Genomic DNA, 141,494 nt, shown 5'->3' with positions numbered 1-141,494 from the left:
GGTCCCACCTGGTTTGTGCTTTGGCCTGGGGCTTCTCAGCCCTGATGGGTGGGGCCAGATTTTCCCAGAATGGCCACCTCCGGAGAAAGGCACGCTGATGAATATCCCCCCCCCCCAAGAGCTTTGTTTCCAGTGTCCTTTCCCGACAACAAGCCACTTTCACTCTGTTTCCCCAGGAGGCCCTCCAAGAACCGTGGTCAGGTTTGACCCAGATTCCCATGGAGCCTTTGCTTTGCCCTGGGACCCAGTGCACGTGAAAGTCTGAAAGGCCCCCTTTTAAGAATGGGGTCTCCGTTTCCCCCAGTCCCGTGGAGCTCCTGCGCACAAGCCCCACTGGCCTTCAATGCCAGACGTTCCAGGGGCTCTTTCTCCCCGTGCCAGATCCCCACACGTGGGAGTTGGATGTGGGGCTCAGAACTCTCACTCCTGTGGGTGAGTCTGTGTGAACCAGTTAGTTTCCAGTCTGTGCGGCTTCCCACCCGAGACGTATGGGGTTGCTTACATCACGTAATTGCCCCTCCTACCTCTTGATGTGGACTCCTCTCTGTCTTCTGGAGTAGGGTATCTTTTTTAAGGTTTCTGGTCCATTTGGTTGGTTGAAGATTGCTCAGCCTTTAGTTGTGAATTTTGTTGTTTTTAGGAGAGAAGTTGAGCTCCAGTCCTTCTATTCCGCCATCTTAATCCACCCTCCACCCTGAATGTTTCATTCTTTTACATGTAGCCGTCCAGTTTTCCCAGCACCACTTTTTTTTCTTTCTTTTCTTTTTTTTTTCCTTTTGTCATTTTTAGGGCCACCCCCGTGGCACATGGAGGTCCCAGGCGAGGGGTCCAATCAGAGCTGAGGCTGCCGACCTAGCCACAGCCACAGCATCACAGGATCCAAGCTGCATCTGCAACCCACACCGCAGCTCACAGCAACGCCGGATCCTTCACACACTGAGCAAGGCCAGGGATCAAACCCGCAACCTCATGGTTCCTGGTCAGATGCATTAGCCCCTGAGCCACAACAGGAACTCCCCAGCACCACTTATTGCGGAGACTGTCTTTTCTCCATTGTATGTTTTTGCCTCCTTTGTTGTAGATTAGTGTACCACAGGTGTGTAGATTTGCTTCTGGGCTTTCTATCCGGTTCCGTTGATCTCAGTGTCTGTTTTTGTGCCAGTACCATCTGTTTAGATTGCTGTAGCTTTTAGTACAGTCTGAAGTCTGGGATCCTGATTCCTCCAGCTCCATTTTTTTTTAACGTTTTGGCTATTTGGGGGTCTTTTGCATTTCCATACAAATTCTAAAATTTTTTGTTCTAGTTCTGTGAAAAATACCATCGGTAATTTGACAGGGAGCGCACTGAGTCTGGAGATCCCTTGGGTGGTCTTGTCCTTTTGCAAATACTGACTCTTCCTTCCAGTCCAAGAACTCGAGGTGTATCATTCCATTGGTTCATGTCATCTTCAGTTTCTTTCATGAGTGTCTTGTAGTTTGGGCATACAGGTCTTTTGCCTTCTAGATAGTATCGTTCCTAGGTATTTTGTTTTTTTGATGAGATGATAAGTGGGATTGTTTCCTTATCTTTCTTATAGACATCATATATATGGGGGTGGATCTTGTGTTTGTATTCACTCAGCTAGTCTGTCTTTTGGTGGGAGCATTTAATTCATCTACATTTAAACTAATTACTGATATGTATGTTCTTATAGCCATTATGTTAATTGCTTTGGATTTGTTTTTGTGGGTCTTCCCCTGCCCCCTTTCTTCTTTTGTTCTCTTGTGATTTAATGAATATCTTTAGTGCTGCGTTTGGAGTTTTTCTTGTTCGTATGTATGTCTATTATAGATTTTTGGTTTGCGGTTACCATGAGATTTTGGTATAGCAGTTTATATATAACATGATTGTCTTAAGTTGCTCATCTTTTCATTTCAAGTGCGTTTAAATATCCTGCATTTGTACTCTCCTCCTCTCATGGTTACTGGTTTTTATGGAGTATTTTGTGTGTGGATGATTTCCTACCTTTACTGTAAGTTTGCCTTTACCTGTGAGCCTTTCCATTTCATAATGATCTTGTTTCTAGTTGTGGCCTTTTCTTTTCTGCTTAGAGAAATTCCTTTAGCGTTTGTCATAAAGCTGGCTTGGTGGTAATGACTTCTTTTAGCTTCTTCTTGTCTGTGAAGTTTTTGTTTTCTCTGTCAAATATGAACAAGAGCCTTTCTGGGTAGACTGTTCTTGGTTGTAGGTTTTCCTTCTGTCATCTCTTTAAATATGTTGTGCCACTCCCTTCTGGCCTGCATAGTTTCTACTAAAAAAGCAGCTGATAGACTTATGAGGATTCCCTTGGAGGTTCTTTGTTGCTTTCAATATTTTCTTTGTCTTTAATGTTGATCAGTTTGATTGCTATGTGTCTCAGCCTGTTCCTCCTTGGGTCAATCCTGTATGGGACTCTCTGAGCTTCCTGAAATTGGGCAAATGTTTCCTTTCCCATGTTGAAGAAGTTTTCAGGAGTTCCCATGATGGAAAGGTGGAAATGAATCCGACTAGGAACCATGAGGCTGTGGGCTCAATTTGTGGCCTTGTTCAGTGGGTTAAGGATCCGGTCTTGACATGAGCTGTGGTGTAGGTTGCAGACGCAGCTTGGATCTGATGCTTCTGTGGCTGTGGTATCGGCTGGAAGCTATAGCTCCAATTGGACCCCTAGCCTGGGAACCTCCATATGCCATGAGCGTGGCCCTAAAACCATAAAAAAGCAAAAAAAAAAAAAGAGTTTTCAGCTCGTATCTCTTCAAATATTTTACCAGGCCTTTTCTCTCTCTTTTCCTTCTGGGACCCACATAATGTGTTTGATGGAGTCCCAGAGGTCTCTTAAACTACGCTGATTTTTTTCATTCTTTTTTTTTATTTTTTTATTTTCCCACTGTACAGCAAGGGGGTCAGGTTATCCTTACATGTATACATTACAATTACATTTCTCCCCCAGCCTTTCTTCTGTTGCAACATGAGTATCTAGACAAAGTTCTCAATGCTATTCAGCAGGATCTCCTTGTAAATCTATTCGAAGTTGTGTCTGATGAGCCCAAACTCCCGATCCCTCCCACTCCCTCCCCCTCCCATCAGGCAGCCACAAGTCTCTTCTCCAAGTCCATGATTTTCTTTTCTAAGGAGATGTTCATTTGTGCTGGGTATTAGATTCCAGTTATAAGTGATATCATATGGTATTTGTCTTTGTCTTTCTGGCTCATTTCACTCAGTATGAGATTCTCTCGCTCCATCCATGTTGCTGCAAATGGCATGATGTCATTCTTTTTTATGGCGGAGTAGTATTCCATTGTGTATATATACCACCTCTCCCGAATCCAATCCTCTGTCGATGGACATTTGGGTTGTTTCCATGTCTTGGCTATTGTGAATAGTGCTGCAATGACCATGTGGGTGCACGTTTCTCTTTGAGGTAGAGTTTTGTCCGGATAGATGCCCAAGAGTGGGATTGTGGGGTCATATGGAAGTTCTATGTATAGATTTCGAAGGTATCTCCAAACTGTTCTCCATAGTGGCTGTACCAGTTGACATTCCCACCAACAGTGTAGGAGGGTTCCCTTTTCTCCACAGCCCCTCCAGCCCTTGTTATTTGTGGATTTATTAATGATGGCCATTCTGACTGGTGTGAGGTGATATCTCATGGTAGTTTCGATTTGCATTTCTCTTATAACCAGCGATGTTGAGCATTTTTTCATGTGTTTGTTGGCCATCTTTTCATTCTTTATTCTGTTCCATGGCAGTGATTTCTACCACCCTGTCTTCCAGCTCACTGATTCATTCTTTTGCTTCACTTATTCTTTTTTTCAATCAATGAATTTTATTATGTTCAGAGTTGTACAACAATCACCACAACCAAATTTTATAGCATTTCCACCCCAAACATTCAGTGCATTCCCCCCACCCCCCAACCTGTCTCCTTTGGGAACCGTAAGTTTTTCAAAGTCTGTGAGTCTGTATCTGTTCTGCAAAGATACAAGTTCAGTCTGTCCATTCTTCAGGTTCCACATGTCAGTGGAAGCATTTGATGTTGGTGTCTCACCATCTGACTGACTTCACTTAGCATGATAATCTCTAGGTCCACCTATGTCGCTAAAAATGCCATTATTTCGTGCCTCTTAAGGGCTGAGTCATGCTCCATTGTGTATATGTACCACATCTTCTTCTTTTTTTTTTTTTTGTCTTTTTGCCACTTCTTGGGCCACTCCCACGGCATATGGAGGTTCCCAGGCTAGGGGTCGAATCGGAGCTGTAGCTGCCAGACTACGCCAGAGGCACAGCAACGCAGGATCCGAGCCGAGTCTGCAACCTACACCACAGCTCATGGCAACACCGGATCGTTAACCCACTGAGCAAGGCCAGGGACCGAACCCGCAACCTCATGGTTCCTACTCGGATTCGTTAACCACTGCGCCACGATGGGAACTCCCTGTACCACATCTTCGTTGTCCACTGCACTGTCGATGGACATTTAGGTTGTTTCCATGTCTTGGCTACTGAAAATAGTGCTGCCATGAACATCGGAAGAGTACACGTGTCTTTGCGAGTCATGGTTTTCTCTGGATAGATGCCCAGGAGTGGGCTTGCTGGATCAAATGGGAGTTCTATTTTTCGTTTTCTGGGGCATCTCCATCCTGTTTTCCACAGTGGTTGCACCAATTTCCAATCCCACCAACAGTGTAATGGGGTTCCCTTCTCTCCACACCCTCTCCAGCACTTAGTGTTTGTAGACTTTTTGATGGTGGCCATTCTGGCTGGTGTGCAGTGGTGGTACCTCACAGTGGTTTTGATTTGCCTTTCTCTAAAAGTGAGTGACGTTGAACATCTTTTCATGTGTTTTTCGGCCATCCGTATGACTTCTTTGGAGACCTGTCTGTTTAGATCTTCCGCCCATTTCTTTGATGGAGTTGTTCGGTTTTTTTTTTTTTTTTTTTTTTGGTATGGAGCTGCAGAAGCTGTTTATAAATTTTGGAGATGAATCCCTTGTCAGTCGCTTCATTTGCAAAGATTTCCTCCCATTTGTGGGTTGTCTCTTCGTTTTGCCTAGGGTTTCCTTTGCTGTGCAGAAACGTTTGAGTTTGCTTAGGTCCCATTTGTTTATTTCTGTTTTTGCTGTCATGACTCGAAGAGGTGGATCTGAGAAGATGTTGCTGTGGTTTATGTCGGAGAGTGTTTGGCCTATGTTTTCCTCGAAGAGTTTTATAGCGTCTGTCTTATATCTAGGCCTTTAATCCATTTGGAGTTTCTTTTTGTGTATGGTGTCGGGGAGTGTTCTCATTTCCTTTTTTCCGTGTGGCTGTCCAGTTTTCCCAGCACCACTCTTGAAGGGGCTGTCTTTTCTCCATTGTATGTTCTTGCCTCCTTCGTCATAGACTAGTTGGCTGTAGGTGTGTGGGTTTAATTCTGGGCTCTCTATCCTGTTCCACTGATCGGTATTTCTGTCTTTGTGCTGGTACCACACAGCTTTGATGATTGTTGCTTTGTAGTATGGTCCGGAGTCTGGGAGCCTGATTCCTCCAGCTCCATTTTTCTTTTTCCGGATGTCTTTGGCTATTCTGGGTCTTTTGTGCTTCCAAACACACTTTAAAATATCTTGGTTGAGATCTGTGAGAAACGTCCTTGGTGCTTTGGTAGGGATTGCATTGAATCTGTAGATTGCCTTGGGTAGTATCGTCATTTTGATAATATGGAGTCTTCCAATCCAAGAGCATGGTATGTCTTTCCATCTGTTTGTGTCCTCTTTGATTTCCTTATCGGTGTCTTACAGTTTTCAGAGCACAGGTCTTTTGTCTCTTCAGGTAGGTTTCCTCCTGGGTGTTTTCTTCTTTTGGATGCGATGGTAAACGGGATTGCTTCCCTAATTTCTCTTTCTGATCTTTCATTGTTAGTGTATAGAAATGCCGTCGATTTCTGTGTATTGATCTTGTATCCTGCGACTTTGCCGAATTCATGGATGAGCTCTGACAGTGTTCGGGTAGAGTCTTTAGGATTCGCTAGGTATAGTATCATGTCATCTGCAAACAGTGATAGTTTTACTTCTTCCTTTCCAATTTGGATTGCTTTTAGCTCTTTTACTTCTCTGGTTGCTGTGGCTAGGACTTCCAAAACTAGGCTGAAGAGTAGTGGCAAGAGCGGGCATCCTTGTCTTGTTCCTGATCTCAGTGGGAATTCTTTCAGCTTTTCGCCATCGAGAATGATGTTCGCTGTGGGTTTGTCATAGGTGGCCTTTATTACGCGTTGAGGTAGGTTCCCTCTATGCCCACGTTCCGAAGGGTTTCTATCAGAAATGGGTGTTGGATTTTGTCAAAGGCTTTCTCCGCGTCTATCGAGAGGATCAGAGGGCTTTTGTTCTTCAGTTTTTTAATGTGGTGTATCCCACTGATGGATTTGTGGCTACCCTTGCGTCCCTGGGACAAGTCCCACTTGATCATGATGTGCAGTCCTTTGAATGTATTGTTGGATGTGGTTTGCTAGTGTTTTGTTGAGGATTTTTGCATTGATGTTGATCAGTGAAATGGGCCTGTACTTTTCTTTCTTCGTGGTATCTCTGTCTGGTTTTGGCATCAGGGTGATGGTGGCCTCATAGAATGAGTTTGGGAGTGTCCCTTCCCCTGCGGTTGTTGGGAATAGTTTGAGAAGGAGAGGCATTAGCTCTCCTCTAAATGTTTGATAGAATTCGCCCGTGAGGCCACCTGGTCCTGGACTCTTGTTTGGTGGAAGTTTTTTGATCACAGCTTCAATTTCAGTTCTTGTGATTGGTCCATTCATCTTTTCTACTTCATCTTGGTTTAGTCTTGGCAGATTGTACTTTTCTAAGAATTTGTCCATTTCTTCTAGGTTTTCTGTTGTATTGGTGTATAGCTGCATATAGTAGTCTCCCGTGATCCTTTGTATTTCGGTGATGTCCGTTGTGACTTGTGCTTTTCCATTTCTAATTTTATTGAATTGAGTCCTCTCTCTTTTTTTCTTGATAAGTCCGGCTAAGGGTTTATCTATTTTTTTCTTGTTTTCGTTTTTTTTTTTTTTGCCTTTTCTAGGGCTGCATCCCACGGCAAGTGGAAGTTCCCAGGCTAGGGGTCGAATCGGAACTGTAGTCTCCAGCCTACACCAGAGCCACAGCAATGAGGGATCCGAGCCGCGTCTGCAACATATACCACCGCCCACGGCAACGCCGGATCCTTAACCCCATGAGCAAGGCCAGGGATCGAACCTGCAGCCTCATGGTTCCTAGTCGGATTCGTTAAACACTGCACCACGATGGGAACTCCTCAATTTTGTTGATCTTTTCAAAGAACCAGCTTTTTGTTTCATTGATCATTTCTTTGCTTTCTTCCTTTCTATTTCATTGATTTCTGCTCTGATCTTTATGATTTCCTTCCTTCTACTCGCTTTAGGTCTCGCCTGTTCTTCTCTCTCGAGCTGCTTTAGATGTAAAGTCAGCTTGTTTGTTTGAGCTTTTCCGGGTTTCCTGAGGTGGGCTTGTATTGCTGTAACCTTTCCTCTGACAACGGCTTTTGCTGCATCCCATAGGTTTTGGAGTGTCGTATCTTTGTTGTCATTTGCTTCTAGGTATGTTTACATTTCCTCTTTGATTTCTTCAGTGATCCACTGGTTGTTTTGTACCATGTTGTTTAGCCTCCACGTGTTTGTGTTTTCTGCAGTTTTTTCCTTGTTGTTGATTTCCAGTCATATAACATTATGTTTGGAGAAGTTGCTTGGTATGATTTCAATGTTCTTAAAGTTTCCGAGGTTGGATTTGTAGCCCAGGGTGTGATCAATCTTGGAGAACGATCACATCCTGCACTTGAGAAGAGTGTGTATTCTGCTGCTTTTGGATGGAATGTCCTATAAATCTCTATTAAGTCCATCTGGCCTAATGCTTCATTCAGGGCCTGTGTCTCCTTATTGATTTTCTGTCTGGACGATCTGTCCATTGCTGTAAGTGGGGTGTTAAAGTCCCGCACTATGATTGTGTCATTGTTGATTTGTCCTTTTAAGGTTGTTAGCAGTTGCCTTATATATTGTGGTGAACCTGTGTTGGGTGCGTAGATATTTAAAATTGTTCTATCTTCTTCTTGGATTGAGCCTCTGATCATTATGTAGTGACGTCCTTTGTCCCTTCAAATATTCTTCATTTTCAAGTCTATTTTGTCTGATATGAGTGTTCCTACTCCAGCTTTCTTTTGACTCCCGTTTGCATGGAATATTTTCTTGCATCCTCTCACTTTCAATGTGTATGTGTCCCTAGAAGTGAAGTGGGTCTCTTGAAGACAGCATGTGTGTGGGTCTTGTTTTTGTATCCATTCAGCCGGCCTGTGTCTTTTGGCTGGGGCGTTTAGTCCATTCACATTTCAGGTAAGTATTGATATGTATGTTCTTATTGCCATTTTATTAACTGCTTTGGATTTGTTTGTGTTGCTCTTTTTGCTTGCCTTTGTCTCTTGTTCTCTGCTCTTGTGGTTGGATAACTATCTTTAGTGTTGTATTTGAGTTGATTTTCCTTATTTGTTTGTGTATCAATTGTAGGTTTTTGGTTTGCGGCTGCCCTGAAGTTTTGATAGAAAAGTCGATATATATATATATATATAGATGAGATTGTTTTACGGTGTTGGTCTCTGAATTGCAAGTTCATCTCCAGTGTCCTGCATTTGTACCCACCTCTTCTCATGATTTCTGATTTGGGTAGCACAACTGTGCATGGAAGATTTCCTATCTTTACTGTGTATATGCCTTTACTGGTGAGCCTTGTCATTTGTGGTATTTTTGCTTCCTGTTGCTGTCCTTTTTTTTTTTTTTTTTTTTCCTGCCTAGAGACGTTCCTTTAGTATTTGTTGTAAGGCTGGTTTAGTGTTGCTGAGTTCTCTTTGCTTTTGCTTATCTGGGAAGCTTTTGAGTTCTCCTTCAAATCTGAATGAGAGCCTTGCTGGGTAAAGTAATCTTGGTTGGCGGTTTTATCCTTTCATCCCGTTCAGTCTATCATGCCACTCCCTTCCGGCCTGCAGAGTTTCTGCTGAAAAATCTGCCGATAACCTTCTCGGGGTTCCCGTGTATGTTACTGGTTTCTCTTCCCTAGCTGCTTTCAGTGTTTTCTCTTTAATCTTGGTCAGTTCGATTAGTATATATCTCGGTGTAGTCCTCCTTGGGTTTATTTTATATGGTCCTTGTGCTTCCTGGATTGGAGTGAGTGGTTCCTTTCCCACGTTAGGGAGGTTTTCGGCAGTTCTCTCTTGGAACAGTTTTTCTGTCCCCTCCTCTCTCTCTTCTCCTTCTGGCACCCCTATAATACGGATGTTGGTGCGTTTAATGTTGTCCCAGAGTTCTCTGAGACTCTCTTCATTTCTTTGCAGTCTTTTTTCTCTTTTCTGTTTCGCATCTGTGATTTCTACTACTCTGTCCTCCACCTCGCTTATTCATTCTTCTGCCTCCTGTATTCTGCTGTCGGTTTCTTCTAGTGAATTTTTTATTTGTTATTGTATTTTGCACTCTTCTTGTTTAAGGTTGATATCTTGTATCTCTGTGCTCAGTGTTTCCTGTCAGTTATCCATCTTTGCCTCCAGTTTATTTCCTATGTCTTGCATCATCTTTAGCATCAACAGTCTAATGTCTTCTTCCTGGAGGCTGAGAATCTCCTCCTCACTTAGCTGTTTTTCTGGGGTTTTTCCTTTCTCCCTCATCTGAGTTATAGCTCTCTGTCTTTTCATTTTTACAGGTTTTTGGTGTGGTGATCTTTTTACAGACAATAGAGTTGTAGCCTCTCTTACTTCTGGCATCTGCCCCCTTGTGGCTGAAGTTGGTACCAGGGGGCTTGCTGTAGGCTTCCTGATGGGAGGGACTGATGCCTGCCCACTGGTAGGTGGAGCTGATTCTTATCCCTCTGGTGGGTGGGGCTTTGTCTCTGGATGGGATCAGAGGCGGCTGCATGCCTGGGGGAGGGGGGTCTTTAGGCAGCCTGTTTACTGAGGGGCAGGGCTGGGGTCCCACCTGGTTTGTGCTTTGGCCTGGGGCTTCTCAGCCCTGATGGGTGGGGCCAGATTTTCCCAGAATGGCCACCTCCGGAGAAAGGCACGCTGATGAATATCCCCCCCCCCAAGAGCTTTGTTTCCAGTGTCCTTTCCCGACAACAAGCCACTTTCACTCTGTTTCCCCAGGAGGCCCTCCAAGAACCATGGTCAGGTTTGACCCAGATTCCCATGGAGCCTTTGCTTTGCCCTGGGACCCAGTGCACGTGAAAGTCTGAAAGGCCCCCTTTTAAGAATGGGGTCTCCGTTTCCCCCAGTCCCGTGGAGCTCCTGCGCACAAGCCCCACTGGCCTTCAATGCCAGACGTTCCAGGGGCTCTTTCTCCCCGTGCCAGATCCCCACACGTGGGAGTTGGATGTGGGGCTCAGAACTCTCACTCCTGTGGGTGAGTCTGTGTGAACCAGTTAGTTTCCAGTCTGTGGGGCTTCCCACCCGAGACGTATGGGGTTGCTTACATCACGTAATTGCCCCTCCTACCTCTTGATGTGGACTCCTCTCTGTCTTCTGGAGTAGGGTATCTTTTTTAAGGTTTCTGGTCCATTTGGTTGGTTGAAGATTGCTCAGCCTTTAGTTGTGAATTTTGTTGTTTTTAGGAGAGAAGTTGAGCTCCAGTCCTTCTATTCCGCCATCTTAATCCGCCCTCCCCCCTGAATGTTTCATTCTTTTACATGTAGCCGTCCAGTTTTCCCAGCACCACTTTTTTTTCTTTCTTTTCTTTTTTCCTTTTGTCATTTTTAGGGCCACCCCCGTGGCACATGGAGGTCCCAGGCGAGGGGTCCAATCAGAGCTGAGGCTGCCGACCTAGCCACAGCCACAGCATCACAGGATCCAAGCTGCATCTGCAACCCACACCGCAGCTCACAGCAACGCCGGATCCTTCACACACTGAGCAAGGCCAGGGATCAAACCCGCAACCTCATGGTTCCTGGTCAGATGCATTAGCCACTGAGCCACAACAGGAACTCCCCAGCACCACTTATTGCGGAGACTGTCTTTTCTCCATTGTATGTTTTTGCCTCCTTTGTTGTAGATTAGTGTACCACAGGTGTGTAGATTTGCTTCTGGGCTTTCTATCCGGTTCCGTTGATCTCAGTGTCTGTTTTTGTGCCAGTACCATCTGTTTAGATTGCTGTAGCTTTTAGTACAGTCTGAAGTCTGGGATCCTGATTCCTCCAGCTCCACTTTTTTTTTTTTAACGTTTTGGCTATTTGGGGGTCTTTTGCATTTCCATACAAATTCTAAAATTTTTTGTTCTAGTTCTGTGAAAAATACCATCGGTAATTTGACAGGGAGCGCACTGAGTCTGGAGATCCCTTGGGTGGTCTTGTCCTTTTGCAAATACTGACTCTTCCTTCCAGTCCAAGAACTCGAGGTGTATCATTCCATTGGTTCATGTCATCTTCAGTTTCTTTCATGAGTGTCTTGTAGTTTGGGCATACAGGTCTTTTGCCTTCTAGATAGTATCGTTCCTAGGTATTTTGTTTTTTTGATGAGATGATAAGTGGGATTGTTTCCTTATCTTTCCTATAGACATCATATATATGGGGGTGGATCTTGTGTTTGTATTCACTCAGCTAGTCTGTCTTTTGGTGGGAGCATTTAATTCATCTACATTTAAACTAATTACTGATATGTATGTTCTTATAGCCATTATGTTAATTGCTTTGGATTTGTTTTTGTGGGTCTTCCCCTGCCCCCTTTCTTCTTTTGTTCTCTTGTGATTTAATGAATATCTTTAGTGCTGCGTTTGGAGTTTTTCTTGTTCGTATGTATGTCTATTATAGATTTTTGGTTTGCGGTTACCATGAGATTTTGGTATAGCAGTTTATATATAACATGATTGTCTTAAGTTGCTCATCTTTTCATTTCAAGTGCGTTTAAATATCCTGCATTTGTACTCTCCTCCTCTCATGGTTACTGGTTTTTATGGAGTATTTTGTGTGTGGATGATTTCCTACCTTTACTGTAAGTTTGCCTTTACCTGTGAGCCTTTCCATTTCATAATGATCTTGTTTCTAGTTGTGGCCTTTTCTTTTCTGCTTAGAGAAATTCCTTTAGCGTTTGTCATAAAGCTGGCTTGGTGGTAATGACTTCTTTTAGCTTCTTCTTGTCTGTGAAGTTTTTGTTTTCTCTGTCAAATATGAACAAGAGCCTTTCTGGGTAGACTGTTCTTGGTTGTAGGTTTTCCTTCTGTCATCTCTTTAAATATGTTGTGCCACTCCCTTCTGGCCTGCATAGTTTCTACTAAAAAAGCAGCTGATAGACTTATGAGGATTCCCTTGGAGGTTCTTTGTTGCTTTCAATATTTTCTTTGTCTTTAATGTTGATCAGTTTGATTGCTATGTGTCTCAGCCTGTTCCTCCTTGGGTTAATCCTGTATGGAACACTCTGAGCTTCCTGAAATTGGGCAAATGTTTCCTTTCCCATGTTGAAGAAGTTTTCAGGAGTTCCCATGATGGAAAGGTGGAAATGAATCCGACTAGGAACCATGAGGCTGTGGGCTCAATTTGTGGCCTTGTTCAGTGGGTTAAGGATCCGGTCTTGACATGAGCTGTGGTGTAGGTTGCAGACGCAGCTTGGGTCTGATGCTTCTGTGGCTGTGGTATCGGCTGGAAGCTATAGCTCCAATTGGACCCCTAGCCTGGGAACCTCCGTATGCCATGAGCGTGGCCCTAAAACCATAAAAAAGCAAAAAAAAAAAAAAATAAAAAGAGTTTTCAGCTCGTATCTCTTCAAATATTTTACCAGGCCTTTTTTCTCTCTTTTCCTTCTGGGACTCACATAATGTGTTTGATGGAGTCCCAGAGGTCTCTTAAACTACGCTGATTTTTTTCATTCTTTTTTTTTTATTTTTTTATTTTCCCACTGTACAGCAAGGGGGTCAGGTTATCCTTACATGTATACATTACAATTACATTTCTCCCCCAGCCTTTCTTCTGTTGCAACATGAGTATCTAGACAAAGTTCTCAATGCTATTCAGCAGGATCTCCTTGTAAATCTATTCGAAGTTGTGTCTGATGAGCCCAAGCTCCCGATCCCTCCCACTCCCTCCCCTTCCCATCAGGCAGCCACAAGTCTCTTCTCCAAGTCCATGATTTTCTTTTCTAAGGAGATGTTCATTTGTGCTGGATATTAGATTCCAGTTATAAGTGATATCATATGGTATTTGTCTTTGTCTTTCTGGCTCATTTCACTCAGTATGAGATTCTCTCGCTCCATCCATGTTGCTGCAAATGGCATGATGTCATTCTTTTTTATGGCGGAGTAGTATTCCATTGTGTATATATACCACCTCTCCCGAATCCAATCATCTATCGATGGACATTTGGGTTGTTTCCATGTCTTGGCTATTGTGAATAGTGCTGCAATGACCATGCGGGTGCACGTTTCTCTTTGAGGTAGAGTTTTGTCCGGATAGATGCCCAAGAGTGGGATTGTGGGGTCATATGGAAGTTCTATGTATAGATTTCGAAGGTATCTCCAAACTGTTCTCCATAGTGGCTGTACCAGTTGACATTCCCACCAACAGTGTAGGAGGGTTCCCTTTTCTCCACAGCCCCTCCAGCCCTTGTTATTTGTGGATTTATTAATGATGGCCATTCTGACTGGTGTGAGGTGATATCTCATGGTAGTTTCGATTTGCATTTCTCTTATAACCAGCGATGTTGAGCATTTTTTCATGTGTTTGTTGGCCATCTTTTCATTCTTTATTCTGTTCCATGGCAGTGATTTCTACCTGTCTTCCACCTCACTGATTCATTTTTTTGCTTCACTTATTCTTTTTTTCAATCAATGAATTTTATTATGTTCAGAGTTGTACAACAATCATCACAACCAAATTTTATAGCATTTCCACCCCAAACATTCAGTGCATTCCCCCCACCCCCCAACCTGTCTCCTTTGGAAACCATAAGTTTTTCAAAGTCTGTGAGTCTGTATCTGTTCTGCAAACAAGTTCAGTCTGTCCATTCTTCAGGTTCCACACGTCAGTGGAAGCATTTGATGTTGGTGTCTCACCATCTGACTGACTTCACTTAGCATGATAATCTCTAGGTCCATCTATGTCGCTAAAAATGCCATTATTTCGTGCCTCTTAATGGCTGAGTCATGCTCCATTGTGTATATGTACCACATCTTCTTTGTCCACTCCACTGTCGATGGACATTTAGGTTGTTTCCATGTCTTGGCTATTGAAAATAGTGCTGCCATGAACATCGGAGGAGTCCATGTGTCTTTGCGAGTCATGGTTTTCTCTGGATAGATGCCCAGGAGTGGGCTTGCTGGATCAAATGGGAGTTCTATTATATTTTTCATTTTCTGGGGCATCTCCATCCTGTTTTCCACAGTGGTTGCACCAATTTCCAATCCCACCAACAGTGTAATGGGGTTCCCTTCTCTCCACACCCTCTCCAGCACTTAGTGTTTGTAGAGGTTTTGATGGTGGCCATTCTGGCTGGTGTGCAGTGGTGGTACCTCACAGTGGTTTTGATTTGCCTTTCTCTAAAAGTGAGTGACGTTGAACATCTTTTCATGTGTTTTTCGGCCATCCGTATGACTTCTTTGGAGACCTGTCTGTTTAGATCTTCCGCCCATTTTTTTGATGGAGTCGTTCGGTGTTTTTTTTTTTTTTTTTTTTGGTATGGAGCTGCAGAAGCTGTTTATATATTTTGGAGATGAATCCCTTGTCAGTCGCTTCATTTGCAAAGATTTCCTCCCATTTGTGGGTTGTCTCTTCGTTTTGCTTAGGGTTTCCTTTGCTGTGCAGAAACGTTTGAGTTTGCTTAGGTCCCATTTGTTTATTTCTGTTTTTGCTGTCATGACTCGAAGAGGTGGATCTGAGAAGATGTTGCTGTGGTTTATGTCGGAGAGTGTTTGGCCTATGTTTTCCTCGAAGAGTTTTATAGCGTCTGTCTTATATCTAGGCCTTTAATCCATTTGGAGTTTCTTTTTGTGTATGGTGTCGGGGAGTGTTCTCATTTCGTTTTTTCCATGTGGCTGTCCAGTTTTCCCAGCACCACTCTTGAAGGGGCTGTCTTTTCTCCATTGTATGTTCTTGCCTCCTTCGTCATAGACTAGTTGGCTGTAGGTGTGTGGGTTTAATTCTGGGCTCTCTATCCTGTTCCACTGATCGGTATTTCTGTCTTTGTGCCGGTACCGCACGGCTTTGATGATTGTTGCTTTGTAGCATGGTCCGGAGTCTGGGAGCCTGATTCCTCCAGCTCCGTTTTTCTTTTTCCGGATGTCTTTGGCTATTCTGGGTCTTTTGTGCTTCCAAACACACTTTAAAATATCTTGGTTGAGATCTGTGAGAAACGTCCTTGGTGCTTTGGTAGGGATTGCATTGAATCTGTAGATTGCCTTGGGTAGTATCGTCATTTTGATAATATGGAGTCTTCCAATCCAAGAGCATGGTATGTCTTTCCATCTGTTTGTGTCCTCTTTGATTTCCTTATCGGTGTCTTACAGTTTTCAGAGCACAGGTCTTTTGTCTCTTCAGGTAGGTTTCCTCCTGGGTGTCTTCTTCTTTTGGATGCGATGGTAAACGGGATTGCTTCCCTAATTTCTCTTTCCGATCTTTCATTGTTAGTGTATAGAAATGCCGTCGATTTCTGTGTATTGATCTTGTATCCTGCGACTTTGCCGAATTCATGGATGAGCTCTGACAGTGTTCGGGTAGAGTCTTTAGGATTCGCTAGGTATAGTATCATGTCATCTGCAAACAGTGATAGTTTTCCTTCTTCCTTTCCAATTTGGATTCCTTTTAGCTCTTTTACTTCTCTGGTTGCTGTGGCTAGGACTTCCAAAACTAGGCTGAAGAGTAGTGGCGAGAGCGGGCATCCTTGTCTTGTTCCTGATCTCAGTGGGAATTCTTTCAGCTTTTCGCCATGGAGAATGATGTTCGCTGTGGGTTTGTCATAGGTGGCCTTTATTACGCGTTGAGGTAGGTTCCCTCTATGCCCACGTTCCGAAGGGTTTCTATCAGAAATGGGTGTTGGATTTTGTCAAAGGCTTTCTCCGCGTCTATCGAGAGGATCAGAGGGCTTTTGTTCTTCAGTTTTTTAATGTGGTGTATCCCACTGATGGATTTGTGGCTATAGAAGAACCCTTGCGTCCCTGGGACAAGTCCCACTTGATCATGATGTGCAGTCCTTTGAATGTATTGTTGGATGTGGTTTGCTAGTGTTTTGTTGAGGATTTTTGCATCGATGTTGATCGGTGAAATGGGCCTGTAGTTTTCTTTCTTGGTGGTATCTCTGTCTGGTTTTGGCATCAGGGTGATGGTGGCCTCATAGAATGAGTTTGGGAGTGTCCCTTCCCCTGCGGTTGTTGGGAATAGTTTGAGAAGGAGAGGCATTAGCTCTCCTCTAAATGTTTGATAGAATTCGCCCGTGAGGCCACCTGGTCCTGGACTCTTGTTTGGTGGAAATTTTTTGATCACAGCTTCAATTTCAGTTCTTGTGATTGGTCCATTTGACTTTTCTATTTCATCTTGGTTTAGTCTTGGCAGATTGTACTTTTCTAAGTATTTGTCCATTTCTTCTAGGTTTTCTGTTGTATTGGTGTATAGCTGCATATAGTAGTCTCCCGTGATCCTTTGTATTTCGGTGATGTCTGTTGTGACTTGTGCTTTTCCATTTCTAATTTTATTGAATTGAGTCCTCTCTCTTCTTTTCTTGATAAGCCTGGCTAAGGGTTTATCTATTTTTTTCTTGTTTTCTTTTTTTTTTTTTTTTGCCTTTTCTAGGGCTGCATCCCACGGCATGTGGAAGTTCCCAGGCTAGGGGTCGAATCGGAACTGTAGTCTCCAGCCTACACCAGAGCCACAGCAATGAGGGATCCGAGCCGCGTCTGCAACATATACCACCGCCCACGGCAACGCCGGATCCTTAACCCCATGAGCAAGGCCAGGGATCGAACCTGCAGCCTCATGGTTCCTAGTCGGATTCGTTAAACACTGCACCACGATGGGAACTCCTCAATTTTGTTGATCTTTTCAAAGAACCAGCTTTTTGTTTCATTGATCATTTCTTTGCTTTCTCCCTTTCTATTTCATTGATTTCTGCTCTGATCTTTATGATTTCCTTCCTTCTACTCGCTTTAGGTCTCGCCTGTTCTTCTCTCTCGAGCTGCTTTAGATGTAAAGTCAGCTTGTTTGTTTGAGCTTTTCCGGGTTTCCTGAGGCGGGCTTGTATTGCTGTAACCTTTCCTCTGACAACGGCTTTTGCTGCATCCCATAGGTTTTGGAGTGTCGTATCTTTGTTGTCATTTGCTTCTAGGTATGTTTACATTTCCTCTTTGATTTCTTCAGTGATCCACTGGTTGTTTCGTACCATGTTGTTTAGCCTCCACGTGTTTGTGTTTTGTGCAGTTTTTTCCTTGTTGTTGATTTCCAGTCATATAACATTATGTTTGGAGAAGTTGCTTGGTATGATTTCAATGTTCTTAAAGTTTCCGAGGTTGGATTTGTAGCCCAGGGTGTGATCAATCTTGGAGAACGATCACATCCTGCACTTGAGAAGAGTGTGTATTCTGCTGCTTTTGCATGGAATGTCCTATAAATCTCTATTAAGTCCATCTGGCCTAATGCTTCATTCAGGGCCTGTGTCTCCTTATTGATTTTCTGTCTGGACGATCTGTCCATTGCTGTAAGTGGGGTGTTAAAGTCCCGCACTATGATTGTGTCATTGTTGATTTGTCCTTTTAAGGTTGTTAGCAGTTGCCTTATATATTGTGGTGAACCTGTGTTGGGTGCGTAGATATTTAAAATTGTTCTATCTTCTTCTTGGATTGAGCCTCTGATCATTATGTAGTGACGTCCTTTGTCCCTTCAAATATTCTTCATTTTCAAGTCTATTTTGTCTGATATGAGTGTTCCTACTCCAGCTTTCTTTTGACTCCCGTTTGCATGGAATATTTTCTTGCATCCTCTCACTTTCAATGTGTATGTGTCCCTAGAAGTGAAGTGGGTCTCTTGAAGACAGCATGTGTGTGGGTCTTGTTTTTGTATCCATTCAGCCGGCCTGTGTCTTTTGGCTGGGGCGTTTAGTCCATTCACATTTCAGGTAAGTATTGATATGTATGTTCTTATTGCCATTTTATTAACTGCTTTGGATTTGTTTGTGTTGCTCTTTTTGCTTGCCTTTGTCTCTTGTTCTCTGCTCTTGTGGTTGGATGACTATCTTTAGTGTTGTATTTGGGTTGATTTTCCTTATTTGTTTGTGTATCAACTGTAGGTTTTTGGTTCGCGGCTGCCCTAAAGTTTTTATATAGGCGTCTATATGTGTGTGAGATTGTTTTACGGTGTTGGCCTCTGAATTGCAAGTTCATCTCCAGTGTCCTGCATTTGTACCCACCTCTTCTCATGATTTCTGATTTGGGTAGCATAACTGTGCATGGAAGATTTCCTATCTTTACTGTGTATATGCCTTTACTGGTGAGCCTTGTCATTTGTGGTATTTTTGCTTCCTGTTGCTGTCCTTTTTTTTTTTTTTTTTTTTCCTGCCTAGAGACGTTCCTTTAGTATTTGTTGTAAGGCTGGTTTAGTGTTGCTGAGTTCTCTTTGCTTTTGCTTATCTGGGAAGCTTTTGAGTTCTCCTTCAAATCTGAATGAGAGCCTTGCTGGGTAAAGTAATCTTGGTTGGCGGTTTTATCCTTTCATCCCGTTCAGTCTATCATGCCACTCCCTTCTGGCCTGCAGAGTTTCTGCTGAAAAATCTGCCGATGACCTTCTCGGGGTTCCCTTGTATGTTACTGGTTTCTCTTCCCTAGCTGCTTTCAGTGTTTTCTCTTTAATCTTGGTCAGTTCGATTAGTATATATCTCGGTGTAGTCCTCCTTGGGTTTATTTTATATGGTCCTTGTGCTTCCTGGATTGGAGTGAGTGGTTCCTTTCCCACGTTAGGGAGGTTTTCGGCTGTTCTCTCTTGGAATAGTTTTTCTGTCCCCTCCTCTCTCTCTTCTCCTTCTGGCACCCCTATAATACGGATGTTGGTGCGTTTAATGTTGTCCCAGAGTTCTCTGAGACTCTCTTCATTTCTTTGCAGTCTTTTTTCTCTCTTCTGTTTCGCATCTGTGATTTCTACTACTCTGTCCTCCACCTCGCTTATTCATTCTTCTGCCTCCTGTATTCTGCTGTCGGTTTCTTCTAGTGAATTTTTTATTTGTTATTGTATTTTGCACTCTTCTTGTTTAAGGTTGATATCTTGTATCTCTGTGCTCAGTGTTTCCTGTCAGTTATCCATCTTTGCCTCCAGTTTATTTCCTATGTCTTGCATCATCTTTAGCATCAACAGTCTAATGTCTTCTTCCTGGAGGCTGAGAATCTCCTCCTCACTTAGCTGTTTTTCTGGGGTTTTTCCTTTCTCCCTCATCTGAGTTATAGCTCTCTGTCTTTTCATTTTTACAGGTTTTTGGTGTGGTGATCTTTTTACAGACAATAGAGTTGTAGCCTCTCTTACTTCTGGCATCTGCCCCCTTGTGGCTGAAGTTGGTACCAGGGGGCTTGCTGTAGGCTTCCTGATGGGAGGGACTGATGCCTGCCCACTGGTAGGTGGAGCTGATTCTTATCCCTCTGGTGAGTGGGGCTTTGTCTCTGGATGGGATTAGAGGCGGCTGCATGCCTGGGGGAGGGGGGTCTTTAGGCAGCCTGTTTACTGAGGGGCAGGGCTGGGGTCCCACCTGGTTTGTGCTTTGGCCTGGGGCTTCTCAGCCCTGATGGGTGGGGCCAGATTTTCCCAGAATGGCCACCTCCGGAGAAAGGCACGCTGATGAATATCCCCCCCCCCCAAGAGCTTTGTTTCCAGTGTCCTTTCCCGACAACAAGCCACTTTCACTCTGTTTCCCCAGGAGGTCCTCCAAGAACCGCGGTCAGGTTTGACCCAGATTCCCATGGAGCCTTTGCTTTGCCCTGGGACCCAGTGCACGTGAAAGTCTGAAAGGCCCCCTTTTAAGAATGGGGTCTCCGTTTCCCCCAGTCCCGTGGAGCTCCTGCACACAAGCCCCACTGGCCTTCAATGCCAGATGTTCCAGGGGCTCTTTCTCCCCGTGCCAGATCCCCACACGTGGGAGTTGGATGTGGGGCTCAGAACTCTCACTCCTGTGGGTGAGTCTGTGTGAACCAGTTAGTTTCCAGTCTGTGGGGCTTCCCACCCGAGACGTATGGGGTTGCTTACATCACGTAATTGCCCCTCCTACCTCTTGATGTGGACTCCTCTCTGTCTTCTGGAGTAGGGTATCTTTTTTAAGGTTTCTGGTCCATTTGGTTGGTTGAAGATTGCTCAGCCTTTAGTTGTGAATTTTGTTGTTTTTAGGAGAGAAGTTGAGCTCCAGTCCTTCTATTCCGCCATCTTAATCCACCCTCCACCCTGAATGTTTCATTCTTTTACATGTAGCCGTCCAGTTTTCCCAGCACCACTTTTTTTTCTTTCTTTTCTTTTTTTTTTCCTTTTGTCATTTTTAGGGCCACCCCCGTGGCACATGGAGGTCCCAGGCGAGGGGTCCAATCAGAGCTGAGGCTGCCGACCTAGCCACAGCCACAGCATCACAGGATCCAAGCTGCATCTGCAACCCACACCACAGCTCACAGCAACACCGGATCCTTAACACACTGAGCAAGGCCAGGGATCAAACCCGCAGCCTCATGGTTCCTGGTCAGATGCATTAGCCCCTGAGCCACAACAGGAACTCCCCAGCACCACTTATTGCGGAGACTGTCTTTTCTCCACTGTATGTTTTTGCCTCCTTTGTTGTAGATTAGTGTACCACAGGTGTGTAGATTTGCTTCTGGGCTTTCTATCCGGTTCCGTTGATCTCAGTGTCTGTTTTTGGCCAGTACCATCTGTTTAGATTGCTGTAGCTTTTAGTACAGTCTGAAGTCTGGGATCCTGATTCCTCCAGCTCCATTTTTTTTTAACGTTTTGGCTATTTGGGGGTCTTTTGCATTTCCATACAAATTCTAAAATTTTTTGTTCTAGTTCTGTGAAAAATACCATCGGTAATTTGACAGGGAGCGCACTGAGTCTGGAGATCCCTTGGGTGGTCTTGTCCTTTTGCAAATACTGATTCTTCCTTCCAGTCCAAGAACTCGAGGTGTATCATTCCATTGGTTCATGTCATCTTCAGTTTCTTTCATGAGTGTCTTGTAGTTTGGGCATACAGGTCTTTTGCCTTCTAGATAGTATCGTTCCTAGGTATTTTGTTTTTTTGATGAGATGATAAGTGGGATTGTTTCCTTATCTTTCCTATAGACATCATATATATGGGGGTGGATCTTGTGTTTGTATTCACTCAGCTAGTCTGTCTTTTGGTGGGAGCATTTAATTCATCTACATTTAAACTAATTACTGATATGTATGTTCTTATAGCCATTATGTTAATTGCTTTGGATTTGTTTTTGTGGGTCTTCCCCTGCCCCCTTTCTTCTTTTGTTCTCTTGTGATTTAATGAATATCTTTAGTGCTGCGTTTGGAGTTTTTCTTGTTCGTATGTATGTCTATTATAGATTTTTGGTTTGCGGTTACCATGAGATTTTGGTATAGCAGTTTATATATAACATGATTGTCTTAAGTTGCTCATCTTTTCATTTCAAGTGCGTTTAAATATCCTGCATTTGTACTCTCCTCCTCTCATGGTTACTGGTTTTTATGGAGTATTTTGTGTGTGGATGATTTCCTACCTTTACTGTAAGTTTGCCTTTACCTGTGAGCCTTTCCATTTCATAATGATCTTGTTTCTAGTTGTGGCCTTTTCTTTTCTGCTTAGAGAAATTCCTTTAGCGTTTGTCATAAAGCTGGCTTGGTGGTAATGACTTCTTTTAGCTTCTTCTTGTCTGTGAAGTTTTTGTTTTCTCTGTCAAATATGAACAAGAGCCTTTCTGGGTAGACTGTTCTTGGTTGTAGGTTTTCCTTCTGTCATCTCTTTAAATATGTTGTGCCACTCCCTTCTGGCCTGCATAGTTTCTACTAAAAAAGCAGCTGATAGACTTATGAGGATTCCCTTGGAGGTTCTTTGTTGCTTTCAATATTTTCTTTGTCTTTAATGTTGATCAGTTTGATTGCTATGTGTCTCAGCCTGTTCCTCCTTGGGTTAATCCTGTATGGAACTCTCTGAGCTTCCTGAAATTGGGCAAATGTTTCCTTTCCCATGTTGAAGAAGTTTTCAGGAGTTCCCATGATGGAAAGGTGGAAATGAATCCGACTAGGAACCATGAGGCTGTGGGCTCAATTTGTGGCCTTGTTCAGTGGGTTAAGGATCCGGTCTTGACATGAGCTGTGGTGTAGGTTGCAGACGCAGCTTGGGTCTGATGCTTCTGTGGCTGTGGTATCGGCTGGAAGCTATAGCTCCAATTGGACCCCTAGCCTGGGAACCTCCGTATGCCATGAGCGTGGCCCTAAAACCATAAAAAAGCAAAAAAAAAAAAAAAGAGTTTTCAGCTCGTATCTCTTCAAATATTTTACCAGGCCTTTTCTCTCTCTTTTCCTTCTGGGACTCACATAATGTGTTTGATGGAGTCCCAGAGGTCTCTTAAACTACGCTGATTTTTTTCATTCTTTTTTTTTTATTTTTTTATTTTCCCACTGTACAGCAAGGGGGTCAGGTTATCCTTACATGTATACATTACAATTACATTTCTCCCCCAGCCTTTCTTCTGTTGCAACATGAGTATCTAGACAAAGTTCTCAATGCTATTCAGCAGGATCTCCTTGTAAATCTATTCGAAGTTGTGTCTGATGAGCCCAAGCTCCCGATCCCTCCCACTCCCTCCCCCTCCCATCAGGCAGCCACAAGTCTCTTCTCCAAGTCCATGATTTTCTTTTCTAAGGAGATGTTCATTTGTGCTGGGTATTAGATTCCAGTTATAAGTGATATCATATGGTATTTGTCTTTGTCTTTCTGGCTCATTTCACTCAGTATGAGATTCTCTCGCTCCATCCATGTTGCTGCAAATGGCATGATGTCATTCTTTTTTATGGCGGAGTAGTATTCCATTGTGTATATATACCACCTCTCCCGAATCCAATCCTCTGTCGATGGACATTTGGGTTGTTTCCATGTCTTGGCTATTGTGAATAGTGCTGCAATGACCATGCGGGTGCACGTTTCTCTTTGAGGTAGAGTTTTGTCCGGATAGATGCCCAAGAGTGGGATTGTGGGGTCATATGGAAGTTCTATGTATAGATTTCGAAGGTATCTCCAAACTGTTCTCCATAGTGGCTGTACCAGTTGACATTCCCACCAACAGTGTAGGAGGGTTCCCTTTTCTCCACAGCCCCTCCAGCCCTTGTTATTTGTGGATTTATTAATGATGGCCATTCTGACTGGTGTGAGGTGATATCTCATGGTAGTTTCGATTTGCATTTCTCTTATAACCAGCGATGTTGAGCATTTTTTCATGTGTTTGTTGGCCATCTTTTCATTCTTTATTCTGTTTCTGCTGAAAAATCTGCCGATGACCTTCTCGGGGTTCCCTTGTGTGTTACTGGTTTCTCTTCCCTAGCTGCTTTCAGTGTTTTCTCTTTAATCTTGGTCAGTTCGATTAATATATATCTCGGTGTAGTCCTCCTTGGGTTTATTTTATATGGTCCTTGTGCTTCCTGGATTGGAGTGAGTGGTTCCTTTCCCACGTTAGGGAGGTTTTCGGCAGTTCTCTCTTGGAATAGTTTTTCTGTCCCCTCCTCTCTCTCTTCTCCTTCTGGCACCCCTATAATACGGATGTTGGTGTGTTTAATGTTGTCCCAGATTTCTCTGAGACTCTCTTCATTTCCTTTTTTTTTTTGTGTGTGTGTGTTTGTTGTTGTTGTTGTTGTTGTTGCTATTTCTTGGTCCGCTCCCGTGGCACACGGAGGCTCCCAGGCTAGGGGTTGAATCGGAGCTGCAGCCACCGGCCTATGCCAGAGCCACAGCAACGTGGGATCCGAGCCATGTCTGCAACCTACACCACAGCTCATGGCAACGCTGGATCGTTAACCCACTGAGCAAGGGCAGGGACCGAACCCGCAACCTCATGGTTCGTAGTCGGATTCGTTAACCACTGCACCACAATGGGAACTCCCTCTCTTCATTTCTTTTCAGCTCTGATATGACCCCTAGCCTGGGAACCTCCATATGCTGCAGGAAGCAGCCCTAGAAAAGGCAAAAAAAAGAAATCAAGAAAAAAATAGATAAACCCTTAGCCAGGCTTATCAAGAAAAAAAGAGAGAGGACTCAATTCAATAAAATTAGAAATGGAAAAGGACAAGTCACAACGGACATCACCGAAATACAAAGGATCACGGGAGACTACTATATGCAGCTATACACCAATACAACAGAAAACCTAGAAGAAATGGACAAATTCTTAGAAAAGTACAATCTGCCAAGACTAAACCAAGATGAAATAGAAAAGTCAAATGGACCAATCAGAAGAACTGAAATTGAAGCTGTGATCAAAAAACTTCCACCAAGCCAAAGTCTAGTACCAGGTGGCCTCACGGGTGAATTCTATCAAATATTTAGAGAAGAGCTAACACCTCACCTTCTGGGACACTCCCAAACCATGACTCGCAAAGACACATGCACTCATCCAATGTTCATGGCAACACTATTTTCAATAGCCAAGACATGGAACCAACCTAAATGTCCATCAACATTGGAGTGGACAAAGATGTGGTACATATACACAATGGAGCATGACTCAGCCATTAAGAGGCACGAAATAATGGCATTTTTAGCGACATAGATGGACCTAGGGATTATCATGCTAAGTGAAGTCAGTCAGATGGTGAGACGCCAACATCAAATGCTTTCACTAACATGTGGAACCTGAAGAATGGACAGACTGAACTTGTTTGCAGAACAGATACAGACTCACAGACTTTGAAAAACTTTTCGTTTCCAAAGGAGACAGTTTGGGCTTTAGGAAGATGCACTGGGGTTGGGGGATGGAAATCCTATAATATTGGATTGTGATGATCATTGTACAACTATAAATCTAATAAATTCATTGAGTAATAATAAATCAAAAGTCTTTTTCTTGTACCTGATAATCTCCTGATCACTTAGCTGATTTTCTGGGTTTTTTTTTTCTTTTTTCCTTATCTGAGCTATAGTTCTCTGCCTTTTCATTTTTATAGGTTTTTGGTGTGATGTCCTTTTTGCAACAATAGTGTTGTAGCCTCTCTTACTTCTGATGTCTGCCCTCTTCTGGCTGAAGTTGTGGCTTGCTGTAGGCTTCCTGCTGGGAGGGACTGGTGCCTGCCCACTGGTGAGTGAGGCTTTGTCGCAGGGTGAGATTAGAGGTGGCTGTGTGCCTGGGGGGTCTTTGGGCAGTGTGTTTACTGATGGGTGGGGCTGTGATCCCACCTGGATTATTGTTTGGCCTGGGGCTTCTCAGTGCTGATGGGTGGGGCCAGATTTTCCCACAGTGGCCACCTCCAGAGAAACACATGCTCATGCATATTGCTGAGAGCTTTGCCTCCAATGTCCTTCCCCTACAATGAGCCACCTTTACCCCCTGTCTTCCCAGGAGATCCTCCAAGAACTGCAGTCAGATCCAACCCAGATTCCTATGGAGACTTTGCTTTGCCCTGGGACCCAGTGCATTTGAATGTCTGTGCGGTCCTTTCAAGAATGGGATCTCCGTTTCCCTAAGTCCCATGGAGCTCCTGCACACAAGCCCCACTTCAAATGCCAGGTGCTCTGGGGGCTCTTTCTCCCAGTGCCAGATCTCCAGGTGTGGGGACTTGATGTGGCGCTCAGAACTGTCACTCCTGTAGGTGAGTCTCTGTGATACAGTTAATTTCCAGTCTATGGGCTTCCCACCTGGGAGGTATGAGGTTGCTTATATTGTATAATTGCCCATCCTACCTCTTGATGTGGCCTCCTCTTTGTCTTCTGGAGTAGGATATCTTTTTGAAAGTTTCCAGTCCATTTGGATGAAGGCTGTTGAGCATCTGATTGAAATGTTGTTGTTTTTATGAGAGAAGGTGAGCCCTTCTCCCGCTTCATTCATTCTGCTGTAGATTCCTTCTGTTATTTTATTCTTTAACTCTCTTTGGTTGTTTTTTATCTTTCCTAATTCTTTGCTAAATGCTTCTTGTAACTTCTTGCTCCGTGTATCCACTCTCCTCCCAAATTCTCAGATCATCTTTGTGATTATATTACTTTGAACTCTATCTCAGGTAGATTGCCTGTCTGCACCTCACTTAGTTGTTCTTCTGGGTTTTTTTTCTTGTTCCTTAATCCGGAACATATTCCTTTGCTGTCTTATTTTATTTAAATTTCTATTTGTCTTTTTATGCATGTGGTGGGTTAATCTTGACCTTGGAGAAATGACCCCCTGTAGGAGATATCCTATGTATACCAGCCGTACATGCTCATCTCATCACCCAAGGGCCAGGGACTAGCTGGTTCCAAAGGTAGGTTCTGACCTGTTTGTGGTCTCCTTTCTGCAAGCTGCAGGACTGTAGTTTTCTTGCTTCTGGTATCTGCCCCCCTGGTGGGTAACATTGACCAAAAGTCTTGTGCAGGTTTCCTGTTGGGAGGGGCACTGGTGTATGGAGCAGGGTCTTGGCACTCTGGTGGGTAAGGCTGTGTCAAGGGGCATATGCAGACATGTTTATGGGCTCAGGAATTCTTTAGGCTGCCTGTCTGCTGATTGATGGGCCATGTTCCCACCCTGTTGGTTGTTTGACCTGAGGCTTCCCAACACTGGAGCCTATATAGGCTGTTGGGTGGGGCCAGGTCTCAGTGCCAAGGATCCAAGATGTTTGCATCCAGCCGGAGTTCATGTGGCTGAACACTTTCTGCCAGCTTTTATGACCCCAGAGAGAGCCAGAGCTACCCTCCACCTCTGCAAGAGACCCTCCAAGACCAGCAGGTAGGTAGGTCTGGCCCAGGCGCCTATGGAATCACTGCTTTTACCCTGGGTCCCAGTGCATGCAAGACCTTGTGTATACCCTCCAAGATAGGTGCCTCTGTTTCCCTCAGACTTGAGGAGCTCCTGCAGTCAAGCCCCACTGGCCTTCAAAGCCAAATAGTCTGGGGGCTCCTCCTTCCAATGCCAGACCCCTACACTGGGGAGGCTGGCATGGGACTCAGAGCTCATTCCTGTGGGAGAACTTCCGCAATATGGTTATTCTCCAGTTTGTGGGTCACCTATCCAGGAGTATGAGATTTGATTACATCATGAGTGTACCCCTCTTACTGTATCCCATTGGATATAGAATTTTGGGGGGGCTTAGGTTCTAATCTTTTATTGATGGTTGTTTAACAGTTAGTTGTAAGGTTGGTATGCTCATGAGAGGTGAGCTGCTTTTTTTTTTTTTTTTTTTTGTCTTTTTGCCATTTCTTGGGCCGCTCCAGCGGCATACGGAGGTTCCCAGGCTAGGGGTGTAATCGGAACTGTAGCTGCCAGACTACGCCAGAGCCACAGCAACCTGGAATCCGAGTCGTGTCTGCAACCTACACCACAGCTCACGTGCAACGCCGGATTGTTAACCCACTGAGCAAGGGCAGGGGTCGAACCCGCAACCCCATGGTTCCTAGTCAGATTTGCTAACCACTGCGCCACGACGGGAACTCCATGAGCTTCTGCTTCACCAAGACAAGATGGCAAAGACCTCCCTTCTACTCCACCATCTTGTCTGACTTCCATTGGTTCATTGATTTTAATTATTTATATGCCTGTCCTTACATTTTCCTTAGTAATCAAAATTTAACTGATTAAGTTTAAAAAACTGAGTTCTGGAAGTCACCAGTGTAACGGGCAAAGCCCACTGGAATCCCAGGAAAAATCAGATGGACTCTAGATGGTCTACCCTCTTCTTTTGTGATTAGTCTAGTTTGATTTGCCTAAAGTGAACCCTGTGCAGAGGCCTTGCACCTAACACATTGGATGCGTGTTCCCAGCACAGAACTGCTGTGCCAGACACTCGCTGGCCATGTGCAGAAGCCAGCTTTTGTGTTCATAACCATAGTCTGGTGGGTGCAAGGTTTGCAATCATTTGAAAAAATAAGCAATTGGGTAGAATTAGGGATAAGGAGCTATCTATTGCCACCAAAGACCAGTGGGTAAGGTGACAGCTCAGTGGATGCAAGTGAGGAAGTAACTGCACGCTGGAACCAGATGGGCCACCTCAGGAGCAAGCAGAGAAGGAGGGATGATTGGCAGTCATGAGAGGAAAGCTCAAGGAGGAGGGGTGCTTGCAGGCTTTGAGCTCCATAGCACGTGGACGGCCAGAGAGGGCACAAGGACCCCTCCCTTCCGCAAGGGACTTGGGAATCAGTAGCCCCCGCGGCTTTCAAGCTCATGTCGGGTGGACGGTCAGGCAGCCCTGGGGACTGTTTCCCTCTGTAGGCAGAGGAGGACACTTGGTCCTGCACCACTTCCCCTGCACAAGGTGAAGAGTCAAGCCACTGGAACTTCAGAAAGGTGATTATCTGTGGGTCGTGAGTGGATTTAATGGTGGCCCTCCCAAAAGGCATGCCCAGGACCTGGCCTCTGCAGCCTATAAATGGGAGCTTATATAGAAATGGGCAATTGTGCCAGCCAAACAGTGCCCTGGGGGCCCTGCCTGCAGTTCTGCTGCCTGAGCCCACACCTTGAATCAAGCGGGAGCCAAACTCCTCCCCTAAGGAAAGCCTTTTCCTCCCTTCCCTCCCACCTGCAACTGCAGGGACATGTCTTCACTGCCCTGCGTTCCCACCGCCTAGCAAGGGGCCTGGCTTATGCCCAGCCTTTGTTAAAAGAGGAAGGGAGGGAGGGAGGGAGGAAAGCTCGGAGAGTCCTCTCAAGAGCCCCTGCTCCCACACCCACAGGATGGGCACCAACTCTCATTCCTGCTTATAGGGCACCTGAGACGACCCTCTGTAGGGCAGGCTTTGCCTCATCTGATGATAAGGAAGCTCATGGAAGTTAGCACCTGGGCCTGGCCTCTCTACCTCAGGACCAGCTCAGGGTCCAGCACATAGTAGGCGCTCAGGAACTGAAAGGAACCGAAACTAATGAGATGTTTTTAGCATCCTTGAATCTGGCCAGTCTGCCTTTCTGCATGGCTGCCAGCCTCTACTGCAGCCTGTGCTCCAGCCGAGCTGCACCCCTGGAAGCTTCCAGACGATGTACAAAGTAGGTACCTGATGCAGAAGCAAAGCACATCCCTTCCAGGTGGCCCAGGTGCTGTCCCCTTTAGGCCACCCGCCGTGGCAGACAGACACCCCCAGACACGCGGCTCATAGCACAAGATCCTCTTTATTGTGACGCTCAGTGGAAAGCATCTGTAAACCAGCTCACGGTAGTGGTGACAGCTGCAACCATGCTAAGGCACTTTCATTATATAAAAAAGGGCGGGGGTGGGAGTTCTGGTCGCTCCTTTGTGACAGCAACTGGGACCTGAATTCAGAGCTTTTTAGGCAAATGTAGCTTTTATATATCATCATGATTTCTTGAGTTTGTTTCCTTTAAAAAAAAAAAAAATGCCTTTGCCATAAGTAAGTCTAAATGCAGCATATACAAAACAGTTAGGGGTACAGGGAAATTCAGCCACCAGTGTAGACCAGTGTAGGACAAGCTACTCTCTTCTAGACGTGGTTCCAGGAAAGGCAGTGATAAAGCCCTGGAATTTTACCATTTATTACAGGAAGAGGGAGGAAACTTTTTTTTTTTTTCCTTTTAAAGATCTCTGTGCAGACAGCGGAGTTCTGAACTAGACTGAGTTAACGGTGCAGATCAACCACCCTCGGGCCCCAGTCCTGGAGTAGGTTGGAGATCATGGGGCAGGGCCTCTTGGCCCTTCCTACTGCTCTGGCTGTCAGACTTGGGACAAGTCCCTTAACCATTAAATACATTTGGTCCCCAAGAGTGTTGGGAGAGGCCACGGCTGGCCTTTCCAGCTTGGCCCCTAGGCCCTGTCTGCTCGGCCCAATAGCCCTGCTGCAGCAGGGGCGGGCCAGCCTCGGCAAAGGAGGGGAGGGGTCATCATTGCACTTGAGACATTTTAGAATCAGGAAGGGGACAGTGGCGCTGCCCAGCGGGGATGGGGAGGAAGGGCCCTCCCTCCCCACCCCTAGCATCCTGTGCCCTGCACAGAGGTGGACCCCCCCCCCGGGGGCCTGCTTGTGCCAGACCACCCAGAGCCCACGGGAGGGGGGGGCTGGGGGGGGGGCAGAGGGTGTGAGGTCACCGCGTGTGATTGCCAACAGCAAAGAAGGGAGAGGGGAGAGCTGGTGGCGGGGAAGGTGACAATTCTTCTGGGGCGTCAGGCTATCAAAACTCCTTAGTCTGAAGAAAAATAGATGTGTAGAAAACTCTCCTGCCCACCCCCGGTGGCCTGCCCTCCTCGCCTCGCCGTCTTGTGCTTTTTGGCAAGAGAGGGTGGGAGGTCCTGCTGGTCGCCCTGTTCCCAGGCCGGGGGCCCCGGACCCTGACTCTTTGGTATCAGACTGGGTGGGAGGGGAGCGGGAGGGGCTGCAGCAGAGGAAGCCAAACGCCCTCAGGAGGCCTGGAGGGCATGGGCAGGGAGGTGCGGCCTGAGGTCCCCAGGGCCCGGGGAGAGGGTGGGGTCACGGTCACAGCAGTCCCAAGAGGGAGGAGGGGGTGCTGCGGGAACTGGGGCGGGGAGGCAGCGGTGGCGTCCCTCTCGGCCAGCAGGAGAAGAGCAGGCTGTTACTCGGCAGCTTTGGCCTCAGCCCCGTCGGCTTTGCCGTCCACCTCCTCGTCTGAGCAGTCGCCGGCACCTTTCCGGCCCATTCGGCGCGGCACGACAAACGGCAGGTCCCCACGCCTGGAAGCAGAGGCAGCGAGGGGTCAGCAAGGCCGGCCAGCGGCCGTGGTACAGCTCACACATTTCAAAGCGACCTTTAGAGAGAAACCAGCTCCCACGGGAGAAGCCCCAGGGGCCTCCTGGGCCACGACCTCCAGGGAGGACAGGAAGGCCCTCAGAGCAGGTGACCCACGTGTCCTGCTTTCATTCAAAACACTAGCAGAAAACCATCAGGAAATGGGGACTGATTCAAAGTGGGGAGGCACACACGCCACGTCTGCAAAATGCCACCCTCTGGTCACTCTTTGTGCCCAACAGGTGACACCAAGAGACACAATGACTGTGCATAGCATAGGAGGACAGGCATCACCTTCCGGTCCAGGGGAAAAAAATTATTATCACATCCTGCCTAGAATGTCTGCTCCTGCTGCTTTTCTGCTTTAAAGGAAGAATCACTGGGAAAAGGAGGTAAGCAGTGAGGGGAGTTCCCTGGTGGCACAGTGGGTTAAGGACCTGGTGTTGTCACTGCTCTGGCTCGGGTCATTGCTGTAGTATGAGTTTGATCCGTGGCCCGGGAATTTCCACATGCTGCAGGTGCAGCCAAAAAAATGCCCAAAAATCAAAAAGAAAAAAAGGTAAGCAGTAATAATTTCAGCCAGAAAGGCCCTCTGCTTCAGCCACTGGCTTCTGTCGGAACATGACTCTGCTTTGAGAAAGCAAAGCAGCCCTTTCCATTTCTTCGCTGTTGGAAGAGGCCAGTATTAACTCAGCTTCTAAGCTGCGCCAGGGACCAGTTTAACGCTGCAACAGGAACAGGCTTTTCAGACAGGATGGAAATAAATTACTCAGAGAGTTTACTGTGGCCACACCCTGAAGGCAAGAAGAACCAGAAAGGAGTCTCTGATTGGTACCCTCCGCACCACTGAGCGCCTTGCTCACCGACATCTGAACGAGAAAGGGGACTGACTTCATAGGAGCCTCATTCTCTAACTTCGGATTCTGGGGACAAACGAACCTCTTGAAGGAGAAAGAGGCGTGCAAAGGGGGCTGCGGGGCTCACCTGAGCTTGTTCTTGAGGGAGCTGACCTCACGGTTCATGGCATCGGCGGTCTCCGTGGCATCTTCGAGCTCGCGCTGCAGCTTCCGGCGGGAGGCGTTGGCCCGCTGGGCCTCCTCCTCGGCCTCCTCCAGCTGCCGCTTGAGCTGCTTCAGGCGGGTGGACGCCTTGTCCGCCTGCGGAGATGCGTGGCGGGAGACGAGGGTCAGGACTCCGCAGGCCGGTGGCCCTCCGAGCCCTCCCCCGCTGTGGGGCAGGAGCCCTGCCGCCCCACCCACTCACCTGGTCCTTGTACTGCTCCGCGTTCCTCCGCTCATCATCCACCTGCAGCAACACGTCCTTCAGCTTCTTCTCGGCCCGACGCACCTGCTTGCAGGCTGCCTGGCGCTCCCTGCGAGGCACAGACACAGCAGCTCAGGGGCGTGCCCTCTTTTGGATGGGCTGGTTGACAAACCACAAGCCGGACAAGCCATTCCCAGGGCCTCACTGGTTCGTCCCCCACTAGGGAGGCCCTGATGCTGAGGAAGGACCGTCCTTACTGAACACCCGTCATGCACTCTCTCTCTTACGGGAGGTACTGGGCTTGGCCCCATTTCACAGATGAGGAAACTGAGGTCTGCGAAGGGAAGTGACATATCTCGGGAAACACACGTGTAGCTAGGAGAGGGGGAAATCAGCCCCCATTACCCCCAAAGAAGTCTAGTCTTGCTGGGCCCACAGATGGGCTGCCCGTGTGAGTGGGAATCCCACTTCCCTCCAATTCAGCCAGCAGAGACAGTCACCAGGCCCCCTAACTTTAGAGGCAGGCCATGGGCTCCTGTTCAAACTCACAAGCCCTAGCAAAGGGCCGCAGGGGAAGGGATGAGACCCATCAGGTTGGAGGGAAACAGCCTCGGGAACTCAGGGACAGGAACAGAGAGGGGCCCGTGATCATGCCAGGCCATGGCAAGGGGCACTCACTTGGTCTCGTTGTCCAGCTGCTCCTCCAGCTGCGCGATCTTGGCCTCGAGGGCGGCGATGGAGGCCTTGTACTTGGACTTGACGGTGCCTTCCATCTCCTGCAGCTTGACCTTGAGCTCCTTGTTCTGGCGCTCCAGCTGTTGCCGCGCGTTCTCGTTCTTCTGGGCATGGCTGCGCTCCAGGTTCAGGTCGGTATTGATCTGGTCGATCTGCGAAAAGAAGGGCTGGTGACCTCGAGGACGGGCCCCAGGCTGGGGCAGTGGGACCCCGCAGGGCCCCCCGATCACCAGGAAGGGCCCAGAAACTCCGAGAGAGAGCGCCAAGGACATGCAGGTGCCAGGACGTTCTCCCCGAGCATCAGGAGGCATCCGCCACGGGCAAGGCCCTGGCCACCCACCTGCAGGTTTGCCTTCTTCAGCCTGTCGTTCACCAGCTCCGTGTTGCCCTGCTCCTCCTCCAGCTCCTCCTCCAGCTGCGCAATGCGGGCCTCCAGGCGCCGTTTCTCCTCCAACGCCAGCGCCCTTAGGCGGGCATGGGAGAAGTGAGAAGGGCCGAACCACAGGGGGTACCCCCCGCGCCCGCCTCCTCACCCCGCAGAACAGGCTGTGCCAGCCCTGCTCACCCTTTGCCACTGCTGTTGGCAATCTCGTCCGCCAGCTCGTCCCGCTCCTGCTGGGCCTGGCGCTTCGCACGCTCGGCGGCGGCCAGCTCCTGCCGCGGGAACCCAGACCGTGACCTGCTGCGGCCTCGTGCAGCCCCGCCCGACAGCCCACCTGCTCCGTCCCCTGTCCTCTGAGCCCCCGGCCCCTCCCTTCGAAGCCCTTCCCAGGCTTGCCTCCTCCACGAAGCCCATTCTCATGAGCCCCTCTGAGGTCAAAGCTTAGGCACCAGATGTTTACATAACCCCTATATCTCGGGGCTAAAAACTAAGCCAGGTGCTGGGGTGTTGCAAAAAATAAGGAATCATCCCGGCCGAACGGGATGCTGGCCCGTCCACGTTCCGGGCAGACAGGAAGCCAGGGGGACAGGACAGAGACGTGAGCTAAGGCCAGAGAGCCAGGGCTCTGAAAGCCGGCTGGGGAGAGAGGGTTCAACCTGACCTTGAGGAGGCCTTGCCAGAGACCCACACGTGCAGAGGACACAGCCTGTCACGTCAGCCCAGATGCCTGGCCCAGCTGGGGGCCGAACCCAGCAGCCAGTAACCTCACCGCCCAGAGCCCGGGCAAGGCTTTCGCAATCGGCCTCGTGTGGGGGACGAGGTCGCCAGGGGGACACTCGGTGGGGTAAGCCTCTGGGAGGGAGCTTTCCTCACCAGGCGCCAGCCAAGTCACGGCAAGAGGTGGTGATTACCACAGAGCCTCATTTCATGCAAGGGAGCCTGTCCCAAGTGGTGACAGTTTAATTCACACGCAGGTTTTAATCACACCAGGGAGCCCTGCTACTTAATGAAGCCCCGCAGGGCACTGGTTCACAAAGAAGAACCACCCCATTCCTGGAGCCTGGCCCGGCGGCCCAGGCAGGAAGGGGGAGCCTGAGCTGCCACCTGCTGGCCAGAGGGCGGTGGCCCTGACGGTCCTGCTCCCGCAGGGCCCAGCTCACCTCCTGCAGCTGGATCATCTCGGCCTCCATGCTCTTTAGCTTCTTCTCGTTCTCCTTGGCCTGTGCCAGGATCTCCTCGCGGGAGGCACGCGTGTCCTCCAGCTCCCGCATGTAGTCCTTCATCTGGGCCTGGGGGGCAGGACAAGAGGCTTAGCACTCCCACCCCCCACAGGGACACCCCGCCAACGGGGACCGGTGGCTGGTTCTCAGCCTGCCACCATATTCGACCAACTTAATTATAAAAAGGCAAAATAGTAAAGACACAGTGTCTCCTTAGCGTTTTTATGCTCTTCTGACCATTGGGATTTACAAAGCACTCTTAGGGGCAGCGTTGGTCCAGCTGCATTTTTGCTTTTTGTTTTCTCTTTAGGGCTGCACCTGCGGCAGTTGGAAGTTCCCAGCCTAGGGGTTGAATTGCAGCTCCAGCTGCCGGCCTACACCACAGCCACAGCCACATGGGATCTGAGCCACATCTGTGACCTACATCACAGCTCATGGCAACACTGGATCCTTAACCCATTGAGTGAGGCCAGGGATCAGAACGTGCAACCTCATGGATACCAGTTGGGTTTGTAACTCGCTAAGCCACAACGGGAACGCCCCAGCTGCGTTGTTGTTTGCTTTCTACCACTTCCTGTGGACGTGGATCCTGTGCTTTGGCGCCATCCACTGCACACTCACTGGTCCAGGTCAATGGCCACCTGCCAGGTTAGTCCCACCCCATGGTACGGTCACATGTCCAACAAAGGTTGGGTTCTTTTTAACTTTAAAGATCTTGGGTTCTCTTTAACTTTAAAGATCTTGAGAAAAAGCTTCTTTTTCCCTTTGGCAGACAGAATCCCAAGTTGGGATCCCCAGGGGAAAGGGTGTGACCCTTGCTGGGCACAGCCAGGTGGTACCAGGTAGAACTGCCACCAGAACTGAGAGCATCTATGCCCTGCGACCTCACCATTGCCAGATGCGTAAGTCTGCTCTTGTTGTTGCTGGTTTGCTGGGTACGAGGTGGCATCTCAGAGCTGCTTTTTGAAACGTATCACTGGTTAATTATTGATGAGGCCAAGTATATGTTCTGTGTTCCAGGCTGCTTCTCTGAACCATCAGCTCAGAACTTTCTATCATCGTCCATTAAGGCTGGACCAGGTCACTATCTGGGTCATGTGTGGTTTATTCTGGAAATCTGCCACTAGGTGACTCAGTGACTATAACGTCACTTCATTTCTGGGTTTATACTTGTTTGTTTCTTTGTTTAATGTGCTCAAAGTCAACCTTTGTGCAAGTGTGCTTCTATTTCGTCTCCACTTGGGGAGGGGACGGTGGCACTTCCCAGCATGCCCAGCGAGTGGGACACTGGCTGCCCCACTAGTGTCCCAGGGCCGCTGAAGTCTGGTCTAGCCTGAGCTCACCTGCAGCTTCCGCAGCTGCTTGATGGCTTCGTCCCGGTTCTTGTTGGCTGAGTCGATGTGGGCCTCCAGGTCCTTCAGGTCCATCTCCAGCTTCTTCCGAGCGGCCACAGCCATCGAGCGCTGCTTCCGCTCGTCCTCCAGCTCGGCCTCCATTTCCCGCACCTGGGGAGACACGGGTGGCTCAGGGGGCCGGTCGTAGCCAGACCCTGCCTCAGCTCGGGGCCTGGATGGGCTGGTGCACAGGGCCTCCAGGGGCAGTGAGAGTTACTGACTAAAACCCGGTAGAGGTGCAGCGGGTGGGGAGTACTGAGCCCCGGGACAGAGGGCTGGAGGGCACGGTCCCAGTGCAGGAAGGAGAAAGGAGCCCCCAGGACCCAGCGTGGTCAGTCCCTGCCCGCCCCTGCCCGCCCGGCCTGGGGGGGACAGGAGGGTCAGCCGCACCTGTCTGACCAGCTGCTTCTTCTTCTCCTCGCTCTGCTCGTCGCGGCCCTGCAGGTCCCGCTCGAACTGGGCCTTCATGGCCTGCAGGTTCACCTCCAGCCGCAGCTTGGCGTCCTCGGTGGCCTGCAGCTCGTCCTCCAGCTCCTCCAGCTGGGTCTTCATCTCCTCCACCTGCTGCTCCAGGGCCCGCTTGGACTTCTCCAGCTCGTGCACCTGCCGCCGGAGACCCGGTCAAGAGCAGAGGGACGTGAGGCCCCGGGCTCCGCGGCCACAGGGTCCCCCCTCAGCCCCTAGGCCCCCGCCCCGTGGCGGGCTCGGGACTCACGCTCTTGCCGACGTCGTCCTTGGAGCTCATGAGGTCCTCCATCTCCGTGCGGAACTGCTTGTTGAGTCTCTCCAGCTCCGCCTTCTGCTCCATGGCCTCCTCCAGCGCCCGCGCCACGGACAGCGCCTTGGTCTCCTTCTCCCGGGCCTCGGCCTCCGCCCGGTCGCGCTCCTCCGCGTACTTGGCGGAGATGGTCTTCTCCTCGGCCAGGAGCTGCGAGAGAGGTGGGCACCATGAGCTCCAGCCACGGGCAATTGGAAAGAGCTCAGAGCCTGCTGGCCTCAGGCAGGCAAAGCATCCGGCCCCCAGCTCTCTGGGGAAAAGAGGGCCCAGGGGCTGGGGGAGGGGGACCAGGGAGAGCAGGTGGCTTCTGAGGATCACATGTGCTATGCAGTGTGTCCTCATAACTGCACGAGGGTAGAGATGGCCTCTGCCACCATGCTTCAGAGCGTGTGTAGCTCTTATCACTGAGTAACCACGCGCTTTGCGACCCTTGGAGCCCCTCCCATGAGAAGCCACAGGAAGTGTTTCACCTGGAAAGGCCGTGGTTCTCCTGCACGACTGGCTGGGGTTTACCCCTCAGATTCACAGCCAGAACGCGCCATCTGGCTGCTCGGAGGCCCCAACCCCATGCGTGGCGCTCCTCCGAGGCTGGAACACTCCCTGGCACCGTCCCCCTCTGGCCATATCATCTTGTTTCCCTCCCTTTGCCCCAGAACCTCATTCCATGGACCCATTTCTCAAACGGGCCAGATGGGGGACACTGCAGACTTTGCACACGTGACTTCAGACGCTGAGTAGCCGCAACATGAGTGAAAAACTGCCAGAATGACAGCCTTCGACCGCCCTCGGCCCGTTCTCCCACCTGCTTTATTCCGTTTTTCTTTCCCGCCCCCACTGTCTGCACCTCTGGAAGCTGCCTCAGATCTGCTGGAGCAAGCCAGAGGTGGGAACAAAGATTTTAAATGAGACGAAAAGTGGCTCGTTGTAGGAAATCTGAAAAAAGGTGCTCCCGAACCTAGTGTGTGAAGCGGCCCTGGGTTGGGGGCATTTTCTTTCCGGGCCCCTCAGTGAACCCGAATGGGGGACCGCCTTCCCCAGAAGGGCCCGTCCCCAGCCGGGCCACGGTGCCCCTGGGCCGGGCGGACTGCAGAAGGGAGGATGTGAGAAGGCGGCGCCGCCGGCACCCACCTGGTCGAACTTCTTCTGCTTCTTCTCCAGGTTGGAGACGCTCTGCCGCTGGTGGTCCAGGTCCACGAGCAGGTCGTCCAGCTCCTGCTGCAGCCGCGTCTTGGTCTTCTCCAGCTTGTCGTAGGCGGCCACCTTCTCCTCGAAGCGCTGGCCCAGCCCCTCCAGGTCCTTCTGGAGCTTCCTCTTGGCCTCCTCGGCCATCTCCAGGCACCCCACGCCATCCTCCATCTTTTTCCTCATGTCGGTCACCTGAGCGGGGCCAGCGGGTAGGTAAGGAGGCGCCCAGCACACGCCACCCCAGAGAGAGAGTGCCCCCAAACCACTCCGCCCCCGGGGCCAGGGGCATGGAGATTCTGCAGAGGGCAGGTGTCGGTGTACAGAGCCCAGGGGAGGCAGACGCTGCAGGTCGGCTCTGGAAGGCCTCTCCTTGTGAGCTGTGCCAAGACCAAGGCCTGGAGCAGGGAGCCTCCTCCACTCCCACCCCACCCCACCCCCGCTTCCAGGCAGCAACCTGGCGCCCCACGGAAGCTCATCTGCTAGGAGCCTGCCAGCGCCCCTCCCGCAGCCAGCTCCTTGCACCTGGACACACAGCTGCCACCGCGTGAACTTGCTCCCTACCTCTGCCCAGGTGCGGAGGGGACTCTGAGCCGCGCCTGAGTTGGCGCAGATCTTCCAGCCCATTTAAGTCTCAAGACAAGATCCAGAATCTACTGGTCTGTTTTTGGCCACAGACCCTTTGAGAGTCTAGACACTACTATGGCCTCCTTCTCATAGTGATGTGGGGTTTTTTTGCCTTTTTTTTCTTTTTTTTTTTTAGGGCCACACCCATTACACGTGGAGGTTCCCTGGCTAGGGGTCGAATCAGAGCTGTAGCCGCAGGCCCATACCATGGCCACAGCAACACTGAATCCAAGCCATGTATGCAACTTACACCACAGCTCATGGCAACACCGGATCCTCGACCCACTGAGTAAGGCCAGGAATCGAACCCGCAACCCCATGGTTTCTAGTCGGGTTTGTTGACTGCTGAGCCACAACGGGCACTCCTCATAATGATGTTTTGACAGGCATAAAGTAAAATACATAGGATTACCAAGTAAACCAATATAGAACAGTGCAATTGACGGGTATTTCTTAAGACTGTGGATCAGTAACCCTCGTGCTTCTTTACCAGCACCGCAAACAGCAGGCTCCTGAACAGTGAGGTGCACGACGACCTTCGCAAAGCCCGGCCACAGCTCGGCCACAAGGACCAGCAGTTTCTACCGACCAGGCCAGAGTTAGTGCCTGGTCACAGCCCGCTGCCTGTGTTCATGAGCCAAACACCACCCAGAGACTGGAGAAGTGGAGACATTTGTCTCCTCCAGTCAAGTTCACGGGTTCCCTGCATTCTCCCTGGGAGCCCCCAAGCACGTGCCCTGGTCTGGGGAGGGCTTCCAGCTCGGGGAGGCCTGGGAGGACCTGGCAGCAGGGTTGTGCCCTTGGGGTCCAGTGGGAACCACGCCAGAAGCTCCCCAGCCTGTAGGGCAGCCTGGGGCTTCTCATGGGGGAGCTGGCTCCGAACCTGGGCATGGAGGGTGGCGATCTGCTTCTCGAGGTTCCGCTTGGCCTCCTCCTCCTCCTCCAGCTGCTCCTTGAAGGAGTTCTTCTCATCCTCCACCTGCTTCAGCTTCGTGCTCAGGCTCAGCTTCTGCCGGTTCTCCTCTTGCAGCAGCTCCTACTCCGAGGACACGCAGTGTCAGGGCCCCGAGGTCCCCACACCCTCAAAAGGGAGGGACGAGCTGGTCCCCAGATTCGGGGGACAGCTGGCAATGACCTGGCGGGGAGGCGGGAGGACCCAGAGAGCCTGCAGACGCAGGGGAGGACCCTCTGTGCCAGGAGAGCAGAGGCCTGTCCGCTACGGCCACGGGCACGGGTCCTCCAGCATGAGTGGGGCTGCCGGGCCCACAGCCACCCTCACCTGCGTGTCCTGCAGCTGGGACTCCAGAGCGGAGAAGTCCTTGGAGAGCTTGCTGGACTTGCTGTCCGACTGGGTTAGGAGACCTGTCACGTTGTCCAGCTCCACCTGCGTGCAGACAGGGGACAAAGGCCCGTGAGCTCGGTGGGCAACAGCTGCTCGGGCCCCACCTTGGCTCTCAGTCCAGGATGGACCTGAGCCAGCTTGTGGGGGAGGGGAGAGTGCCCTGGGGACACGGGCCAGGACCCAGGCGGTCCGGGGGAGGCCTCACCTGCAGCTTGGAGACCTTGTCGGCCAGCTCCGTGCGCACGCGCTCTCCCTCGGTGACCTTCACCTGCATCTCCTGCAGCTGCGCCTCCACCTTCTTCCGCTTGTGCTCGGAGTCCCCCTTGCCCTGCAGCAGCACCTTCACCTCGTTGGCCAGCTCCCCTCGCTCATTCTCCAGGGTCTGCTTGGCCTTTTCCAGGTTGGCTTTCACCTGGGGTTGGGGGGGAAGCAAAGGTGTGAAAGGGAGCCCCTGTGCCCTGACGGGAGGCCCGTCTGTCTAACAGCATCAGAAGAGCTGGCGGGTCCAGACCCAGAATTTGCAGCCTCTGCAAAATTGACACTGGACTCGGAAGGCTGGGCCTGATCTGTTTTCATCCCTCTGCTGGCTGGCTGGGGACACCCAGCACGTGGCCTGGCCTGGCCTCTGAGGGCCTCAGCTTCCCCAACACCCAAACAATCCCCGCCCAGCGTCCCCCTGCAAGATGCTGTCCTTGCTGATGTCAGGTCTTAGCGCTATTATTACAGGATGAGGGAAATCACGGCTCGCAGTTAAGACTCTTCCAGGAAAGACGCCTAACGATGTGATGTTTGAAGTAATAACGCAATGTTCTTCTCAAAAACACAAAAGTGGAGTTTACAGAGTAAATGGGACAATCCCACTCTCGTTTCCACCGAGCCAGCCCTGACAGCGTCATGGGCGAGTTCAGGATAAACCGGATCCAGAGTGAATGCAAAAGGACGTTGGGTAAAAACAGCTCAAGAATAAGGCAAGGCTTCGAGCTGCCCAGACCAGGTGGAGGCTGAAGGGAGCCAGGGGACAGGGCATATTTCTGAAAATAGTGGGTAGGGTGCCACATGGAAGAGCCTTTGCCTTCTCCGGCTGCCACCAAGAGTGGCTATGAGCTGGAGGCCACAGGACTGCCTTGTTCAGCTTGGCTGAGAAACCTGCTGGGGTCAATAGCCCCCACATTGTCCTAAGAAGACTCCAGCTGACCACCTATTAGGGGTGGTCTAGAGAGGGGCTGGGCTTCAGAAAACTCCAATTCCATGAAACTTTCTGGTCTGGCAGGTTGGTGAACAGAATGAGAATGATAATAATAAATGATACTTGAACAGCTTACTAAGCCCTGATAATCTAAGTGCCTTACATGTTACCAACTCCGACCACATGATGGTCTGAGATGGACCCATCAGCAGCCTCCCTTACAGATGGGGAAACCGAGGCACAGGACTGCTCAAGGCTGGAGCCTGGGCTCCACGAGCCACCCCCTCCCTCCCACGGTGGTAGAGACTCCCGGAGCCAGTCTCCGGGCCCCATACCCGCTTCGTCTGCTCCAGCTGCTCTGCCAGCTCCTCCACGGCCTGCGAGTGCTTCTGTCTCATCTCCTGGATCTGGGCCTCGTGGGTCTTGGCCTCTTCCTCAAGGGTCTTCTTCAGGATGTTCACTTCCTGTTCCCGTTTGGACCTGGACAGAGCGACGCACTCAGGAGGGGGCCAGGGACTCTGGAGGCTGCTGCCCTGGAGCTTTTCCCTGGTAGCACTGACCCTGGCATGGGGCACTGGCCGCCCCGGGGCAGCTTTCTGGCCTGCTGGCCTCCCTCCTCGGCCATCCATCCTACAGACACACTTTGTGGGGCTTTCTGAAGCCTTTCAGCCTAAAGCCCACCCTTGCCTCACCCCAACCCCAAGCCAGGCTCTTCAACAGGTCTACTCTGCTCCACTCAGGGAGAAGGTGCTGAGGACCCATCAGCTCTCATGCTCTCCGCTCCAGGAGAGTAAGGCCACTGGGCACAGAGGCCTGGGTCCGCCCCTTCTAGGTCACAGCCTCCCTGTCCCACCATCACTTCCCTCCTCCTCAGTGACTGGGCCAGTCAGCCCCAAGGCACACCTGAGCTCCTGCTGGGCAGCCGTGGAATCCAGAGTGTCCTCCAACTCTGTTTTCAGGGCCTCCAGCTCTTCCCCGAGGTCCCGTTTCTGCTTCTCAGCTTTATTCCTAGCAGCACGCTCAGACTCCAGGTCTTCCTGGAGCTCAGAAATCTGAGATTCCAGCTCCCGGATCTTCTTTAGGGCCATGTTCTTCTGGGCGGCTTCTTCTTCCACTCTGCCAAAGAAACCAACAACTTCAGAGTGAGGTCACTGTCACCTTTAGAGAGCAGAGTTCACAGAAAAGGCTTTAGAGAGGTGCAGCCAAAGCCACTTCTGGCAGGCACAATCATGGCCTTTGGGAGCTTAGAAAAAATGTCTGAGGCATCCAGAAGACTTAAGGGCAATTCCACTTTGAGAATTCAAAAACCTCACAGAGGAATCCCTTCATTTTCCAAGTTACGATCCAGTGCTTGAAACATTAAAAAAAAAAAAAAAAAGTAAAGAAAGAAAGTTAAATGGAAAAAACAAGGAAATAAAATGCTACAGTCCATGATTATAGCAACTAAATAAAAATACAAATGTGCTCTGGACTTTGGGTGATAATGACCTCTCAATGCAGGTTTGTGAATTGCAACAAATGTATCATTCTTAGCCTGGGGATGGTTGCTAGTAGGGAAGCTCTATTTATGTGGGGACCTGAGGATTCTCTCTACCTTCTCAATTTTTTGTGACTCTAAAAATGCTCTAAAAAATAAAGTCTATTTTTAAAAAGCATGCCTGTAGCCAAGAAATTTTTTAAAAGGAAAAAAAAAGAGAGAGAAAGGATTGTTTTGATTAGGTGACAAGGGTTATGGATGACTTTTTTGGGATTACAATCAAAATGACAAAGAAGCATTAAACTGCTTTTAGCACACAGGAAATGTTTTGCCATAAATTGGCTTCCGAGACAACAAGGGAATATGTGCCCGCAGCTTGCCGAGAGCACCAGTGCCGGCCACCTGGCCTCAGGCTGATGCTGTCCCTCACCTGGCCAGGGCAGCCTGGAGCTCCTCCTCCTTCTTGGCCAGCTGCATCTTGAGCTCGGCGATCTGAGCCTGCAGCTCGGCGATCTGGTCGCTGAGGTCTGTGGAGTCTCCCTCCAGCTTCCGGCGGGTCTTCTCTAGCTCCTGACGCTGCTTCTCCTCTCTCCGCAGGCGCTCTGAGAAGGGAGAACGGGGAGCCCTTGGTGACTGCAGGTTTTTATGCCTTTGTCTTACTTTTTTTTTGGCTGTGCCCCGGCATATGAAAGTTCCGGCGATCAAACCCACGGCACAGCAGTGACCTGAGCCATTGCAGTTTCAATGCCAGATCTTTAGCCCACTACACCACAAGGGAACTCAATTCTAATATAAAATACTAAACATTTGTTATAAAACATACGTGAGGTTTAAATGGTCATGATACACAGAAACCTATACCAGCTCCTAGATGAAGGAAAAGAATGTTACCATACGCTGTCAAGTCCTTGTCTCTCCAACACCACCTGTGACCTTTCTCACCTGGGAACTACTCCCCAAAGCTGTGTTTTACAACTCCCTCGTTTCCCTCTGAGGCTGTACCACATCTGTCTCCCTAAAAATTGTCATGTTTTAGTTTGGCATGAATCTGAACTTACATAAGGGATCTGTCATGTATAAATTCTATGGACCTGAGTCCAATGGGCTTTACTTGGCTGCTATGACGTCACCCAGGTGATCTCCTTACGTTTCTGTGCTTCATCTGAATAGTAAGGGTGTAAGACAGGCTCCTGCCCTAGGCTGCTGTGAGCCCTGCATGGGCTGGTGTCTGAAAGCACTTGGAACCGCACCTGCCCAGAGTGTGCTCAGCAGGGCTGGCGGCCCATTCCTTGTCCTTCCTTTGCCACTCAGCATGATGATCTGGAGAGTTAGCCACCTGAGTGTCACTGTAAGCTGCATCCTTCTGTCTAATACCCACAGGCGATGACACCACAACTTATCTGTCCACCCTCCAGCCTGATAGGCAGTTGTACTGTGTATGTCTTGCGCCCTCCTGAGCAACGATGCTGTGAGCGTGCTGGCCTGTGACCCCACAGCTCACGTGGATGAGAGTGATGGGTTGCAGGCAAAGCTTCCGCCTTACTGTTCTCCAAAGCTGCCTCCCAGTGTATGCTTCCACCAGCAGCATGTGTGTGTTCTGACTGTTCTGTATCTTTGGCAACACTCGTGAGTGTCAATCTCACTTTCATGTCTGCCAATCTGGTGGGCGTGCTGCTCTAAGACCTCTTGGCTGATGGGGTCTTTCAGGCTGTTCCTGGGTGAAGAGGTCCCTGTGTCAGGAGCTCTCTTCCCCTGGACGGCCTGACCCACTCCATCCCAGGAGAGGCTGGGAAAATTCTCCCAGTGACCAGCCAGGATGGTTTGGGCCCTACATCCAGGGGACACTGACAACTGTCCTGGGCACCGGGATGCCCTGAGTCTCCACAGAGGGAGCAGTGATCTCTGGCTCCTCTCTCCCTGTGTTGTCCATGGGCAAGGAGTCTCCAGATAGCACAGCCTGAACTTGACCCGTCCCCCTGGACACCATGAACCCCAGGACACAGGGAGGTGAAGGTATGATTTGTCTTCCTGTCCCATGTCAAGCAATGGCCTCTCGTGACAGCTGGCCGGCATCCTACACGAGGCACAGCATGTCCGTGATTTAGTTTAGTCCTCACGCTCACCCTGTCTCTGTGCCCCTTAGAGATAAGAGAGACTAAACTCATGAAGCTTAAATAACAGGTGAAAGATGACACAGCTAGTAGGGGTCAAACCTAGAACTCCCTAGGAAATCTGAGAAGCTTGTGAAACATGCGGTGCTGACAACAGAGAAACACCAGAGCTCAATTCTTCACCTGGGAACCGTCCTCCACAGGGAGTGGGCACTGTCCCCCAGGTCAGCGCCCAGACGCTGCAGACTCCGGCCTCGCTGCACAGAGTGAGCAGAAGACCCGCCTGGCGCCCCAGCTCCTGGCTGCCTAGAGCCAACCCTGGGCACCCCTTACCCTCCAAGTCGGTGATCATCGCCTCGTGCTTGTTCTTGAGCTTGGCGAGGCTCTTGGATTTCTCCTCCTCTTCCATGAGGTTGGTGGTGAACTCAGCTATCCGGTCTTCCAGCAGCTTCTTCTCCTGCAGGGGGAGGGTAGGTCAGAGTTAGCTGAGCGAAGAACACGACAGCTCTCCTCACAGCACCCAGACATTTAGGACTGAAGGGCACAGCAGGGCCTTAACACCTGACCAAGTTCACTAGCTCTCCTGAAATAGCTGGAGAAGCTTCCTTGACCCCACAGATGGAATGGCCAAGCCCTTCTTCCTGCCTGTGTTATCCCTTTCTGCTCAGGTAAGAAGACTTGCAGGTGGTGGCAAGTGTTGGGAGGGAGTTCAGGGCAGGCAGGATGGCACCACCTTCTCCCTGCCTGGTCCCTGCCCCAGGACCCCAGCTGCTCTTCTCACAGTTGGCTTCATGTGGGCACTGCTGAGTCTTGATCTCAGGAAGGCCCCCAAGCATCAACCACACAGCCAGTGTAACAGCCAGATACCATCACTCAGCATGCTCACCCCCGACGTTGCAGGTCAACCTGCCCACGCCAGCCCCTGGAGATGGAGGGTGACATTCTGACCCCATCCCTCCTCCCACCCCAGCGCGACTCCCTGCTGCCGACCGCTCCCCGGGACCCAGCCCACAGCCTCACCTTGGCCAGCTTGCAGTTCTGGTCCTCCATGATGATCTGGTCCTCCTCCAGCTTCTTCAGCTTGGCTTCGGTGGTCACCTTCTCCAGCTGCAGCTTCTGCCGGGCGCTTTCCTCCTCCTCCAGCTGCTCCTCCAGTTCCTACCGCAAAGCCAGGATGACTGTGAGCAGCTCAGACCCCCAAGAGCCTGCAGCGCCACTGGGATGGGGCCCAGTCCCCAATATGGGTTCACGTATTTATAACTGGGGTCCAATCTAGGGGTCACATGTTGGGAGGGGCTCCCTCCAATGACTGCCACCTTCTGCTCCACAGAGCAGCCGGAGAGAGGATGGAGAAGGGGAATTAAATGGGCTCCGATGCTCAGCAGGAGAGTGTTCATTGGCACAGAGGTAACTGCCCCAAAGAGCATCCCACCCCAGGGCTGCCCCGGGAAAAGGGTGCGGCGCCATCCTCCCCAGGCGCCTGTGAACCGCCCCCTCCCCCGGCAACTCCCAGGGTCGGCCCTGCCCTTCCTCTGGTACCTGAATATTTTGCTGCATTTTCTTCTTCTCGGCCTGCAGGTGCTGGCAGCGCTCCTCCTCCTCCTCCACCCTGGCCTCCAGGTCATGGCAGATCTCCTCCAGCTCCTGCTTCTTGGCCGTCAGGCGGGCCCGGAGCTCCTCGGCCTCGGCACACAGCTCTGTCTCTGCCTGGAGCTGCTCCTGCAGCTGCAACTTCTCAGCCATAAGCTGCAAGAACACGTGGGACATGTAAGCTCCTACCACCTCCTCGGCCGCTTACCCCTCCAGGAGAGCTGGTCCCCAGTGCAGGCTCCTGGGAGGAGAGCCCCTGCTGAGCAGAGTGGCTTCTGTCTCAGGATGCGTAAGCTCCCAGGCACACCTAACCATCACGTCCCTCACCCCGCACCACCACTCCAAGAGCTGCACACCGAGATCCCTAGGAAAGAGGCTCAGAGAGGTTAAGCACTGGAGCTGTGCCTTAAACCCAACAATCATGAATGTTCCATCCTGTGGGGCAGCCCCCGACATCTTATAACCCCAAATGGGGTATGCTGAGGGATTAACCCCAGTTTTTCTACCATTACACATCTCCTTAAACACCAAGCTTGCTTCGTCTGCTGCTGGCCAGCAGGTGGCAGCACGACCTGGGCAGAGCCTATAGACACCCACCTGTGACTGGAGGGTCTCCATCTCTGTGAGCCTGTTCTCCGCAGCCAGCTGCTTCTCCCGCACCTTCACCAGCTCCTCCTCCTTGGCCATCATCTCTTCCTCCTGCCGGCTCACCTGCAGCAGTGGCTTAACCTAGGAGAGGAGACAGAGGAGGAGGCATGCTCAGGGGGAGATGCCTGTCCTGGCTGAGAGCCAGGGGAGCTTCCCCTTACCCGTGGAAGCACAAGCTCAAGAGAGGGAGGGGCAGGAGGGTGCTGGGCAGAGGGGGTGCAAACGGGAAATCAATGCGGTGCCCTGTGCCATGGGCCTGACCTGCTAATTACATTCTGGGGAAAGGACTCCCATGTGTGCATGCAGGCGGTCAGGGCAGCAGGCTTACATTAGCAGAAGTTAGGAAAGAGATAAAGTCCGCTGCTGGAAAAGTAGCCAGAGCAATTATGAAACATCTCTAGCAAACCGTTCTTAAAAATGACGCTAAGAAGGAATTTTAAATGGAAAGAGCAACCCAAGACTTTAGGCAAGCCAAGCTCTTACTCAGCTACGTAAGAATGTATGGTTTATGTAATGGAGGTGGACAGGGAGTTAAAAAAAGGCGGGAAAACATATCGAAACATCTGTTCAGTAATGATGTTGGCTCAAGGTTGAAGGGATTATTGATGAGTTTTTATTTACCCTTTTAGTCTTTTTGCCAGTACCACAAATCACTTATTAAGAACAAAGCCGTCTGACCATCTCTAGCAAGAAAGGGATTCTTGTAAAGGCTGGGAGGACCCGTCCAGCAGTGTCCAGATCATGACCGACCCTCCTATGGGTTCCCAGGTGGGCAGCACCTGCCCCACGTGGGTCTGTGGTGGGCGAAGGGGGCCTTGATGTCCCGCAGGCTGCACTTGAAGCTGTCCTGGCCCCACCCAAGAGCAGCTTTGGTGGCCCACACAGGACAGAAGCCCCGGCTCACACCCTCCAGCCGTCCCAGGCTCAGGTGCCCGGCGTGAAGACACGGGCAAAGGGCCAGTCCCGGGCCTGAGCCCCACAGGAGGCCAACACGAGGCCTGCTCGTCCCCCGTGTCACGGGGAGGCCCCTCCAGACCCACCTTGGTGAAGAGCCGCCACCACTGCCAGTTGCGCAGCTTGAGGTAGGCGGCGCAGTTCCTCTGCAGGACCTTCATGGCCGTCAGCTGCTGCTGCCGCTTGGCAAAGGCCCTGTGCAGGGAGGGTCCCGGTCAGCAACCCAGCAGGGACAGCAGACCCCCCCACCCACAGCCCTGACCTCACTCCCAGAGGCTCTGCTGAGGTGCCGGGGGCCTCTCAAAACAGATGAGTGGGGAAGAAGGCTGGCCTGGGGTCACCTGGGGGTGACTTCACAGAAGGGGACCGGGTTCAAGGTTACCATAGATCCAAGACAAGTGTGACCGAGGGTCATTAAGGCGACCTACCGACTGCAGCCTCTCACCCTGTGCCTCCCACAACCTTGGAGCATGTGTTTGGCGAGAGAGTAACAACAGCTGACCTCCTGTGAAGGTCCACTCAGCCAAACACCACAGCCTCATGCTCTGCTCTCAGGGCTCAGAGCTCGGGCCAGAATGGAAGCCCCTGAGCACAGACACCGAGGGGCTCAGGGGACAGCCTTGCAGATGTCCCGCCCGTTGTCCTGCAGCAGGTGAGCTCCTTCGGGACCCCACAGGAGCTGCCCTGACTCACGGACGGCCTCCCCTGGAGCACGGGGCACTCTGGGAACAGTGGCTCTGGTGTCATCCCTAACGAGTCACACAGCGAGGAACTGCAGGGGGGCAGGAGCACAGTCACCCCCTTCCACTGCTCACTTTTTTTTTTTTCCTGCTTTCTTAGGGCTGCACTTGCAGCACATGGAGGTTCCCAGGCTAGGGGTCGAATCAGAACTACAGCTGCTGGCCTACACCACAGCCACAGCACCATCAGGTCTGAGCTGCATCTGTGACCTACACCACAGGTCATGGCAACGCTGGATCCTTAACCCACTGAGTGAGGCCAGGGATGGAACCCACAACCTCATCATTCCTAGTCAGATTCATTTCCAAAGTCGGATTTGTTTCCGCAACGGGAACTCTGACCTGCTCACTTTAAACCCCAGGAAGCGGGTGGGGGGTGGGGGGGGTGGGCAGGCAAAGCCACGGGGGCCTCCCAGGGTGACACCCGACTGGCATCGGGGCGCCCCGGCCACCATTTCCCAAGCGCCCTTGGCAGCGGGAGAGCTGGCGCGGCCTCGGGTGGGGCGGGCGTCCCGACTCACTTCCTGGCCAGGTAGCCCCTGCAGCAGGCCTGGAAGCCGATGATGACGTCCGTGATCTTCAGGTCCCGCTCCTCCTCCAGGTGGGCCAGCACGCCCGCCCGGAAGAAGACCTTGCTCTGGCCGATGCGGTACAGGTTGCTGTCGAGCTCCAGGGCTTTGATCTGGATGGAGGAGAGCCGGCCACTTACCGCGTGCCACCCCCGCCGCCATGGCGCCCCAGAGCAAGGCCACGGCCAGGGGCGGGCCTGGAGCCACGGGCCATCTCTCTGCTCAGCGGGGCAGCCTTCCCCGGATGCAGAGAAAGCCGGGCTGGGGGAGGCAGGGGTGGGCGGGGACACTGGGAAGGGGGCAAGCCGGGGGTGGGGGGCAGCCCGGGGCAGGGTAACGAGTCAGACGTGCAGGGAAACACAGAACCTGGCACTGCAGGGACCTCACAGGTCACCCCCTTCCTTCTCTGTCCTGCCCCCCGCTGCAGTCACACTCTACAGACGCCCAGTCAGGTCACCCTTCAAGCAAAGGGAGCCAGGCGTCATTGCTTTCTGGAAGGCCAGCTCAGGCCAGGCCCAGGATCAAACGCTCCTTAGGTGACCGCTTAACCTTTGTGAGCCCACATTTCCTCGGCTGTAGAATGGGAATGACGCTTTCTTTAATGAAACGTCAACAAACAAAGCAAATGCTGGCGCCTCCTTCCTAGGAGAGCTCTGAGGATCAGACGAGACACGCCGTCAGTGCTGAGCACAGGGCCAAGCGTGTGACTAGTGCTCAATGGACTTTAGCCTTCATTACTGTCACTGAGCTGTGTGGCGACAGTGACAAGGCTCTCTTATTACTTGCCCACTGGCAAGGAGGGTCTATCTGTCCGTCTGTCTATCTGCCCGGGAGAGAAGAGATTTAGACTGAGCTCCAAGAGGCAGAGTCTTGAGGAGGGTGAGTGGAATCTGGGGGCCCTCGGTGCCCAGAAAAGGCCCCACAAAAAGGGAAGGCAGGGGGAGGGGAAGCCCACATAGGTACCCCCCCCCCGCCCTGCACCCCACCTTCCTCCCTGCTCTAAGAACCCAGTCCTGTCTCCCCTGCAAAGTGGGATGGAGGGGACCTGCTTATGGCTGAAGGAAGGACACCCCTCACTGGCCAGCAGCTGTGTCTCCCAGAGAAAGGGTGGCCCAGCCAGGAGCTGGACGCGCGGCCCCATCCTTCCCGCCCCCTCGCGCCGGCTGACCGCATCGGAGGGCAGGAGCTGGCTCCCGCTCCCTTTTCCAGCCTCCAGCTCCCTGCCCCTCAATGCGCTGCCTGCTCAGAGCAGGTGCTGAAATTTTCCTCCCTCTTCTCTTTCCTCCCCCCACCCCCACCTCCGGCCCATCTTCTGCTGACTCTGGAAAGACCGTGAAGTAAAGAAAACAAGAGGTGCTGGCTGCTGACCTCGGTCACGTCAGACCCAGCAGGACACCTGCTTGCAAAGCGGAAAAATGACCGAGTGGGTGCAGCCCCAGCGTGGCCTTCATTCACGCAAGCAGAACCCAGTCCCCGCTGCCCATCAGGCACTGTTTCGGGGCGGGCAAAAGAGATGAAAAGCCCAGAAACAGCCTCCGGTGGCTTTGGGCAGTTTGCGGTGCCCTGGTGGGGAAGCGCCCCACCAAACACACTGCGCGTGATGATGGGAGGAGACGGGAGCAAGAATGAACCAGAATGTGCCCCGAAGGAAGGGACCGTCCCAGCACCGCCTTGAGATGCCACAGGTCTGACCCCTCCTCCCCACCCAGCTCCCTCGGGGCACCTCGACCACCGGAGACCCGAGGGGGTTGCCACCCAGGGTGCCAGACAGAGTCAGAACTGGCTTGTTAGTGGAACCTGAGAGCACAGCTGTCAACAGACCCAAAGGGCCCCTCTGGTCACATGAGCGCTGATGGAGTGGGTGCCCACCAGCCACAGGCCACCTGACAGGGTGGGGACGTTATGTCTACTCACCATGAGGACACACGCCTGCTTCCCGTCCATGAAGCCCTTGGGGATGGAATTCGGTGTCAGGATCTCGTATCTGAGGAAGAAGAGGGAGCCGGGTCAGAACGCCCCCAGCTCCAATTCCACACGGGCTGGGATGCCCACGAGAGAGGCAAGGTCCTCCCAGAGGGGGGCAGACGCAGACATCTCTCCACAAAGTCTCTGAAGGACAGGGGCCATTCCGTGAATCCCGCCTGGCTCTTCTCTTAGGCTGAATGGCACAAGGAAGGCCTGGTGTTTGCCAGAAAGTGAACGGAAACACCCACTGAACTGTTTGGCTCACTCCACAGTGAGCGTTAGGCTTACTAGCTGCGTACTAGCATCCACGTCTGTAACCCCAGCAGGCCAGTCCCAGCTCTTCCCCGAGATGCTGCAGGAACTGCTCATCAACGGGGTGGTCCAAGCCATTAAATGGGGGTGCATCATGACAGCAACTGGCACTAAACACAGTCATTAGGCAAACAGCCCGGCACCACTAATGCCCCCCTCCCCTCGCACAGCAGGCTTCCTTTTCCATAAAGCCCCTTCCATGCTCCGGTCTCCAGCTGATGCTCCTTTCTTGTCTTTTTGCCATTTCTACGGCCGCGCCCTCAGCATATGGAGGTTCCCAGGCTAGGGGTCGAATCAGAGCTGTAGCCACTGGCCTACACCACAGCCACAGCAACGCAGGATCCGAGCCGTGTCTTTGACCTGCACCACAGCTCACGGCAACACCAGATCCTTAATCCACTAGCAAGGCCAGGGATCAAACCCGCAACCTCATGGTTCCTAGTCAGATTCGTTAACCACTGAGCCACGACAGGAACTCCCTGATGCTCGTTCTTTTCAGAGCTCCTCTAACTGCGGCAAAGCGCGCCAGGCCCCTGCAGTCAGCAGGGGTGAAAGCCAATGAGAGGACTTTCATTTTGGTAGCAAAACAGGGAAATGCCTCTGCACACGGAGGGTGGCGCAGAGGACCAGGCGAGGAGCCAGGCGGCCGGATCCAGCTCGAGGTGAAGGAGGAAACGGCTCCCCGACCAAAGACCCTGGGCTGCGGGCCCCGCTCACCTTTGCCGGAACTCCTGGAAGACCACGCGGTTGGGGAAGCCCTGGCGGCAGATCCGGATGCCCTCCAGGACGCCGTTACAGCGCAGCTGGTCCAGCACCAGGTGGGGGTCCAGCTTGCCAGCCTAGGGAAGAAAATACACGCATGTGCTCCCGCTTCTGTGCCCAGGAACTAACGGAGAAAGGGCAGGTCCCTCCGGAGGCAACAGAACAAAAGCCTCCCCGGGAGCTGGGAGTCACCACCCCCCACGGTTTTAACAGCTCGGGTGCTAGAGCCAGGTCCGGGCAAGGCAGAAACACAGGCTACAAGTGCAGGCCATCTCCTAAGAGTCCCCGAGCCACCCCCAGAGGGCTCCGAGGCCGAGGGCTCCGTGTGCCACAGTGGAGACAGACGGGGCTGAGCACCCCGCGCCACGCTGCTGAGCAGCCGCACCTTCTTCTCGTGGTTGGGGATGATGCAGCGGACGAAGTTGGGGTTGGTGTTTCTCAGCGTGGCCATCAGCTTGGCCAGCTGCTCCTTGTACAGCTGCCCCACGGTTCGGAACATGCCCTTGCGCGTCTTGAAGGCACCGGGCAGCGCCGTCTCCGACATGCCGGCCACCTGGTCCAGGCCAATGATGCGGTCCACTGTGGAGACCACGAAAAGCGCGCGTGAGCACCCAGCGGGTCCGGGCGGGGGGCGGACGGCTGGGAAGGAGACAGACATTTGGACAGAAAAAGAGGAGACAACGGAACAGCAGACCTTTTCTACTTGGAGTCTACACAGCAGGCCAAGGTCATCTCCAAACGCTGAGCAAACTTGACCTTGTGAGCAGGGAGCAGAAAGCAGGAAAGGGTTTGGAAAGACTGCGGAGCCACTAGGGGGAGCAGCGCGCTGGTGAAGGCTAACTCCACGCCCCCCTCACTCATCTCAGCCACGCTGGGAGGCTCGTAACCCACAGGCACAACAGCGAAACATGCATTTTGGAGTGAGGAGCCGAGCTGGTCTGCTCGCCTGGCTCTGAGGAGGTGTTCAGACTTGACCTACAGGGACTCTGCAATCCTTGGATCCCAGTGGAAATTCAAAAATCAGCATCCTGAAGGCCCGTTGACTTTTCCCTGACAGTCCTGGGCTAGGAGTCAGAAGGCAGGAGCACAAAAGCCACCCTGCCACCGCCCACAGGGCTCTGGAGGACCCCCTCTGTCTGCACTCCCCCCACGCAGAGCTCCCCCCACGCAGGGTCTCAAGCAGCCTGGGTGCAGTCAAAGCACAGAATTCCAGAGACCCAGGGCCACCTAGGGCTTCCCCAGAGGCCCAGGCGCCTCCTTCCTCTCGGGTCTCGCTTGGTCTCCAAGCTCCCGGGTCTTTATCATCTAAACCAACCCTCCGAGGAAGTAGCCCTTGTCACCGAGGCTCCTGCCCAGAGCAATGACGTGAACCACCTCCTCCAAGGCGGAAACACAACAACGAGCAAACCCAGCCTAAGTGGCCAGAGACAGAAGGTCTGTTTTAAGCAAGAGCCGGTATTAAATTTAACGGCTTCCATTGCTGGATGCAAAAGTTCAGAATTCTGTGACAAAATCGGCTCCCTCTTCCTTTGTGGCCAGGTCGCTGTCCTTTATTTGAAGACAAGAAAAAGGACAGATGCTCGAGAGGGAAGCCGGGAGTGAGGGTAGACCTGATGAGCCCCTCAAATACAACGGGAGGCATTGGGACCTCATGCAGCCACCACCGAGCCCCTCTGACTGGCCACCAAAAGTGTCCCAAGAGTGGGTGGCTTGGGAAAGCCACTCAGGTCGCCCTGGGGGGGGGGGGGGGTCGAATACACCCCATAATGACTGAGTGTCTCATGTGAGCATGTCTTTCTCCCAGGAGGCCTGGCCTAGGAGGAGCAGGTGCCTGCAAAGTGCTGCTGGATGGATACACGGATGCCCTCCCACCTCGTATGTGCACGCGCGCGCACACACACACACACACACACACACACAGCAGCCCTCATGCTCACACACGGCAGCGATCCAAGCGATGAGACATCGCCTTCACGAGGGGCAGCTCTGAAGGGGATAGGAATTTTTTTTTCCTTTTAAGATCTAAAACACAAAATCGCCAATATCTAAACACGGCCCCAATGGGCCTGGTTTTCTAGCCGAGGCCTGTGCCAGGGAGCGGGGAGGAGCCTGCTCACAAGCCCGGGGCGGAGACCGGGGAAGGGCAGTCAGGCAGGTGCAGCCGCGGCAGAGAAAGCTCAGCAGAAGCGTGTGCCACACGGGCCTGGATGCACCACACACGGACGCCACGCCGGGCGGCCAGTCACCTGGTTCTAGGTGGAGGATAGGAAAGCGCTGATAGAAATAGGCTCGCTGGGTGCTCTGCATCTCTGCAACAGAGAGGTTAAAGCAAAACCCAGGCAGAGGCAAGGAGAAACCGGCAGAACCAACGAAAAGAACAGCTTCCGAGGAGAGGAGGGGCTGCGGGGAGGACCCGGAAGGGAACCTGGGTGGCTGGTCTAAGGCCACCGAGCGACGCCCGCACGGGGAAGCGCTGGGCTTGTCTGTGACCGTGGAGCCCTGAGAAGACTCTGCCTGAGAGCAAGTGGCTGCACAGCACGTTCAAGGATGCTCGGGGCTCAGGACAGGCTGACCCTTAGGGCTGGAGGAGTCCACGCTCCTGGGAGCTAAGTGGACACAAGCCCGCCAGCCTGCGTCCGGTGGAGACGCGCACGCCCTTGTCCTGGGCTCTGCCCGCCGCCGGGGAGGGACGAGGCCTGGCGGCGGGCCCGGGGAGGCGGGTGAGGGCCGCGGGCGTACCATCCTTCCACAGCTCCGAGACGAACTTGTCGGAGGACTGGTGCAGCAGCGTGGCGATGTTGTCGTTTAGCGGGTCCATGTTCTTCATCAGCCACTCGTCCGCTTTGTAATCCACCTGCCAGATGGGACCCCGGGTCACAGGCTGCTCGGGGGCACCGGGGCGCACAGCCTCCCGGAGGACGAGCTGACCCCACGTGTGGAGACACGAAAAACCACGAACCCCTCCATCTGGCGGTTCTATCCCCAGGAAACAAGTAAGTGACAAGAGTGGACGCCGCCAGAGTGTGTCTCTGTGGAGTCACGTGACAGGGCAAGACCACACAAATGCCCAGCACACAGTTGCACCTACGCCATAAAACGTTTGTTTTTAAATTTTTTAAGGTAATAGGAACATAAGGAAAAAAAATCCCAGAAAGATATTAATGAAATGTTATGATTATTTCCTTTGAGGAACAGGACAAGTAATTTTTGCTTTTCTTGTATTTTCAGGACATCCAGGTTTTCTCTGAGCATGTACTATCATTATCTTTTTTGAAATATGTTCTTTAGGAAAACGTTTTTGATGAAAGGGAGTTCCCATTATGGCTCACCCGGTTAGGAGCCCAACTAGTATCCATGAGAATGCAGGTTCAATCCCTGGCCTCGCTCAGTGGCTTAAGGATCTGGCATTGCTGAGAGCTGTGGCATAGATTGCAGATGCAGCTCCGATCTGGCGTGGCTGTGGCTGTGGTGTAGGCCAGCATCTGCAGCTCCAATTTGAACCCTAGCCTGGGAACTTCCATATGATGCAGGTGCGGCCCTAAAAAGCCAATGTTCTTAATGACATGCCTAATACGATGTTTTAAATATATAAAATATAAAACATCTGAGCTGGGTGTCTTGGCCATCTGTCCCCCTGGGCATAGCCAGCGTCCCTGTCATTTTAATGACAGGAGCACAGCCCCGGTGAGGAAGCACACAGCCAGTGTCACCATTCAACCCTCCTACAGGCTTGCTCAGTATCGTGCATCACAGACGGCACTGCATCAAATGCCTTCTGGCATTTCTAACAAAGGGGGAAGTGGAATTGGCAGCTCAGGTGGTACCACCTTAAGGAACTGGAGAAGCAGGTGTTTGTTTTTGGGTTTTTTTTGGTTTTTTGGGGTTTTTTTTTTTTTTTTTTTTGCTTTTTAGGGTCACACTCATGGCACGTGGAGGTTCCCAGGCTAGGGATCTAATCGGAGCTGTGGCCGCCAGCCTACACCACAGCCACAGCCACGTGGGATCCAAGCCACATCTGCAACCTACATCACAGCTCATGGCAACACCATATCCTTAACCCACTGAGCAAGGCCAGGGATTTAACCCACCACCTCATGGATCCTAGTCAGATTTGTTCTGCCATGCCACAACAGGACCTCCCAGGTTTTATTATCTCATGTAAAGAGTGGCTTACGAAGCCACAGGAGCCAGCAAAGCTAAGCAGGGGAGACTGAGCAGCTCCAGGCCAGGAGCACAGGCGGCCTAGGAGCAGCTCTGGGAAAGCGCCAGTCTCCTCGCCCTTCATCACGACCAGCACGGGAGACGGGGCCCAGCCGAGCTGGTCACACATCCCAGTGTAACCAGCTGCTAGAGACTCTGCAAGCAACTCAGCGTGCTGAGAAAAACCAGCTCAGTCTGAGCCCAGACGCTGCAGACCAGGACACACCTGTCCAGCGAGGTTTGGCCCCAGGAGGAAGCCAGCTAGAGGGTGCGTGCCAGCTGGGTGACGGCAGTTCTGCCATTTACTGGCCGGTGGCCTTGGCAATAACAAAGCCATCGTCCAAGACTGTGGCTCTCACCCTGGGGACTGTGCCCCCACACCTATCACTTCCAGAGACATTTCTGGGTGTCCCCAGTAGGGAGGGCGCTACTTACCTCTGGTGGGAGAAGCCAGAGATGCGGCTAAGCAGCCTACAAAGCAAGCACTGAGCCGCCCCCGTTGTGGGCAGTGGGGGCTGAGAGGCCCCGCCCCAGAGCACTGCCTGCCCCGCTATGACCCCAGTACAGCGATGGTCACCCCCGTTTTCCTGAGGAGGCAACCAAGCCTCAGAGAGGTGAAGTAACCGGGCCGAAGTCACACAGGGCAGAGCTCTAATTCCAACGCCAGAGCCCATGCCTGAGACGTGTGCACCTGGAAAATGCACCTAATGATAATACACAACATGCTACCAGCCTGAGCACGTACAGGGTACTGCAGCTTCAAACAAAGCCTCACTAACATGGGACAGTGCCTGGGGAGTTGTGAATGTGGACTGTGGCCACCCTGCCACCAGACCCCTTATCAGATGAGTTATGGGACTAGAATACTGTGCCCCTCCCCCACCTCAGGGCTCAGGGCTCAGAATCTCCCACGAAGGTCGGGCCGGGCCGGCACTTCCCTTGTTTGCTCCTCACCTTGCCAGCATAGTGGATGATGCAGAAATCAGCTTTGTCCTTTAGCTGCTTGGGCTTCTGGAACTTGGGGTGGGTGCCCTGCTCCTGCATCACCTTCTCCACGAAGCTCTTGTCTGTGGCTTTTGGGAACCAGCACTCCTCGTCCAGCAGGGCCAGGATGCCAGGGGGGCCTGCCTGGAGGAAGCACAGCGTCCCAGCAGGGGGCTCAACAAGGGAACCGCCCACTTCCGCTGACTCCCAGAAGGTGGGCGGTGCTTCCCCCACAGGGGAAATAAATAAGGAGCATCACTGGAAGCACTCAGTTTTCATGGCATTCCGGTTTAAAAGGAAACCTCTGGGGCTCTAGGCTATGGCCGACACACCTTCACCCAATGATCCATCCCAGGGACCTCCAGTTAGTGCGCTGGGCTACCTGGTGGGCCTGAGGGGCCATGTAGCCCCCTGACCCACGACCCAGAGGCTGCCCTCAGCAGGTGCCAGGTCCTGCAGACCCTCTTGAACCCCGCTCCACACACCCCAGGTCTGCACCACTATGGGGAGAGGGGTGACACTCAGGACCAGCCTCCTGAGGAAGAGAAAGCGCCCCAGAGCCCAGGGCCCTTCCGTGCACTGAGTTTCAGGACCAGAGAGCAGACACAGGCATTGTGGGGACTGGCTGACAAGCCTGGGGGCCATGTGGGTTCTGGTTGGTTGGAAACCACAACTGATTTAAAAAAAAAAGAAGTCCTCATTGCAAAAGGAAATCATTTGGTGTTAGGCTCATGGAGAGTTCCATCCCCAGAGGGGCAGCGAGAGGCAGGCTGAGGCCTGGCGGGTCTGGCCTTACTGGCTTCTCGATGAGGTCGATGCAGGGCTGCAGGTCGAGGCCAAAGTCGATGAAGTTCCACTCGATGCCCTCGCGCTGGTACTCCTCCTGCTCCAGGATGAACATCGTGTGGTTGAAGAGCTGCTGCAGCTTCTCGTTGGTGTAGTTGATGCAGAGCTGCTCGAAGGAGTTCAGCTGCAAGAGGGAAGCCCGGTCAGAGACGCCTGTCCTGCGGCGAGGCCCGCGAGGCCCGGGGGAGGGAGGGGACCTCCCCAGGCCCCTCCACGCTTGGGCCTCCCATTATCACACTTGTGAGCAGGGGCTGCACTTCTGGGCCCACACCTCTCCCTCTCCAGCAGTCTGGGAACACCCTTTGCATCAGAAGGACGTTTTAAAATGCATAGATTCCAAAAGAGAGAAGTTGAGGCGTAATTATCATATTGTGACATGAATACATGGTGCCCCCCCCCCTTTTTTTTTTTTTGGCCATGCCTGAGGGACATGGAAGTTCCCTAGCCAGGGATGGAACCCATGCTACAGCTGTGACAACAGGTCCTTAACCCACTGAGCCACCAAGGAACTCCCACGGTGCTTCTACATTAACAAGCACAAGCCGTGGGTTTAATAACTCGAGAACTTTTAAGTAGAGATGAACATAAATGGGCATGACAACACCTCGGCAACAACTCCTGGGATGTGAAAATGTCTGGTTTCTTCTGGAGGCAGATCACAGGCACTGCTACTGCAGCCGTGGTTCGCATACCCTGCTCAGGCCACAGCCGACAAAACTGCATTTCAGGCAGGTTCCCAGCAAAGAAAGAGGTTCGTTTCCCCCACCCAAGTTCATGGTTCCTCTGAAATTGACCATGGACCCCAAGTTGAGAACCTCTCCCCTCCCGTGATCATCAGTTTTCCCACCTGACCTCGAAGTCTTTGGGGGCAGGGACAATGTCTTGTCCCAACACCTGATAAATATTTGAGACTAAAAAGAGAGTAAATCAACAGAGAGCCGCTGCCCTGAGGCCTCCTGGAGCGCCGTCCAGAAGGTGCCCGTCTCGCCAGCGTTTCTGGCTGGGAACGGGCGTCTTGTTTCAGCTGAAAATACGCCCAACCGAGGTCTCCTGTGTCCACACGGGAAGGAGGGGCCAGCCTGGGGGGCTGTGGGGCCGCAGAAGAGGACCCCAGCCCAGGGAGAAGCGGCCCAGAGGCCGAGGGGGCGCGAGGGGCCCGAGGGAGGCGCTCACATCGAAGATCTCGAAGCCGGCGATGTCCAGGATGCCGATGAACGAGGCGCCCTGCCTCTTGGTCTTGTCCAGAGCCTTGTTGATGCGCAGGACCAGCCAGCGGAACATGCGCTCGTAGGTGGCCTTGGCCAAGGCCTCGATGGCAAAGTCAGCCTGGGGGGGGGGGGGGGACACCCAGGAGGGCGGGGATCAGATACACGGAGCCTTTAAGCCCTCATGCCCTTGCTCCACAAATGTCACCTATGGGGCCCAGCCCCAGATAAATAGCCCTCAAGATGGAACAAAGCTCCACATACAAATTTGTTCACTGCATTGTCACTGGTAAGGAACGTGTGGCAACCTCAAATGTCCAACCGTACGGGCAGAGTGAACTTAGAGGCCTTTTTAAAATAAAGGGCACGAAGTGAAGTTTCTACAGAAGAAACAACAACCTGTCTGAGAGCTGCTGCAAATCTGCTTGTGCAGGCAGATCGGGTTAACCACGAGCCAAGACTGGCCAAGGTGTGTGGCTCCTGAAGCCACCTGAGTGACAGGTGCATGGGCTCCCTTCACTACTCTGCTTTGTTTTGCAGAATATTACTTGAGAAGTTCCATAATACAGCCACAGTGCCAACTCTAAGTTCAAAAAAGAAGGAAAGGAAGAAAGAAAAGGCCCTTGCAGGAAAGAAAGAGCTGCCCCGTAAAGGCGCCGGGTAGGACCGAAGCAATGTTTTTCCTTCTCTAGACTCGTCTGTATCTTCTGAATCTTAAGTGTGTGAGTGCCGTGTTTTTATAAAGAAAAACTAAAGCCTCTGCATTCATCAGGGAAATGAACAGCAGGCCTTAACCATGCCCGGCGTCCTTTGAAAACAACGCTCTTGGCTTTGGAGGGAGGACTCTGCGTAGCATCAGCCGTCGGCCGCTGGTGCGAGGCACAGTAGACGGCAAAAGGACAGACGGATCGACGGAACTTCATAACTTTGGGAGCTGGGAGCAGCAGTTTAAAAGAGCCCAGTGCCAGGGCCATGAGAGAAACCAGAAACCACCAACGCAGGCCCTGCTGGGAGGGGCTCAGGTCCTGGGCAGTGGGCACGTGTGTGTGGCACAGACCCCTGCTGCTTCTCCCCATGGGTGGCAGGACAGCAGGTGGGGGACAGACTGCTGCTTGGCCTGGGCCCCAAGGATGGCAGGTGCCACCGCCCTGGCCCCAGGAAGGGCCGTGCTTCAGGAACACCGTGTGCTTGCATCGCTTCCCCCCGCATCCTTGCTGACCAATCAGCCTCCACATCACCTGGAGGCAAGAGGCTCAAGGCAGCCTAGAGGCCGCCCCCAGGGATGGCCCTTCCTCGGCGGGGGCCTTGGCCGTGATCCTGGACCCTGGGCTTGTGCCAGCTTCCTCGTGCTCTCAGTGGGGGTAACAGCACTCTGCTCACCGAGGTGCCGTGGGGACTGAATGGGGAGGGGACAGTGACAAGCACAGCGATGGCCCAGCACAGGCCCCAGCCTGGCCGCTGCAGTGGTCCTCACCGAGGAGGCAGCCCGACCCCCGGCCAGAGGGCTTACCTGCTCCTTCGTCTGCGCCTTCTGCACGTAATCCCGTCCCACCTTGATGCGCGGGGTGAGGATGCCTCTGGTGAAATCGGTCACGTTGATACCCAAGAGGTGGGACACTTTTTGGGCCGCTGATATTTTTCAGAGAGTATGGAGAGGAGGAATGAAAGGTTTTAATTAAACCCAAGAGAACGAGTCCCTCAGCTCCACCTGGGAAAGCTGCGGTAACTGAGTGAGCGTTTCCAAGACAACCGAACGGGTCCCTCCTCCGCGGGACACCGAACACGCGGCTCTCCCCTCAGCCAGGCCAGCATCTTAACTGGGGGCCTCGCATCGGTACCTCTGCACACCTTGGCCAGAAAAGGGGTCCTGCCCACAGGCAGCATTGCCAGGGGCAGCCCCGCCCCAGATGTGGGGGACCGAACAGGACAATCCGCGTGCCCATGACATTTTCTGAAAGCCCCTAAGAGACCGAAGGGAAGAGCAGGGGCCGAGGGGCGGTGACAACAGTGTTTCATGTCCTAGCGAGTTCATGAGCAGGGCGAGTGACAGCAGCAACAACTGGCATAACACGCCTGGCCTCAGAACACATGGAGGAAACGCTGGCCCTTGTGGGCATGGGTTTTCTAACTCATGCTGATGACGCTCACTCCGTGAGCTCACGTGTGTTTACAAAACATACAGAGTGACGGGCAGCCACAAACACACATACCAGGGGGAAAAAAGAGAGGAGTATCTGGAATTTCTCTCAGACTCCTCCCGAGCCGGTCCAAACCCAGGCACCTGCCCCCGTCTCTCAGGTGAGGGGCCCGGGCTTACCCGTGTTGTCGGGCATGGACGCCTGGTCGGTGTTACGCTCCTTCTTGAAGACGATGTTGCCCAGCTGGAGGACCCCCGAGATGACCCGCAGCAAGCCTTCGGGGCAAAATCAAAGGCAGTTCAGACCCAGGCGTGGGGTGGAGTAAGCCCTCGAGGGGGGCCCGCAGGCAGGACAAGCACCAGGGCACCAGGTCTTGGCCCGAACCACGTCTCTAGGGCCTCCCGCCAGCCTCAGTGTGGACAGCCCTTCGATACGAGCTCTGCTAACCCAGCATTTCCAAATCTGGACCAAGGGTGTGCCTCTACCCAGGGGCCCACTGTCTGCCTTTATAAATAAAGTTTTATTGGAACACAGCCGTGCCTGTCCATTTGCGTGGTGTCTATGGGGAGCAACAGTGGCTCTGACCATAGTGCTAGAGAATTTTCATAAAACAAAGCCTCAAGACTCTGCCCCCCTCCCTCTAGAGAAAAGACACAGGCAAGCCCCACACTGCTACTGACTCTGGGCTTCACCAGCGCAGAGACCCCAGCCCAGCCCCTTCCACACTTGCCCGGACAAAGCAGGAACATTCCACTTTCAGCGAACGGCAAGGACACGAGTGGTGGCCCCAGACCCTGGGCAGCCAGGAACCTGACCTTGGTTCCCTTGTGTCCCCTGGCAACACGACTGGGAACAAACCACCCTGAACCTTCAATCTGAGGGACTAGCCCCACACGCTCAAGGCCTTTCTCTCACTCTCTAAGGAAGGGCCCGCCAAGCCCTGAGGGGGCGACGTCCAGCCTCCCTGCCTCCCCCACGGCAGGGCGGGCCGTACCCATCTGCTCCTCCTCGGGGATGCCCATGATCCGCATGGCCTCCATGGTCTCCTGGAACATGTCCTTGTCCTGCTGCCCGGGGATGGTGACATGCCCGTTGGACAGGAAGCGGTATTTGTTGTACGGCTCCAGCAGGAGATCAGCTGTCGGGGGCAGAGGGCGAGGGTTCGTGAAGGCCGGGAGGTGATGGAACCAGAGGCTCCAGTCCACACGGTGACCTCAAAGGTGTGGGAGAGCAGAACGGGCCCCGAAGCCCAGAAACAGTCCAGCAAGTGCAGAGCCGCCACACACACGTCCCGGAGTGAGTGTGGAGAGGGGCTCACACGTGGCCCCGGAGAGCACAGGGGCCCACCCTGGCCCCACCCCCGACCCCACCTCCTGCCCGGGGCTGGTCGGAAACAGAGGCCAAGCCCTCGGCCGGCCCAGGAACGGAAGTCACGCCTGCTCCTGCCAGACCCAAGGCCGAGACTTCATTTCCCTACTGCGCGGTGTGTGGCCCCACTGCGGGGGGAGCCCCCAGGTCAGGTCGCGAGCCGGCGACTCACTCTTGAGGTGCTCCCCAGCCCCAGACAGCAGGTAGTAGAAGATATGGAAGGTCCGCTCCTCCTTGGCCTGGCGGATGGCACGGGATTTCTCCAGGAGATCTGGGCGAGCATTAAGGACTCGTGCACGCGGGAGGGGAGGCAGAAGATGGACAAACAAAACCAAGGTGAACTACCTGGGCTCCATCCTTCCCAAGGTGTGGTCTCTGCAAACAGTGGCCCTCACACGTGTGAGTCTTGTCTGTTTAAAGGGCCCCCCTTCTCCGTGAACGGTGCTCCCAACACCTCACCGGCACAGGCTAACAGCGGGGAGAAACAAAGGAGCCTCCAGCCCAACCCCACCCTCTGGGGGCTCCTGGGCGACCTTCACGACTCCCAGCCCATTCGGGGCTGGACTTTCTCCCGCCCGCGAAGAAACACCCGAGCCCCGAGCTGAGTTCTCAAGGACCTTGTCCTGGACCTCTTCTGGGTACCAGAGATGAGGGGTCCTAACAGGCCAGAGAAGGGGAAATTGCTGGAATCAGGAAACAGCCTCTTCTCCCTCAAGGTCACTCCCCCAGACCCCGAACACCTATCACGAGGAACCCCAAGGATACAGGTCTCAATGTTGGCTCCGACGATGTAGCCGTTGACATCAAAGTTGATGCGGATGAACTTGCCCTAAGGAACGAGGGAAGAGAGATCAGCGGCAGAAAACTAAGGGACTGTGCCTGTGTCCTCAGCCAGGGCCCCGCAACGCCCCAATCACATGGGGACTCAGGACCCAGGAGAGCCACACCCGCCAAGCCTGGAGCCCCGACCCGCTCCGGCGCTGCCTGAGTTCCACCACGGATAACAGGGAGGCGGTTCTCTGGAAGTGCCCTGGCCCTGGGTTCTAACCGGCTTCTGGTTATAGCAGGACAGTCAGGGGACCGGAAGGGACTCCCCCCGCCGCCTGGCTGGCTTTGCCACCTGAGCTGACCCAACCCACTGCACAGACTGGCCCGGGAAGCACCACGTCCGATCCTTCCCCGAGTCTGGGACGCGAGCGCCCGCACTCACGAAGCGTGAGGAGTTGTCGTTCTTCACGGTCTTGGCGTTGCCGAAGGCCTCGAGGATGGGGTTGGCCTGCAGCAGCTGCCGCTCCAGCTCGCCCTGGAAAGGAACCCGAGGGGCGGTCAGGGCAGGGCAGCGGCGGGGGCGGCCAGGCTGCTCCGACGGATGGATGGCAGGCGGCAGCGCTGTGTCCACGCGCCCGACGCGCCGGGGATGGAGGGCTTCCAGATGGGCTCCGGCCACGCCAGCCTTGGCCTGGTCCCCGCACGTCTCCAGAGGGACCTTCTTGCCAGGTGTCTGGAAACCTGACTGGTTTGGACCTGCTTCCCTGGACTGACTGCCCAGCGGCCCTAGAAGGGAACGTGGCAGCTCACCCAGCCCTGGGGACCTGCAGCACCATGGCCCAGGTGCAGCCCGGAGGATGTGTTGGGAAGCAGCACATGAACCAAGAAGAGACACAGAGGCACCGATCCTTCTCTTAAGAGTCTCTGTCCCCACAGTCACCAGCCTCCCTCTGCCCCCTTTGCCTCTAACCCCCTCCTGAGAGCCTGCAAAAATCTTTTTTCCTTTTCACAGTACAAGGAGAGAGGGAACCGGATCCACCAAAGATACCGGCTCCTCTCATCTGTGTCCTCATGAACCCTGCATTTTCCCTGCTGGTTCCCTGTCCTGCCACCAAAGCGCCCCCATCCCCCGCCAACCCTGCTCCCAGCAGGTGGAACGTCTGAGCACAGGACCAACAAGGCCCACTCCGGCTGCTGGCCTGCTCGTGGATATCAGCCACAAACCCCACCTGCGGTCTCGTGATACTTGGGGGATGACGAAACGCACACCTGTTTGTGCCTTCTCATCCCTGGACCCTCGTGATCCTCAGGGCAGGGAACGAAGTAGCCTCATTTCACAGAACAGAACACTGAGGTTGGGGGGACAGGGGTGGGGGTGGCACGGTGATTTGCCTGAGGCCGTCCAGCCACCGACTAGCAAAGTAGGTAATGGAATTCTAGCCTCCAACCTCACACCCTCCTGTCTGTCTCTGCGCCCCTCCCCCCGGGACTCTACAGTGAGTGTCAGGTGAGCAGCCTTCAGAAGCAGCCACCGCCCCCCCATCACCACCCCCCCCAGCCCAGGTAATAACTAACACTGGCTGAGGAAAGCACGGCTCCTCTTCTTCTTAACACCTGGACGCCCTCCAGGGGACAGAGAACATCGCAAGGGCCAGGCGGGGTTTTATATTTATCAGCAAGGCTGGAGTCAAGCCAGGACTTTGTGGGAATAAATGCTGCCTGTTTGTGATGAAAGGGGAAACGAGGAGGAGCAGGGGCTCCCAAGAGGGCCGTGAACTACAGCCTCCCAGACTGTACAGCCTCCCAGACACACCTGCCGCAGGCGAGACGTGGCTGCAGATGCAGAGGCGGCTTCGGGGTCCAGCCAAGCCAACCAGAGACGGAAAGGAGCCCCCACCACTGGCTCTCCTCCTCCGCAGCCACCCCCAGCCAGAGCTCCTTCCAGAGCTGGGGAGTCATGTTTTCAGACCACACAGACTAAGTGGAAGAGGGTCAGGGGCCAGGGGTCAAATTCACACAGCACGCTCTACACGAATGCTTGGCACCAGCAGCTGCAGGGCACTGGGCCCCCACCGCCTCGAGGCAGCCCACGGAGCCAGATTTGGATGAGTGCTGCTCCCCCACCCACTAGAACGCCCTCTCAAAGCACAGGCCAGGCTGCCAGGCTGGCCGAGCCACTCCCGTCCCCGCAGACAGATGCCGGAGCCTGCCGCCTGCTCCAGCTTGGAGGCAAAGCGTAGGTCTCTGTTGGGGACACAGGCTGTTGCCACGGAACATGGGGCCACTGGGCCAACCCAGGAGTGACCACCTCGAATTCCTGAGCTAAGCTCCCTGCGTGTAGACAATGGTGATGGCTAACCTAGGGGTGTCTCGTCATTGATTCCTAAATGGGCTCAGAAGAGACCTTTATTTTTCAGTGAAACCCGCATCCTAGGAAATGATGCGATACTGTGGGCAGTGTACGCTCGTGAGGTTTGGAATCACCCAAGTGGTTTCTGAAGGGCTTCTCTGGGTGGTATTTCTGGCAGGGGGCTCCGACTAGTACATAAAAAACAGGGAGGAAGAGGAAGAGCCGTCAAACGTCACTGTTCAGACACCGGAAGTCCACCTGCAAAGTCCCTTCCCCAAGCTCTGCTCTGCCAGCCTGCAGTCTGGCCAAAGCCTGGCCCTGCCCACAAAGTGAGGTTTGAGATGTCCTGGTGGACGGTTTTGGGATGAGCCTCTGGGTCACTGCGGGGTGGGAGGTCCCCCAGAGTAGGTGGAGACAGGCCCAGAACACAAGGCCCACAACCAAGTTCAAGAGTGCCTCGGGACCCAGCTGTGTGTGGGAAACAACTGTACAGCTTCAGGCTGGGAAATCAAGCATACCAGTCAATGGCCTTTACAACTGGGGGCCTCAGCGGTCATGGGAAGCCAGAGGCAACCTATTCAATCAATCTAGTTGAACTTGGAGCTGGGAACAGGGTGCCCATCACACACAGCGCCCCGAGAAAGAGGCCGTGACAAATTTGCCTCCACTGTCACAGCCCCCACTTGCCATCCCGCCCAAATGCAGGGGCCTGCCTTGCCCTCTGCAGCTGGATCAGCCCCAGATGTGAGGCACGTGGGTCTACGCTCTGCTCTGTAACTGTGGGCCCATCTCCTGTCCCGCAGGGCAGGGACTCCGAGGTCACCCTCCAGAGATCCAGGCACACCCCAAACACGCAGTACATCGTTGGGAAATGGATCGTACTGCAAGTTCAGATATGGAAAAACCACAGTTAGAGAACTCCTCGCCTCAGAGCCCTGTTTTAAAAATAGGTCCCCTAAAAAGAATGGAAAACAGGGGAGGGGGTGAGCAAAAGAAAACTATTCATTTCTAAATATAACTCCTGACGCCCCTTGGAAAAAGATTCGGAATGTCTTGAGAAGTCTGGCACATGAAAAGTTACTTTTGGTCCGATTCCAGAAGCCCGCGCTCATTAGGACATTCTGCAGGACACACCCCAGATCCGCATGCAAAGAGACACACACCACTACTTACTTACACAAGCTGCGCAGGGTGCCCCGGCAAGGGGGGGCCACCCAGATGGTACAGCTCCCCCTGCCGGCGGGAGGGGACACCACTGGCACTTAGATGTCACAGGGAAGTTTAAGAGTGTGTGCTTGAGAGACAGACAAGAGAGCACCACACGGGCATGCGTAAAAGATGGACCCACCCCCACTCTGGGCACTGCTCCTGGGCACGGCGGCGGCGGCCAGCTCCGTTCCGTCCGGAACACTGAGCGTGGGGAGGTGGGGGGAGTCCGGGAGGGCATAGACGCCCCCTCCACTGCTCCTCGGTCAGGGTTCCGCATGGGGCCTCACTGCCATCGTGCTCAGGGGCACCCTGGGCCTGGCCGGAGCCTTGGAGAAGAGCGAGGTGGCGAGGCCTGTCCCCCATTCTGCAGGAGCTGTCATCTCAAGAGTGCACGCAAGGTCACCACGTGTCACACCCCAGCCCCTCCTCCCAGGACAGTCAGTGAGCCGAGCCTACGAGAAGAGGTCTAGCCGCAGAGAGTGACAACGGTGTGGAGTGAAAAGCTGCTCAGGGAAAAAAAAAACTCGTAATTCCAGGGCACACGATGGGCAGAACAGGCATTCCTGGTGCAGAACGTGCAGTAAACGTGCAGCTCACCTAGCGAGGGCACTTCTGGGTTCGACCACAATCCACCAAAGAGGGAGAGGGGAGAAAAAGGGAAGTGAGACGACTTTCCAGCTGCCCTTTCGCTCTTCGCTGGGGGCCGTCCACCCAGAGGCATTTCGACAGCGGGGAACACAGGCAGGGGTTCCCTGCAGGCCTGCCCGGGGTCCTTCAAGTCTCCAGCAACTGGAGAACCAGGTGTGGGAACCTCTCCTCCGACCTCAGAGCTGGAGGCCACACAGCATGAGCTGCAGGCCTCGGGCGGTCTCTGGTTTCCAGAGCAGCTCAGACAGTTAGGAGGTCAAGGACGGCCAAGGGAAGGGGGCCCGGCCTCTGCTTCGCTCCCCAAGACACTCTCCTTTAAGCCAAACCATGAACCATCACGTGCTCTTCCTGGGGAAGCGCAGGTGCTTCCGGGGGAGGAAGGCCTGCACTCACCTGGTCCTTCTTGCTCTTGTGTGAAGAGGCCACGTGAGCCAGGTACTGAATGACTTTCTTGGTGTTCTCGGTCTTGCCGGCTCCAGACTCACCCCTGCCGAGAGAGCCCAGGACGCGCTCAGGGGAGTGGAGGCCCATCCCGGGAGCCTGCCCCCCACCCCGCCCCAGCGCAAGCTCTGCGGTCTACCACCCTGTTGGGTGCCAACGAGGGACCTGACATCCAGTGGCAGGAAAGGGGACGGGAGAACCAACGCTAAGCTCTGGAATCCTCGCTCAGGCCATTTCCCATGGCCCTGGGGAGGCCCGATGAAAGTTCACTTCTGTCCACTGGCTGCCCTGGTCACTCGGCAGCTTTGCTTCCACATGTCTCAGGAATCAGTTCTAGGCAGCTGTTGATTCAGGGGTCAAAGGCGCTTATACGTGTTCCTTTGAAACTTCACTTGAAGGAATGGTCTGTGCTATTCCTTGTTAGGTTCAGAGGACGGAGATGAAGCCCAGGTAAAGAAAGCTGGGGTTCAGAGCCAGAAGGGATGCGTTCTGGGGCCAATCAGCTCCCAAGCGTGCCCTTGGGGGGGCTGGGACCCTTGCTGTTCCTCTGCTATAAACCCCACCGCCCTCTTTGAGGAAAGGACATTAAACCCACGCCCCTGAAATAAAGCTCATCGGCGCTGTGGGACACTGGATAGCAAGCACAGGCCTGTCCCTTGGGGAAGGGGCAGGGGCTTGAATTGAGAAGGGACCTCATCGATTGAGGGTTTGGGGGGAGGTCTTAAGATTAACAACAGGTCAGGGCGACACAGGCCCCACCATCCGGACAGAGACACTTACGTGCACAAAATGGACTGGTCCTCTCGGTCTGAAAAGCAAAGGAAGACATCGATCGGGTTAACCTCCAGCAGACCTGAACGCCTCCCTGCCCCCGGCTTCTGGAGCGCTGCCCATGGCCCTGCCCACTGCCCAGGAGCGGAAAAGCCTCAGATACTGGCCTTGCGGGGGCGGGGGACCCTCCGTGTCACCGACACATGCTGACCCTATGCCTCACTGGGAGGAGGGGCATTCCTGGGTGGCAGTGACACTGGGCAGCCGCTCCCTCCTCCAGGAGCTCAGCAGCGCCCGCCCTGCTGCCCACCCCACCCCATGACACAGAAATAGTGCTGTCTCCACCTCCGAGAAAACTAATCTCTGGAAAGCTCCCCTGAAAGTCTACTGAGTGCTAAGGTGGGGCCTGCCCTCTGGGTGTGTTTTTTTGTTTGTTTGTTTGTTTGTTTTTGGCTGTGCCCACAGCATACAAAAATCCTTGGGCCGGGAACTGAACCCGAGCCATGGCTGTGACAAGCCCACATCCTTAACCAGTAGGCCACCAGGGAACTCTGCCCTCTGTGTTTCTAAGTGGGGGTCGAGGCTGTCAGAAACAAGGCCTATGGTTGGTGTTTTATATATTTTTGCTTTTTTTCTTTTTATAGCCCACACCTGCAGCATATGAAGTTCCCAGGCCAGGAGTCGAATCAGAGCTGCAGCCACCAGCTTATGCCACAGCCGAGGCAATGCTGGATCTGAGCCGCATCTGTGACCTATGCTGCAACTTGCAGCAATGCTGGATCCTTTAACCTACTGAGCGAGGCCAGGGATCGAACCTGCATCCTCACAAAGACAACATCGGGTCCTTAACCTGTTGAGCCACAACGAGAACTCCCTGTGGCTGGTGTTTTACACACTCTTCCGATCCAGGTATGACACTGGCTGAGCGGTGGGTCGGGGCTGGCTGTGCAGTGGGACAGCCCTGGGGGAAGGCATGGCCTTCCCGGAGCCCCAGCCTCCTCCTGTGATGCAGGATGACAATCTAAGTGAACAGCACATGCGTGACAGCACCAGGGCGGTGCCCAGCATGGGGAAAACACTCAGTGAAGTCAGTCTGGAGGCAGCTTGGGAAGAACCAAAGTACAGCAGAACCAGCTCTGACCAATTTCTAGGGCAACCGGGGTCTCCAGGCCTTGGGGTCCGGAACGTTCGGCAACACTCCCAGCTCTGTAAACCCCGCAGCCAATAAGGATGGGAACAGTGCCCTCCCCTTGGGGTGCAGGAGGAAGAGGGATGCCCAGCTCTGAGAGCTACGTTCGACCAAAATGCTTTAAGATATTCGGGCTGACCTGGCTCAAGACTGAGTGTGTGATTTCAAGCAACCGCTGACAATACAAACTCATCCTTTCCCTTCTCATCCCATCACATGGAACAACCCCTGCCTCCCTGAGGTCAAATCAACCTGAATCCGGGACCAGACGACTTCCTAGTATCTGGCTGCAGTGAGCTAGTAGATTTCCAAGTCTCGGTTTCCTTATTCATAAAGTAAACATGCTACTAACTGGCCAGCGGGATTAGTTTGAAAGACAGAACAGGAGACGGACTCAGCCTGGTACCCTGTAAAGACCGTGAATGCCGCAGGGGGCTGCTAGTCACTATTCCCCATCGTGGGGTGGCTGTGATGGGTGGCGGTGGCCGGGGCAGCAGGAGAACTGGTTGAGAAGTCACAGGGTTCTAGCAGTTGTTAGGAGCCTCGGTGCTTGGTAGAAACTGCGGTCGGCTACCTGGAAGGACCCCTCACCGGCTTGACTGCCCAGCCAGGCCCTGCAGGACGCGGCCTCGGGAGGGTGACTCGGGGCTTCCTGTGTGTTACAGCCACGGGAGATGGATTTCGCTGTTTGGTACCAGCAGGCGCCTCGCAGCAAGGCCACCTGCCTCAGCGAGGGGAGCCTCCGGCGCCTGATCCTGGCAGCCCACAGGGCTGGCCATCCACGACCACTCTTCTCCCGTCTGAGGGTCACTCGGGAGGGAAGGAGGGAGCCCAGCCAGGAAGAAGCCAAAGGAACCTTGTGTCCAATACAAGCCGAAGCCGCCCCCTCCCTCCTCTGCAGCCCTCCCTCCAGGCCCCTAGAAATATCAACACGGTGGAGGTGCAGAGGGAACCCGGCCACTCACACAGCACCCCGCCCCTGACGGCTCCCCACTGGGCAACAGCTCAGAGCAGGCCTGGGAGGGGTGACCTTGCTCCCCCCAACTCGACTTTCCCACAGGACAGAGCCCTTCAAAGCTGCACTGCAAGGGCTGAGACAGACCCAGTCTCGATAAGGCAGCAGGGAAGGCTGGGGCAGGGGGAGCCTAAAGGCCAGGGAAGCCACAGCTGCCTCCAGCACCCGCCCCGGTAAGGGTCTGGAGCAAACACAGCTGTGATCCGGGCCCAGCCTCCCCAGCTGCAGCCCGGGCGGGGGCCCAGCTGCAGGCATGTTCGGTCACCGCCCCGCGAGTGGGCAAGAATGTACCTGCGCGTGGCGGCAAGTTGGGAGGTGGCGGTGGCTGACACTACCATAAAAGGAAACATTCCCATCCCTTCCAGAAGGAACTGTTTTCCCAGGGCTGTCCAGGCCTGGTCCCTGGGATGGCTGGAATTCCTCTAATTGTGTGAGGAGGAGCCAGATGCTGAGCTGCTGAACAACAGGAAACAGAGCCCCCGAACACACACATGTGGGCACACACACAGACCCCCACGCACGCACAGGGACGTGGACAAGCTGCTCATGGACACATGTGTGCAGAGACACAAGGACCCAGGCATTTCTGGGCATGAGTAGACATGTATGCACACACACGCACACGTATACACACCCACACACACACTGGGTGCACAAGTGCATGTATGCAGAGATGCACACGCACAGACACTCAGTCACAGGCCTGCACATGTTTCTAATCCCAGCTCCAGATCCAAACTCATTATGTAACCTCCACCTACCCTATCATCTCCATCTCTTCCTCCCCTTTGACCTTTCACCTCCAATTCCTGAAGCCAAGATACCACCATCGACACGGCCTAAAAGGAAACACTCCGATCCTTGTAATTTACACTTAAAACTTTAATTTGCTTTGCCAGAACATTCATTTGGGCAAATGCTTTTATAGAGGAAAACTGATGGAAGGCCTTTCTGATTTCTTTACCTCTTGCCTCAAATCCACCTGCCCGCCATGAATGATATGGAGGCCCCCAGAGTCTGTCTTTGCAGGTCTTACAGCAGGTTTGGGTCTGTTATCTTAGGAGGTGGATGAGGCAGGCACCGCCCCTGTTCCGCACAAGCCGAGAAGCATCTCCTCTGGGTAGAGGGGTGGATGGAATTGACAGCAGCCAGCCTGCTCTCTGCCTGACTCAGTTTACTACGTCATAGCCCTGGTGCATCCCAGCAGGACCCTCCCAAACACTCCCTCCAGAAGCCCTTCCCTCACGGTGGTCTCACAGGACAGGGACCCTCGAGAGTCCAGGCCACTCCACTGTTTGCCTGAGTCCTGATTTGGACCTAGATGGACTGAAGGCTTATTTGCACATACCCTTTCTTCCTCCAAACTGGAGGAGACAGACAGGCCGACAGGAACCCAACAGCCCAGAAGCAGGGGCGTGCATCCACCAGAGACCACCCTGCTCTGGGGAACAGGCGCCCCACCTGACTCCTCCCTCCTGCCCTGGTCCTGACGCGGCTGGGATGGCGAACGAGACAGGGTTACAAGAAAAGACAGGGTTACGAATCTCTGCAGAGGTTTTCAACTCTTTTAAAAGCAGCAGCAGCCCTTCCTCAGATAAAATCTTCCTGAATCCCCAACAGGAAGAGCAGGAGATTAAAAACCAGAGCTGCCAGGGCAGGGGAGCCAAGGTTCCAAGGGGCACACTTTACAGCCAGCAGCCCACGTGTCTAAGCTGCTGCAGAGAGAAGAAAGCCACTGGCTACGTGCTCCAGAGCCCTGGGTACCAGGGTCCCCACTCTGCACGTCCCCTCCGGATGCCTGGCCCCCTGGCCTCTGGGGAAGGGGGCAGGGGGCTCCCCCCCTCCCCCGAGAACTGAAGCCTGAGGCATACAGCGCAGGTGCTCAGAAACTGTCCTCGACGACCCGAGCCCTTGCCAGCTCTCCCGCTGTGGGGCCTCCTCAGATCAACAATGAGAAAGGCTTTAAATTACACATTCGGCACCGAGGCCAATCCCCCCACCACCACCCTGATTTTATTTTAAGCCCCAAATGCTCCAGGCCTTTCAGAACCAATGTCGGCCTGGAAGCCCAGGCAGCGCAGGTGGGCAGAGGGGAGCCCTGACCGCAGGTGTTTCGGCCCAGTTAGAGGCTGGCACTAGGGGCCTTCTTGCTCACTTCCTCTGTGAGAGGAGCTGCCGATTCTTGTCCATAAAAGGCCACGAGGCTCACGCCACCGCTGCAATGTGACATCAGCCCCGACAGGAAGTACAGAAGGAAGGGAACAAGCCTGGTTCACCAACGACCGCCGCCCGGGACTGACTCACCGGGAGCTCGCTGGGAGAAGGCCCGGCGGGCTTCCGGCGGGGCTGCTCTGGGGCCACCTGCAAGAGAGCCCTGCCCATGGGACCCATCTGCAGGTCACCCAGGTTGCCTGAGCACTGACCGAGTCATGGATGTGAGCCAGGAGAAAATGAAAGCAAAGGGCACTTTCAGGCTGGACGACACGCCTGCGTGGGGTGACAGGGACAGCGTGACCCAGGACAAACAGGCTGGAGTCTTTCCACCACCCAGGGGACCGTCTTTCACAGAAACTGCACAGCAGACCCCTGGCTGCACAGCGCCTGCTCCGTGCAAACTGCTGGGACAAACGCCTGGACGGCAGAGTCACCTCTCCTGAAACCCTCTCGGGGACGGCACCACGGTCTCCACGGGCCAAAATGCAAAGCGCTGCAGCAAGTGTAGAACCCACGGGAGAGACTTGTGGGTCTGAGCTCGGAATCTGGGAGCTGGGAAGGCTCTAGAAAACATGTGGCCCAATCACCTGCATCCAGAGCGCAGGACCCCCAGCCCCAAGAAACCCCACGACTTGGTCAAAGTCATGTAAGCTAGGCCACACATTCAGGCCTCTAGATGCCGAGGTCCTCCCCACGGGGTCCACACAGGGTAGGGCACTCAGTGCCATCAGCCGTCTCGCCTCTGCGCTGCACGGAAAGGGCCATCCCCACTCATGAATTGTTGCGTGGGCCTTGCAAGCTGCCTGCTACTTTCTCCAAAGCCAGCCCAACTCACAAGCTAGGGTTCCAAGTGCCAGGGAAGCAAACGGAGAGGTGAGTAAAAGCAGGTGCAAAATAATGCTGCCCACTGGCAGAGGCCACAGGCGGATGCTGGCCTCGTGTTACAGCGGCCGACCTGTCTGCCTGCCTGCCCTGCAGGCAGCCAGCAGGGAGAAAGCACACGGCCTGGTCATCAGCAGTGTTCTCTCCAGGCGCAAAGGTGGGCCCAGACCGAGCAGACGCTCCATCAGCAGCTCTCCACGCCAGAAGCCACTGGCCCCGCCCTGTGCCTCCACCCACACGCTCCCCCAGGTAAAGTCCCTTGTCTGAACCTGGCAGAGGAGGCCCAAGCCCCCCGTTACGGGAGGCAGCATTCCCCCAGCAGCACCCCTGACAATTAGAAAGAAGCCCAAGAGACCGCTCCCTCATTGTGTAACAGGGCAAGCGAGGCCCCTCTCCACCCCCAGCACTCAGGCAAACCTGCCCAAACCAATGCTGGCTGTTCATCCACCTTCCCCGTGGGCGTGGACAGGAGCAAGAGCTTCTCCACGTGGGTTGCTGAGGCAGCTCTCGTGGGTCTGGCAGGATGGAGGGAGATTCAAAACCACATGCGTGTGTAGACAGTGGAGGGTCCTGATGACCCCTGAGGCCAGTTTTGCCCTGCTCTGAAACAAGCCCCTGGGGGAGAAGAAAGCCAGGCAGGAGGAGGCCAGGGCTGAGTCCCGATCTGAGAGCACTAAGCCCCGAGCCACAGCTCTGCAGAGGGCTGGGCTCTCGGGGAAGGACAGGCTCAAGGACGATGGGACACAAACAGGGACTGAGATGGACACCGGCATGCAAAGCTCATAACAAACTCGGCTCCAAATCAGAGTACAAACAGCCCTCCAAGGAGCACAGAGGGCTCTGGGGATGTGCCATGGATGGGCTTAGCCAAACTCCAAGAACCCGGAACACCAGTGCTAGCAGGTGGACGGGCAGATGTTCTCCGCAGAAGCCAGTGGCTCTGGTCGCCTCGAGAAGGGCAATCACATGAAACAAGAGGGGTGCTGGTGACTGCTAAGCCAGGATTTGCTGCTGGACCTTGGCGTCTGTCCTTGGCTTTCAGCTTAGGCTCTGCCCTACTGTGTTTTGAGGTCCAACTCATGTTGGAGAGCCCAGCTCTTCATGAAGAGTCACAAAGTTCTGGGAGGTCCCGTCGTGGCGCAGTGGTTGACGAATCCAACCAGGAACCATGAGGTTGCGGGTTCGATCCCTGGCTTCGCTCAGTGAGTTAAGAATCCGGCGTTGCTGTGAGCTGTGGTGTAGGTTGCAGACACGGCTCAGATCTCGTGTCGCTGTGGCTCTGGTGTAGGCCAGCGGCTACAGCTCCAATTGGACCCCTAGGCTGGGAACCTCCATATACCGTGAGTGTGGCCCTATAGAGCAAAAAAAAAAAAAAAAAAATAGTCACAAAGTCCAGTTGGAAAAGGCACCCCAAGCCCCAACAGCAGAGTCTGTTTGCCAGAAGAACAGCTGGGTCCTCAGAGTTTATTACAAAGGTCAACACTGGACCATTAGCCTCGGTCAGAACTAAAGGAACTCCACAGAAGCCACTTCGGTTTTTCCGACTTTTACGCCTGTAGACTCTCAGCTCTCTTTCTTCAATTTTAGGGAATTTGTTTTGCTCGCTTCTGATAGCTTAATTCTAGCAATCAGGCAGGGGAAGGAAAGCAACCCTTTTCCCCAAAGGCATCAACGTTCAGCCCTGACAGACCAGGACACGCTCTTCGGGAGTCTCAAGGCCAGAACTTGAGAAAACAGGAAAAACAAGCTGGGAGGTAGCGTCCAGGGAGGTTAAAAGCACAAGCAGCTCAGCCATTAGAGACTCTGCAGGAGGGTTTGTGTCGTCTGTTTGGTGGTGTGTGTGCAGTAACAGAGATCTTGGGCCCAGTTTTCGAGCCCCCACCCCACCCCCCCCACCACCAAAGTTTCAGGTTCCAAGAGGGCACATCTTTCTTCTCTCCCACCTCTGCGAGCTCAGAGCAAAGCAGAGCAGGCCGATTGGGTTGGATTAAAAGCAAAACAAAGCAGCCAAAAGCTGAATCCTTGAAAAGGACCCATCAACCACAGATTCCTCTTCTAGAAAGAACATTTTATAGAAGTGAGACTGACAGGCGTGACCACAGTTGTAATTAAGCAGCATCCTGCCAGGGCCCCACTTTCCTCCTGGCGGGGGGGGGGGCTGACCGAGCAGTCTCCTTGCCTGGCCCTCCGTGTTCGGGCAGAGGGGCCAGGGCCGCCTGTCATAGCGCACGCTGGGGACCCACCGGTACGTCGACTGAGGATGACTCCACCTCTGAGGTGCAGACATTCTTGGGAAGCCCCCAAGCCCACAGGGAACCCAAGGCCTCGCGCTGCCAGCTCCGGCCCATGGACCAGATCAGACAAGCTGGAGGTCACCTCTGCCAGCGCACGCCTATGTGTCCCACGGTCACTGCAGGGAAGGCAGCTTCGGCAAGCCACTTCCTATGTGGGCTGGTCCCCTGAGCCTGGACTCTGGGAGGGAGCTCACCAAGGAGATGAAGCAGCCTCGGAGTGGGTATTTGGTTACCACCTTCATCCAGCAAGAGGGAGCACAGGTGGAAGGGAAATGCCACGTGCAGCCGCAGGGAAGGCAGGGACCGTTCACCCAAGACACCGCATCTCCAGGCTCCCCCCGCTACCTTCCAGAGGCACCTGAGGCCAGCACCGTACACACGGCACCTTGTCTGGTCCTTCCAATAACCCCGCCAGGTACGTGTATCAAGTCAAAAGGCAGATGAGAAAATGAAGGCCCCAAGTGGACACGGTCGGTCAGGACGGGAAAGAGCCAGACTCTGGCTGGTCCAAACCCCATGCTGTCTTCCACCCCCTTGTAGCTCACAAGGCAAGCTTCTCCCTCCAGGTAAGGCCGAGAGAGGCCCGGCACGGCCTCCTCCTGTTGACCGGCTCCAGAAGCGCGGCATCGCTTGTCCAGCAGCCCTCAAGCTGGGTGGGCCCCCGTGCCCTGGGCGCTCACTCTCCTGCCCGGGGGGGGGCCTGCCTGCCTCCGAGGCCCCCACCCCCGCAGGGCGACTTCCAGCTGGCAGGGGTGATAAAGCGCAGCCCTCGGGGAGAGCCACCGCCTCGGGGGCACAGGCGCTGGGCGGCTCTGGACCTCCCCGCACACAGCGGGGCCTTTGTGTGCTGCCACTGGCAGGGCCCTCTGGCAGGGCCCGAGCCTCCTGGCTGGCACATTCCTGCCTAAGTGGAGTCATCACATCTGCGGCTTCCTCGGCAGCCTGTCCTGGTGAGTCTGCTCGAAGTCACGGTTTACTGGGCCCTCAAAGCATTTCCAGCGCCTCCTCAACGCGGCGACCTTTCCTCCCAGAGACCTTGGAGGGCCGACGGGTCCACGGGAGCCACAGGTGAGGCGGGGAGAATGCGGAGGGAGGCGAGAGGACCCCAACCCACCGGCCAGGCAGGAACATCCTGCCGAACACCAGCCACAGAGGAGGATGGGCACCAGGACAGGAATCGGGGGTCTGGTTTCCGGGGCTGGCTCTCTGGGGGCCTTCGGACAAGTGAGTACATGTTTCTGGGCCTGTCCCTTTACCTGTGAGGTCGCAGGATCATACTCAGATGTGAGGAAAATGCTCAAATTCTACCTTGTTCACCCAAAAAGGTTAACCAGCCCCTGAGTGGCAGGTGGACACTCACTGGGCACTTGGTGACCCAACACTCCTGGGGCAGCTTCCGCTGAGAAGCTGAGGTGGGAGCAGCACAGAGCAAAGGGTTAAATAGTTCTTGGATGACTTTAGGTCTGGAAGGAAAGCAGGCCCTGCCGCCACTCCCCCAGAAATGCTGGGGGCTCATTAAAATACCATAAAGTCACTGGAAGTGAACTGAGCCTGGCGGTCTAACTAATTAACATGGAAGAGGGGTTTCTGCCCTCTTTCTGAGAAGATAACTGGGCTCGGATTGTTTGTAACCTGCTGATGCTCCTATAAAAGCACACACTCTCACCCACCAAGGGAGACCCTGGGGCTGGGCCCCAGAGGAAGCCAGGAGCGCCCTTACCCCACCCCTGCAGCCTCTGCTGAATCCCCAGGCGGCCCTTGGAACCCTGACCCCTCAGGGCTGACGTCTGCCTCTTGCTGTCTCTCGTCCTTGCCGTCTCAGACGGTTCAAAGGCTCCGGTGTCTGACAGATCCCGAGCAACGGTTCCGCCCCCGGGCAGGAAGACCCAGCAAAGCCAGGGATGAAAATTAACCTAACGGGAAGCCAGAGTTGGGAGGGTGAACCTACCAGGTCACTGCAACTTTAATTAAACCCGAGGCTGAGGATTAAAACAAACACAACTGTGCCGCATGTCTGGGCTGGGCTGTAACCACTTATTGACACGGACCTGCCAGCCTTTCCGCAGCAACCGACCTGGACGGAGCCTCTCTGACCAGCCCGGGCCGCAGCGGCCTCACCTTCCCCTGAACTCCCAAGACACCCAACACCTGCTGTGGTCAGGTTGGCACTAGGTGGAGGTGGCAACTTGTCCTGTTACACAGCTACAGCCACAGGTCTCTGTGTACAAACACGTCTGTCCCTCCACCTGGACTGCCAGCGCCTCCAGCGCCAGGATCATGTACTGCACCTCTTAGTGTTCTGGCACGTTCCATCTGCCATCTCCACGGCCCCATCGAGGGTGCCATAAGCTGCCATGTCCTATCCTGTGCCCATGGCAGACAGCGCTAATCTATTCCAGCATTCCTGGGCATTGAGTCCTGGTTCTCTGCCAACACAGGGCCAGGCAAGCCACTACTGATCAATGGGAGCTGACGCTTAGAATAAAACCAACCGGCAATGCTTAGTCCAGCGGTTCTGAAGCGAGGGCAATTTTGCCCCCCAAGGAACACTTGGCAGCAATGTCTGGGGGCATTTTTGGCAGTCGCAACTGGCGACGGAGGGTCCTAGTGGTGTCTAGTGGGTAGAGACCAGGAAGCTAAGCATCCCATAATGCTCGGGACAGGCCCCCAACAACAGAGAATTATCCACCCCAAATGTCGACGGTGCCAAGTGTGAGAAACCCTGGCTTAGCCTGGCAAATAAGCAGAGTAACCATATAACTTATCTTCCAAACTGGGGTGTTTGTGAAAGTGAGAGAGGGCATGGCCAATAGTAACTGCAGGACAGCAGGCATGAATCAGGACCTACAGGCAAACCAGAACATCTAGGAGCTGAAAGACAGAGGGCAGTCCGAGGAGAAGTCAAAGAGCTCATCTCATATAAGCATAAGGCCACCAACTACCCTATTTGGCAGCATAAACGCTAGTCTGTCATAAGCCACAGCCAGCTCAGGGAGGAAATCTCTTTCTAGTTCTTGTTTAAAGAAAAAGCAGAAAAGGAACTGTCTGGCCGCACCTTTTAGCATGTGAGTGGTAACGGACAGGCCTGAGTTCCCCCAAAGCCAGAGGGGCAGCGTGTGCTGATAAGACACGCTCTCCAAGAGCAGTGTCGATTCTAACAGCCTGCGGACCCCAAGGCTCCACTGTCCATACCTGGCTTAGAGCAGCCCCAAAGGCTCCTCTTGGGAACTTAATCTTTACTGGTGAACCACTGTGTCCTAACAGGGGCCACTTCTGTTCATTAAGGAGGAATCCCTGTCCCCAGATCAAGAAATCTGCTGCTAATGGCTTTGCCAGCGGAATGCGTGCAACACAAGAGAACCTGGAAAGGTCCCCAGTCAACCTGGGGGCTGAAGAACTGCAGTCAGTCCAATCTGAAGCAGAGTAGGTGAAAACTCAGATTGAGGGTTAGAAAGAATGCGGATCCAGCACCTACAGACTGTTAAATGGAAGCCCCAAGACCTCAGATTCCCAGGGCCTGCACATGAGCATCCCATTCCTGGTCTCCAGGTGATGCAAACACCCACCCACTTACCCTCCTAACTTGAGACAGCCCACGTTCCTCTCAAGGCCATTCCATGTACAGCCAAGACCCCCTAATCAATGCCAAAGAAAGCTCCAGCCCTCTGCAAATTCCTTTTTGTCCCCTCAATTGTCTCCAAGCTACAGAGCTGATTCCTACCCCTCCAAATTCCTTAAGGTTTGGGCAAATAAAAATTGGGCGTATCTTTTTGGGAAGGGGTCTTGTAGGTTGGCAGAAAACAGGCTGGCAGCCCAGTTCCAAAGGCTCCATGTCCTGGTGCCATGCTGTACATCACTGTGGCTTGCCTAGAGATGAAAAAGCCCACTTGCTAGAAAACCCTTTGAGTCCAAGATTCAAGCGCAGGAACATACCCTAACTCAGCAGTGCGGTGCTCATACTTCCTACATGAGGCCCATTACAAGGGCAGGGAGAAAACTGACTCATCATCTCTAGAGGCAGACTCAGGCTCTTCCGGAATCCCACAGAAAGTTCTTCCACCAGACGGTTCTGGTTCTAGTTAGCATTCTGCAACAGACATCCTCTTTTAAAACTAAGGGGCTGGCTTCCTCTAGGAATTTTGATAGACGTGAACATGAGCCAAAGGGTAAGCCAAACCTGTGCATCCAACACAATTCACCCAGCTTGGCAAGGAGCACCTTCCACAGCACGACGTGGATGGTACAAGGCAGACCTGCATGTTGCCACTTTAAACCACTAAACCAGGGACAAAGCTGTTAACACAAGACTCACTACCACTGCCTAGATTGACTTTTCACAAAGTTTAAAGAAAAAAATACATATATATGCCCATGTAATAGGACATGAAAAACCACTATCAATACAAGATATGAGAACACAGCCCTATGCCAGGTAGCTGGCTAAGCTCTGAGAATACAAAGGCAACATGCGCCCAGCCTACACCTAAGTCCAAGTGTTACCAAGGGCTTTGATGCCAATCCAGCCCAGACATCCTCCCTGGCTTCAGCTATGTCTTGAACAAGAGTAGAGACTTGCCAGCTATTACAGGGCACATGAGCCAGACATGGCGGTTTGAAGCAGAAAGGCCTACTGGAGAAATGCAAGGCGTTCCAGGCAGTCAGGAAGGTAGAGAGGAAGGCAGCAGGCCAGGTGTGAAGGGTACCATATGCTGCTGGAGGGCTTGAGGATTATCTTTGGGGCCACGAGGGGACTTTCCAAGCCTTTTCCAGAAGGTTTCAAACAGGGAGTTTGAAACGCAACTCTCTGATGGAACCAGGGCTCTATGAAGAGCAAAAGTTAAGAGGTCAGAGGACTAGCACAAGCAAAAAATTATAGAGACCTGAACTAAGGCCAGGGCCATGGAGATAAGAGGGGAAGGGAGGTCGGAAATGCTGGAAGAGATAAAATCTGAAGAGAGTGCTGGTGGCTCTGGACAAAGGGCTGAGGAAGAGAGAAGAGAGCGCAAGACAAGCCAGGTTCCAGGCCAGGGGGACTGGGTGGATGGAGAAATGGTGCTGGGAGCACGTGGCTGGCAGTGATCAAACAGAGCCAGGCCTCCGCTGGAAAGTGACAGTGAAGCCACTGGAGTGGATGGGGCCACTGTCCAGAGACGAGAGCTTAAGGAGCCCCTGGCATAACAGGAGAGAAGCGTGCAGAATGGGGAAAGCAAAGATCAGGGGAACCAGGAAGGGAAGGGCTTTCAAAGGGAAGTGGTGAAGACCGTGCAACCCTGGGAGAGGTTAGTTAAGATAAGCTCGAAGCTCCACAGAAAGGCAGGCGACCTTTGTCAGACAGTCTGGAGAGGCGGCGGGGCCAGAAGTGTAGAGCCAGGGGTGTGGCTGAGATGTGTTGAAAGACGGTAGCAGGGAGAGCAGACACAACCCACAGAGGGGCCCGGAACCCAGGAGGGACTTTGTGGCTGGTTTTTTTGTAAACGATGTGAAGACGGAAGCAAGTTTCCAGACGGTGGAGGAGGAGGAAGAGGTGAAAATCAGGGAGGAAAGGAAGTAACTGGTAGAAGAAGAGGACTGGAAGTGAGAGGATGGAGAGAGGGGCTCTTGACAAGTATGAAAAATTGGGAAAATAACTAGGAAAAGAACTTTCAAAGCTTCGGGAACATTCTATCAACATACAAACATCTCCTTTGAGAGCCACTAGCCTCAGCTCTCACACAGTGCCTTACAGACCTCCCCGGCGCACGGCCCCATCACCACACCATCAAGGCTGATCCAGCCACAAGATCACCATGACGGTGAATGCGAATGAGCACCTGAGAAGGTGTGGACAAGGCTGCAGGGGCGGGGGGGGGGACCTGGCCGCTGGGCAGGCCCTGCAGCACTCACCTTGCATCATGCTCCTGTAGGCGGTGTCCGTGATGGCGTAGATGTGCGGTGGCATCTCATGCCTCTTCTTGCCCTTGTACATTTCCACGATCTCTTCCGAGTAGATGGGCAGGTTCTTATACGGATTGATGACCACACAGAACAGGCCTGAGTAGGTCTGAGGAAAAGAGTGGCAAACAGGAATGGGTTAGGAAGCCTGATTCCCAACCACGGGCAAACCTGGTGGTGAGACATGTCTGCAGCCTCTAAGGACCCCGAGTTGGCCTGATGGGAAGGCGCCCGCTGGATCCCCTCGTCCTCCGGGCCCTTCTCCAGCCGACCTGCCGAGGCGTGGGGGCGCTGGCACCATCTCTGCCCTTTCAGTTGGGGGCGGGGGCCCTCCCTCAATGGTGAGACTGCTGCCAGCACTGCGTGTCGACAAGCTTGTGCATCGGGCGAGATCCGGGGCGAGTTCGGGGACCGTAGGGGTCCAGTTACGAAACTCCATCCAAGGACAATGAGCGATGTGTGTGTCATCGTGAGAGATGCACAAAGGGGAAAGGGTTTGGCAGCAGCAAAAGCAAACTGCGTGGAAACACACATTATTCTACCCTCAAGGACTCTCCAAGATATTCGAGCACAACTTCCCCAGCAATGGGAGAGGCTCATTGTGCTCATCAACCCCTGAGATCCTCTGAGATAGCAGGTCACTGACAGACACCCCTCTCCCTGGAATCTTCTAGAGACGTGCACACAAAGATCTCTAAAAAACGTAAAGACCAGTTTCATGTGCCCTGAGAGCCTTCTCTAAGACTCGGTCTTCCTTGGAGGGGGGCCCAATTCATCTACACTCTCAACATGAGGCTCCTGACAGGTTAAAATCAGGGCCCAGAGTCAAACCCCAGCAAGGGAAAGTTTCTTAACCTCCAATTCTCAGTCTGTAAAATGGATGCAGGCAAACTAGTTGATCTCACTGAGTGGCTTCGAGCCTCACAGCCCCTGCAACAGCCGTGCAGAGGGGCTCAGAGGGGCTCGGTTTCCAGGGGCAACGGGTCTAGGCAGACCTGCCTTTCTTCTATGTCTTCTTTTTCTAATAATTTTTCCTGGGAGTTCCTGGTGGCTCAGGGGGTTAAGGATACAGTGTCATTGCTGCAGCCTGGGTTGCTGCTGTGGCACAGGTTCGATCCCTGGCCCAGGAACTTCCACATGACATGGCACAGCCAAAAAACTAATAATAATTTTCCTGCCTTTTTTTTTTTTTTTTTTTTTTCTTCCCAGACCCTCTCCCCAACACACACACACAAGACAGACTCCTAATAGCTGGGTGAGACCTCTGAGCCCTCCCAAGTGACAGGTGCTTCTCAGGAGACACAGCTCCCTTTCGGCAGCTGGAGCAACCCAAGCACCTTCTCCCTAGGAAAACAAGCCACAGGCCAGGAAGGAGCCAGTGAAGCGAGGCCCAAAAGCCATGACTCACATACACCTGCAGCCCCGACTCTGGAATGAAAGCTGAAGGCATGAAGCAGTTCGTGTCAAAGCTGGAAGCAGACCCAGGTCCCAACACCACCCCTCCTCCCCCAGAGCCGACCTCCTCGGTCGCAGAGAGGCGTTTTCCCAGCTCCTCATAGCCCTTTGCTTCCCTCGCGACGGGTGGCCTCCACCCTCGCTGTCCAGTTTGCCCCTCGATCCAACAGCAGCCAGCATCCGAGGGTCTGTGCTGTGCCAATCCTGTCCCTTCCACCCTGCTGCCCCCTCTGCTCTCGCCAAAACTGGGTGGATCTTGTGGCCGAATTCAAAGGCAGGGTCCACACGGGAACCAGTCGTGAGGTTAAAGGCTCTTTGCAGCCCTGGCCAAAGGTCACAGGTCTTGGACTTTCCAAAAAGAAGTCAGGCTGAAAGCAGGACTCCAGAGGGACTCACTGCAGCCACGCACTGGCCTGCCTGCAAAAGAGCAGCTGAGGTTGCAGATGAACAAGTGTGTCTGGCTGCCTCTTCTGCTTGGAGGAGGGGACGCAGGGCCCTTCATCTCCTTCCTTCCTCATATAATCAGTCGTTTGTTTTCCCTCCAGCTACTCTTTTCATGAGGGACCAGGGAAGCTCTGACGCTAAGGAGTCTGCACATGGTGCTGGCAACCTGCGGCTCGGCTGTTACGGGAAGAAGACGGGAGAGCCACGGGAAACCTCTGGTTTTCCCTCCATGACTGTGGGGTGGGGACGAAATGCAGGCCAGGGAGCAGCGAGGTCATCCCAGGAGCTCAGAAACAAGTGAGCTTTGTTCCTGGGGTTTGAGAAAACCCACACTCTAGGAAACCCAGCCTGAGGAAAGCAAAGGACTCGTGTGGCCACACATTTGGGGTGTGCCACGGGGCCAGATGTTTGGAAACAGCTGGTGGTGGCAGCAGAAAGGGCCTGGGGGTGACCAGCACCAGTCTTTCTGACAGTTGGGTGGGCAGGTGGAGAGGACCTCAAAGTCCTCTGGGCTGATCCCATCAGATCAGTGGGGCATCAAGCTAAGCCGCACAGAATGAACACTGCAGCTCAGGTGGGAGGAAGAGGATGAGCTACGAGCCCCTCTCCCTGGCGGCCCGTGAAGGCGCAGACACTGAGCAAGTGGCTTTGCTCCCACAAGGCCACGCCAGGGAGCTGCTCCATTCATGGGCCACAGAGGCTCTTTGTGCCCAACCGCCCCCTGTCCCCAGGCCTCCCCCCACCGAAGAAACAGAGCAGCTGTGGCGCAGAATTAGCCACGCCGCCCACAACACCAGGCAAACACGCCGCACAAAGGCTCCCAGGGTTGCAATTTGGAACGTGAAGGGGGGGGGGGTGCCTGTGAATGAGGCAGCGCCCCCTGCCTGGGCAGCCCCACTGAGCGGCTTTGATCTCTAGGCAGCTCTGCACCTGCTGGGGTCTCCACGAAGGCAACTGCACAGATAATCGACTTCCTTTGGTGAAGACCCCGAGGAGGAGGCTGGTCTGAGGCAGGAGGATCTGCACACAGAAGGTGCCAGCAAAGAAGCAAAAGTGGGAGTTAACGCCTAATGCTTGCAACCGGAGAGTCTTGGAAAAACGGCTCGGGTCCTACTCACGAGCCTGTAGGTGCAGGTCCGCACCCACCTAAAGAGTAAAACCCACGCTTGGAGAGGAAAGATGAAGCAAGTAATGCCGAATGCGCTTTCATAACTAGTATTTCCGTTTGCAGCCAGCAGTCCACCGACTTGTTCCACACCAACAAATCTCCAAAAGGACCCAAGCTGAACAGTGACAGCCGTAAATGACCAAGCAGAGGGTCAGATTTACTTCACCTAGGACAAATGGCAGCCCAGGGCGGGTGGGTGCTTGACAACATTCTCAAGACTCCTCCTGGAGAAGGAAGTGAGGCTCCGCACAGCCACACATGGTCAGAAAGGGGCAGAGCTGGGACTGGAACCAGGTCCTGGAGGCTCCAACTCCCCCCGTGCCCTGAGTCACTCTGCTTTACGAGCAGACCCATTTCTTAGAGGCCAGCAGAGCGGGTCTAACATAAGCTACTGAGGATGACAGTTCCACCCCCAGACGGCAGGACTTAGCTCCCATCTCCCCCTGACAGACAAGCAAAGCTTCCCTTAAGGCCGTCTGTTTTTCTGCAGATCACCAATTCTGGATTTCAGTGGTTAATACCCCGAGGGACGGGGGCTTTTGGTCCATCTAATAGTCTCACCAAGAAACAGAGAGAGAACTGGGGCAAGAGTCAGGAAGCCCAAGTTCCAGTCTCAACCCTGCCAACACCTGGCTGTGTGACCTTGTCTAAGTCCCTTGCCCTCTCTGGGCTTCCCTCCTTCCCATCTGCCAGATGAGAAGGCTGAGCTAAGCCAGCCTATACAGGAACTTTTCCGCTTAGACTGTTCAGGGAATCTCAACGGTAGGTCCTTCCTCTGGTGCAGAGCCCCGCCCACTTCTGTAGCCAAGCCCTGGGGCCACCCACCCCCACATAGCCCCACCCCATTATGCAGATAAGCCCTGGGGCCTCCCTCCCCTGCATAGCCCCACCCCATTATGCAGATAAGCCCTGGGGCCACCCACCCTGCATAGCCCCACCCCATTATGCAGATAAGCCCTGGGGCCTCCCTCCCCACAGAGCCCTGCCCACTCACATAGATGAGCCCTGAGTAGTAGCGCTCCTTGAGGTTGTGCAGCACTGAAGCTTCGTTGAGGCACGTGAGCTCCGCCATGTCCTCCACCTTGGAGAACTTGGGCGGGTTCATCTTCTGGATGTCATCCTTGTTCACCTTCACCTTCTTCCCATTCTCCACCAGCTCCACGATGGCCTCCTCGCCCACCTCCTCCTTGAGGCTGGCGGGCTCAAAGCCACTCTTGTCGGAAGGCACCCATACCAGCTTCTTGGCAGCCCAGTCGGCCTGGGCCAGCGGGTTATTGATGAAGTTTTTATCCACATAGAGATACTTATCGGCGGCTTGCTGCGCCATGGCGACTTACGGCCAGGACCTGAGGGAGAAAAAAGGACAAAACATGAGCTACCACTGCACCAGCTACAGAGATCACTCACCTCCTATCTCTGCAAACTACAGCCTTATAATAAGGGAAACGCCATATAACCAGGCTGTACAACCTGCCAGAATTTTCTCGTTCTCTACTTTTGGGAGAAAGATGTACACTGCTGCAAAACCAAGTTGATATCCGGGATTCTTTAAGAAATTAATGAGGGGACTTCCCGTCGTGGCGCAGTGGTTAACAAATCCGACTAGGAACCATGAGGTGGCAGGTTCGATCCCTGCCGTTGCTCAGTGGATAAATGATCCGGCGTTGCCGTTAGCTGTGGTGTAGGTCACAGATGTGGCTTGGATCCCACGTTGCTGTGGCTCTGACGTAGCTGGCAGCTACAGCTCCGATTAGACCCCTAGCCTGGGAACCTCCCATATGCCGCGGGAGCAGCCCAAGAAATGGCAAAAAAAAAAAGAAATTAACGATATGTCCTAGGATCAATGCACAAACAGACCTATAATCAAGAATCATGACAAATGATGAGCATAATAAGAATCCCAAACACAGATGTAATTACAGTCACTATGCTCACCAGCCAAGGCAGAACAGGGACCACACAATTTAAGAGGGCTTCCAATCAGAACAGGTTTCCAGTTCGTTCAAAAAAGACACAGGTGGAAGTCTCTAGTTTAAAACACCTTTTCTTATTTGGCATTCCCTGGTGGCGCAGTGGGTTAAGGATCTGGTGGTGTCACTGCAGCAGCTCGAGTTGCTGCTGTGGCATGGGTTCGACGCCTGGCCCCAGAACTGCCACATGCCACATGCCAGGGGCACAGCAAAACAAACAAAAAAACCAACTTTTTCTGCTTTTACGGAGTCAACCAAGAGAAGAAAACACCACACCAATATGTTGCCAACAGATTTTAATTCCATCTTGGTAATACAGCCCCAAGAACTAAGGTGAGAAGAAAAGAAGTCATCCTCCAGGAAACATCACGGAGAGAGGTGAGTGCCTCCCTTTTGGGGCACTAATAAGAAAAGGCAACCCTTGCAATTTATGGGCCACCAGAACTTAAGCCCATGTGTGCTGGCTTTTTTTGGACGCTCATTTACAAAAGAAAGATGATGAAATAATAAACCCTTACATCTGTGTGGTTTTATAGTTTATGAAATACTATAACACACACCTCACTATCTCAGAAGATCCCGACCCTAACATCTCCGTAAGGGGGTAAGATACCTGTTACTCTCCCAGTTTACAGGTGAAACAGAAGCTCCCTGGAGATAAGGGGCTTTGTCCAGAAGTCACCCAGGAAGGGCTCCTGGTCCCGTGGACTTCCCAGAATCAACCACCGTACTTATTCCTGCTCAAAGGCTCAAGCTAAGATCAGCTGCGGGCACAGCTGCTTTGCAGGAACCAAACGCACGACTTTAGAGACACTGGTCTAGGACAGAGCCAGCCCACAGCCACCGGAGGAACAACTCAGAAGCTCACTGCCTCGCTCACGACAGGAGACGAGAGGGACTCCAGATCCAAATCCAGGGTCACACAGGCGTTCATGCTTCCAGATCCCAACAGGAACGTGGATGCCAGGAAGGCTGGAGGCTAGGCAGGAGGGGAACAAAAGGAAAAGCTGGCCCGCCCAGGCCTTCTTATCTAGGCTCATTAAATGGCTTCCAGATCAAGGCTGAGGGGCTCCCCTGGACTCACTCCAGGAGAGGCTGTTTTCCAGGAAATCTGCTAGCTTCCCCATCTCCCCGCCCCCAAAGAGGGAAGGCAAGACCAAGGAGCCGAGCCTGGCAGCCTCCCCAGCCAGCTCAGCTGGTGGCTTTGTTTACATTCCCAGCACAAGCAAACCCTGGCAGCCCCTCTGGAGTGGGGGGGACGAGGGGGCGCCATCCACCTGCAGGACTGCCCCCCCACTCCCCGCCCCGGGCAAAGCAGGCAGGGCCCAGAGTTAGGCAGCAGCAAACAAGGCAGGAATGGGATGCCTGCAAACCACCAGCCTGGCCTCGTCTTCTGTGTGGGGCTGGGGGCTGGCGGCTAAACAGGGCCTCTTCGGGCTGTCCTCGCTTCCATTCTGGCTGGTCCATTTAAGCAAACCAAAAGTCTCTCTCTGCCAGAGTAAATACCAGTTGCCGCTGCTTCTCTGCCGTCCTTCTAACCACAGGCCAGCTGTCCTCTGCAAAGTCTGAGCACCCAGGCTCCCCACACCACTCTCCCCAATCATGTCACCGCCACACTCAAGAGCTTGCAACCACCACTGAGCACAGGGCCTCACTGGCTGCTGGTTCTCAGTTTTTGCAGACCTTAAGTCCGTAAAAGATAAGACCATCTCCCATCAATACACAAAAAGGGATCCACTTCTATCTACCCTATTGCCTAAAACCCAAAGCCCGCTGCTCGTTAAGAGTTCCACCAACCCAGCCCAGTGAAGCCACCTCATCGCTCCAAGAGAAGAGGGAAAGGGGCCCGACATTAGGTATCTACCTACCAACAGCAGGCTTGGCTTGTTCACAACCTCACTTAACCATCAAATCACCCAGGGAAAAAAACTTTTATTATCCCCAGCTTACAAATGAGGAAACAGGACCAGAGAGGGCAGGTGGCTGGCCCAGAGTCACCCAGCCCAGTCATGGGCTGATCCGGACCAGCCTGGCCCCCGGGCTGGGACTCTTTCCAACCTACCTGTGCCCGGGGTCTTGAGAAAGAGGTCAGGTTGGCGTTGAAGCTGGGCTGAAACTGTCAGTAAGTGGAACACGGGGGGGTCCAGGGGAGTGCACCCCACATAACATTCACCAAGTATTTACCGGGCACTATCAGGAAGGCAGGTTGGCTGAGAATGAGACTTGTCAGTATGGACTGTGTGGTCTTTCAGAAATCAAAGCACAGTAAATTCAACATTCTCACTCCCGTGGCCTGTGACTGCCAACAGCCAGCCCATCAGTGATGGCAGGATGATGCTGGGCCCTCATCAAACTCCAGTTCACCCCAGCAACTCCAGCCCTGGGGGAACCAAGAACAAAGAGCATGCAGGCTCCCTCGGGCTGTAGGCCCTGGGCCTTACCCTGGAAATCTGGGTAAACTGCCGGCCCTTTCATCAGTGAGCCTGTGCTGGACTCCATGAACGTTACAGCAGGTGTCAGGGGGAAAACACCCAACCCACCGCCCTCTGCTCCTGATTCAGCCCGACCTTCAGGCCTCAGTGGGAGGACAGAGGGCAGGTACAGGCCAGCACGGCCTCCTACCTCTGACAGCCACCGGAGGCCTGCAGACCAAGCCAAACTCCCTGTAAGAGAGAGGGGTACCCCATGCCCCTCCAAGAACCCACACAGAGGGCTGCGGCCCTCTGCGTCCAGGGGGGCCAAGCCCCCGGTGGACGGTGGGCTTGAGGAGTCCCCACTGGCCTCAGGGCCTCTCTCTCTGAGCAGAACTCTTCATTAAACACGGCTGCGCCTGGCTTGGCCAGGCCAAGGACAGAGCTATTTGGTTTCGGCAATTCTGGAATGATGTGGGTTCACAAACAGTGCCAAGATCAATACATGGGCTAGGTCGGTGGGGAGGGCCGCAGAGGGCACGATAAACAATGGGGTTTCTATTGAAGCCCGCCCGCCCGGCCAGGGACATCCACATTCAAGGATCTGGGAGCCACGGGGCTGCAGCTGAGCACCTGTTTCCACCTGCATCAGGGAGAGGTTCCTGGGCCCAGGGAAGCAGGTAGAACAAGGCGCCATCGTCAAGAGCTGTTAGCAATGAAATAAGAGGCTTTAGGGAAAGAACAGTGGGGAGGCGACTGTGTGATCACAGCAGCCAGCATGCAGCCACTTCTCCCCGCCCTGTCCTGGGACAATCCTAAATGACCACTGAATTTAAAAGGAAAAAAAAAAAAAAAAAAACTGTGTGTTCAAGACATGGAAACAACCCAAAAGTCCATCAACAGGTGATTGGATTAGGAAGATGTGGTATATATACACAATGGAATACTACTCAGCCATAAAAAAGAACAAAATAACGCCATTTGCAGCAACATGGATGGAACTAGACTCTCACACTGAGTGAAGTAATTCAGAGAGACAAAGACAAACACCATATGATATCGCTTCTATCTGGCATCTAACATACGGCACAAATGAACCTTTCCACAGAAAAGAAAATCATGGACTTGGAGAACAGACTTATGGTTGCCGAGGGGGAGGGGGAGGGGGGAGGGAGTGGGGTGGACCGAGTGCTTGGGGTTAATAGATGCAGACTATTGCCTTTGGAAGGGATAAGCAGTAAGATCCTGCTGTGTTGCACTGGGAACTATGTCTAGTCACTTATGATGGAGCAGGATAATGTGAGAAAAAAGAATGTATACATGTATGTGTAACTGGGTCACCATGCTGTACAGTAGAAAAAAAAGATAATAATGTATTGGGGAAATTTTTAAAAATTTAAAAAAGAAAACTGTGCGTCACATAAAGGTTTACAAAATGAAAGAAAAAGACCCCATCCCCACCCCAAATTCCTGACACTCTACCCACAAAAATTAGTTTCCTCTTTTTCTTAGCGGTCCCTTCTGGCTCATAGAAACACCTGATTTTTAATTCTCACAGGCAGGGCACAGAGGTTCACATTTTGTATAACACTGCACAGTGATTTAAAATACAAAGCATCCTGCTGTGTAGCACTGGGAACTCTATCTAGCTACTTCCAATGGAGCATGATACTGTGCAAAAAAGGAATATATGTGTGTGTGTGACCGGGTCACCTTGCTGTACAGTACAAAATGGACAGAACACTGTAAACCAGCTATAATGGAAAAAAGTAAAAATCATTAAATTTAAAAAAAAAAAGATGGGTACATTTTGTTTCTCATGGGTGCAAACTATGTCCCCAATAAAGCTGACTTAAACAGTAAAAAATAAAATAAAATAATAAACAATAAAACTAACACTAGGGTTTTTTTCCTCTTATCTAGTGGACCATCTTGAAATAAATTCTCACGTGGAGCTGTGGAAGCAGAGGAACATGCGGGCATTGCCATGGCCCCAAGATCATTATCACCCTGTCTTCCAGAGGGGTAGACGGACGGGTGTGCACAGCCACTTGGGCAGGGTATCCACGTGGCAGCAACCGCCCCGGCACCAAGAAAACTGCGGGAAAGAACACGTGGCTCAGACTGGGGAGCCTCCGAGGTCCTGGGAAGCTGTGGGACTCGGCAGGCCAGCAAGGAGTTAAGGCGAAAGAAGTCAGCTCTGGCCCATTGAAGATCAGATCAAGCATCGCCATGCCGGCTTCCTGCGGGTGCCAGTCCAACTCCAAGAAACCCAAGTAGTTGCCTTTTTAGGCCATAATCGAGAGGACACAACCAGAGGCTAAATTAGGATTCTCAGGAAATGATGAAACTGAAAGTAAATACGCTGACCAAAAACCTCTGCTTTCAACCCAAAATGTCATTCCTCGACGATGTGCCTTCTTCCCACCCCCCAGAAGGTCCATCTGGACCTTTTGCTCCTTCCTGTTTTCCCAAGGAATCCTCCCCCCTCCCCTCCCCCCCTCCCTCCTGTTGGTTCTCTCTCTACTTACTTGTGTGCTTGTTTGGAAAAGACACTGCCAGCTCCTTTAAGACAGGACTTACTCTGCTAGGACACATCAGTGGTCCAAACACTGCGCCTTTCCATTCCTAGACAGTGGGATTTAAGGAAAGGCTGCCAGGGGCTGAGATCTGGGCTTGGAGCTTTCAGGTCATCCCGGCTCAATCTTAACACACCCGGGACCTGCTAACCAGGTCTGCATTTTCTCACTCAGGCCTCGCCATCTTTTCACAAGGTATATGTCCTCATAGTCATTTGACAGGTAAGGGAAACGAGGCTCAGACAAGTCCCGAAGACCAGGTTCAAAATCAGAGCCACTCAGGCCACAAGGCCCTGCTTGGCTGTCACTCGTACTGCCTTCCCGTAAGTCCTCTAGGGCTGTGGGGAGAACACAAGCTGAGAACCCCCTGGGGAAGCAAACCAGTAAAACACACATTAATTACGCCAACTGCAGGCTGCAAACCCCATTGCCTCCTACTGGTTTGTACAAGGGACTCCCCACACTTCCACTGCAAATCGCAGAGCTTAAAAGAAGGTGAGAACCCTGACCTTGGGCGAGCCACGCATGTTCTCTGGAGCCAAGGTTCCAGTTCAGAGACCCGGGCAACCACAACCCCAGACAGGGGAGCCCTGTTCCAGCTTAGTCACCCATGTACACAAGCAGGCCCCTTTGTTTTTTTTTTAAGCCCCACCCCCACGCCAGCGAGCACAGGTAATCAGGCCCCATCTCTTTCTCTTTAACAGCCATTGCCTTCCAGCTACATGGAATCACCACGGTGCCTGAGTTCCGTTGTTAAGGCAGGTTCTAGGAAGGCAGCTGCTGAATTAAATAGAAATTCCCAAACCCATTAGATTTACTGATTCAATCAACTAATACATACAGAGGCTCTCTGGGTGCAAAAATACTGGGGCAAGGGTACAAAGGACCCAAGGAGCTTATGATGCAGTGGAATGTCAGGAGAGACACACATCCCCCTAGTCAGAGTGCCAATCGGGGACTTCTTGGAGTGGATGGAAAGCAAGCCTTGGTTTTCTGACCCTTTCACTGCTGCACTCAACACCAAACATGGCGGGTGCCCAATAGACAGGTCTGCCACATACATAAAGAGGAAGCACGGCTGCCCCCCATCCGAGAATTCCACCAACCACAGGTCAAGACTCAATGAAGGAAGACAAAGGAAGAGGAAACTTGCTGGGAGAAACAGAGAAGGGGAGTTCCCATCGTGGCACAGTGATTAACGAATCCGACTAGGAACCATGAGGTTACAGGTTTGATCCCTGGCCTTGCTCAGTGGGTTAAGGATCTGGCGTTGCCGTGAGCTGTGGTGTGGGTTACGGACTCGGCTCGGATCTGGTGTGGCTGTGGCTGTGGCGTAGGCTGGCACCTGTAGCTCCGATTAGATCCCTAGCCTGGGAACCTCCATGTGCCACAGGTGTGGCCCTAGAAAAAGACAAAAAAAAAAAGCAACAGAGAAGGGGGTGATTGAATGGAAAACCTTGAAGGTCAAGGGAGATTTTCACGGAGGAGATGACATTCGTGTCTCAGAAGAGGAGTTGAGTACTGATGGCGGAGGGAAAAGATGGTCCAAGAGTATGTCCCAGCCCAGGGGGAAGAAGGTGTAGTTTCTCATGAACTACGAAATTATGTGATGAGTTAAGGTCTTGGCCTCAGCACCGTGAACATTTGGGGCCAAATAATTCCTGGTTGTGGGCTGGCCTGCGTGTTGTAAGGCATTCTGCAGCACCTCTGACTTCCACCCACTAGACAACACTGGCACGTGGTCCCCAGTCTTGACAACCAAAAGTGTCCAGGAGTTCCCATCGTGGCTCAGCGGTTAACGAATCTGATCTGACTAGCATCCATGAGGACGCAGGTTCGATCCCTGGCCTGGCTCTGTGGGTTAAGGATCAGGTGTTGCCGTGAGCTGTGCTGTAGGTTGCAGACGCAGCTCGGATCCTGCGTAGCTGTGGCTGTGGCGTAGGCCGGCAGCTACAGATCTGATTTGACCCCTAGCCTTGGAACTCCAATGGCCGTGGGTGTGGCCCTAAAAAGCCAAAAAAAAAAAAAAAAAAGAAAAAGAAAAGAAAAGAAAAAATAAATAAATAAAAGTGTCTCCAAACATGGCCAAAGGTGTGGCATGGGGGGAAATTGCTCCCATTTGGGAACTCCTAATTTAAGGGATTAGTAAGAACAAAGGATACATCATGAAGCCAGACCTCTGCTTAGTAGATTCTCCCCCAGCTCCAAAGGGCACTAACCGACTCTCCTTAAAACTGAAGTCCTCAGAGCAAAAAGATTCCTAGAACCCGAACTACACCCATCACAGCTGGCACTGCACTGTCACCAAGGAAGGACAGTCCCTTTTAATACACTGTATGTTAAGGGATGTGACCAAATGCCCAATTAAAAAAAAAAATCAGTTCCCGTAGTGGCGCAGTGGTTAACGAATCCGACTAGGAACCATGAGGTTGCGGGTTCGGTCCCTGCCCTTGCTCAGTGGGTTAACGATCTGGCGTTGCCGTGAGCTGTGGTGTAGGTTGCAGACGCGGCTCGGATCCTGCGTTGCTGTGGCTCTGGCATAGGTTGGTGGCTACAGCTCCAATTCGACCCCTAGCCTGGGAACCTCCATATGCCTTGGGAGCGGCCCAAGAAATAGCCAAAAAAAAAAAAAAAAAATCAGGCCAAGGAGGCTGATGTACTTCCCCAGGCAGGACATGAATCTCTCTCAGAGCCTCCAACACGGCAGCTCAGCCAGTGATTCATAAGCAAAGTCCACCAGTATCCAGCAGTCCAGGTGATTAATGGGAGGCAGGAAGCAGCCACGTGGAGTGGGAGTGGAGTGGGTGGGGGCCACTCCCATAGCTTTTCCAGTGCAACCCATCATCCTGGGAAATCCATCAAATTCAATTTACTAGATGGTTTTGGCAAGTCAGGAATAGTCTCAGGGACAATAAATATCCAGATGAATGTTTCCCACCTATGAGAGGGCCATCTCCACCTGAGGACCCACAAGGACCATCACACCTGAACCCCCACCCCCCACACCTTTTCCCAAACCTGCACTCTCTTCCGGGTCTCCATCTCTGGCCAAGACGCCGTCCATCTGGTCACCCAAGACAGTCACTGTAAACTCCTCCCTGGTGGATCTGCAAACCCTCCGCCAAGGTCACGGCCGGCGCCCCTTCCAGGCCAGGCCTATGTGCCCTCCTTTCTGGGCTGTGACTGCTGCTTTCTTTAGCTTTTCTTCTCTTGCATCTTCTACCTCCTTCCACTCCAACCTCCTCACTGCCTTCAGGATGACTCAGCAGCTCCATCTCTATCTGTGCTGCTTCCTATTCTATTGACATTACTCGCCTGTTCAAGACAGTTCAAGGGCTCCGCATCTTGCCCAGAATAAAATCTAATCACCTCTGCACTGGGTAAGCCCTCTGTGGCCCTGCGCGTTCATCTCGCCCACACTCCCAGCCCTTGCTCTCGGGCGCAGCCTGAGCATCCCCGGCTCCTCACAGTCACTGCCTTCACATCCCACTCTGCTCACACCTCTGGGCCTTCGAGGAAGAGGTGTTCTCGGCACCAGGACCCTCCTCTCAAACCACTCAAGGTCCCGCTCTCGGTAAGGCCCTCTCTGATTGCTGCAAAGACTTCCCTGGAGTGGCCCTTTCTCCTGGGCTCTGCACTGTCTGCACTGCGGGACTCAAACAGCTGGACTGTCACTACGCGGGCTTTCATCTGACGACAGGGATCAGCTCTCATGCACCTCGACTGCAAATGTCCAGCACAAGTTGTGACCCAACCGGGGGCAGGTGCTCAATTAAGGTTTCCTGAATGATGAATGAATAAGGACCTAGGCGAAGAGGAGGCAGAAGGAACAACGGGGAAGGTCTCCGAGGGGCTGGAAAAGCCCCTGGAGCTGTGCAAAGAGGCCAGAGAGGAAGAGGTGAAGGCACCACTTAATTTGCTACAAAACCCAAGCCACTGGCAGATTAATTTTTACATCCCCCAGACAAGAAGGGAGAGAAAGCCTAGTGGGGTTTTCAACCCACAAAGACAAACGGCAGTGAGGATCACTTACTTGGTCCCCAAGAAGCTCGGCAGAAAGTTCGATAAGCCATCCCAGCTTTCTGGAACCATCCAGCACCCCCGATAAACCAAAGTGGAGATGCCTAGCTTCTACCACCAGCGGAAAGGACCTCAGCTGGGGTGGCCGCTGCCCTCACTGGGACCCAGGGAACACCTTCAGCCACCGTCCCTGCCTCTCCGGCCCTCAGACCACACCTGCTAAAGCACCATCTCTGGTTGCAACTCAGAACAGAAACGGAACTTGGAGAATCTCCTGCCACGTGGGGCACCGACTCTGCAAATCTTGCTACGTGTCTGTGAGGCACCGTGACGGAACGGGCATGAATTTGGAGTTAGAAAGACCTGGGTTTGAATCCCCCGCTCATGACTCCTGTGATACTGATGCTGTGAACACCTCAATTTCCTAGTTTCCAAAAGAGAAAAAAAAAAAACAAAACAACACGGACCATCAGAACTCAACTTCCCTGCAGAGAATCCACCACTTGCAGGGAACTCCCCTCCCAACTCCTCCACTTAGCCCTCCTGGCCAGGTGAACCCTAATCCTGCCTGGAATGATACGTGGGGCCTATAAAACCTTCCCGAAGCCTGGAGACTCTTTCTCCAGGTCACGCTAGTCCACAGAGGACGTGGTACTGGTGACTCCCAGCCCCAGCGATGCTCATGGGGGCAGAGGGCCTCCAGGCCCAGGAAGGCTGCAAAGGCTGCCTCCCGTGGCCCCCACGGAGCCGCGATGCTCAAAGGTGCTGAGGAGCCTGCAGTAAGGAAACCCACTTCATTCTGTCCACTGGGCTTCGCGTCCAGGAATAATAATACCCTTTAGGAAAATGAGCTCTCAAGGCCGGTCCGGTGGGACGTGTGCACAAGGCCTGCAGCAGCAGAGCTGGATCTGAGTCTGGCTTGACACTGACCAGCGCCGCCACCCTGCAGACATCACCTGGCGGCAGCTGCTATCAGGTTCAAACAAGACCTGGACACAGAGCCTCCCTGTGTAAACACGGGGCTGCGTAAGCTCCCAGCCAGCCCCTCTGTCACCCAGGGGCCACCTTACAGCCACCCCCCACCCTAAGGTGCTGGCTCTCCGGGGGGTGGGGGGGCCCTCCCAGTGGCTGCTGAGGAATGGGAGGCCAACGTGGGCCCCCTCCCTCCCCACCTCAGGAATGTTGTTTGCTTACAGAAGAAGCTGGGACTTGTTTCCATTAGCAGTATTCCAACCCCAGCCTGTGTTGATGCTGAGCAGATAAGAAAACCAGACCATTGACAGGCCAGAGAGGAATTTAGCACCAGAGCTCCAGAACCCCCCCCCTTTGCCCTTCCCTCCTTAAAAGGCCTCCTGGAGGGGCTTCCCAGGGCTCCTGAGAGCCCCAGGGAGCACCTGGGTGCAGGGCCTGCACCCAAGGAACACAGACCATCAAAACTGACACCAGAATTTAGAGCAGGCGGTGGGGCGGCGGGCGGGCGGGGCAGGAGCCCGGGAGGAGGCTGGCGGAGGGGGATGTGCGCAGCTGCTCACTCGGTATCTTATCAGCCCCTCGGAGGAATGTGGACTTTATTTTAGGGATGGGGGTGGGGGTTGGGGGGTGACATCATTGGATTTGTATTTTAAAAAGATCACACTCCCTGACCACAATTTAGGGGGGCAACCAGAAGTCGGCAGTTGGAAAGTACTCCGGATCAGCCAGGAGGGGGCTTCCAGAAAGAGGTCACCCGCCACAAGAGAGGCACAAAGGCAGGCACAGACTTCAACCTCGGAGCTACTATCAGAACAGCCCCCCTCAGTCTTGTCCTCCTAAGTGAGAAGGGACCCAGCATCATCCCAGGAACGCTCCAGCACCGATCTCCTGCATCCTGTGTCATGGGGACCAAAGTGCCCGCTGGGCCTCCACGAAGACACCATCCTGACCTTAGGGCCACAAGGCACAGTCCTTTCTGGGGGGCGGGGGGAGTTCCCAGGCTAGGGGTCTAACTGGAGCTGCAACTGCTGGCCCACGCCACAGCCACACCAGATCCCTAACCCACTGAGCAAGGCCAGGGATCAAACCGATGTCCTCATGGGTTTGTTACCACTGAGCCACAACGGGAACTCCCCACCAGGTAGGGTCCCCACCAGGTAGGTAAGAACGAATCAATCAGCTCACGGGGCAGGAAGCAGTTAGAGTTTCAACACGGCTCTGCTATTCAAGAATTCTACCATAGGCAGCATGATGGTCCCTCCCATCTAAAGAGAAAGACCCCAGGGCCTTCCCTCAACAAGGCCTCCAACTACCTTTCCAGCCCCACTTCTCTCGTCCCCTGCCGGACACTCTCATTCTGGCCTCGGCTCCCCAGGGGACAGTCTTGGCTCCATCACGATCCCCACTCACCCAGGCAGCCTTTCCTAACACCCAGTGCGTTATCCCTCTCGCCCTCTCCGCCCGCAGGCCTGCTCCAGCACAGTCTGCCTGTCCCAGAACCACAGCCCTCTCTGCTTGTCCCCAAGGGCCCTAGAACTCCCTGAAGGCGAGGATGGTCCCTCTACTCCACACTCAGAGAGGGTCAGGAGCCTCCGCCCGTGCGTGTGGAAGTGAGCTAGACCGTTGAGGACACTTGGGTTTGCAGCTCGCATTGTGTCCTCGGGAAGCCGGCCGTCCAGGAGAGCAGCTGCTCCCTCCTAAGCCCTCCTGTCTGGTGTCAGGCACATCAGCAATGCAGCTCTCAGCAATGCAGCTCTCAGCAGTGCAGCTCTCTTTTACAGGGAAGAGGCCAGGCAGGCAGCCGCTGGCTGGACCTATGGCTAAGTCATCTGCACTGGACCTTGACTTTGCTTTTAATTGGTTCAATATTTGTGCAGTGAGATCACACGTGTGCCTCACCTACTTGGTAAGGAGCTTCTACTCAGCCGCCCAAGAGAAACTGCAGGGAAGTCTTTTCAGAAATGGGGGTGGGGTCCCCCTCCCAAGCAGTCAGGTACAGATTATCACTCCCCCACCCCCCCATGCACTCCAGGTTTGACAAGGGTGACAGAACTGCTTGGCTTCCTTCCCGTCAGGAACTGCACACTGAACACATCACCGTGCCCTCCCGCAGAGAGCACCCCCCCGCCCCCGCCCCAGCCTAGCAAAGCTTCACACACGCTCCAGAGGGGCAACGAGAACCTTCGGATTCCTGCAGTGAAGTTATTCCTTCCCTTCGGTTCTGCTGATAGGACAGTTTTCCTTTCCCCAAGCATGTGAACACAGTTTGCTGAGACCCAACGCAGAAAAATAACCATACTGAGAAGATTTAATTATACAGCCGCTGTCTCTATGGGAAAGTGCAACGTGCTGGTTTCCTGAGTCCACAGCACGGTGGCCGAGAAACCAATCCGGGGTCAGAAATGAAAGACAATTTTGAAGACCACTCACCCGGGACCCACCGGGCCTTTGGCAGCTGGTTATTCTGAGTAACGTTTAAACGATCCAAAAAACAAACAAAATCCCTGAGTATCATAGCCACTACCACCAACAGCCATCTCGATCCCATTCCTGCTGGGCTGAGAGCTTAAGGCCATCATGGGCCCGCCTGCGTAGGGACTGAGCAATACCTTATGACCTGAAGACATGGGGAAGGTTCCAGTCTCCCCAAAATTCCAAACTTCAAGGACCACGCCCAGCAGACTCTCTGCCACCCATTCTTCAAGGGCCTAAGGTTAAGCCCAGTAATCCTGCATCTTATTTTCCAAACCCAAGTGACTGACTCTCTTTAGCAGACAAGGCAGGAAAGGCCCAGAATGGGCTGAGCCTTCTCTGTGGCCACCCAGGATCACACATGATCACCGTTCTCAGTCTTCTCAGCCCCCCTTCCAGCTAAAGCTGATGTACACTAATGTCCGTTTTGTTTCTAAGAGACACAGGACTGGCCAGAAGGTCAACGATCTTCCTGGATGGATCGAGCAGTCATTTAAGTCAACTCTGAAAGGGAGAGAGACCTGCCAAGTGGTGATAACTTATTCATGACCTTTTCGGAAGGCGTCTTAGAAAGAAGCAGACTTAGGAGGCAGCCAGACTGGCCTGGAAGCTGCAGACCCATCACTTTACTAAGAGAACAGGGACCCTGGGGCCTGGGCTTCTCCATCTGTAAAACGGGGATGCTGCCAGCTGCCCCCCAGGGCGGCGTTGAGGACAGAAGGGCGTGCAGCGGTGTAGCCCCCTGCAGATGGAGCTGACAGCCCACATCCCTGCAATGTGGTCAGAGGACCACTCCACTCAGGGAACTACAGTAGGGACCAAAGTGAGCTGCAGGAGCAGCGGGGCTTGATGGCACCCGGGGCCACCGGCTCCCCTCCCCCACACCCTTGCCTCCTCCCTCCAGGAGTCGGTGTCGCCCGCTAAGCTGGCTCATAATGAGTCAGTCACAAGCGCGGCCCTCACACAGCCCACTTCAGGGTTTGAAGTCACATCCTGCCCAGGCTCACTTGACGTGATTTATTCCGCCCCAGGAATGCAGCTCGTTTCCCAGAATTTTGTAAAGAACTTTAAAAGAGTTTGATCTTGCAAAGGACTCCATGTACAGGCCCGGCTGCGGTGGTGGCAGAGACCCAGCTCAGCTCAGACCCACAGGTGGGAAGCACTCAACTCAGAGCTGAAAGAGCCCCCCCCACCACCACGACCACCCCACCAGAGCATCGCATCCTGGGGGGCGCCAACATTTTTCTAAACATCTCAAGCCACAGCAGAAAAGTTAATTTTAAAAATTGTATCACAAATACAAACATGCCACACAAAAGCCTCACAAAATGATATGTACACACACTATGTACTCTGGTATTTGCCATCCTATTTAATTTCTAAAACTACTGGTTGCCACCAGTAATCTCACAACCCACCATCTCAACTGACGAGTCTGAAAAACACCCATCCGACTCAACCCTCACTGGGCAGATGAGGCTCAGACTGGTCCAAAGGGCACATGATGCCCAAAGTCACACAGTGAAGTTCAAGTCCAAAGCCAAAGTGGGGTTCCAGGGGTAGGGACGGAGGCTGTCAAACCTCAAGCAGGTAAGGTGGCAGTGGCAGTGGCCTGGTCACCTGACATGGGTTGGACGGATCATCTCCCACGGGCCCCCTCGTTTGACCCTGACAACTTCAACAAAGCCACGGCAGGCAGCTGGCGGCCCCACCCCCTTCCCTGCCCCCCACCAGAGACAGGGGCTCAGGGAGCTGCAGTGACCCGCCTGGATCTGGAAACATTCTTTAAGGACTCGGAGTCCAGGTGGAAGATCACAAGGACAGAAAGAAAGAAGAGCCCAGCTTCCAGAGTGTGCCGAGTAACAAGAGGTCAAATCTACTGCAAACAAAACATCACCACTCAGAGCTCAAGGCCCAACCCCACAGGGAAGAGCGGCCCAGAAGTCATGTGACCTTAAAGGCTCAACACAGATCGGAAGGGAGAGGACAGCCACAGCCCCAGAAAGGCGTTCTCCACACACTTATACCCTTGGGGCAGTGTCGCCTGACCCCATGATGAACAGGCCCTCCTGCCTGATGATAGCCTGCTGACTGCGCATCTGTTCTCACGCACGCATGCACGCATGCTCTGTAAACAGGAAACCCAAAGTCCTCATCTCAGTGGGTTTTTAACACTTCCAGCCATCAAGGAGGCCTTTGAGAATTGGTTGAAGGCGGTGAGCCCGTTGGGTACCATCTTCGGGGGTCACAGAGACCCTCGGGCGCAGTCCACAGACTTCCAGGAGCCCCCTGGTTACCAGCTCAAAAGCCTCCTTCTCATTAAATGTCAAAAAAAAAAAAAAAAAAGCGCCTCCTTCTCCACCAAAGCAATATGAACTGACCTGAGAGGATCTTCCTCCTTCTCTATCCTCCAGAGGGTCAGGCGGGTTCACAAAAGAGGTGTGGTCAGGACAACCCAAAAGTGAGTCTGGGTGGGGAGTCGGGGGGATCTGGGATTGTGGGCACAGGAGGCCCTCACCCCGGGCTGTTCTGATCACCCAGGGCGGCAGAAACAAAAAATCCCAAACTGGACGGCAAACAGGCTCTCTTCTCTGCTTCTAGCCCTTAGGCCTGTTCTCAAATGAGCCAGCAGGCTGCCAGCCCTGGGCACACAGGCTGCACAGAGCGCAGAGCCAGGCTCTCCAGAGAAGCCCTGCAGACAAGCCGCACCCCGGGGCCTTCAGCCTCCGGGGAAAATGGCCCACATGTGGGCCCTGCCTGGGGGAAGCTAAAACCCGCCTATGTCACACTCCGTGGAAAAGCTAGGTTACAGTCGCTGGAGTAGGTTGCGGTGGCGCCCGCGTCTGAAAGGCCGGCCGACCCAGCTGTCCCTGAGCAGGAAGTGTGGCCGCAAGGATGACCTCACCACGTCCTTTGGCAGAAACCTGCCCGCTGCTTATTTCACCCCCTGCTGAGAATCCCTCTCTGCCCGGGCCACCGGCTGGTCCCAAAGGGGCCAAGGCTGACGCTACAGGTGAGAGAAGGGGCTGCTGGGCCACAGCGGCCTGCCCTGGGGGGAGACTGCCCTCCCCCCAAAACAGACACAGACGTACACACACGAGAGTGTGCATCAGTGCACAACAGGACACACCAGGCCAACCTGGAAGTAGGCTCTGAGCTTCCACTCACTGGCTGAGGGACTCTGGGGACGGAATTTAACCTTTCTGCATCTTCCTTTCTCCATCTGTGCAGTGGAGATCACAAAGCACAGGATTGGGGGAGTTCCCGTCATGGCTCAGCAGAGTTCCCGAGAGTGTGGGTTCGATCCCTGGCCTCGCTTGGTGGGTTAAGGATCCAGCATTGCCAGGAGCTGTGGTGTAGGTCTCAGACATGGCTTGGAGCTGGTGTGGCTGTGGCCCAGGCCAGCAGCTGCAGCTCCAATTCCACCTCTAGCCTGGGAACTTCCATATGCCGTGGGTGCGGCCCTAAAAAGACCAAGAAAAAAAATAAAAACAAGAACAAGACACTGAGCTCTAGGTACTTCTCACATGAGGCCTCACTACCGCACACAGCAATCCAGAGTTAGGTTCCATTAGTATCTTGCTTTGCAAGTGAGGAAACTGGAGCCCAGGTGACTTGTTCCCAGGCACAGGAAGTAGCTGCTGGTGTCTGTACCTAGTGGGCCTACCTGCCAGACTCTGAGCACGCAGGGAGGCAGCAAAGGGACAGAGAAGCCAGCAGAGCTGGCAGGAAGACCTGGAGACCAGCAGTTATGCCAGGAAGGGGAAGGAGGCCAGGATGAGCCACGATCTTCCCGGCCACCCAGAACCCAAGTGGCAGGAGGGGTCCTCCTGGCTGACACCAACCCCAGTCAAGTTTATGCTGCAAACTCTCTTAACCCAATTTCTCTAAGAGGAGGACATTGGGGGGGGGGGGGTCCCTCTCCCCCGGCTGCTCCTCCCATCCGTCCCCTGCAGATCCCACCAAGGAGGCAGGAATCTAACCGAGGCAGTAGTTCAGACTCCCAACCGCAACCAGTTTGGAATGTTCCGGGTCCAGGGCGCAAAGGCCGCCTGCTAAAGCCCCGGAAGGGCCTTGGATCCTGCCCCTGAGCTTTGCTCAGGTCCTCAGAGGAGTACCACATTCTTCAGATTCTTGTCTGAAAGCCAGAAGGGGGGGGGGGGGGAAATTCGGCTATTTCAACCTCAGGATAATTAAAGCCTGGACTTGTTTTAAAGTGGAAGACAGGCATCCTTTTTCTGCCTCTCATACACTGGTTTGCCCGAGGTGTGCAGACTGAGAAGGTGGCACACAGGGGTTTGCAACCTGGAAGAGCCCTTGGCCCAGTGTCCCCCAACGTGTCCTCACTTTGAGGACAGCAGGGCACCAGGGCACCCAGCTAGTAAGTGGCAGGGAGGGATGCTGCCAGGTCTTTGGTCTCAGCCTCTGAGGCCACTGTTGCTTCCTCCCTGACATGAGGTTTCACGTGCCAGCCAGAAAGTAGGCAGAAATGACTCCAGGTAGGTTTGGAGGGAGGAGGAGGAGAGAGGGTCGGAGGTGAGAAGCCACAGCCCGGATGGGGCCTTGTGAATTCCACAGGGCTCGGCAGCCAGGAATCAATCCCATAATGAGGCATTTTTCATGAGCACTTGGCGCGACACAGCCACCTCCTCCTCCGCCTGGCAGGCACAGGAGATGGCTGGTGGGCTGGTGGGCAGCAGGCCCGGCTCTGGGCAGCAGGCAGGCCGAGAACAGCGGGCTGGAGGCGGCTAGGAGGTGGTGGCGACACCGGAAGGCTGAGGGGGAACAGCTGAGGTTGTTCCCTGCAGGAGCCCAGCCGAGCCCCCTCATACACCTGGCCACCCACCCCACCTGCCGCCCACTGACCTGTCTCCGAAGGAGCAAGAAGGCTGGATTTTACACCTGGCACCATAGGCCAGCAAGGCACAAGGCCAAAAACCACTGTGTTGAGGTTATGTCCAAAAGCAGGGACGTCTACAAGCCCCCAGCTTCGCAAACACTACCCACTTCGAGGGGTTAAGTGGGATGAGAGGGCAGGAGAGGCAACAGAAGCAAATATGGGAAATTACTGGCCTGAAAGTTAAGAGGACCAGGGAGAGGATAGGAGATCCTGGGGCGAGGATCTGAGATCCTGGGGCGAGGCTCTTGGGGTCTCGGAGCCGCAATCTTCCCAGCTCTAAAATGGGAATGAGGAGTTCCCACTGTGGCACAGTGGGTCAAGAATCTGACTGCAGGAGTTCCCGTCGTGGCACAGTGGTTAACGAATCCGACTAGGAACCATGAGGTGGCGGGTTCGGTCCCTGCCCTTGCTCAGTGGGTGAAGGATCCGGCGTTGCCATGAGCTGTGGTGTAGGTCACAGACGCGGCTCGGATCCCGCGTTGCTGTGGCTCTGGCGTAGGCCAGCGGCTCCAGCTCCGATTGGACCCCTAGCCTGGGAACCTCCATATGCCGCGGGAGCAGCCCAAAGAAATAGCAAAAAGACAAAAAAAAAAAAAAAGAATCTGACTGCAGCAGCTCAGGTCACTGTGGATGCACAGGTTTGATCCTTGGCCCCGCGCAGTGGGCTAAAGGATCCAGCGTTGCAGCAGCTGCAGCTTGGATTCAATCCCTGGCCTAGGAACTTCCACATGCCTCAGGTGCAGTCATAAAAAAGCAAATTAAATTAAATAGGAACCTTAATACCACCACCCTCGTGGGATTGGAAAACTTCAACTGCAATAAGCCGAGTGTGACTCCAAACGTCATCGTCAAAGAAAACACAGATTAAAATGGGTTTAAAATGAATAAAAATAGATATAGATAGCCTGGAACTGTGCTGGACAAGTTATAGATAAATAGAACAAATAAACAATAAAGCTAAACTTTACTGGGCACCAAAACGCTCATAGCAGCTCTTACTTTCTGCATTGCACAGACAAGGAAAACTGGCAGAGAAACTGGCATGATGCCCCCTAGGTCAATGGCAAGGAGGAGAATCCAGATCAGGACAAAAAGTCCAACTCCAGAGGCCCCTGCATAGTTAATAAAGTGCTAGACGTAACCGCATCACAGTGGTTAAGCCTGAGACCCAAAGAAATAAAGCATCTACGTAAGGTCACACAGAGCTGAGTGATGATGCTGATGCTGAACTGGGTCCGTCTGACTCACACTTGGTATGAATATAGTCACTCATTTCTCACGCGTATATTAAGCGCTTACCATGGGCAACTACGGTGCAAGGGTCCCAGGGACAACTCTGCTAACAGGGGCAGGAACACCAGCAAGGAGGGTAGAGAAGGGCTAAGATGGAACCCACTTGGGGGTGGGGGTGCTGACCGAGTACGGGAAGCTTCCCCGGCAGCCATCCAACACTTTGGCCAGCAAATGGGATTCTAGGTTTGTAGTCCTGCACCAGTTTTCTGCAAGTGTTGCCCTTGCTTGTACAAAAACAGTGCTGATGGCTCATCAGAGGGGAGAAGCCATCTCCAAGAATGGCTGGTCCACGAGAACAGGCAGGGGTGCCATCACCCCGTAAGGAAGGCAGAGCGACAAAGGAACTGGTTTGTTCCCGGTCCATTCCGCCGCCTGGTCACCGAGGCACTTTGATGACGAGCGGAACTCAGGCACAGAGAGGATGAAAGGGGACAGAGGGCAAAGGTGCTCTGTGACCCAAGGGCAGGTGGGGGGCAGGACAGGGTATGAGGACACACTTACTGGGGGTCCCCCATGGACTAGACACTCCACTGAGCCTTCCGCACTTGAGCTCCCAAAAGGACCCGAAACAGATGAGCGAACTGGGGCTCGAAGCAGCTAAAGAAACAACTGGGAAAGTCCTAGAGGGTCCGTAGAGTGACCCTGGATTAGAGAGGCCTACACACACACAGTCCCTTCTCCCCTCTTACCGACTGACCTCTGCCCCCCAAAATTCACAAGCTGCAGCCTTACCTCCCAATTTCTGCATTTGGAGAGAGGGTCTCCAACTAGGTCTTTAGGTGAAAATGAGACCAGGAGGGTGGGCAGTCATCCAATCTGACTGGTGTCCGCAGAAGAGAAGGGAGTATGGACACAGGGACACCCCAGGGACGTGTGCACAGAGGGAGACCAAGCAGAGGCAGCAGGAGGGTGGCCGTCTGCAAGCCCAGGAAAGAGACCTCAGCAGAAACCAACCCCGCGGACAGCGGGATCTTGGACTTCCAGCCTCTGGAGCCGTGAGAAATGAGGGACTATAAGCGGCCTGGTCTGTGGGGCTCTGAACCGGCCTTCCCCCACCCGTGGTTCTCCAGCACCTGACCTGCCACGGGGAGCTTATCTGTCTGCTGTCTGGTTCTTCCCACCAGAATGTCAGCCTCAGGCTGGAGCTGCTTCTTATTCAAGCGTGTATCCCCAGCACCTAAAGAGTCTCCAGCACACAGCCAGCCTTTGATACATATTTAATGAACCCATAAACTGACTGAAAATGGGATTTAAACCCAGCTGCCGCTTTGAGAGTCACCCACTCCCTTCCCCGCCCCCGCTGCCTCCTCGTGCTTTATCACACTTTCTATTCCTGTGTCCATCTCTCCTCCTCCAACCTGAAAACGGGGAAATAATTTAAAATAGCATAAATTCAAAGATAATCTCTAGCCTACAACCACCACCAAACAGGAGTTAAACGAGGTGACAGGAGATTTTAAAAGATACACAAGGGACCTCACCTGGACCTCCAGGGAACATTAAAATCTACTAAATGCCGAAATCCCCAGCTTATGGCTCATTCTTATTACTAATTTTAAGTCATTATGTAAACAAGGTTAGGTTACATAAAAAGTTTAAAAAAATAAGGTTAGGTTCTGTTTAGGGTCTGTTCTTGGTTTTTTTAGTGTCTATTTAATGCGCATGCGGGGGGGGGGGGACCATCGCAGAGCTGTCCCAGTCAAACCTCAACCCTGAGGACCTGGTACTGATCCAGATCCCCATGGCGGCCTGCAGAGGGGACCCGATGAGGTCAGCAGAGCCTAAAACAGACAGGACCAGGGAGGTGTCCCTGGGACCGCGTCCGTCCAAGGCCCCACCCTGGCCTTGTGAGTGGGGTGGGGAGCGGGGGGGGGCGGGGGGGGTGGTTCTCTCCTGCTCTCTAGGAAGACAGCAGAGTTCAGGCCAGAGCCCCTTGAGCTGGGGTGAAGGGGGTAGTGAGGGGACAGGGACAGTGGGGAGCTGGAAAGACGAAGGAGCCTCCCCAAGGAAGCTATTTATCTGGCAAGAAAGAAAAAACCAGGAGTTCCCGTCGTGGCGCAGCGGAAACGAACCCGACTAGGAACCATGAGGTTGCGGGTTAGATCCCTGGCCTCGCTCAGCGGGTTAAGGATCCGGCGTTGCCGTGCGCTGTGGTGTGGGCCACAGACGTGGCTCAGATTTCACGTGGCAGCAGCTGTGGCGTAGGCCAGCAGCTGCAGCTCCGATTTGCCCCCTAGCCTGGGACCCTCCATATGCTGCAGGTGTGGCCCTAAAAAGACAAAAGACAAAAAAGAAAAAACCAGAGCAAAGACACTGCACTCCAGGTTCTAGGGCCCTGACCCCCCCCATCTTCTGCCCTCGCACCCAGCCCAGCACCCGCCCTGCCCCCCACGGCCCCCCATGACACCTTTACTGTCATAAACATCTATCTGCTCCAAAGCAACCACTAGGATTCTGAAACTTCCTCTTTACAATAAAACTACACTGTTGCAGCTTGTTGCTACAATTGGTTCCTTCCCCAGAGGCAGGAGTCACAGCAGAGGGCAAGTGGCTTTCCCAGCTTTAGTGGGTTGGCAGACCAGCACCCCCCGCCCCCCAGCTCCTGCCACCAACCCTCCTGCCCCCACCCTTGGGCAGCTCCCGCCCAGGGCCACCCTCCCTAAGGAGGACCAGGGGCTACTGCCCCAGCCTCCCCGTTGACAAGGCCCCCTGCAGCCTCTGCCCCTCACTTCCCCCGGGGCGTGTTTTCTGGCTCAGGTCTCCTAAGAGCACAAACCCGTGGGGGTGAAGATCATCCTCCAGCGAGCCCAGAACGTTCTCCCGCGTCCAGATCTCCCAGGTCCATGTTCCTTGGCTTTCTCACCACTAATGACGAAGTGGTTTTACCTGTTTCCCATCAACTCAAACCGGGCGTCTGAGCTGCCGCTTTCTCTCAGGCTCACCGCCACGCCACGGCACCCCACAACACCAAAGTGAAGTGATTCTTCCCTGGGTGTAGACTGGGAGGCCCCTGAGGGCAGGGCCTGGGATGTCTCATTCAGCCACAGCCTCACCACCTGGCAGGTACTGTATTTGCTGAAGGAATGGATTTCCAAGAGACTCCAACAAACCATGGAATTTCTGGCAAGGTCCGTAAGGTTTTTTCCCACCGAGGACCAGAACAAAGCCATTAAAGCAATAATTGTGGAGACTGTTGCAACATAGGAAACGCTTACATTATAGCACTAAGTTGGATCTAATGTAATATTTAATTTTATAAAATATGTGTGTACAAAAACCCTGAAAGATGCAAAAACAGTGGCCAGCAGGAGGGGCAAATGTGCTTCTTGCTAGCGCTGTTAAAATGTTTGTGCTATAAACAAACCTACCCGCCCCCAAATGCCTTTTCTTTTACTTTAAAAAGAGGACCAATTCCGGTAACAATAAGGTCTCTCTCAACACTCAGTGAAAAATCTCATCCCATATCCTCCAGCTGGGCACAGGGTGCTGACCACACACCCAGAGGACACAGGCAGGATTCTCACAGCCACTCAGAGGGTAAGGACCTGGGGGAGGAATCCTGCAGCCCCTCCTTTCCTAGGAAACAGCCCAGGAAGCAGACCTTCATGGGCCATTGGCCTTTGTCAGGGGCTTCTAGAAGGGGCTGGGGCCTGGAGCCACTACGGAGGAGAGGAAAGCTTTTACTAGCCCAGGGGTGACTCAGAGGGCCTTGCGACCTGAATCACGCTTGAACAAAGCTCCGCTGCAGTCTGAGCAACTGAACAAGGCCCTGCTCCCTGGACGTGCTGTGCCACGTCCCGACCTTGCCATCAGCTCGGGTGCCGCTGCCGCCTCCTCCAGGAAGCCTGCTCAGACTCCCCTGGGCACTCTGGTGAGACCCCGAGAGCTCCTGGCAACAACCCCCGTGCCCCATGCTTTCCCCTCCTCATTCCCAGCACCCGGCCTAGCGAACAGCACACACAGTAAAGCGCCGAAGGATGACAGACACAAGGATGAAGGAAGCCGGAAGGAAGGCATGTTTGCACGTGGGCTGACGCCAAGAAGAACCCACTGCCGAGATGGTGGCCGGCCCTCTGGCGGGCTGGCTCCCAGGGAAGGGCAGCCTGGGCCCCGCCGAGAACCGGGATTCACGCTGCCTCCCTGAGGACAAACCACACACATTTGAAACACGGCCGGTTGAGGTTAAAGGTGAAGCCAGTAGCCAAGGCAACCCTATCGAGCTGGCAGCCTCGCTCTGTGCAGCCGACTGCACTCAGGACGGGGAGGCCCATCGCGCCTTCTCTCATCAATTCTCGGCCACTAGCGAGGGAGGAGGCCCCGGGGGCCGGTCTGACCTCTCCCTCACTGTCAAGTGAGAAAAGGCCAGCCCCGGAGTGAAGGGTAAGGCCACACAAGGGGCTGGGGTCAGAGCGCCTGAGTCTGAAGCCCTGCTCAGTCTCCACATCCATAAAATGGGGATGACTGCCTACTTCCTGGGAATGAGCAAAGAATTAAATGAAAGAGTCTGTGCAAAAGCACTAGCACAGTGTCTGGGACAAACAAGTGCTTGATAAAACTTAGCTCTTATTATTACGACTGTTACTATTATTGGCAGAGCTGGGGCTTCGACCCCAGACATCCTGACTCCTGGGCCAGTGCCCCTCCAGAAGTGCTTCCTTCCTCCCTACCCACCTTCCCTCCGCCTCCCGGGCAGTCCGAGCCTCCAGGAAGCTGGCTCAAGATGCCCAGAAAACCCCGCTTGCTCAGGGTGGCACTCGCTGCGCCAGGTCCCAAGTCTCTCTGTCCCAGTGCCCCAACTCCCTAACATAGGCTAAGTCTCCTGAGAACAGGAACCAGCTCTCTGCCCTCGTCCCCGCTGAAGCCCAGCAGGCCCAGCACAGGGCAGGCCACAGAGGAGGAGCCTAAGGTGTCTCTGATGATTGACGTGGTCAAGAAATTTGGGATCGATACCCAACAGCTGGCTCTTACATATTAAAAAGCAGACCAACACTTTTTTTTTTCTTTTGGCTATGCCCACAGCCAGGGATCAAACCCACAACACCAAATCCTTAACTGCTAGGCCATTAGGGAACTCCAAAAAATAGACAAAAACTAGCTCCTTGCCACCAACTTCCATACCCCAGAAGTTTCCAGACAAGTACCTGGCATCCGTGTTTTGTAAAAGGAGAGATCACTGAACGGCATTCTAAAGCTTTGGCTAGAACTCACAGGCCCAGGTACCCATGAGACCCGAACTCCACTCATGCAACAAGGATGAGGGGTCAAGTCCAAGCCAAGACAGGCCCCACTGAGAACCTGGGGATGCGGAGATGAAAAACGACCCCGCTGCTGACCTCCCAGGCCAGCAGGTTCTAAAACCTTCTCCCCCATTCCAGCCCAGTCAGATTAAGTCATCTAAATGGTTCCAAATGCCTCGTCTTTATGTTTATCAGACAGGAAGCTGCCTTCTTCAGCCCAGTGACTTCATGCAAAACACAGGAAACGCAGCGGCTTTTGAACACAGACAATTCGAAATAAAGGTGCCTCCGCAGCTTTGTAACAGCTTTTTTTAAATGCTTAAAGCAGCTCAGTTCAGCGACATAAGTTGAACGAACTGTATGGTTTGGGAAGAAGAATGCAGAGGCCACAGGCCTGGAAAACCTCAGCCCTCCAAGCGCAGGAAATCTCGTAGGTTGCTCAGATATCTTACCACACCCTGTTATCATGGGACAGGCTTGTTGGACCAATTTAAAATCTTTTAAACCTGAACTTGTATCTCCTACCACCCAAAGACAGATGATGCTGGGGATGACCTGGAAAAGGGAGGAAAGGAAGAGGGGGAGGACAAGCAGGAGGCCACTGGGCATATATTTACATGTAAATTACAACAAGCCTACAAAAGTGGCCTCTCCATGTGACAGATGAGGAAACTGGGGCTCCAGCCTCGCAGGAGAAAAGGCAGTCTGGTCCCAGCTCTGTCTGATGCCTGATTTTGTCGACCCTCTCTGTGGGTTCTGTATCAAAAATGCGACAGATGGATCACCCAAGATGCAAAATGACTTAGCATGACTAGACATCAGGACTGGCCGAAGGGCAGCAGAACGCCAGCGTGGGGCGCTCTGAATGGCCGCCCGCCGCCTGGCGCTGCCCCATGAGAAATATTGATTTCTGAGCTGTGGGAACTTCCAGCCTAAGTGGGATTGTCCAACAGGAAGAAGTTCAGAGAAACTCGAAACACGTTCCACCCCCAAAAAAGACGAGGCTGAAGGGTGGGGAAGAACAGACGCTTGAGGAAAGATGAAAGGAGCTCAGCACGTGTTGCTTGGCTCAACAGTGCACAGAGGCGTGGAAAGGCGTGATAACAGCACAAAAACACTTTTAAATAAAGAGGCCACAGGACTCTGAGAGGAAGGCCTGGGGTTGGGTGAAACCAGGGGTCAAGGCTTTCTTCTACCAACTCCCATAGTGGGCTTGGGCAACTCATTCCTTCTCTAATGGGGGGGGGCGGTGTTAAAATTACACTGTCCCTGAGATGCCTTCAATCTCGGGGGGGGATTGTACTGTCGCTGTGGATTTTTAAGCATCATTTAGAATTAGGGATAAAATAAAAGGAAAAGAAAACCTAAGCCGAAAACTGCCAAAGTAACATCCAGGGCGGTTGAGACAGGGACCTCTGCCGGGGGTCCCTAGTTCCTTTGGGGAGCACAGGAAGAACCACAAGGACCAAGGGTCTCTGAGAGGCACCAAGGAAGTGACTTGAAGGTGGGGGAAGCTGAGCTGCACCTTCGACTTCCCTCCAGGCCGCAGCAGCCCAACCTGCCAGGGCAGGAAGCCACACCCTTTGGTGGCAACTTCCAGAAGGCCCTGCGGGACTCCCTCCAGCCTCCAGCCGCAGCCGCAGCCGTAGCCGTAGCCGCAGCCGCAGCAGCAGCAGGAGGCTTCCTGACAGGGTAGCTAGAGATGAGGGCAGCTGCTGAAGGCACCGCTGAGAACTGGACAGTCAAGCTGGGGAGAAACTCCCAAGAAGGCCTCGCCCTCAGCCAAAGGTAGACCAGGAGCCTTGTCTGGGCCCACCTGCCCAGGCCGGTGTGCCATGTCCCATTCCGGGTGCTGAATCACCTCGGGCTGGAGAAACTAGGCGGCAGAATGGGGGCCCAAGAAATGCCAACAGCAGCCTGCCTGCCTCAGTTACTTTTTCAAGAGACACGCGTCAGATGCAAGGGAGGCAGTTCGCCTCCTGTCTCCCAACTATCTGGTGCCATCAAAGCCCGAGGGGCAGGTGGAGGCAGAGGGGGCACATACAGGCTGGCATCCAGCCTTCAAACCACCCGCCCATGGGGTGGCAGGCCCATTTTAGACCTGGGCTCATTTGGTGCACGCATGTGTGACTCATGCCATCTTGCCAGGAGGACTGGAGGCTGCCTGGCAGGGACACAGGCCTGCCGGAGACCCTGAAGGGGTCTTCCACCAGCTGTGCTATAGAAAAGAGCCAACTCAGAGCCTGTGTCTTCTCCGGGCGCCACATCATAAAAGGCTAAGGCGATCCTCCTTGGGGAGGGGATCAGAGCCCTCCGACTCACCCTTCTGATCATATTTTCTCAAGAATTTATAGCTGCCAGCCTATCCCACAGCCAAAGCAACGCCAGATCCGAGCCACATCTGCACAGCTCACGGCAACACCAGATCCTTAACCCACTGATAGAGGCCAGGGATTGAACCCACATCCTTGTGGACACTAGTCGGGTTCTTAACCCACTGAGCCACAACGGGAACTCCCCAACATTAATGCATTAAAAACCACAGGCCGGATGTCTGAGGGACAACTGGAGATGGAATGGGGTGCAATGACCCCAAGTTTTAAAAAGAGGAGGACCCAAGAGGATAAAGGTGTGGTTTAGCCTTCTGGCCAGGGTGGACTCCCCAGGAAAGGGCAACGTACAATTTGGAGCCAGGGGAATTGTGGGAAAGCTGGCAAAGGGGCATCCAGAAATACTTTCCAGACACAGACCGCGGGCTTCTTTTTCTCATACAGCAAAGAAAAAGCAATCATATCCCATTTTCCAGAGTACAAGGGAGTGGAGCAGAGTAGACATTTGTGTAAAGGGGTTACTCTGGCAATAATACGACATCACGGAGAAGAAAACGGGACTGAAAATGGTCCAATCACAGAGCAATTCAGTCCATTCTTAAAACCCTTCCTGCTTCCCTGCACACAGGAGCCACTTAGTATGAAATCCAGAATCAAGGGTAATGCTTCTGGGTTTTTTTTAAGGGCCACACCTGCAGCATATGGAGGTTCTCAGGCTAGGGGTTGAATCAGAGCTGCAGCTGCCAGCCTACACCACAGCCACAGCAATGCAGGATCTGAGCTGAGTCTGCAACCTACACCACAGCTCACGGCAACACCAGATCCTTAACCCACTGAGTGAGGCCAGGGATTGAACCTGCAACCTCATGGATACTAATCGGGTTCATTACCGCTGAGTCATGATGGGAACTCTGAGTAATGCATTTGAAAGTTGAGACCTCCAAGACTGGGCAGGGGACCACTTATTTTTATACATAATCAAACTAAGAAAATGTTACAGTTTTGACCATTAAGGGCAATGGATGTAAAAAGATATTTAGTGGAAAAGCAATGCTCACCCTGGACTCAGGCTTCCTGGGCCCTTTCTAGAGGCAACCACCATTACCAGGCTTTCTGTAGCTTTCTGTGCACAGAGCCGAGGTGGCATACCACGTTTCACATGGAAAGGAACACCACATATCCTACTTTGCATCTAGATTTTTCCACTTCCAATACATCTTGGAGAGGAGGCCTCGTTAGCACCTGTAAGTCAGCTGCACTTTTTTAAGGGCTGCAGGGATTCCCATTGCACAGCTGTGCCATAATTTATTTGACCCTCTTAATGGACAGTTAGGTTGTTTCTTGTCGTTTTCTCTGACCATGTGACAAAGACTATCCTTGGAGATTTCCTTTTGCACAGTTGAGTTTATGTGCTGGGTGAGTTCCTAGAAATAAAGACGTCAACTTGACAAATATTGTCAAATTACCTTCTTTTTTTTTTGCTTTTTCTTTTTGGGGTGGGGGGCATTCCCACAGTATGTCAAATCACCTTCTAAAAGAGTTATTGCAACTTAGACTCCCAATAGGGCATCTTGTAGAAGAAACTGGGGCCTCTTGGAGACATTAAAATGATTGTGTGTTTCAGTCATGTTTGCACTGGTGGACACAGAACCAGGTATGATGTCTCTGCAGGGTGATGTGGCAATTTCTACCAAAATCAAACGCTGCCCCCACCCAGGCTGGAAGCCAGCCCTCCAGACACCAAGGCCAGTGGTCTTTCCGTGTCACCCCTTGGCTCTTCCCTAGACCACGGACACCACGTCTGAGAACTAGAACTGCAGTTAGTGCACCTTCTGCCGGGACCCGGGCCCTGAAACAAGGCTGGTGAGCACAAGCTCACCATCCGAAAGCATCAGCAGTGGATGCGCCCCGAACTACCCGTATTTTTACCACTTGGGCTCCATGGTCCATGCGTCCACACACACGCACCCCACCTTTCTAGAAAGAGAAAGAGCACTGAGCCTGGAAAACCACTTCCCCCTCTTCCCCTATTTCCTCACCTGACCACCCAGGAGTTAATTTATATGTTTTCTTAAAAACCTACATAGTCACTCTATACCAGGCCCTTTACATGCTTTCTTTCTCTTATTTTATTCTACTATTTTTTTGGGGGGGCGGGGGGTCTTTTTTGCTTTTTAGGGCCACATCCGAGGCACATGGAGGTTCCCAGGCTAGGGGTCTAATCGAAGCTATAGCTACCGGCCTGTGCCAGAGCCACAGCAACGCCAGATCTGAGCCGCATCTGCAACCTACACCACAGCTCACGGCAACGCCGGATCCTTAACCCACTAAGCGAGGCCAGGGATCAAACCCACAACTTCATGGTTCCTAGTCGGATTCGTTTCCGCTGCGCCATGGCCGAAACTCTGCTTTCTTTCTTTTAATGCTCACACCCAACCCTGCAGCGTGGTATCCTGATTCCCATGTTACAGCTGAGGACACTGAGGCTGGCGAGGTTACGTGACCTGTCTACGGTAATCTAGGTGGCAGGGTGAGGATCTGAAATCTGCCTGGTGCCAAAGCTCATGCCCTCACTCTTCCCAACGCTATGGAGGAATGGGATTCCGAAAGTCACAGGCACTTCGCTTCCCAGGGGACAGGTGGGGCTCCATTCCGTTGTCACCAGAGGGCTTCAGCCCAGGGGCTCAGCACACCAAGGGTTAAGGCCGAGAGGCAGGGACTCTCTCTGGGGCTACACAAAGGGAAAATGCACTTCCTGCCCCTGCGGGCAGAGATGCTGTTTTATGCTCAGCAAATTAGGGCGTTTGTTTAATTAAGACGACACACAGATTTTGTTATTCTAAATATTTTTGGAACAAGATGCTTGGGAGGAAGCTGTCAAGGCACAGACTTCTTTTTTTTCCCCTTTGCTTTGGGTGTCTCTTTCTCCCCCCTCCAAGAGAAGGGTAGGGCTAGGCTCGGAGGAGAACAACAGCCAACCCCTCCTCTCTTTTGAAATGAAGATGTCAAGCTGGTGAGGCCTGTCTCAAGTTCTTTAAGGAAGGATTAGCTGGAAGAGGAAGTGAGGAGAGCGCAGCTAGCCTGGTTGGTTTCTAGCAATACCCTCCACCAGGCGACACAACAATGCAGCAATTTTGAGTGTGCTTTTCTCCTTTTAAAAAGCTAACACATCCTTGTTTTGTTTTTTTTTCTTTCTGGAGCAAGAATGGGCAGAAGGCAGGCTGTGATTAACATGCGCCCTTCATCCTGCAAGAGGGAAGTTGTCCCATCTCCAAGCCCTGAGGTTAAAAAGTTTAAAAATAAAACCCAGAAAGCCCTGGCCCCCTCTTTCCTCTCTCTACCCTCACGTGCCCTTCGAACCAGCAGCCCCATGGACTGTACCTCTCAGGCTGCCCTTCCCCAGACAGCCTTGCCAATCCCAGCACCTGGATCTTGCCCACGGGCACTGCCAGGACTTGCAGAATGTGAAGAGTAGAGCTTTTTGGAGTCACCCTGCAGCCATCTGGGGGACACCATGGCTCTCAAATTACACCGAGCCATCTCTTGGCAGTTTTAATGACCCCTCAATTATCCACTATTGGAGTCCTCACTTTGCAACACGGAAGGCTTGCCTCAGTTTGCCAAACCTGCAATGTCCTCCTTCCTCGAGGCAGCCTCCCTCCGCATCCCAGACTGAAGTGGCCCCGCTCAGAATTCCTCGAGCCCTTTGTCTGCCGCGTGCTTGGGACACCGATCACAGGCTGCCTTTGTATTTCAGTCCCTCAGCCACTCTTTCCCCTGACTGTAAACTACCCGATGGCCAGTGGCCATCGATGGCCAATGGCCGATGGCCGAGGCCTCTGGGTTCTCCGAAGGATGGCCTGGCTGCCCTCTCCCAAGCCCCATGACTCACCGCGCCCTTCTGGGGTCTCTGTCATCTCTGCCTCACCTTAGAGTCATCTACGGATTTGTCTCGGCTCTCTCCTAGATGCCCAAGGGCAGGGGCCAGGTCTTACTCAACCTCACAGCCCCCACCACCTGGCAAAGTCCCTGGCACAAAGAAGCCCGTTAAATATTTGCTCAATTACACATCTGTGTGCCCTTCCCCCACCCCAGGAACCTCGTATATAAACCGACTAATATTAATCAAGCGATTGTCTAAATAGGCCTTAAAGCAGCCTCCGTCCTTCCCAAAAAGGGAATAAACTACCCACTGGGGTTGTAGACAGCAGAGTCTGAAACGGCCACATTGTTGCAGGAAGGCGCTATAGCTCTTCTCCTTCAAGTTACTCAACAGTTACTTTGCAATCCTGTTAAAGCCAGGAAAGGGTGCAGTGAACCAAGAAGTGACTGGGCCTCTCAATTACCCAGCGGAGAGAGCCGCCGGTCTCCAGGACCTGGGACTTCCCAGGAACCTTCTCCCCACACCGGCTGGGTGGGGCCACAGACAACAACCCCTGCGCTCACCCTGCCCCCAACTCAACACAGCCGGCAACGTGGTCCAGCGGGGTTCTCGGTCTCCGTTTGAGACGCCGGGGCTCTGGGAGAGCTGGGAAGGGGGGTGCAGTCCTGCCCCGAGCGCGGCCCCAGGACAGCAAGGGGTGAGCACCCAGCCCAGGGAAATTGACGGGGTGGGGGTGGGGGATAAGTAGAAAGCCCTGGATCTGGCCCAAACAGGGACGATGCAACAGCCCAGGCCAGGTCCTAAAGGAGCTGGGAGCAGCTCTCCCCGCCCCCGCCCCGGTGGGTCGGCCCGCAGGTGCGGTGGAATCAGGTGCGCGCCGGGACCTCGGAGATGGCTGCGGGCCTTCCCGGGCCTGTCTCTCCCGGGGAGAAGTCAAAAGGATGAGGGTCAGCGGGGGAAAGGCAAGTCTTTCCTTCCTCGAGCCCGGATCCCCGCCAGGTCCCTCTTCCCGGTGCACCCACCCGCACCTCGCCCGGTCCCCCTCCTCCCCCTGCCGATCACAGACGGGCAAATAAGGAAGTCGGTAGCGGAGGGCGGAAACTGAGCGGAGCTCAAGGTCTGCTGCAGGATTGTCCGATTCTGACTCAGTAGGACGCCCTGACAGCTGCCAAACGGTCCCTGTCTGTCCGTTACCTCGGTTTCGAAAACGCCTGGAAACTTCCAAAGAAGCCCGGGCTCCAAGCCCCCCCTCCCTACTCTCACCCACGCGGCTGGGTCCGAGGCACAGAGGCTCCCGGAAGGGGTTAAAAAGTTTGCCTAACTTGGGCACTGGGCGAGGCGAGGGCGGGGCCCGTGCCCCGGCAGCTGGGGTAGGTCGAGGCTGCCGGGTGCCCGGCAGGCGGAGTGCGCCGACGGGAGAGTGGAGGGGATTGGGAGTTTCCGGGGAGCACCCGGCCCCGAAGACTTCCTCTGCTCCCCGAGGCCTCGCTTCCAGGGGCGCCGTCCCCTAGCGCCCGCGCAAGGGTCCCGGACCCTCTCCGCGAAGGATGCAGTGCCCCGGCCGGGCCCCGCAGCGTTCGTGCCCGCCCAAGTCGGTGACTGGCCGCGAGGCGGCCGAGAACCACAGGTCTGCCCGCTTGCTCCAGACGCCGCGCTTCCCGTCGCCCCCGCCCCCGCCCGCCTGCCCGGGGCGGGACCCGCCGGTGGGGCTCGCTCACCTGAACCTGGATCTGCCCTGGGAAACTGAAGCTGCTTCTCCCGAGAGGGCTTTCTCTAGAGCTCAGGCGACAGTGGAGTGGGGCGAGCGCGCGAGGCGGGAGCTGCAGCAGGTCAGCCTCGCTCAGACTTCGGTGCCCTGCCCAGGAACCGCGGTGATCTGCGCGCCTCACCGCACCCTGCTCAGCTCCTCGCCTCCTTCCCGCCCCGCCCTCGCAGTGCCCGCCCATTCGGAGCCCAGCGCCGGCTGTGGGGCGGAGCCTGGAGGGACGTACACGCCCCCCAGGCTGTTGCACCCACTCCAGCCCGCTTCTGGCCAAGATGGACAGGCACCTGGACCTGTAAGAAGGAGGCGGGAGGAGCCTATGGAGCCAGAGGGGTGGGGATTCATCCTCCCCATCCGCCCCCACCTCCGCCTTCTGCACCTTCCCCCGCGCTTCCTAGGCGCGAGCCCCGCCCCCTAGGGCGGAACCAACGAGCATCCAGGTTCCAGTAGCCGGATTGACACAGAGAGAGTCCAATCAGGAGGAGGAGACTCTCAGAGGGCTCCAGGCCGGGATTTTGGTGCACTGCCCGAGCCAGGGCGAGGTGGGGCGGGAGGAGGCTGGGAAGGTCCGGGATTCTGACACCCCGCCCCGCGAGCTGATTTCCGTGACCCATGTCATCCTACCAGAACACATATGAAGTACCATATATGGGAAAAGTGCTGTTTTACAATTAAGATGGCCTGCGGGGGCGGACATGGACTCAGCCCTGGATCCGTTGTGGGAGCCCTGAGTTCGATCCCTGACCCTCTTTTTAGAGTGGGCCGGGAGTCTTTCAGCCTCCAGACCGTTGTTGCTCAAACGGGTTCCCTCAGCCTGGAGTGCCGCTCTTTACCTCTATCTTCCTTTCAGATATTTTTGCAAAATGTTTTCTTAGGTTTTTTCCTAGGTAGGCAAAGCACACTTTTTTTTTTTTTTTTCGGTTTCTGCCTACAAGAGGATTAAATTTTTTAATTTTTAAAAGAATTGTTTACATTTTTAATCCATCTGGAATTCATTCTGATTTTGAAGTGGGAAAGAAATCTAACATAATTTTTGTGATAGCCAGCTGTACACACACCATCACCACCTACCGAACTCATATATTCTTGGATCTATTTCTGAGGTGTATCCATTGATCTTTCTGTGTGTTCCTGTGCCAGTTCCACAATGCTTTAAGGATGGTAGCTTCATAATACATTATATATCTAAAGGGGCAAATTTCTCATTACTCTTTCTTTTTGGAATGTTCTTCCTATCATGACTAAACTATTCTTCCAAATGAACTTCAAAAGAAGTGTGATCTAAAGTCAAGAGAAAACTGGAAAACAGATTTTGCAACTCTGTGACAAAAAATTATTATCAATGATGTGTAAAGAACTCTTCTATGGCCATTAAAAAATAAATAAGTAAATAACTCCAAAATAAAAATGACCGAAAAGAAAAAAATGACTTAAAAAGAAGAAGTAAGGAGTTCCTGTCGTGGCGCAGTGGTTAACAGATCCGACTAGGAACCATGAGGTTTCAGGTTCCATCCCTGGCCTTGCTCAGTGGGTTAAGGATCCGGCGTTGCTGTGAGCTGTGGTGTAGGTTGCAGACGCGGCTCGGATCCCGCGTTGCTGTGGCTCTGGCGTAGGCTGAGGGCTACAGCTCCGATTCGACCCCTAGCCTGGGAACCTCCATATGCCGTGGGAGCGGCCCAAAGAAATAGCAAAAAGACAAAATAAATAAATAAATAAATAAAAAGAAGTAAGAATCTATATGTATGTATGTATAACTGGGTCACCATGCTGTACAGTAGAAAATTGACAGAACACTATAAAGCAGCTATAATGAAAAAATAAAAATCATTATATAAAAAAAGAAAAAGAAATATACATGACCAGTAATTATGAAAAAATTAGTCATCTAAAATGCAAACACAACTAGATGGGATGCCATTTTTCACCTATCAATTTTTCTTTGTCTTTTTGCCTTTTCTAGGGCTGCTCCCTCGGCACATGGAGGTTCCCAGGCTAGGGGTCGAATCGGAGCTGTAGCTGCCAGCCCACGCCACAACCACAGCAACGCAGGATCCAAGCCACGTCTGTGACCTACACCACAGCTCACGGCAACACCAGATCGTTAACCCACTGAGCAAGGCCAGGGATCGAACCCGCCACCTCATGGTTCCTCGTCGGACTCGTTAACCACTGCGCCACGACGGGAACTCCTCAAATTTTTTAAAAAGAATAAAAATACCCACTGTTAGCTCTAGAGATACAGAATGAAAGGTAAATTGATCAGTTTTCTCTGATAACCACAAAATAATAACTGGGAAAATGCACCAAGATGGGCTTAAAAGTTCTTCTTTGCAACATTGTTTATAGTCATTAAATATTGGAAATAAATGTGTAATGTAAAAGACTGAATAAAATATGATCATCATATGTTGAACAATTCCCAGAAGGTCATTGAAGAGTGTTTACAGGTTTCTATTTACTGATTTAAAATATACTAAATGAGGAAGAGCAAATTACAGAGTGCTATTACAGCAGGATTGCATTGGATTTTTGTGTCATGTTTGTGTGTGTGTTAGGGCTGTCTGATGTGTGTGTGAATGTGTGTGTAAATATACATACGTCTCAGAGAGAGACTGAGATTTAAAAGGCATTATAGCAAAGTGTAAGTAAGGGCTACATCTGAGCAGAAGGATTTCAACCGTTGTTTCCTTTCACTTCTCTGTATTTCTAACACATATATCACCTGCATGATTTTTTTTTTTTTTCAAAAATGGAAGAAAAAGACTCACTTTCAAGTCACCTCTTCCAAAACGTCTTCCTCGACCCTCTAGTCTGGTCTGGTTAGATGCCCCATCCTTTGTATTCCCAGAGCATCGGGCGTTTCTCTCTCTCATAGCACTTACACACTAGGTTTTAATTATCCATTTACTTACTGCTTCCTCTGCCCAAGCTGGGAGATGCCTGAGGACAGATAGGAAGTATATCTTACTTGCTTCTGTGGACCCAGAAGTAACACAAGGCTTGGCATAAAATGGTCCTTGGTGGATGTTTGACCAGGTCTCAGAGAGCATATGTTTCCTAAAAAAAAGAAAAGAAAAAATATATAAAAAGGGAGTTCCCACTGTGGTTCAGCAGATTAAGAACTCGACTAGTATCCATGAGGATGAAGGTTCCATCCCTGGCCTCTCTCAGTGGATTAAGGATCCGGCATTGCCACAAGCTGCAGTGTGGGTCACAGATGTGGCTGGGATCTGGCATGGCTATGGCTGTGGTGTAGGCTGGCACCTGCAGCTCGGATTGGATCCCTAGCCTGGGAACCTCCATATGCTGCAGGTGCAGCCCTAAAAAGTAAAAAGAGAGAGCGAGCATCTGTTTCCTTATCTGTAAAATGGAGGTAATCCCTGGGCCGTGCCCAGCCCGCAGGAGGTTGGGAGGAACACGGGATCCGTGGACCTCTAAGTGTTTTATAAACTGTTAAGCAGTGTGCCCTTACAACAGAGCACTGCTGCTAATGATTCACTACTGATAATGACAATCATCCAGAGTCCTCAGCCTCAGCCTCCTAGCACCGCTCTCTCCGGGGAACTGAGATCACTAAGAAGATGCAAGGCCTGTCAGCCAGGCTCTGGATCCTCTCCCACCCTCTCCTAGCCTGGATGCTTCCCTAACTCAGGAAGCCCCCTACTTGCTGTCCAGCCTAACCCTTCCTCTGTCTCCCAGAACCTACACCCTTAATAGTGTCTCCTCTCATAATACTTTAGAAAAATATTTTCTCTCTTTTATCTGCGTATTAAAATGGGGTTCGGGTTGATGGGGAAAACACTAAAAAGAAAGCAAATAAAAATTACCCACGACCTTACCAGCACCAAGCAGAAACTATTAACTAGTCATATTATTTCTTTCAAATCTTTTTTTTTTTTTTGTCTTTTTGCTATTTCTTTGGGCCGCTCCCACGGCATATGGAGGTTCCCAGGCTAGGGGTCGAATCGGAGCTGTAGCCACCGGCCTACGCCAGAGCCACAGCAACGCAGGATCCAAGCCGCGTCTGCAACCTACACCACAGCTCATGGCAACGCCGGATCGTTAACCCACTGAGCAAGGGCAGGGACCGAACCCGCAACCTCATGGTTCCTAGTCGGATTCGTTAACCACTGCGCCACGACGGGAACTCCCTCTTTCAAATCTTTATACACATTTATTTACTATTTTCTTTAATATTTATTTTTTTGGCCACGCCTGCGGCATGTGGAAGTTCCCAGGCCAGGGGTCGAACCTGAGCCACAGCAGTGACAATGCCAGATCCTTAACCTGCTGAGATACCAGGGAACTTCTTAGTATCTAAATAAAATTTTCATTAGGCGTTCCAATCCTAGCCCCTAGATCCAAGAAAATAAGAAAGCTGTAATCTGCCTGACTGGAGAAACAGTTTTTTGTTTTGTTTTGTCGGTTTTTTTGTTTTTTGGTTGTTTATTTTTTATTTTTATCTTTTTTTTGCTTTTTAGGGTTGCACTTGCGGCATATGGAAGTTCCCAGGCTAGGGGTTGAATCAGAGCTGCAGCTGCCAGCCACACCCACAGCCACACGGGATCCGAGCCATGTCTTTGAACCACACCACAGCTCATGGCAATGCCAGATCTCCGACCTATTAAGTGAGGCCAGGTAACGAACCTGCATCCTCATGGATACTGGTTGGATTCACTTCTACTGAGCCACCATGGTTACTCCCGAGAAACAGTTTTTAAAGCACAGTGTGGACAAAATCTATAGCCTACAACATACAATCTTGCTCTTCCTAACTGATTTGTATCTCCTGACGTGTGATATGATATATCATTGGACTCTCTTCAATATAACATTAAAATGAATTTCTTTATGGAAAAATAAAATAAAATAGAGATCTACATATATACATGGTTATCTGATTTATTACAAAGGTGTCACTGCAAATAAACTGAGAGAAGATGGTGTTTTTAATAAATGCTGTTAGATCAATTGCATGAATCTTGACCCCTACTCTTATATCATTGAGAGAAAGTTTAGGATGAATCAAAGATGAATCAAAGACCTACCTGTGAAAAGTAAAGAATAAAACTTCTAGAAGAAAGCAAGGAGAATGTCTTCGTTACCGTGAAGAAGTAAAATTTTCTTAAGACACCAAAAGAATAAACCATAAGAAAAGATTGCGAGGGAGTTCCTGTTGTGGCTTTAGTGGAAACGAACCCGATAGTATCCACGAGGATGCAGATTTGATCCCTGGCCTCAATCAGTGGGTTAAGGATCTGGACTTGCCGTGAGCTGTGGTGTAGGTCGTAGATGTGGCTTGGATCTGGCATGACTGTGACTATGTGTAGGCCGGCAGCTGCAGCTCCAATCCAACTCCTAGCTTGGGAACTTCTGTGTGATGCAGATGCAGCCCTAAAAAGCAAAAAAAAAAAAAAAGAGACAGAGAGAGAGAGAAGATTGTGAAATTGAACTTCATTAAAATTAAGAATTTCCAGAAGTTCCTGCTGCAGGGCAATGGGTTAAGAATCTGACTGCAGGCATTCCCATCATGGCTCAGGGGAAATGAATCTGACTAGTATCCCTGAGGGCACAGGTTTGATCCCTGGCCTCACTGAGTGGGTTAAGGATCCAGCATTGTCGTGAACTGTGGTGTAGGTTGCAGACATGGCTCAGATCTGGTGTTGCTGTGGCTGTGGTGTAGGGCTATGTTGTAGGCCATCAGTTGTAGCTCCGATTCAATCCCTAGCCTGGGAACCTCCAGGGGCCACAGCTGTGGCCCTAAAAAGACAAAAAAAAAAAAGTAGAATCTGACCGCAGCAGCTGGTGCAGAGGTATGGGTTTGGTTCCTGGCCCAGCACACTGGGCCCAGTTCTGGTGTTGCCACAGAGCAGCTTAGGTTGCAGCTGCAGTTTTGATTCAGTCCCTGGCCAGGGAACTTCCATGTGCTGTGGGGTGTGGCCATAAATTTTTTTTTTAATTCAGAATTTCCATTCAGCAAAAAAAAAACAAAAAAAAAACCCACAACAATCAGGAGTCCCCATCATGGCATAGCAGAAACAAATCCAACTAGGAACCTCAAGGTTGCAGGTTCGATCCCTGGCCTTGCTCAGTGGGTTAAGGATCTGGCATTGCCATGAGCTGTGGTGTAGGTCGAAGACGCTGCTGGGATCTGGTGTTGCTGTGGCTGTGGTGTAGGCTAGTGGCAACGGCTCCAATTAGACCCCTAGCCTGGGAATCACCATATGCAGTGGGTACGGTCCTATAAAGACAAAAAAAAAAAAAAATCAGACCACAGACTAAGAGAAAATATTTGAGTGAAAAATCAGGCCACAGACTGGAGAATATATAATGGAGGGTGTATGTATAATGAAGGTGTGTATCCAGAATTTATCAAGATCAGCTATGTTTAGAAAAAGACAGACAACCCGGTTTTTTTTTGAATGGGCAGACTTAAATGAATACGGCATAAAAAAGGATCACTAGCCAGTAAGCAGATGAAAAGATGCTAAACATCATTAGTTATCACAGAATGCAAGTTAAAACCACAATGAAATAGCACTACCCCGACTAGAATGGCTGAAATTAAGATACCAAGTGTTGGCGAAGATGGGGAGCTCCTAAAACTCCCATTAATTGCGTGTGTGGGGGGTGTAAGTTTCTACAACCACTTTGGAAAAGTGTTTGGCTGTATCTCTATAAGTTGAATATGCTTATATAACTTATGATCAGCAGTCCCACTCTTAAGTATATACCCAACAGAAATGAGTTCTTGGGCCCAAGAAAAGCACGTGCAGAAATGGTCATAGCAGCTTAACACAGCCTAAAACCAGGAAGAAAAGGGCCTATCCATGGTACAGTGGCTAAACTGAGTTTGTTCATACAATGGACTACTGTACAGAAATAAGCAGGAATGAATTGGTGTTATGTGTAAAAAACACAGTGACTCAGATATCCGTGAACTGATGGGTGGATTAACAATTCCTATAATGGCATATTACTCAGCACTAAAAAGGAATGGAGTGCTAACACAGGCTTCAACCTAGATAACCCTCAACTACATTACACTAAGTAAAAAGAACCAGTCACAAGAGACCACATAGTATTAATTTCATGTGTATCAAATGATCAGAATAGGCAGATCTAAAGAGAGAAAATAGTGGTTGCCAAAGGACAGGGGAGGAGAGAATAGGAATTTACTGCTAAGGACTATGAAGGGGCTTTTTTTTTTTCTTTTTAGGTCCACACCCGCGACATATGGATGTTCCCAGGCCAGGGGTCCCATCGGAGCTACAGCTGCCAGCCTACGCCAGAGCCACAGCAACACGGGATCCGAGCCACGTCTTTGCCCTACACCACAGCTCACAGCAATGCCAGATCCTTAATCCACTAAGCAAGGCCAGGGATTGAACCCGCAACCTCATGGTTCCTAGTCGGATTTGTTGCCACAACAGAAACTCCAGAAGGGGCTTTTTTGAGATAATGAAAGTAGTCTGAAACTAGAAACTAGATAGTAGATATGATTGCATAACTCAGCACAATACTAAAAATCAAACAAACAAAAAACACAGAAATTATTTTAAAAGGATAAATTTTATGGTATATGACATATCTTAGTTATTTTTATTTAATGAATGAAACAGTCATACTGCTGAGTGAAACAACTTAGATTTTTTTTAGGTAGATATTGTATGGGTCTCCATTTGTGTGAAGTTCTAGAACAGGCAAAAATCACTCTCTAGTTGGAGAAGCAAGAATGAGTTTCCCTTTGAAGAGTTAGTGAATGGTAGAGGGCCCACAGGAAGCTTCTGAACTAATGAAATGTTCTCTGACTTGCTCTGGTTGGTGGTTCCACTGGGTCTATACACGTAAAATTCATTCATTTGTACACTTAAGATTTGTGTGAAAAAAATAAAAATTTTTTAATTTTAAAAAAAGGAGCTCCCATTGTGGCTCAGCAGAAACGAATCTGACTAGGAACCATGAGGTTGTGGGTTCGGTCCCTGGCCTTGCTCAGTGGGTTAAGGATCTGGCATTGTTGTGAGCTGTGGTGTAGGTCATAGATGTGGCTTGGATCTGACGTTGCTGTGGCTGTGGTGTAGGCCAGTGGCTGTATCTCCAAATGGACCCCTAGCCTGGGAACCTCCATATGCTACGGGAGCAGCCCTAAAAAGCAAAAACAAACAAACAAACATACAAACAAAACAAAACAAAAAATCTGTGTGCTATACAGATGGTTAATTGTACTTCAATTTAAAAAAGGGGGGAGTTCCAGTAGTGGCGCAGTGGTTAACGAATCTGACTGGGAAAATTGAGGTTGCAGGTTCGATCCCTGGCCTTGCTCAGTGGGTTAAGGATCTGGTGTAGGTCGCAGATGTGGCTCCGATGTGGTCTTGCTGTGGCTCTGGCGTAGGCCAGTGGCTACAGCTCCAATTAGACCTCTAGCCTGGGAACTTCCATATGCCGCAGGAGCGGCCCTAGAAAAGGCAAAAATAAATAAATAAAAATAAAAATAAAAATAGGAAGGGAAGATAATAAAATTGGAGCAAAACATAAACAATGAGTAAAAGTATATAGCCCTTTGTACTATTCTTACAATTTTCTTTAAATTTTTAATTATAATATTAAGTTACAAACAACATAAAAAATAAAATTCAAGTCACATCGTATATTTAATTTTGTGTTCCTGCTAAGTGTTTCTCTCAACATCTTGGCAGCTCACCTGCCTATAAATATACTTGGGGATTTCTCGGTCTTAAAAACAAACCAGAGGGAGTTCTCTTGCGGTGCAGTAGGTTAAGGATCTGATGTTGTCACTGCAGCAGCTTGGGTTGCTGCTGTGGTTCGGGTTCAATGCCTGGACCAGGGACTTCCACATGTTGCACGTTGCGGGTGCAGAAAAATAAACAACCAAAAAAGGACTGTCCTCCAAAATAAACAAAGAACTCTTAAAACTCAACATAGGAAAACAAACAACAGGGAGTTTCCTCATGGCTCAGTAGTTAATGAACCTGACTAGTTTCCATGAGGATGCGGGTTTCATCCCTGGCCTCACTCAGTGGATTAAGGATCCAGCCTTGCCATGAGCTGTGGTGTAGGTGGCAGATATGGCTTGGATCTGGCATTGCTGTGGCTGTGGTGTAGGCTGGCAGCTACAGCTCTGATTTGACCCCTAGCCTGGGAACCTCCAAATGCCAAGGGTGTGGCCCTAAAAAGCAAAAGAAAGAAAGAAGAAAGACAGAAAGACAGACAGAAAGACAGAAAGAAAGAAAGAAAGAAAGAAAGAAAGAAAGAAAGAAAGAAAGAAAGAAAGAAAGACAGACAGAAAGACAGACAGACAGACAGAAAGAAAGACAGAAAGACAGACAGACAGACAGAAAGACAGACAGAAAGAAAGAAAGAAAGAGAAAGAAAGAAAGAAAGGAAGGAACGAAGGAAGGAATGAAGGAAGGAACGAAGGGGGGAGGTAGGGAGGGAGGAAGGAAGGAAAGAAAGAAAACAACATATGAGTTTCCATTGTGGCTCAGTGGGTTAAGGACCTGATCCCTGGCCTTACTCAGTGGGTTAAGGATCTGGCGTTGCTGCAAGTTGTGGCATAGGTGGCAGATGTGGCTTGGACCCAGTGTTGCTGTGGCTGCGGCATAGGCCAGCAGCTGCAGCTCCAATTTGACCCCTAGCCTGGGAACCTCCATATGCTGCAGATTTGGCCACTGGAAAGCAACAACAACAAGAAGAAAACAAAAACAGGATTAAAAAAACAAGAACCGGAGAAGAAGATAATACAGAGGGCAAATAAGCATATGAAAAGATGTTCCGCATCCTGCCGAGAGAGAAATGAAAATAAACACAACAGTGAGCCACCACCACACACCTATCAGAACAAGGGCCAACATCCCGAACACCCGACCACACCACATCCTGGGGGTGGATGTGGAAGACCCGGAATTCTCATGGAGAGCCTGCAAAGCCACTTCGGAAGACAGTGAGGTGGTTTCTTCGAAAACGAAACATACTCTTACCACACGATCTAGCCTCTGTGCTCCTTGGAGTTTACCTAAAGGAGTTGAAAGTATATGTACACCCCAAAACCTGCCCACAGATGTTTCCAGTCGCTTTCTTCATAACTGCCCAAACTTGGAAGCCACCAGGATGTCCTTCTGTAGGTGATTGAATAAAACCCCTGTACATCCAGACAACAAAATGTGAGCACTAAAAATAAATCAACGGTGGAGCCATGAAAAGACATGGAGGAAGTTTAAATATGTATTATTAAGGGACAGATGCCAACATGAAAAACACTGCACCCTATATGATTCAAGATTCCAGCTACAGGACGTTTTGGAAAAGGCAAAATCATGGAAAAAATGAAAAGATCACTGGTTGTCAGGAGGTCGTGGGGAGGCAGAGGGCCGAAGAGGCCGAGCCGGGAGAATGCTGAGGGCAGTGAAAATACTCTGTATGATACTTTATAGGAGAGACAGCCCAAGGTCCTCCTGCTCCTCCTCCGTCGATTTCTCCAGAAAGTAAGCCTTAGCTCACAGCATTTCATCAGTCCCTCAGCTACCCCAGCTTTGCTCCCTCTCACCTTGGGCCCTCCTTTCTCTCTGAAACTGCTCCTCAGAGGTGCACACGCCCAAAGTTCCACTCAGGTCTTGCCTTCCTAGACAGCACTGGAAAAAGCTTGACACCGCCTCCTACCAACACAGACTTTCTAGAAGCTCCGCAGAGCGACTGGTCACCTTTCCTCTTCTCCCTTTCATGATTATGCCCCCGCCCAGGGTGGACATTCATCTGGAATGTACAGGTGTGGGCTGCATCTGTTTGCTGAAGGTGGTGTTTCTTCCAGTGGGTTGGTACCTGTGTTATATCTGTCGTTAAATATTTTTAATAGCACCTGTATCAGGGGTTCACATTTATTGAGGGATTTACCTTGCGGCAGGCACCATGCTAAATGCTGTATTAAATATGATCTCATTTAGTCCACACAACGACACTGTGAGGCTAGAGAGGAATAGAATAGAATAGAATAGAATAGAATAGAATAGAATAGAATAGAATAGAATAGAATAGAATAGGAGTTTCCACTGTGGCTCAGAGGGTTAAGAACCTGACATAGTGTCTGTGAGGATGCAGGTTTGATCCCTGGCCTCACTCAGTTTGATCCAGCATTGCCACCAGCTATGGTGTAGGTCACAGATGCAGCTTGGATTCCGTGTTGCTGTGGCTGTGGCTGTGACTGTGGCATAGGCCTGCAGCTGCAGCTCCCGTTCAAACCCTGGCCCAGGAACTTCCATATGCCGCAGGTGTGGCCCGAAAAAGAAAAATGATATGATATGATGCATGATATGATGTGATATAGTATGATATGATGATATGATATGATATGATATGATATGATACTCATTAACCCCATTTACAGATGAGGAAGCTGAGGCTCAAAGAACTTCGCTGACTTGCCAAGTTCACACAGCTACAAAGTGATGGGGCCAGAGTTCGGCCCACGTGCTACACACTATACCCCAGAGTCCACTAGTTCAGCTCTCTGTTCCCCTCTTCTCCTCCCTCCTTGATTTGTAAATCTTTCTTGGGCTTTTAACCCACTCTCCCATATCCATGTGAATGACTTCCTTTTCTCTTCTTTTCTCTTTTTTCTTTTTTGCTTTTTAGGGCCGTACCCGTGGCATACGGAGGTTCCCAGGCTAGGGGTCTAATCAGAGCTGTAGCTGCCAGCCTACACCACAGCCACAACAGTGCCAGATCCGGAGTTCCCGTCGTGGCGCAGTGGTTAAGGAATCCGACTAGGAACCATGAGGTTGCGGGTTCGGTCCCTGCCCTTGCTCAGTGGGTTAAGGATCCGGCGTTGCCGTGACCTGTGGTGTAGGTTGCAGACGTGGCGCCGATCCAGCATTGCTGTGGCTGCGGCTCTGATTCGACCCCTAGCCTGGGAACCTCCATATGCCACAGGAGCGGCCCAAAGAAATAGCAAAAAGGCAAAAAGGCAAAAATAAATAAATAAACAAACAAACAAACAAACAAACAGTGCCAGATCCAAGCTGCGTCTGTGACCTACACCACAGCTCACAGCAAGGCCGGATCCCCAAACCACTGAGCAAGGCCAGGGAGCGAGCCTGCGTGGTCATGGATGCTGGTCAGATTCATTTCTACCGCACCACACGGGAATGCCGTGAATGACTTTCAAATCCGTATCTCCGACCCCAGCTACTTCTTGATGTTCAGCCTTTTTTTTTTTTTTTTTCAGTGTGTTTTTATTGTGGCAAAATATATTCATAACATAAAACTTCGCATCTTAATTATGTTTAAGCATACATTTCAGTGGCACGAAGGAAATTCATGCTGCTGTGCAACCATCACCACTAGCTGTCTCAAAAACTCTCTGCATCTGGCAAAACTGAAACGCTATACCCGCTCAACAGTAACTGCCCATCCTCTTTTCCTGCTCCACCCCACCTCCTGGAAAACCGCTATTCCACTTTCTATCTCTATGAGCTCGACTGTGCTAAGTCCATCGCTCTTGCCAGGGGAATTGAACAGTATTTGCCGTTTTGTGACTGGCTTCCTCACTCCGCAAAATGTCTGCAAGATTTACCCATGTTGTGGTGTATGTCAGAATTTCCCATTGTGGCTCAGCAATAACCAACCTGACTAGTATCCATGAGGACGCGGGTTCCATCTCCAGCCTCAGTCAGTGGGTTGAGGATCCCGAGTGGCCGTGAGCTGCGGTGTAGGTCACAGACACGGCTTGGATCTGGCATTGCGGTGGCTGGAGTGCAGGCCAGCAGCTGCAGCTCTGATTCCATCTCTAGGCCGGGAACTTCCACGGGTGGCAGGTGTAACCCTAAAGATACCAAAAAAAATAAAAAATTTCCTTCTTGGGGTTTTGGCCTCACCCATGGCATGTGGATATTCCTGGGCCAGGGATCGAACTCACACTGCAATTGCAATAATGTGGGATTCTTAACCCGCATTAAGAATAATGTACCACAAGGGAACGGAGTCATATGCCACCGGATGTGTACACCACAGTTTGCTTACGCTTTCATCCACTTGGGTTGCTTGCACAGTAGAGCTACTGTGACTAACGCTTCTGTGAACACAGATGCACAAATATCTCTTCTGTTTTCAGATCTTTAGGGTATATGCTCAGAAGCGGAATTGCTGGCTTAGATGGTAATTCTATTTTTTTTTTTTTTGTCTTTTTGCTATTTCTTTGGGCCGCTCCCGTGCATATGGAGGTTCCCAGGCTAGGGGTTGAATCGGAGCTGTAGCCACCGGCCCACGTCAGAGCCACAGCAACTCGGGATCCGAGCCGTGTCTGCAACCTACACCACAGCTCACGGCAACGCCGGATTGTTAACCCACTGAGCAAGGGCCGGGACCGAACCCGCAACCTCATGGTTCCTAGTCGGATTCGTTAACCACTGCGCCACGATGGGAACTCCAATTCTATTTTTAATACACGGTTTTTACAGCCCCCATGTCTTACCTTCCCACCAATAGGGCACAAGGATTCCAATTTCTCCACATCCTCACTTCCGCTTGTCATCTTCTGTAATAAAAAGCACTGTCAACAGAGACGATGTATACAGCAGGAAAACAGGTGAAAATATTGTGGGGTTTGGTAGCAGCCATTTTAACAGGGGCGAAGTGGTGTCTTGTGGTTTTGATTTGCTTTTCCCTGATGACGAGTGATGTTGAGCATATTTTCATGTCTTCTGTGAAGACCTTTGAATTGAAGACAATTTGTACATCTTCTGTGAAGAAATGTCTATTCCAGTCCTTTGTCCATCTTGGAATCAAATTGTCTTGGAGGGTTTTGTTGATGACTTTTAGGAGTCCTCTGTACATTCTGGATATTAATCCCTTATTAGGCATATGGTTTGCAAATATTTCGTCCTAATTTCTGAGTTACCTTTTTCACTCTGTTGATAGTGTTTTGATGAACAGAGGTTTTTTTCATGAAGTCCAATTTGCCTATTTTTTCCTTTATTGCAGTCTTTTAAAAATGCTTTAAAATTTTTTTAAATTTTTGGCTTTTTTGGAGTTCCCATCGTGGCTCAGTGGTTAACGAATCCAACTAGGAACCATGAGGTTGCTGGTTTGATTCCTGGCCTCGCTCGGTGGGTTAAGGATCCAGCGTTGCCGTGAGCTGTGGTGTAGGTTGCAGATGCAGCTCAGATCCCGAGTTGCTGTGGCTCTGGTGTAGGCTGGTGGCTACAGCTCCGATTCAACCACAAGCCTGGGAACCTCCATATGCCGCGGGAGTGGCCCAAGAAACGGCAAAAAGACAAAAAAAATTTTTTTTTTTGCTTTTTAGGGCTATACCTGTGTCATAAGGAAGCTCCCAGGCTAGCGGTCGAATTGGAGCTATAGCTGCCAGCCTACATCACGGCCACAGCAACACCAGATCTGAGCCACGTCTGTGACCTACACCACAGCCCACGGCAACGCCAGATACTTAACCCACTGAGCGAGGCCAGGGATTGAACTCGAATCCTCATGGAGACTAGTTGGGTTTTAACCCAACCACAACAGGAACTCCTATTGCAGTCTTTTTAAAAATCTACATAATTTTTTTTGCGAAAATAATTAAACATCCTTAAATTAGGAGGTTGGGATTAACATGCACACACAACTATGTATAAAATATGTAAGTTGAGAGTTCCCATTGTGGCTTGGCAGGTAAGAACCCTACTAGTATCCATGAGGATGCGGGTAGTGGATTAAGGATCCAGCGTTGCCACTAGCTGCAGCATAGGTTGCAGATGTGGCCAGGATCCCAGGCTGCTGTGTCTGCGGCATAGGCCACAGCTGCAGCTCTAATTCAATCCCTAGCCTAGGAATGTCCATATGCTGCAGGTGTGGCTGTAAATAAAATAAAATGAAATAAAATAAAAATAAAACAAAATAGGTAAGTGATAAGGGCCTAGTGTGTAACACAGAGAAATCTACTCAGTACTCTGTAATAACCTATTTGGGAAAAGAATCTGAAAAGGAATGGATATATGTTATATGTATAACTAATTCACTTTGCTGAACACCTGAAACTAACACAGCATTGTAAGTCAACTACACTCCAATTAAATTCTTAAAAATCAATAATAAAATAAAATAACACATCCTAGACTCTTTGGAGGGCTACACAAGAAGTGAGTAACATTGGCTGTTCTTTTTTTTTTTTATTTTTTTAGGGCCGCACTCAAGGCATATGGAAGTTCCCAGGCCAGGGATTGAATCCAAGCCACAGCTGCCACCTACACCACCCAGATCCTTTAACCCACTGCTCTGGGCCAGGGATTGAACCTGTGCCTCCTCAGGGACCCAAGCTACTGCAGTTGGATCTTAACCCACTCAGCCACGGTGGGAACTCCAACACTGGCTGTTCTTAGAAGAACTGGGTGGCTGGGAACTAAGAGTTGGAGAATTTTACTGAAAAAAAAACTTTCTCTCTTTTAAATTTAGATTCACATGAATGTATCATGTATGTATTAAATCAAATTGAAATACATAAAAATATGCTACAGATTAAAATACAGATATAAAACAATACATCCTCATTTTTAAAGTTAGCCAATATTTCTAAAACATAAAGAGAAACATCTAAATCACCTACAGTTTTATTACCCAAGATCCCCGGTGTTGCTCTATTGTTTGGTTGTCTAAGGATGTGGTTCTTGCCAAACCTGTCCGCTCGCCTGACTCCCTGCTCTGCTCACGTCGCCAGCCTCTCCACGCCAACCAGACTCCCACCCAGAAGCCCCCCTCGCTCCCCTGTCCTTTCTCTGACTCCTATGAACCTTCACTCCTCACCGCCACCTCACCTAGCCTTCCTCTCCTTCTCCCCCTGGCATCTCACTGCCCTCTGGTATTCGCCCTCCCTCCTCCCCTCCAGACCAGGATCTGAGTTACCCAGCAGGGCCTTCCCCCACTGTCTCTTCCACTTCCACTTTTTTTGTTTTTTTCCTGCATCCCGAGATTGATCTTCTGAAGCCCAGCTCTGAGCATCAGCTCAGCACAGACTGACTGAAATCTTATGTGTGCCAGGCCTGGCACTAAGCTCTTGGCACCTCCATCATCTTATTACATCCTCATCTCAGGCTTTTGATGTGGGTACAATTATTCTCCCTCATCACACAGATAAGGAAGCTGAAGCTCAGAGGAGCCACAGCTTATGGCATCACGAGATACTTCACCCACAGAGAGAGGCCAGGGCTCGAACCTGCATCCTCACGGATAGTAACTGGCTTCTTAACTCTCTGAGCCACAATGGGAATTCCTGACTCTGCCGTTTAATAGTGATCTCTGGCGAGTCACAATGGCTTATTCTAGCCTCAGTTTACTAACCTGCAAAATGGGGGTACAACCTTCCTCAAACAGTACATGTTTTATATATATGTATTCTTTTTCAGATTCTTTTCCATTATAGGTTATTACAAGGTATTGAACACAGTTCCCTGTGCTGTATAGTAGGTCCTTGTTGGCCATCTATCCCATAAATAGCAGTGTGTATATTTTAATTTTTATTAGCTTATTCATTTGTTCATTCAAACTACAGGCATTTAACTGTGCCAGGTCCTGGGGATACAGGCACAAACGAAGCATTGATCTGGGTGTAAGAAGCTCCTGGCTCCTTGTCTGGAGGCTGGCAGGCTGGGATTGGAGCCCAGATATGCTCACTGCACAAAATCCAAAACCTCTCACTTCGCTGCACCGTCTTAGTAGACTCCGCCCTGGCCCTCAAAGAGCCTATGTCCTGCCCTTCTTTGGCCAGAAACATGTCCAGTGCTTTCCTTAAAGAGCCCAAACTGGAGTTCCCGTCGTGGCTCGGCGGTTAACGGACCCGACTGGCATCTATCAGTTCACAGGTGCGATTCTTGGGTTAAGAAGTGGGTTAAGAATCCAGTGTTGCCGTGAGCTGTGGTGTAGGTCACAGTTGCGGCTGGGATCTTGCGTTGCTGAGACTGTGGTGTAGGCCAGTGTCTATAGCTCCGATTCGAGACCTAGCCTGGGAACCTTGATATGCCATGGGCGCAGCCCTAAAAAGACCAAAAAAAAGGCAAAAAAAATTTTTTTTTAAATAAAGAGCCCAAACCCTTAGCCTGGTATCCTGGGCCGAATGCAGTTATCTCCAGCCTCCCAATGAGACCTGTCACCCTCTGGTCCTCTGTGGGACCTCCCCCCACCCACCCTCCAAGCAGCATCCGCTCCCTGCACTTTCAAACTGCCCATTCTACAAACTGGCCTCTGTCACACCAGTGCTGCCATAACTTCGGAGGTGATTCTGCCCACTGACCACCACTTATCCGTCAAGACCCGGCTCCTTCCATGGAAAGCGACTTCTCCCTCCGCCTGATGTATGGCACGTCTCTCCTCTTATCTGTCTTTTGTCTCTTGTCTGACCCAGCCCAGACCCATGGAATCCAAATCTGCATGTTAACAAGCCCTCCAGGGAGTTCTCTTTGTGGCTCAGTGGGTTATGAATCCACCTAGTATCCATGAGGATGCAGGTTTGATCCCTGGCCTCACTCAGTGGGTTAAGGATCCAGGGTTACCACAGGCTGTGGTGTGGGTTGCAGATGAGGTTCAGATCTGGCATTGCTGCGAGTGTGAGGTAGGCTGATGGCTGCAGCTCTGATTGGATCCCTAGGCCCGGAACCTCCGTATGCAGCAGGTGCAGCCCGAAAAAGAAAATAAATGGCAGTTTCAACCAGCAGCCCTTTTCTCTGCGGGGCTCTGCCTCCCTCCCTAACCCCATTTATGTCACGTCTTTTTTCTGTTTATAAATCCACTCTTCATGGCGTCCACAGTGCCTTATAGCTACTGGGGCTTGGATACAGAGATTCGGATATATGCTCGGGAGGGTGTTAAGCCTTTATCGGATCTGGATTTCTGAGCCAAAGGTCTGCCCTCCCTCCAGTCTCAGTGTGGACCGGCCACTTCTGGGTCCTGGATGTGGATGGGGGAGGGGGTAGCCGAGAGGAGTATGTGACCCCACCATCTACCCTGTTAAAAGGGGGTCTCTCTCACCTGCCCCCGTGCCACCCAGACCTTCCCACAGTCACTTCCCTCTGCTGTTCATGCCTCCTCTCCAACCACAGAGAACTTCACACGAGCCCCTTCAGAGCCCTGATCACACTTTTACACAATTCTGTTTATCTATCTGCTCCCCCCAAACCTGGGAGCACAGATCTAATAATCATCTTAGTATCATAGCACCTGACACTTCATAGGATCTGGGCCAATGCAGGCGGAATGAATGGGTCTGCCTGGCATCTACTGCACATTCATCGCAAGATGTTTTATATTGACAGCAACTCTGGGATGTGGTGTCTAATTTCCTTTACAAAGAAGAAGAACTGGAGATTCAGGAAGGTGGCGTTTACAAGCACGAGCCCTCACGGATGCTAAGAGACAAAGTGGGGATTTAAATCTAGACCCCTCTGTCTCCCAGGACACTGCTGTTTCCCACGGGTGGGCCCAATTAGGGCAAGTGTGAAAACATATTTTTTTTTTTTTCCTTTTTGGGGCTATACTTGTGGCTTATGGAAGTTCCCAGGGGAGGGGTCGAATCGGAGCTGCAGCTGCCAGCCTACACCACAGCCAGAGCAATGCTGGATCCAAGCCATATCTGTGACCTACACCACAGCTTGGGGCAACCCTGGATCCTTGACCCACCAAGCGAGGGCAGGAATTGGAACTGCATCCTCACAGACACTATGTTAGGTTCTTAACCCTCTAAGCCACAATGGGAACTCTTATTTTTATTTTTATTTTTTATTTTTGTTGCTTTTTTAGGGCCACACCCACAGCATATGGAAGTTCCCTGGCTATGGGTCAAATCGTAGCTACAGCTGCCAGCCTACACCACAACCTCAGGAACACAGGATCCGAGCTACGTCTGTGACCTACACCACAGCTCACGGCAATGCCTGATCCTTAACCTACCGAGGGAGGCCAGGGATCGAACCCACATCCTCATGGACACTAATTGGGCTCATTAGCGCTGAGCCACAACGAGAACGTCCCTATTTTTATTTTTTAATTTTTATTTATTTATTTGGCTATGCCCACAGCATGCACAAGTCCCTGGGTCAGAGACTGAACCAGCACCACAGCAGTGAACCAGGAACAGCAGTAACAATGCCTGATCCTTAACACAATGAGCCACCAGGGAACTCCCAGCAAGTATGAATTTAGAACCAGGCCTTTGGGAGTGGGTGATTTTTTTTTGACAGTGAACCAAATAAGCATCTTGATGATAAATAACATGAAATTAGAATGTTATTTTTGATTCTTTTTTTTTTAATTATTTATTATTATTTTTTTTTCCCACTGTACAGCAAGGGGGTCAGGTTATCCTTACATGTATACATTACAATTACATTTTTCCCCCTGATTTTTTTTTAAAAGAAAAGAACAAGTTTGCCCAAAGCTTCTCAAACTTTTCTTGCCTCTAATATCTCCTATTAGATCCCACTTTAGGGCTCAAGAGAGAAAACCAGCTCAGAGTGACTATCAAAAACATACAGCGTGGTGGGAGGACCAGCCCTCAAGGCCAGGCCTGCTAGTTTCCAAGGGCAAATGTGCCTCCTCCCAGCACAGTCTCCCCATGTTTATTCCACATTGCATTGCCGCCCAATAGGAAGTCTCAGTTGCCGCTGAGAAGCTTTAAAAGGAAATGAATAAATCCCAATATCAGAGAAATTGGAACCGTGCTGCACTGCTGGTGGGATGGTAAAATGGTGTAGCCATTGGAAGTGTGGCAGTGCCTCCAAATACCAAACATGGGGTTACCATCCAACCTAGAAATTCCATCCCAAGGCACGTACCTAAGAGAAAGGAAACATGTTCCACAAAACTTGTCCACGAAATGTGCATGATTCATAAGAGCCCAAAGAGGCAGCAGCTCAAATGTCCATGAACTGATAAGTGGGTCAAAAATATGGGGTGTTCCCTACAACGGGGCATTAGCGGACAATAAAAAGGACGTTCTGATACATGTTACAACATGGATGAGCCTTGGAAACGTGATGCTCCGTGAAGGAAGCCAGACACAAAAGGCCACATAGCATATGATTCCATTTCCATGAAGTGTCCAGAACAGGCAAATCCATGGAGTCAAAAAGGAGATTAAGTGGTTCCCAGGGGCTTCAGGGAGGAAGGAAAGGGGAGTGACTACTCATGAGTATGGGGTTTCTTTGGCGGATGATGAGAATGTTCTGGAATTAGATAGTGGTGACGGTTGCACAACTCTATGACTACACGAAAAACCACTGAAATGTACACTTTAAAAGAGTGAATTTTATGGAATGTGAATTATATATCAATAAAGCTGTTCTAAAAGGAAGAAAAAGAAATAAACATGAAGTGCTCTCTGCCTCTTCCAATTCCCTGGAAACAGACAGTTGAAGACGCCGTGGTGGCGAAGCACAGCCTCCCATCGTCAGGTCCAGCAAGGCACCCACAGCCAAGCGTGGCACCTTGACGTTGTGTGGGGGTGTCTCTTAGCCTCTCTTCGTTTCAAAGGTGCTTTTTTTTTTTTTTTTTGTCTTTTTAGGGCCACACCCGACACATAATGGAAGTTCCCAGACGAGAGGTTGAATCGGAGCTGCAGCTGCCAGCCTACGCCACCACCCCAGCAACTCGGGATCCAAGTGAGTCTGCGACCTACACCACAGCTCACAGCAACGCCGGATCCTTAACCCACTGAATGAGGCCAGGGATCCAATCCACGTCCTCATGGATACTAGTCGGGTCTGTTACCCCTGAGCCACAACGGGAACTCCCAAAAGTGCATTCTTAACAATTGGCCTCCTGTTACTTCTGTGTCCAATGGACTTCTGTGTGCTGGGAGGTCAGGCCACGTGGCTGTGAAGTCATGGGCATGGGGAAGCCATATTAGCTGCCCTGCCCAGCTGCGTGGGGATGGAGTCAGGTGACATTATAGGATTTCAGCAATTCGGAGCCAATGCAAGCTGACCTCCAGGGTGAGGCAGCTGGGATATAAGGGCTGGCATGCTGGAGCGGATGCCTGAATCTCAGCTCTTCCACCTGCTAGCTGGGTGGTCCTCAGCCATCCCTCTACCACCTGGAGCCAACATTTGCTCACCTGAGAGAATGAAGGGGGGCGATTCCTGGCTCAGAGGACATCCAGGGGACCCTGGCCATTCAAATTGTAAGTCCACTGAAGCCAGTAGCTTCAGTGGCCCTGGGAGCTTGTTAGAAATGCAGAACCTGGAGTTCCTGCTGTGGCGCAGTGGGATTGGCGGCATCTCAGGAGCCCTGGGACACAAGTTCCATCCCAGACTAGCACAGTGGGTTAAGCATCTGGTGCTACCACAGCTGCAGAATAGGTCACAACTGCAGTTCAGATCTGATCCCTGGCTGGAGAACTCCATATGCTGCCAGGCAGCCAAAAGAAAGAAGAAAAAAAAATGCAGAATCTCAGGCCCCACCTCTGGCCTGCTGGATCAGGTCTGCCTCTTTACACCACATCCAGGGGATACAGAGACACAGCAAAGTCTGAGAAGCACTGGGGAGAATTAAATGAGATTTTGTAGGTTAAAAACCTGGCACACTGCCTGGCACACCATCGGTGTCACATACACGGATTTTGGTGTTTTATTATTTAGCAAAGAAGGCTGGATGGGTTCCAACTCTGCCACCTCCTTGCTGTGTGATCTTAAGCTAGTCACTTGACTGGTCTGGGCCTTGGTGTTTCAATGCCTCATCTAACATGATTTTTGTTGTTGTTGTTGTTGTCTTTTTAGGGCTGCACCCACGGCTTACGGAGATTCCCAGGCTAGGGGTCGAATCGGAGCTGCAGCTGCCAGCCTATGCCACCGGCACAGCAACTCAGGATCCAAGCTGCGATTGCAACCTACACCATAGCTCACGGCAACACCAGATCCTTAACCCACTGAGTGAGACCAGGGATGGAACCTGCATCCTCATGGATACTAGTCGGGTTCGTTACCCCTGAGCACAATGACAAGAGTGTTTTGATGAGGCTTACCTGAGAAAATGTGTGCTTTCCAAACACGAGAGGCCCGAGTGTGG

At 52.2% G+C, this 141,494-nt stretch overlaps 1 protein-coding gene across 2 annotated transcripts; it reads right to left on the bottom strand.

Annotated features, from left to right (window-relative positions):
- Positions 1-29,247: 29,247 nt before the first annotated feature.
- Positions 29,248-119,529, bottom strand: MYH9 (myosin heavy chain 9). Of its 2 annotated transcripts, XM_047786380.1 has the most exons (41): positions 119,395-119,529; positions 86,604-86,955; positions 82,495-82,651; positions 69,027-69,054; positions 68,199-68,292; positions 64,041-64,133; positions 63,596-63,659; positions 63,003-63,101; positions 62,457-62,600; positions 61,642-61,737; positions 60,835-60,953; positions 59,293-59,445; positions 58,070-58,243; positions 57,244-57,417; positions 54,829-54,943; positions 52,475-52,668; positions 52,045-52,166; positions 50,965-51,034; positions 49,003-49,163; positions 47,828-47,936; positions 46,737-46,868; positions 46,089-46,295; positions 45,570-45,707; positions 44,883-45,006; positions 42,869-43,040; positions 41,865-42,077; positions 41,297-41,441; positions 39,981-40,187; positions 39,713-39,817; positions 39,317-39,469; positions 37,753-38,001; positions 36,562-36,774; positions 36,237-36,449; positions 35,796-35,957; positions 34,393-34,521; positions 33,416-33,504; positions 33,191-33,314; positions 32,794-33,002; positions 32,116-32,224; positions 31,837-32,009; positions 29,248-30,797 (listed from the first exon to the last, which is right to left on the bottom strand). In XM_047786380.1, the coding sequence occupies exons 2-41, from the start codon at positions 86,934-86,936 to the stop codon at positions 30,680-30,682; spliced, it is 5,883 nt and encodes a 1,960-aa protein (XP_047642336.1). In that variant the 5' UTR covers positions 86,937-86,955; positions 119,395-119,529; the 3' UTR covers positions 29,248-30,679. The 2 variants fall into 2 exon arrangements, with proteins under 2 accessions (XP_047642336.1, XP_047642337.1); XM_047786381.1 differs by lacking the exon at positions 58,070-58,243.
- Positions 119,530-141,494: the final 21,965 nt, after the last annotated feature.

Source organism: Phacochoerus africanus, chromosome 7, assembly GCF_016906955.1.
Source record: "Phacochoerus africanus isolate WHEZ1 chromosome 7, ROS_Pafr_v1, whole genome shotgun sequence".
Classification (NCBI taxonomy): Eukaryota; Metazoa; Chordata; class Mammalia; order Artiodactyla; family Suidae; genus Phacochoerus; species Phacochoerus africanus.
The sequence above is the reverse complement of the archived record's forward strand: the minus strand, read 5'-3'. Positions and strand labels throughout refer to the sequence as shown.

What these genes read in the sequence shown, in the direction of transcription:
- MYH9 (XM_047786380.1), bottom strand. Translation starts at nt 86,936, where the DNA reads ATGGCGCAGCAAGCCGCCGATAAGTATCTCTATGTGGATAAAAACTTC. An exon ending in ACGACAACTCCTCACGCTTC is followed by an intron (nt 63,660 to 64,040) that starts GTGAGTGCGGGC and finishes CTCGTTCCTTAG; the next exon opens with GGCAAGTTCATCCGCATCAA. An exon ending in GGCTGGGGAGCACCTCAAGA is followed by an intron (nt 62,601 to 63,002) that starts GTGAGTCGCCGG and finishes TGCCCCCGACAG; the next exon opens with CTGATCTCCTGCTGGAGCCG.